This window comes from Python bivittatus, unplaced genomic scaffold (assembly GCF_059951505.1).
Source record: "Python bivittatus isolate LINGU-HERP-01145 unplaced genomic scaffold, Pbiv_v1 ctg000080_np1212, whole genome shotgun sequence".
NCBI lineage: Eukaryota > Metazoa > Chordata > Lepidosauria > Squamata > Pythonidae > Python > Python bivittatus.
In genome coordinates, this window is record NW_028277035.1 from 44,066,406 (window position 1) to 44,193,278 (window position 126,873).

The window sequence follows — 126,873 nt, forward strand, 5'->3', positions numbered from 1 at the left end:
AAAAGAAAAGCCTCTGGTTTCAATTGTATGTAGGCATTATAATTTTCTGAGGTGTTGAAAATTAATTAGAAAGCTTTGGGGTCCTTCCAGATTGAGAATTCCTGCTGCTAATAATAACTCTGAGGCAGTACTATGAAGCGATTTTGTCTTTCATAAGTTTTCTCTGGTAAGAAAAAGATGTGAAAGAAACTGTGAGAAGCTATGGATGGGTTGCAAAAATGATATTCCCACCCATCTCAGTAAAATTCTGTGCACAGGGTAATTAGCTAATAAGAAGCTCATTTGTTAATACCTGTAGTTTCTGCCCAGACGTTCCCTCCCTCAGAGCTACACAGACGTGAAACCCATTTGTCATGAACAGATGTGCGTCATGTTGTATAAACCTAGGACCAGCTTAAACATCGCCTACTTCATCTCCCTCAGGCAGAAGGAACACAATCTTGCTCTTGGGACAAAGCTGGATTCCTGTGCAAACTGGAAAAGTTCCTCAGAAGTTTTATCTCAAAAATGGTGATGTATCATTTCAGTTTTTGCTCGAGCAGGGAACTAGTCCAGTCTTGCTCACTTGTTCTCTTCATGGAAGTGTCCCTTAAATTGCACCACTCAAAGTAATTGCCTTACATGCTCTCAACCTGAGCTGGTTTTGTGTATGTACGATGTATGCAGAGCCATTGTACATACTTGTTCTGTACACAAAAGCCCCTACATTTAGGGATGAAAGCTCACTCCACCTAACGATGAACCTTTTTAACTTGACCAGGGGTCAATGGATAAAAACACTGTTTGGGTGTTTTAGCAGCCTGGTGCTTGGTAACAATCAGATCAAATCCATTTTTATGGTCTGGAACAATGTACATGTGGGCAACCAAGAGCATGCCCTAAGTAGGGAAAAAAGTTTCACCATATCCAGGAGGGGCTGAGAGCTGGCCTGATCTGAAATGGCAGACAATGGCTTTGCGGTATGCCGTCATTCTCGTTGCTGGGAGTCTCTTTGGAAAAGGAGTCTCCTTATGTGCCTGGTTTTGTGAGATCAAGTGCCCCGGCATCTACTCTTTGCTTCCTCTGGGGGAAGTACTGCGAACGCAAGGGTCACGCGAGCTATTGCCGATTACTTTATATGGCGTGCTTTCTGGTTTTGGAATGTTCTGCCAAAGCCTTAATTCTACGCAGACCACCTCCCGGGCTGCAGGGCAGCAGATTAAGCTACTCTACCGCGGGAGAGGATCAGATGGACTGCGGAAACAATCCCCGCAGAGTCCCAAATCCTTCTCCTTGAGTTCGCTTTTTTGCACTTAGGTACTGCAATTTCGCGTTTTTCGAACAGAAACCGCTTACAGACGGTTTAAGTTGGTCAATCCAGAGATCTTCATTCCTCAGCCGTGCGAGGCCACAAGTATCTCCTGAGCATACGCAATGTTTTTGTTTTCCTCCAGAAAGAGCAAGCACAGGCCGCCCCCACCTAACACTTCAGGCGTTCAGCAGCCGTCTGTCTGTCTGTGTTCAAATACGGCAGCCCTAAGCATCCCACTGACTTGGAAGGGGAGCAGCCACAATCTCCTGGGCTTTCTTCTCCACAGAACGGTTTCCAAGTCCCGGCTAGTGGACTGTCAACGCTGCGCGCGCGCCCCACCTCTCCACCAAACGGGATCTCCTTTCTTGCTTATCCAGTCCCGCCGTCGCCGGGCTCGGAGTCACCAGCGGCTTCCACGCCGCACCCTCGCCCAGCAACGCTCCCCCCCAGCGGCGACTCCAGGGGGAGCCTTTAGGCCGAGGGGGGCGCTCCCACCGCGGCGCATGCGCTCCTAGCAGACGGCGTTTGGCCGAACAGTTGAGCGGGCGGGGCTGCTCTATCTGGCCCGAGAGGAGCGCGAGATATATAAGGCTCGGTCCCGGCCGCGCGGCGGCGAGCGCGGAGGAGGATCGGCAGCCCCGCCGTGCGCTGAGGTGGAGGGACTGCCGTGCGCAGGTCCCGCAGGTACGTATCCCACTTTACGGGGGAGGCGGAGAGGAAGTGGATTTGGCCTTTCCTGGGAGAGCTCTGAGGCTGCTCTAGCAGAAGGGGGCGAGCGGCCGCTGAAGTAGTACTGGGACGTGACATGTGTCTCCGTTGTAGCCCGGACCGCGCCGTAGCAGCTCAAAGTGGCCCTCCCTGAGCAAAAGCCGGTGGGTCCCGCTTGCTTTCCTAGGCTTTCTCGCAGCTCTCTTCCTCCTCCCCACCCCTCATCTTCGGCGCGCGTCCCGGAGGTGGAAAGAGCCGGGGGACCGAGTAAGTCATCCGGACTATCCTTCCCCCGGCCCCCGTTTCTGCCTTGCCGCCGAGGGCCAGACCGGCGCAGGGCGGTTGGCCTCGGTGCCCAGGTCCCGTGTTTCTACGACACTGCCCGAGACGTCTGGCGAAACGGGCATGATCGTAGCCCCTGGATGTTACCGGCGTTCTCGGCTTCCTGTGCCGGATCGGAACGCCCCGTTTTCCGGGAGTCAGCGGGGCTGCAGGCAAGAGCGAGCTCTCCTCTCCGTCGGGGAAGGGACCGGGCTGTGGGTAGTGCTGCAGGGGAAGGAGGAAGTGGCTTCGGGGGCTTTTCGTGAAGGGAGGGAACCTGAACATTAGCCCTTCCCTGCCATTAGCTATTTCGGTGTGTTGGACTACATCCCTTGTCCCAGCCGACGATGCCATTGGTTACGGGTGATGGGAGTTTTGTTGCCCGATGCATCTGGACTGTCCCAGGGTGGGGAAGTCTGTTGTGTAGTATTCCGTCACACATGTGCCTCCTAGCAAATGGACCTTTCTGTGTTTCTAAAGTTGTCATTCGTATAAAGGATCTTTGAGCTCAAATCTAATATTATAACGTTTAGGAGATCCAAACTCCAGGTGAGCTATGAACAGTGTGGCTTTTGTAGTGGGTCTGAGCCGGGGTGCTCTTAAGATGGTAAAACGTGGCCCTTCTCTGGCATTTTAACTATAGGAATTTTTTAAAAATCTGATTGTGAATAGGTTTGGAAGGGATGTTGTGATAAATACTCCCTTCACACAAACAAGCAGTATATCTCTGAGTAAAAGATACTAGGAAGAATCCTCATTGTTCTTTAATGGAGTTTTAGAAATGTTTGTCTGCCCATGATCAGAAACAGGATTCTGAACAAGATGATCTTTTGATCTTGTCTAGTGGGGTTTTCATTTTGATTGCTTAAAGAAATAGAGCTTTCTATCAGAACAAATAAACCAAATGACATACATATCATACATGTGTGTTTCTTTCCTATTCTGTGACATCTACCTGTGAAGGGACACACTAAGCAAAGGAAAAGGGCAGTTTCTATGTGTCTAACCATTTATTAATTTCAAGGAGAGTGTGGTTGGCCATGGCTATTGTGTTATTAAGTCACTTATCTTTAAATAGCAAGATTAGTGAGGCAAAAAATTTCCAAAGGGGATTGGAGGTGGGTGGAGGGTGGCATTAATGCTCCCTGGCTATTGCTCATCTGGTTCTTTCCATTTGGGAGAACTGCCAGCTGAATCCACATAATGAATAAACTTCTTCTGGAGACATGGAGGGTTAAATAAGGAGAAAAGGAGCCTGGTCATTCTCCATGTCTTCCACTGCCCTCCAGTCCAAAGTGACTTTACTCTGAGAAGAAAAGATGAGAGTTCTGATGCTTGCCAATATTACAGATTTTAAATATGGGAGTCTCCTGGGACAGAACTTGCTTCCTTGAAGTTGAGGCATTTGTGAGCAAAATGAAAAAAATTCCATTGGGTCACTCTCAGCTATGTAATGAGATAAGGGATATGTTTTCCCTTTCCAAAGTGAAGGGGAAGGTGTGAAGGGGTATTTATTTTTCTTGTTTCTAAAAGTTGTTTCATTACAGAGGAGTATTTTTGTTGTGTTAAATTTTGCAAAGGAGTTGGAGGCTACTTATTAAAAACTAAAATTCAACAAACTTTTTCTTTTAGTGCTGGTAAATATATGGAAAAGTATCTGCATTTTTTACAGGCACAGTGGGCCCCAGCATTGCTGGGTGATTTTATTTTCAAGACAGTACAATAGTGCTTGAGAAATTTTATCATTCTCTTCTGCTTCAGGACAGACTTATGGCTCTCCATGTTCCCTACTTTTTAGTTAATGCATGCCAGTTATAGCTACGTTGATTAGCTTCCCAGTCTAGGTTGGTATTCTGCTACATGCCTAGGATCCTTAGGTCATCAGGGATCCTAATGGGGATCGAAAAAGGGAAGCAAGTGATGAAATGCGTGCCATGACCTCATGAAACAATCTCTGTGACTGATGTCTGATGGGACAGAGTTTGCCTCATGATGTACCTGTGCATGTGTTACCATTTTTTTTTCATCATGGTTACCTGCAGATGCCTGTGCTCTGGCCAACTTCCTTGGTGGAGTTCTTGGTACTCTTGGTTGTTTGCTTTCAGATGTTTCATTACCAACTAGGTAACATCATCAGTGCAAGTCCTAGCTGGGTAATGAAACATTTGCAAGCAAGTTTAGAGAGCACCAAGAATGCCACAGTCAACCCTGACCTACTGATATTCTCTTCTGTCAGAACTTTCTTGGGGCCTGCCAGCTGTCCTGCCCCACCTGACTTAAGTTTTTGAAAGATTCTCTAATTTTAAAGCACCAGGCTATAGCACAGGGATGGGCAACCTTTGGTGGCTCAGGACATTTGGGGGAGGTAGAAGGCCACAAGGTGGATCGAGCCACATTGCACTTGGGCTGGGAATTTTGGAAACATTTAGATGACAAGAAACTGCTGAAAAGTAACTGCAGAGTCATGATCAGAGGAGACTCTGAAGGGCGTGTAAAGAGCCCCGGGTTGCTTGTGACCCTAAGGCTGTAGGCCTAAGCATTTATTAAATTTATTATGGCCACCTACTCTGGGTGGCTTATAATGTCCAGATATACAATTAAAACAGTTACAAGGTATCATCTGTAGTAAGCCACAGTAACACCAAAGTGATGACCTGTGACATGATGTCATCACACAAATGACAAAATTCTGTGCTTGCATCATGATGTTTTGTGGAGGTATATCAGTCATATCATTTGCATGATGATGTCATGACACCTGTGTCATAATTTGTCCCCTCATACATTCCTGTGTCTGCAGAGTGCCCACAACTGCTCTAGCATTATCTTTATTTATAGAAATGCACATATAGGCCTTTTAGATATTCTTAGAAAATAAGTAGTGGATGGTTACAGCCCATCCTTCTTTGGAAGTATAATAACCAGCCCAGAAAAAAAAAAAGATAAAAATAAATTGGGTTGGTGGAAAGCATCCTTGCGTGGATAAAGAAGACACTGAAAGCAACTTTGTTAGTCAACTTTCTGGTAAATGAGTGTTTTTGACTGGATATGCCTATCGAGGCAGCCATTTTGTGAAAGTACCAATAATGTGTTCACAAAATTTCAAATGTGCCCATCAGCCCCCAAAAGATTGTTTAGCCTGCTTGAACATAATTGTCTTAATATATATTTCCTCATTTCAACCTTAATGCTAATCTCAGTGCTTCAAATCCTCCCCCCAGCCAGCATAGATATGTATGCCTGTCAGCTTAGAATAACACTGATGAAGTGATTTCTGATTCATGTAAACTAATACATTTGTTATTCTTAAAAATGCCAGAATGTTTTGAGGGCAGCAGAGTCTGTTTCTGGAATCTCTGTGGTTCCTGTCTTCCTTTCCACCAGGCGAATCCTAGTAGTGCCTGTTGGTGTATGTAGGTATGTTACCCCACCTAACTGACTCCTTACTTCAAAATTTGGTCCCTGCTGAGGAAAGCATAGAGATTAATAAGGCAGAAATCTGATTGTTTAAGAGCCTGTCTCTGCCGACTAGTATTTCCCTGAATTTAGACAGATCCTTTCTTTTTCTCAGTGCCTTTATTCACCTTTATTTCTCCCATACTCAGTATGTTTTTCACAAGGACAGCTGATTGTATAGCACTGTATAGCTCCTTTAGCTACAGAAATCCTACATCATGTAGCCTGAGACTGCCAGAGCTGTGTAACACAGGATGCTACTGCTTTTCTCCCGGGTACTGCTTGGCTGGGGATGCTCTGGCCTGGAGATGCTGTAGAAACCTCGCACCAGGCAGGCAAGTAACTCATGAGTGAGCTCTTGTTGTGAGCCATAAGGCATTTCTCCTGCCCGCCCAGGCATGTTTGGCCGACTCAGGTTTGGGAGGAGGTGGCAGAAATCAAGGCTCTCAGCTTCTTCCTAGCAGAGCATGTTCCTCTGCGATTCCCAAGGAGAAAAGATATTAAAGTCTTTGGAAATGCTCCAAGCTGAAACACCCTAACCTGCAAGAAAAAGATGGTTCAAGCTAGTGTGCTGCTGCAAGGGCTTTTTCCCAGGGAGCAGAAGGGGGTCATTATAATCCTCTGGCCAGTTTGTCTTCATGCTACACTTTCCCATCCAGCCTACATTAAAAGAAAATCATGTTTTGGGTGTGGGGGTCCATTTTTCCTTTTTCTTCCTAATTTGTCCTAATTTCTGTTAGATCAAATAAGAAAGAAATTGACGTTTGGGAGAGTTGCAAGTGAGGGCGGCAATCTTGATGAGCAACCCTTGGAACATGACAGCCGTGCATGCCTTATATAGACAATGCACAGCCTGAGGGAAATGAAGGAGGCAAAGGAAGGGCTTTGTGTTTAGAGGAAATCTTTCCTGCTTACTGTGTGTGTGTGTGGGGGGGGGGGAGTTAATCGGCTTATGTTGTAAAGAGATAGGTGATAGCCATGTCTAAGAGAAGGCATCTCTTCCTTGATATTTAGGATAGATTCTATGCTTTGCCATTTACTGTCTTTATTTGTCCCCCAGGAGCTTCCTAAGGTGAGGATTCTGGGGCTGTCCAATTGTTGCTGAACAAAAGCTCTCACCATTACCACACTAAACAAGGGCATTGGAAGTTGTAGTTCAGGAGTATCAGGAGTTCCCCAACTCTGGCCAGTTGTCTGAGCCATAGGAACAGAACACTTTTTCCTGTTTCTTGTCTCTCTAGGTTAGCATTCCTGTGAGATACTCCCCTGCCAGTTATAGGAGTGCAGAAGATGGATAAGGGCACTTCTCTGATCTTAGGACTAGTTGGTATATGCTGTTGGTTGTCGGTGAAGCCAGTGTGTGTCTTGTTTTGTCTGTCTCTCTAAAGCACTGTTTCTCAATCTTGACAACTTGAAGATGTGTGGACTTCATCTCCCAGAATTTTGCATGCTGGCTGGGGAATTCTGGGAGTTGGTCCACACATCTTCAAGCTGCCAGGGATGAGAGACACTCAGTAGAATTCAGTGCTGGAGGTGGGGTGGCAGTCTAGTTTGATAGGGGAGAGAGGAAGTTGGTTTAAACTGGATTGATTTGAGATGCGCAGGGAGAAATAGCCATACTGAGTTGAAATAGATTGAAACACTGGGTCTTTTCATAAGTCTGCCATTTTCAGCTTCAGAGACACCTAAATTATTAAAGGCAAAAAAATCCCCAAAGTAGTTTTTTATAAATATTTCTTGTTGATAAATTTGACGCACACGTTTTAAAGATTGAATGGAACAAGGAGTTACAAATCTCCATTTTGTCTAAACAATGAGAAACTGTCTTAACATCTTTATTGAAGGTTTCAGTAGATCTTAGATCTTTCATCTGATTGGACCCCATTACAAACGAATGGTGTTGTTGGAGATGCCATGAGAAGAATGCTTCAATAAAATACATTTTTGTGCTGTCCTAAAATTGCTATATGCTGAGAAAGAGTTATGCCACATATTCAGTTGACTTTGAGCGGGGTAGTTTGTCATCCATACTCTTTTGCACTATATACCTGTTACGTGGAATTGATGGCTGGGCAACAAAAATGGATTCTCTGTACCTTTCTGGTTGCTAAGAGACTTGTCCTTTAACATTGGAAACAATCATTTATTACCCCAATTACTTAATGGATTGAAGACATGATATTACTTGGAATTTATGAAGATGTTGCTTACAGATGTAGATTATATATGGATAGTTCTAATGAAATACAACAATCCTGTTACAATATTGTCTTAAACCATTGTATAAACTTTACATACATATATGCATGTATTAGAAGTGCTTGTATATGTAATGCCATTTTTGTTGTTTTGCTTTTTTATTGTTTTCCTTTTCTGTTCTGTTTAATTAAATAAATGGAGGCAAAATTTCTTTAAAAAAGAAAGAAAGAGAAGTCTAGTCTCCCATTTGTACCTGCCCAGGAGTAAATCTAGTGCCCAGGTATGTGGCAGCCTTACTTATGCAACTACTCTGGGTATTTAATAAAACTTGAGCAAAGCTGATGGGAGTATAAAACAAGCCCATCCAAATGCCATGTAAATTGACCCAGAATATCTGAAGCTCCTGCACGTCAAGGCTGTTGGAAGGACAACTTGGTAGAGAGGTACCTTGGCTTCTACCAACAGCCTTCAGGTATGTTTCTGGACAACGAGAGCTTGTGGGCATTTTCTGTAAAGAAGGGGGTGGGGACTGAAACTGTACAGTGGGGCAAAAAAGTATTTAGTCAGCCACCAATTGTGCAAGTTCTCCCACTTAAAAAGATGAGAGAGGCCTGTAATTTTCATCATAGGTATACCTCAACTATGAGAGACAAAATGAGAAAAAAAATCCAGAAAATCACATTGTCTGATTTTTAAAGAATTTATTTGCAAATCATGGTGGAAAATAAGTATTTGGTCACCTACAAACAAGCAAGATGTCTGGCTCTCACAGACCTGTAATTACTTCTTTAAGACGCTCCTCGGTCCTCCACCCGTTACCTGTAGTAATGGCACCTGTTTGACCTTGTTATCAGTATAAAAGACACCTGTCCACAACCTCAAACAGTCACACTCCAAGCTCCACTATGGCTAAGACCAAAGAGCTGTCGAAGGACACCAGAAACAAAACTGTAGACCTGCACCAGGCTGGGAAGACTGAATCTGCAATAGGCAAGCAGCTTGGTGTGAAGAAATCAACTGTGGGAGCAATAATTAGAAAATGGAAGACATATAAGACCACCGATAATCTCCCTTGATCTGGGGCTCCATGCAAGATCTCACCCTGTGGGGTCAAAATGATCACAAGGGTGAGCAAAAATCCCAGAACCACACGGGGGGACCTAGTGAATGACCTGCAGAGAGCTGGGACCAAAGTAACGAAGGCTACCATCAGTAACACACTACGCCGCCAGGGACTCAAATCCTGCAGTGCCAGACGTGTCCCCCTGCTTAAACCAATACATGTCTGGGCCCATCTGAAGTTTGCTAGAGAGCATTTGGATGATCCAGAAGAGGATTGGGAGAATGTCATATGGTCAGATGAAACCAAAGTAGACTGTTTTGGTCTAAACTCAACTCGTGTTTGGAGGAGAGAGAATGCTGAGTTGCATCCAAAGAACACCATACCTACTGTGAAGCATGGGGGTGGAAACATCATGCTTTGGGGCTGTTTTCCTGCAAAGGGACCAGGATGACTGATCCGTGTAAAGGAAAGAATGAATGGGGCCATGTATTGTGAGATTTTGAGTGAACACCTCCTTCCATCAGCAAGGGCATTGAAGATGAAACGTGGCTGGGTCTTTCAGCATGACAATGATCCCAAACACACCGCCCGGGCAACGAAGGAGTGGCTTCGTAAGAAGCATTTCAAGGTCCTGGAGTGGCCTAGCCAGTCTCCAGATCTGAACCCCATGGAAAAACTTTGGAGGGAGTTGAAAGTCCGTGTTGCCCAGCGACAGCCCCAAAACATCACTGCTCTAGAGGAGATCTGCATGGAGGAATGGGCCAAAATACCAGCAACAGTGTGTGAAAACCTTGTGAAGACTTACAGAAAACGTTTGACCTCTGTCATTGCCAACAAAGGATATATAACAAAGTATTGAGATGAACTTTTGATATTGACCAAATACTTATTTTCCACCATGATTTGCAAATAAATTCTTTAAAAATCAGACAATGTGATTTTCTGGATTTCCCCCCCCCCCCATTTTGTCTCTCATAGTTGAGGTATACCTATGATGAAAATTACAGGCCTCTCTCATCTTTTTAAGTGGGAGAACTTGCACAATTGGTGGCTGACTAAATACCTTTTTGCCCCACTGTAGCTCTGGAGCAAATGGAAGAAGTCTAATAATGTAGCAATTAGGCAGTGATGTTTGCATAAAATAGCAAAATTCTAAGATCTTGCTCTGCAGCATGCCATCATTTGCTCACTCTTTGGCACAACACCCATTCTGTGTAGTACGTGTTTCTTGTTCAGTTGTCCTGTTTGTATTTTTCTGTCTTGCATAACTATTAAGTTAATATTTTCTAATTCCTTAGAAATGAGTGACATGGACTCATACAAGGTTCTTCTGGATGGGCCAGCACCATGGGGGTTCAGACTGCAGGGTGGCAAGGACTTCAATATGCCACTCTCCATTTCCAGGGTAAGTAGTATCATCTAACGCCCTGTTAACAGAACTGTCCTACTCTTCATTTCTCCTTCTACTGTACACACTTTGGAGGATATTGGGTCATTGTGATTGCTCTGCTACTTCATCATTTTGATTGCAAACATTTGTGAGTTAAAATGACCGCTTATTCACAGCAAGTTGTGTGTTCATGTTTTGATCACCAAACCAAGCCAGGCCCTTCCCTCAGGAAACTGCCAGTCTGGATTGCTCTCATGATGTAATGAGAAGGTCCTCAGCGTTTGGGCTGTTACTTGATAGCAGACTAGCTGAGGCTCCCACACTCTATTTTTGAGTCTGTGGCAATAGCTCTTGCCATGTGGCTAGGTGGAGATAGCAGTACAGGAAGGGATTGTGGTAATATGAATACCTCTGCCTGCAGTTCCAAATGTGTTGGCAAGATGTGTAATTTAGTTGATCCAGAGGGTGGCAGTTTCTGTTTGTCACATTACTAGCAGCTGATATTTGTTGGTCCCTAATCAATCTTGTTTCTTTCCAGCTGATTTTTTTTAGGTTCCTTTTTGCAGATTCATGAGGTTTCCACTTAGGCAAAGTTGATTGAGTTCTGTAGGCTTGAAAATAAGATGCATGGCTTCTCTTCTCCAAGAGATCTTTCTGGAGATCACTCACTCTAAGCTCAGTTTCTGCACCTCCAAGATGGAATATTTAGGAGCTGCCCACACTTTCCAGGTTCATCTTTTTGACACATTCTACAAGAAGACCTAGAGATTATCTCTCCTGCTAGAGAACATGGGCAGAGAATCCACAAGACAGCACAAATAAGGTCTTACTAACTTGGCACTCTCAAGACATTAATTTTATTGATTATTAAATTTATACCAGTTCTTTCTGCTTATGTAAGCTCCCTAGCAGATATACTGGGACTCTAGCTCCCAGTATTCCCAGTCAGCATGGCAGACTTTTCTGAGCTGAAAACAAGGTTTGAGATCGTGGAGAACCATGTTCTGGGAATCTTCCATTCAAATACCAATACAGCTGTAATTCAGCAGGACAGCATTAGGGATGGGTACTTTTAAATGCCTCAGCTTCTCATTCTTATGCAGGAGTTGCAGCTGTCTCTTTTTAGGCCAGTAATTGATGCATGGAGGGTCAGTTTGGTGTAGTGGTTAAAAGCACCAGGAGACTATGAGTTCTAGTCCTGCCTTAGGTGCAAAGCCACTGGGTGACTTTCAGCCAGTCAGTCTCTCTGCACTAGGAAGAAGGCAAAAGCAAACCACTTCTGAAAAATGTTGCTAAGAAAAATAATGGACTTGCCTATGTAGTTGCTGGGAGTCAAAACTAACTTAAAGACATCCCCCCCCCCAAAAAAAAATGGTTGAGGAAATTTCAGCCAGAGCAAATGCTATGAAGTCTGCTTTGTTGTTAAGCTCAGGAACCTAATGCCTCTTAGGATCCACAGCAATTTTCTCAGTATTTCCTTTGTTCACTATTAGTGTATCTTGGGCTTGCTTTCTGGGCTTGGAGGGCCATCTTGCTGTCCCCCTGTGTGAATCATTCCTGACCTGAAAGTGCCTCTCGGGTTGATTTGGCTGCTCATGAAGCTGACACTGGATGGCTTGCAGACAATTCCCCCTCTCCTCGGAATTGCCTTATAAGCCTTGGAATGCCGAATGCAGCCGCTGCTGACGCTTGCAGCCCTTTGCCAAAGCAGGAGGTTTCTTTATAAGCTAGAAGCCCTCAGGGCTGGAGGAGGGCACCATGAAGTCTCCGTGCTCCAGAGCCAGACACCTCCTCCCCATGCAAACCTGCTGCTAAATTCTCTTTGTGCCACCCTCTCACCCTCAGGAGCACCACTTCATTTCCTATTTGGTTCGTTTGGGGCAGTTCTGTTTATATTCTCTGCTTGGCTATTCCTGCAAAAATGTTCTTCGAGCCCATCTCAGGGGAACGAGTTCTGCTTTCCTGCTAGGAGGATTTTGTGCTGAAATAGCTGAGCTGTTCCCGCCCCCTCTCTCTCCCCCTTTGAAAAAAGGTTTCTCTTGGCTCAAGGCCAGCTCTTAACAAAGCCCCAGCCTAGACAGGGTAGAGCCGTGCTGTGGCGAGACCCCAGCTAGTGCCTCGCACAAACATACCAGACTAGAATTGCAGCCCCTCTCCTTGGCCCTAGCATGCCACAGCAGCCCATCCCTTTTGCAAGCGAGGTGAGCCCTCCCTTAGTGGTCAGGCTTTGGGAAAGCTTTCCTTCCTGCGCTCTGGTGGCTTGCTGCATTTGCCAGTTGGCATCATGGCTAAGAATAGCCAGTATTTATCCTTCCTTCCTTCCTTCCTTCCTTCCTTCCTTCCTTCCTTCCTTCCTTCCTTCCTTCCTTCCGTGCATTACTGCTTGGGCAGAGGCAGATGGCTACACTGGCCTGTGGTCTGGCAGAGTGACACTGTCTGTCTTGGCAAGTCAACTGGCATCAGTAACAGCTTCAGGGGGAATGTGGTGCAAAGATTCCTTGCTGCTTCTGGGAGTATTAAGTCTTCCCACTAGAGTTGCCTCATTTTAGTTTTGTCCTTCCAAAAGTGTTATGCTTATTTTTCAGTATATGCTTTTCCTCTTCCTAGTTAACAAATGTTAGCTTTCTTTTCTGCTTAATAAATGCTGGGAAATTTGTGCAACATCCTGGAAGATGGTGGTCAGATATGAGGAAGTTGGTTATGGCGTATCAGGAATAATAAAGTCATGGTGTGTTTCTGTTAAAAATTAATAAGTCATTTGGGTGAAAAAATGTTAAAGATGCCTTCAAGTCAAGCTGGATTCTCCATGATTACATGGACCAGGCTGATGCCCATAATAAAGTGGAAATGGGTAATGGAGACGTTCAAAGTGCAGATTGGAGGTGGAACTTGTGGTCTTCCAGAGGAAACTGAATTGCAACTTTCAGCTAGTATAATCAGTGATGAGGACTTTGGGAGTTGTACAGTAGTTCAGTAACATCTAGTCTGTAGTTTGAGGTCTGTTTCACAGAACTCGGGGGGTTTGTGAGAACTTGATGGGGTTTTATGAGAGACTAAGGACAAAAAAACATGTTCCCTTGAATCTACCAGTGTTCTATCACTAGAGCTTTGCCTCTTGATCAGAGATGCCGGAATTTTTTTTGCAACTAACTGGCTTCATGGCCTAAAAAAGTTTGAAAACCTCTGATCTAGATGATTGTAGTACTCCAATTATGGTGTGAGTAAAACCATAGGCAGGACAGAGGGCAGTGTGAAACCTCTGGGCATAAAATGCAAAAGCTTCTGGTGTAGAAAATAAATAGGGAGTGGAATGCAAATAGGTATTGCACTTGGTGGGCACTACCTTCCTTCCCCATTCAAATATTAGTAAAAGATTTATCAGATGTTGAACATAACTTTAGTCATATGTGCAGGAATGCTATGTGGTGAAGGAGGGTGTGTGTGTTTTGCCTGTTGTGTCCTTTTCAGCCTTAAGAATGATCCTTGAAGATCAGAAAGTTGGTGCAAGTTTAATAGGAGAATAAATATATTTCAGTATATTCAGTTCTTAACACTTAGTCATAAATGACTAGGAGGGTAGCCAGTTACCAGTGGCTGAAAGTGAAGAAAGTTCCCAGAAGACTGCTTTCCCTTTTGGAGTTGTAATTCTTTCTTTTTAGATTTTTTAAAATCTTGCCTTTATTATTTTTATAAATAACTCAAGGCAGCAAACATACCTAATACTCCTTCTTCCTCCTATTTTTTCCACAACAACCCTGTTAAGTGAGTTGGGCTGAGAGAGAGAGTGACTGGCCCAAAGTCACCCAGCTGGCTTTCATGCCTAAGGTGGGACTAGAACTCGTGGTCTCCTGGCTTCTAGCCTGGTACCTTCACCACTAGACCAAACTGGCTCTCTTCTAATTCTAATGAATTCTAATTCTAATGAACTCTTGGCCCAGGATGACTGAAATGGTATTCTAGAGCCCATCTGTTCTGAGATGGCTTTGTTGAAGAGCAGAGTTTGACTACTGCATTCTGATTGGGGAGCTTTCTTCCCCCTAGTTCCCAGTTCCCCCTGTCCTTAGCCAGCATAGCCAGTGGCTAATGGCACGATGGTGAGAAAGAATAGATTAATAAGGCTGCTTTAGCAAAGGCAGTAGAGCTGATATCTTGAATGGGAATGCAGCCAACAGCAGCAGCCCCTTAGCATTTTAGTGAGTGATTCTGCAGAGATGAATGTGGGTCTTCCTTGGAAGAGACAGCTGGGTTCTTTAGCATCTCCACCCATCTCTGCTATGTGTGTGGGCTCCCTTCCCACAATTGTTGGCATAAGGATCTAGTAGAGAAAGAAGCGAGGGATGGAGGGAGATGCTATTGGATCAGGCATTCTGTTTCAAATATTAGGAGTGGATATGTATTAAGTTGGCCACTTTGGCTACCTTTTTGTACAGACTCCCAAGTATAGGCCAACTTGACTGAGATGTTTTAAAAGTATACTTTAGCTAAATCATCTTTTCTACATGGATTACCTGGTGTCTGATGGGAGCTAGAACTGGGTGGTCTGTTCTGCTTGCCTTTACCTCTAGCTCAGGCAAAGTCATGCAGCTTAATCAGCCCCAAGTCTGGCTTTAGACAGGAGTGAGGAGGAATATACAATGAGTTTTTTTAAAGTCTTTTGTGCTGTAATAATAACGTTTCTTCTGTGGTTCTGTGACTTTTAGACAACTGTAGCCTAATTAGATATTTGTAAACCCCTCAGTCCTGTCAGAAGTCTGCAAGAAGTTAGTTCTGTGTTTGTGTTCATTTAACTTTGACTACAAGCAAAGCCTGCAGTGCCCAGAGCATGGTATCTTGCCTGAAAACTGCAGATAAATACATTGCAATGCTGCCTCTGACCAGTTTCATACATTGGTGTGCAGCAACACCTTAGAATTACAGGCAGGTTTTATTTCTTGTTCTGTCTCAAGGTGCCTTTTGAGGCCTGTAATTATACAATGGTTTAAGTTTGTGCTTGCTCATTGCTCCCTTCTGCTTCTACTTGTTTAAAAACTGGGTTCCATGCCCTGACAACAAAATGGTTCCATCACCTATAGGTCATCTCAGGGCTTTTTAACAAGATCAGCTGATCTTGACTACTGGATCAGATCTGGTCCTATGAATGCTATCTTAACCTTTGCAGTTATGCAGGAAGAAGTAAAGAAACCCTACAGCAGTCATAGGACTTGCCTTAAAGACTGAAGCAGAACTCTTGTATACAAAGACAGAGCAGGTGCATTCCTTCAAGGCTAGGAGAACAACAGCAGAGCCCTGTATAAACACAGAGCAGGTGCATTCCTTCAAGGATGGGAGAAAAACAGCCAAAAGTCTGTTAACTCAAAAGGATTAAAAGTAAAAGGCTTAAGATTTAAACCCAGGACTAGAGCTTGATTTCTGTGTTTTGTATCAGGTAGATCTTCTCCATAGATATCACTTCTTTTAGTCTGCAGTAAACAACTAATCTAGCTGTATCAAGTTGAAGTGTCTGCTGTATCTAGTCCTGAGTGTGAGGCTGAGTTTCTTTTCTGAAAAAATAGAGATTTAGAGCCATGACTGTCCTGAAGTCTGATGATTGCCAATAAGCCATTTTAGGAACACCACATTGGAGTTGAGGCTTATTACTTTTTAAAAAAATATTTTTTGGGCAAATTTCTATCCTAAAAGATTTGGGTGGTGTGCTCTGCAGAACATTCAGAGATGCTGTTTTAATCTAGACAGTAGAACACCAAATAATCAGGATGTCTAGCTTATTTCATGTATGTGATCAGAGCATCCTGTTGGACTTGAGAGATGGAAGAAGCTATCTTTCAGGAATATGGAGTTTAATATCTCTCTGGTTTCTGCACTGTGGGTTAGATACTAAATAAACATTGACTAGTTGCAGTACAGCAGAAGCTGTTGGCTCATTAAATCATATGCCTTAGAATTGACAGTTTATGGAATGTATGACTGTTCTGTGCTGCCTGCTTCCTTTTGCTCACTGTGAAATTGTAACTTTTGCACAGCTCATGTGTGCAAGTAGAAAGATGTTGTATGAGTCACACACTGGCAAGCAGTTGAAATATCTTTGGTTTCCTTATTGCAGCAATGTGTCAGTGTTGTCTTGCAACTCATGTACATCTGGAGAAGCCCAAGCGTTTTGTGTTTATTCTGAAATACCTGGCTTGGGACAACTTGCCAAGGATGACGAAGCTGGATGAATTCCATTCCTCAGGTTCATCATACCAAGTGGCCTGCTTTTTCTTGTGCCTAGTGCCTCTCTCCTAACAGGGAGAATGTGCTATAGTAAGGTTATCTGAAGAGTCACCTAAAGCAACAGCCAGGATGGTGATATTGTATGGGGCATAGATGTCAGAGCCCTGCCCTTGCAGAGGAATGAGGGAATGATAGATGACAGAAAAAAGCAGATGGGTTGATTTATGCCTGACTTGTTCAGCTGTCCCAAAGCTGAGTTCTGAAAACCAGGGAGGACTGCTGAGGTCAAATGGAAAACAGGATAAAAATACACCCCTTGCTGTTAAATAAGGCCGAAGCAAGGTGGGTATTTTCCAAGGAAGCTCATTGGCCAGATGGAAGGGGTGCCTCCCCCAGGTGCTGCACATGGCCTTTTATGGGACATTTTCCCAATTTGCCTGGTGCAGAACTGTTAATTGAGGATGGGATTATTGATATGTTTCTGAAGACCCTGATTGGATTCCTAATGCACTTGAAGTTTGTTTCTAGCAGAAGTATAGAGTGGAAAAGGTTGCAAATACAGAATTCGGCTCTATAAAGCGGAAAACCCTTTATTCCAGGGTTGGAAATCTAGTTGGAAAACCATGCCAGATGCTTTCAGCCAAGTCATATAATGGTGTGATATTTTTTGATCAAGATGAGAGGCAGAGCACTGAACTCCTTCTGGAAGTGCTGGAGGCCAGCATAAGCACCCTCTGGCTTTTAGGTTTCTGCCAGATATTTTAGCTATTCTTTAAAACTTGTTTTCATGCTCTTGAGGGTTAGACTCTCCTCCCCCAAACTGCCCATCTATATGATTTCGATTACCACATATATAATTTTTAGCCAAATGTGATGTTGGCTGATCTTGATGGATGTTGTTCAGTTGAGGAAGACTGGCCTACTTGCCTGAATGGATGTAAACAAGCACACACACACACCCGTATGTTGAACTAGAAAAAGCCCTAGTACTGATATTCCTGGAATGCTTGTGGATATGTGTTCCTATGGCGTATCTGTAGAATGCAAATTCCAGTGCCCAAAAGCAGCACCAAATAAGAGCAGTAAAGATGAGTTTCAATACACACATGCAATTTTTAAGAAGCAACATATCACATTGGCCCTCCCTGCTTAAAAGTTAGTAGCAGTATGATAGCAGTTGGCTCCACAACATCTGTCCAGCAGGAGAGCTAGATACTTGTGTCAGGAGCCAATTTCAGTGTCTGACTCTTCTTTCAAGCTTAGCTGCAGCAAACAGGTATGGAACACCCAGTGTGAAGGTCATCAACAATTGGGCAGGGAATGAAGAAGCATGAAATGCAGAAAGTTGCAGAAAGAAAGGCCAGAGGGTGGAGAGTGAAGGAAGGAAGCTGAAAGCCAGGTGCTGTTTGATGCAGCTGGCTTTAGGATTGAAACCTCAACCCAGGCAGGAAATAGGGAAGTGCTGGCTTATAGAAGGAACAGTGACCTGCCTGCTTTCCCTGGAGTAGAGATAGTGGGGCCTCAGCAACCCTCTATGCCTGGGAATAGACTGCCTGTCCACCGGGCAGGCACTGGAGCCTTGAACTTCCTGCCCAGCCTGATTAAGTATACAGCCAAAGAGGAGGGCAGTTTGTACTGTAGACTTATTTGGTCTGTGAAGAAGGAAGGAAGTGGGGAGGAGGGGGGAATCCAACTGTGCCAGAAAATGGAAGGTTAGTGCATTCTTTGATAAGCGCTTGTTGCCCAGCTTCAAGTCTTGTGATCTTTCTGGTTGTTGCTTCTGGGGTTCCAGGCTCTTTCCTTGCCCTTCAACACCTGGGATGGTGGAACTGTATTTAAACTGTATTTAAAGGACTGCTTGTCCTTCAAAGGTTCTTTCTGTGTGTATTATATTGTACAGTACTATACAGGGTGTGTATGTGTGAATTACTGTTATTCAGGGTTAGTTTGTCTGTTCCTCTCTAGGAAGCCATTTGTATCATGGATCATCCTGAACAATGGATTGGTTGCTTTAATGTCTAAACTTTATCTTATGACTGTGAAGCACTTCCCTTGGAAGGCCCAGGAAAGGGATGTACTATGTTCATATTAGTCACATTATGCCAATGGATAGGTTCCTCAATGGTTACCCATGGTGTGGCTTGAGCACCTTGGTACTGTAGAGACTGTTACTGCTCTCATCCAATACTGTATGTCTAAAGGATTAAGAAAATCTGACTTGATTACTCCATTCCTCAAAATCCTGTATGTTTCACCTTTCTCCTGTCCTCCTTTCATCAGCCCCACTAGATAGACCAGACGAAGAAGTCCCCGCTCATCGCCCTACCAACAGATCTTGCATGCCTCCATCAAGGTCATCTTCCTTATTCTCTACATCTCCATGTTTTCTGAACATTAATATTCCTGAAGTTGTTTCTTCTAACTTCACTAATACATGGATTTATAGAGCATTCTTTCCTGGTGTGGCATCCTGTGGATTGTGTTGGCTTTCCAACTTCCAAATTTCTAGCATTTGACTCAAAACTCCTGGAGTTGTAGTTCAAAAATGTCTGGAGACTGCCATTTTGGGAAAGGCTGGTATGGAGTAACCGTTGGAGCATAAAAGTTTGGCTCAGCCACTTCTGTCATTGCCTCTTATATTGCTGGAGGCTATAGTAATGTGCATTTCTTACAGTAGTTTTAGTTGTGAAAATCTGTTTACCCTGGGGAAAAGGCTTAGCTCTGAAGAATGACCATGCTGGGAAATACCAGGGCATAACTCCTTTGTAGTTCTACCTCATTATCCATTCTCACTTTTCCAGCCTGGCTAGAGCATTCTGTCCTTGGTATTGCTTGCATGTCTCTTGCAATGTGTTGTCACAGTGTTAAGTGTGATATTTATAAGCTCGGGGGCACTCTGAATCTGTGTCAAGAAAGCAGGGCTTTACTGCTGGGCTTCCACAAAGATTTGCCAGCAGGCACTCGGTCCTTTTATGTTCATGTTGAACTGGACGTAGAGGAATACTTCATTCTTTCCCAAGTACTAGGAGACCTTCATTCCAAAATTGTATGGGTCAGTACCATTTTTAAAAGTACATATTTTGTCCTATTTTTATGCCTCTCCAAACTTTTAAGAGGACAGTTTTGCTGAGGTGGGGAAAAAGTCTGTGAGGGAGGTAGGAAACCCAATGATTGGAGATGCCTGATTCTTATGATATAGTGACACTTCCTAAACATATGACTCCTTATTTGTGTGTTCATATCAAGTAGTTACAGCAGTTATTGAGCCCTATCTAGGAGAGTTGCTGAGAAAAATGATTGCATGACTCTTTTGAGTAACTATCCATGGAAATACTAGTGATGTCATTGAGAACTTGGTGGGATGTTCAAGGCAAACCAAACTTTTTTTGGAAAGAGCCAGTACCAGCATTTGTGTGGAGGAGATTGGGTAATAACTTGTCAGGAAACTCATGGTAGACTCTATACATGTTGTCCCAATCAATCTTTTCCTAACCTTTGTTGCTGTAGCCTGAGCTGAATGCAGGAACGGTTACTGGCTTGAGGATGAAAGACTAATAGAGATGGTAGCAGGGAGGGAGAATTGAACCTTTGGACCTCAGGAGGGTGAACCTTTGCATTCTTTTCAACCCATCCAGCAGTGGACACTCTTAGTACTAGTGTTGATAGAGCCAAAAGAAGGTGCACATCACATATTCTGCTTCTTCTAGATGTTCCTCCCACTCCTGCTGAGCATTTAAAGGCTTCTGGAGCAACCTTCTTTCTAGTGGAAGGCTGTGGAGGAAGGAGGAGCATGAATATCTTTTGTGTGCCAGCTGATGTACTCCTTTCCATTTTTAATGGGAGCAGGGAGGTGGGGGTAAGTGCCAGTTTACAGGCCTCAGCACATACCAGGCCATGCTGATTCCAGGCCTATTTTGGGAAACCAAGTTGTTTCCAGGCAAAGTCTCCTTGCTATAGACTGGCACAAGGAGTTTCCAAATGAAACTTTTCCTACTATGTGTCTGTGCAGATGACTGTATCTAGCTTAGCTTCCTGTGATTGCTGTTATACATTGCATGGGTGACTGTCATGTCTCAGACCTGGTAAAATGGTACTTGCACAATAGCAGTCCTGCTTTCCTCTGTCTCAGCTGCTGCTTGGGGCCCGTGTAGCAGGAAGACTTTGAGTTAATGGTTCCCTGCCCCCAGGGTGGGTATTGCATTGCTGCTGATGAGCTAATGTCTCTGTTTGCTGACAGAGGGAGATAAATTAGATGCTGGGAGAGGTGAACCCTGTGGAGAGGTGGGCTGACTGCAGCCCCCTCCATTTCACAGAGCAGATGTAAAGGCTTTAGGAATTCTTGTGGCTTGGTAGCTCTGGGAAGCATGAGTGTGACTGCATGGATTGTGTTACAAGAAAGATGTTGATTCACTCCAGGTGCCCTGTTCTCTCCACAAGTCTGGTGATGCTCTGAAGGTACTGGAGTCCATCACCCCCTCCTTTCTGGGAAAGGCCTCGGAATGAATCAGGCAGGAAGAACGATTCAATGGGTTCCTCCAAATTGTCTCCTGTTCTTCTACAAAGATGGATACACACTGGCTGTGTATGTATAAGTGAGAATTTTCTTTGTAGGACATAGAATGGGATTGGAGTAGGAGAGAAGGACGCAAAGAAGTACTTATGCAGCTCATCAACTCATTGTACATCTGAATTGGCCTTTGAGGGAGAAAACAGAAGATAGACTACAAAATAGTTGCTTCTAACTGGAAGTCTGCTGGCCCCATGTCAATTTTATGGCACATAGTTTATGAAAAAGCATATGCTTTAGTGTGGGGTACATATAGACAATTCCTATTCTACAACTCAGAACAAAATTGTTAAAATGGTGGTTAGATTATCAGTATAAGTAGGATTAATGTTATGAAATCATTTTAATATTCAGTTCTGGAGACTGGAGGTAGAATGAGTAAAGAGGAATGAAGGCCCTTGATCCTTCTCTGGCTGAGCTATCTGAAATTTCTCCTTTAGGCTGTGCTAGGGTTAAGCAATGGGCAAGTGGCCCTGATAAATATAAGTTTTACTGCAGGTCATAGTCTCTCAGTTTGAAGAAGATAGGCAAGCTATGTGTAGTCACAGTCTCCAGGATATGTCCAGATGATCGATGAACGTCTGCACCAATCCAAAAATAACTCTTCAAAACTATACAGTTTTCCTCCATTTCAGTTCAGTTAACAAATGACGTGCCTTTCATACCTTTAAAATATGTGTATATATGTCTGTGTGAGGTGTTGGTGGGGAGACTGAGTTCCAGCACTGGAAAAAGTTAGCATGCACCAGTCTTATGCAACATTGTTCCCTCCACATATGTTAAACTTTATTTTCATAATTCCTAGCCAGTATGGTAGTTGGCCATGCTGCCTGGGAATTATTCGTGTCTGACAATCTGGAAGGCATTTGGAAGGAAAGCTGGTACAATAAAAGAGAAGCAGTCAGTTTTCATGGCTGAGAAGAGGGTCTGAAAGAATCAAGGGTTGGCTACAATCCAGATTAATAGCAATGTTCAGGAGTCCCTGCAATATATTCCACACAATATCCACAATAGTCTGGATGAGCTTCCTTGAGGGAGAAGTGAACATGATCCTTGGCATAAGAGTTGAGGACAATCTGATATCCCTGAACTACTGTAGAAAATACAAGCTTGAGAAAAATGCAGTTGTAAATGATGTACTCTGAGGAGATGGCTGTTACTGTCTAGAGGAACTGAAGCTATTTTAGAGATTTTTTTTTTTTTTAAGAGAATGTCAGCCAACTTAAGTAGGAGGCAGTTAGATCTACAACCCATTTGGGCTATCCAGTTTAACCTAAGTGTGAATTTCCTGTTGTAACCTGTTAAGTATCTTTGAAGTATGAATGAAGATGTTTGTTTTAAAACAATAGAAAACAAAACTCCTAGGAAGACCTATTAGTAACCTTTAGGCCAGAGTCAACCTCTAAAGAGCTTATAAACCAACCAAATACAAGGTTAATTACATGTAAGAAAATTAAAATACATTCGCAGCCCCTGTACTTTTGTCTGAAAAATAAAATGCTCTCTGAACATACAGAGAAATGTCATACAAACTGTAATTAAACGATAAAAAAGAAAGCTAGAAATTATAGTGTCTTCTTCAGATTTCTGAATATCCTGCCAGTAGATGCATCAGATTCTCCTCAGAAGATCTCCAGTTAAATAAAGTACAGTCTTTTACCTTCTTGGGTTGAAATTTTGGAAATATCAGGTTATGATTGTTTCTAAAGTGAAAAATTTCATTTCCCCACCAGTCTCTCTGCTCTGTGAAGTAAATTAAAATATTTTATCTGATGTGCAAGCTTTTGTGTTTTAAAGCTGTAAATATTTGACCCTCAGTTGATATTTTTCTGAAGGTTCTTGAACATATCAGTTCTCAAGTTTAGTATCCAATCCACATTTGCACTACTGTAAGGCAAGAATGGAGATTACTCAAATACAGGTTAGCTCTCATTCGTACCATCAGTCTTCATCATAAGTCATTAAATGCTGTTTGTCTTCCCCACCCCTCACCCCCTTTCTTTCTCAATAAGGCAGTGCATTTTTTCTTTTAAACTGTAGGTTATCCCATTAAGAAGACTGACTGCATGATGACATCTAAAATACTTACTGCAGCAAGAGCTTTGGTTAGCTAGAGCTAGCTTCCCTAGATTCATAGAGACCACAGTCTAGTACAGACTTGCAATCTGGGGTTAAATGATGGTCAGACTGCAGAATCAAATGCTTGCAAACCTACACATCATCTTTAGTCCTTCTCTGCAGACTATTGGTAGCCCTATTTTAAAACTATCTTGGGGATGCTGTTTCTGCAATTTTAATTGTGCCTGGTCCTTTTTGCAATTATTTAATTGAGATCTAGAACAAGTGCAGAAAAAGACCCAAACTTGTCATGAAACAGGGTCATTCTGGAGGTCTGTGGCTTATCTGGAATTTTAAGAAAGTCTTATGCTATCATAAAATGACAGTGATGGGAGTGTTTGGCCAGTCACAAAGATCCCATTACACCGAAGAAAAAAATGGATAAAATAAAAAGACAAGTGATTTGTCCAAACACCTGAGTTGAAGACGTAAGGAGAATGCTGAGCCCCATAGCACAAAAAAACACTCCTTTTGAATCCCCATTTTTTGTTTCAGCAGGCCAACCATTCCACAAACAAGCAACCCATTTCATTTCTCCCAATCCTCTTGAATTAATTTATTATTCCATTTTTTTTAACCCTGCTAACATGAACCACCCCCCAAAGCAAACTCACACATCCCATCCTGCCGTGCACGAGAACCATGTTGAAGATCAGATGCGTGCGCTTTCACCTTCTGGCAAACAGGCAGCCATGTTTATGCAGGCATGCTGTAGATACAGCGCTGGAGGGTGGAATTCATTTCCACAGGATGCAATATTTAGACTAAGTCATGTCAGATGTGACTATCAGACACTCACAGACTCTCAGCTACCCACAGGATCAGGAGAGGCCTGTCAAAATCAGTTGGAAGGGAGCATGCAGAGGAGAACGCTGTTGTGCTTTCTGGAATTGCCACATTTGCTGTGGTCAGGAGTGTGCCCTTTGCCTGATTCAGGAGGCTGTGCTTATGTTCCTATAATCAGAAGGCAGAGGGAAAGATATTCCATTTCCCTGCATGATCATTCAGCGCGGATGTAGCATACATTAGGGCAGAGTTTCTCAACCTTGGCCACTTGAAGATGTGTGGACTTCAACTCCCAGAATTCCCCAACCAGCATGGGGGAATGGCTAGGGAATTCTGGGAGTTGGCTGGCTGGGGAATTCTGGGAGTTCAAGTCCACACATCTTCAAGTGGCCAAGGTTGAGAAACGCTGCATTAGGGGCTCTCAACATGATCAAAACCTCTTGAAAACTGCAGCTGTTGGAACAGGGTTGCCATTTTTTCCTGCAGATTCCCAGTGTTTTTAAGCAACTTTTTAAACAGACATTCTGTAGTCACATGAATGTTCACTGATTACAATAGACAGGTATGCTTGCTTTATTTCTGCTTTTCAGGCAGGCATTTAAGAAGTTTTGTCAGGGAGGGGAAAATAACCAACCCACCCACCCACCCAACTCTAATTTTGAACATCTTTCCTTTTGGGCTTCCAGGTTTTCTCAGAGCCTTCCAAGCCTGCAGAGAGGGTGGAGGCTTCATTCTTCTCAGTTGGACAGCCAATCCGGCATGCAAAATTGCTCTTCAAAGCATTATGTGATAACCACATTTCCAAATTGTTTAGATGTGGTGTGGCTCAGGTGTACAGATGGTTGTTTTCTGAATATGATCGTTGTCTGCATTTCTGAGAAGATAATGCTAAATACATCTAGCTGGGTAGACAGAGGGCAAAGAGGAGTGGGCTGAGGGCAGTCTAGTCTAAAAATTGAAGAAATGTTTTTATTTCTTCCTCCTCCTGTTTTCAAATAGTATTTAATACACCAATAGTTTTTTTTTTAATTCAGTGCCCTTTGAGGAAATTAGGTTCCTGTACTCTAATGTTCAGAAGCTGAGGAGTTTTGTCAGCTTGTTCAGGTAGTGTTAATTGGGCTGTCCTCAAAGGACCATTCGTGTAGGTGAGCACACAGCTGCTACCTTTGGGAACGATGCAAACAGAAGCAAAGGGAACGTGAAGCCAAATACTTTATGGAGATGTGTGTTACCTCTCTTACCTGGCTTTAATAGCTGAATGTCACAAATAACAGCAGGTGCACCGTCTCTGCCACTTTGCTGACAGTTGATGTGCTTTAATTTAAAAGCCTGAGGAGTGCACTTTGGATCAGCAGCTGGCACCTGCACAGCTATGCTGAGGTTGTTCTGTCTGGTCTGCTGCGTTCATCAGCAAGTCTAAACTCTCCCACGGGCCTTGCGTTCTTCCAAAGAATGTGCCTTATTGCTCAACCAGTGTGCATTTGTTGCTCAACTTTTTTGCAGTGGCTCCAGATAAGCTGATTGGTGCAAAGGGTGATGGAGGATGTGCTTGGGTTGCCAGCTATAATTGAAGGCATTTCTGCAAGATGCAGCATATCATGCAGGGATTAAACATTCAGCACCTGACAAAATCCCCACTTCTGTATAGATGTTTTAGGGGTGGCAGCCGGGCTCACACTATTTATCTCCTTTAGTCCATATCTTGTATCTTAATCCATGGCTATGTTGCTTTTGTTGGTTATATTGATTGCAGTTTTATAAAGATCAGCCTGATTCGATGTTGTAAAGCTGCTTTGAAATATTCTACAAAAATTAATGTGGTGAAACCATGACTACAACTTCCTCTTAAGGTAGGCCAGTTGCGCACATTGATGTAATGCTGGAACCTCCCTTTCTCTCTTAATCCTGGCCTGAGGCCCAGAAATCTGAATCATTTTCTTCTTGGGATTGCTAGTACTGTAAGTACTGTAGCTAGAGCCCTCCCTTCATTGTGGACAAGGCCAGTTTGTTTTTCCACTGTTCCCATTAGGTGCGCAAGGGAAGCATATAGAGGCTTGCCACAGGCTCACTATTGTATGATTTAACTTAATATCTAGTTAAAAATAGTTTATTAAGTATCAAAGTAAGGGGCAAAGGGGGAAAAAGAAAGAAGAGAGGAAAATAAAGCAGTAAGATGTTTGTTATCCTTTGCTAAGACCCTTGGAAACAAATCTGCATATTTGCACATTTAGCCAACAGTTCAGCATGCAGCATGCTCGGATATCAAAGAATGCGGTGCCAAAAGAAAAAGGAAACTTATTCTATATTTATTATGAATTGGCAGGATAGACCAACATGTTCGGTTGAATAAGCTGTAGGCAGAAAGGCAATTTTAGCACCCTTTGCAAGTTAGGATATTGGGATAGGAAGGTGTTAATGAAAAAGAAGATTGCTCACTGAGCTGCCAGAAGACTCAAAGACATCAAAGGGTTTCTCACATTCTATATTTGAAAATGTCTTTATTTCAGTGCCCTGGGCAGAAGGAGACTAGCTATGAGGGCTGTATTTATTGTTTTTTGTTTTTTGTTTTTATTAGATTTTTTGTTTTTGAATGAAAGAAAAAATGCTAGGCAAGACAATTCCTCCGTAATAAAGGAAACATGAGAATGCATGCTTTCAGGCCACTTATGTTTATTTCTCCCTGGCTTATGCACATCATCTGTAATACACGGAGATGGAGGTGTTGCATAGCTGGGCCTGTCATTGGCAGTACTGTAAAATTTAAGTTCAGGAGACACAACTTGAGGATTAGCAAATCTTTGGACTATTAAGTTGTGTTTTTTTTTTTTGTACTGTTAGTGGTTTTTCTTCTTCTTGCTGAAAGACAGCATCAATCTAGTTTGCTTGTATACATTGATCTTGTAGCTCTAGAGTTTAATGAACAGGAGGACAGGGCCAATAGCAGAAGCGTCTTTGGATTAGCTTATTACAAAATTGTCTTCTGTTCATCAAAACTTAAAGGATGTGCCTGAAGGTAGAAAGCTGTCTTCTGATGGTAAAGAAAATATGTATTTGGGAGTGAACATAAACTCTTTTGTAAGTGCATATTTTGTTTGACTCCTTTTCTTCTGAGAGGATTCAAAGGACCAGTTTGAAATGTCCTCCTGAGATTGGGGAAGCTGAGCAAATGACTTAGCAAAGGCTACCCAACGTTGCCACCATTCAGGTCTGTCCCATAGCCGCTACATCACACTGCTTCCAAGCACTGTTATCTATTCAGAAACCTCTTTGCGAATGTGCAGTTTTACTACACATGTTATTTAGCAAAAAGTATAAGGACATAGAGAAAAACAACAGTTGTGTCTGATTCCATTTCTCCTGGACTCCCCTTCCACTGAGCAAGGGTTGGAAGGATTTTTGTGACATGTTCCATGAATGTCTTCATACTGGGAATAACTAATTCCTCTTTTTCTTTCTTTGCAGCTCACCCCTGGGGGCAAGGCAGCCCAGGCAGGGGTTGGAGTCGGGGACTGGGTGTTGAGCATTGATGGAGAGAACACCAGCACAATGACCCATATTGAAGCCCAGAACAAGATCCGTGCCTGTGGGGACAAACTCTCCCTCAGCCTAAGCAGGTAAGTGGCTCTCAGGCTGGTGCTGTGGATTCTCTTTTAGGAGCAAGAGGTACATATTGGAAGGATGACTTGCTTTGAACCAGATGTTTCTTTCACTCAGACTCAGTCCTTTTGGATGACATAATATTCTAGGATATCAGCTGGCTTGCCAGCTTTCATTTTGGAATTTAACAAAACAAACAGCCACCTGCTTGCACATTTACATCCTGGAGGTAAAAGCCTCTGAGGCAGACTGCTCTGATGGGGAGCGTAACCTTCATTTTCCGTTTTTCTTTCACAAGGCTTCCAACCACCATATTCCCTGTTTAGAAGCTTTTAAACCAAAGCAATAAGCAATGTAGAACGTTTTAGATCAGAGCATCTGGATTTTTAAACTAGGACTCAGTTGTTCCTGAAATAAAAGTTCATTAGGATTAACAGGAGAGAAATGGAGTAAGAGAGATTAATCGTGATTTTTATCTAACTGGCTGCTTGAATCAGTTCAGTATTGTATTTTACCTTGTAAGCCCCTGGGAGTCTGAATGATAAAGCAGCATATACATTTTATTTTAATAGCAGTAACAATAGTAGCCCAAACAAAGTGGCAGCTCAGAGTTCAAAACTGTTAAGCCCTAATTGTACAGCCCGCAGTACAGATTGGCTTTCCTGCATAACCAGGACGGCCCAGATTCCAGACGTGCATTTTCTCCTGCGGAAAAGGACTTGGGATCGACGGTTTTGCAGTAGCATGACTCCATGTGGATTCCAGCCAAAGCATTCAAGCTGATTTCAGACTACACAAAGGGGACTCCTAGGTGAAAACAGGTGTGGATTTGAAATAATAAACAGTTAACAAGCAAGATGGTGCTGGATGGTATTTCCTGAAAGTTAAGAGGTGGGGAAAATGCCTGCCAAAACAATCTTGCTTGTTAATTGTTTATTATTTCAGTTCCACACCTGTGAAGCAGATAGTGCGAAAATGTTACAGCCAAAATAAATGTAGGTCAGCCAAAATACTGCAAATAAAATTATTTTTGGATGAATGCAGTGCTCGTTGTTGGATTTCCTAAAAGGACATATCGAAAGCGGCAACTAGTACAGAATGTAGTTAGCAGGATGAGTATGTTATTTGTAATGAGTTGTAAAGCCCTTAACTGTCAAATATCAGCTTATCTTCATAACTGCAGTTATCTATATGAACTTGGCAGGTTTTATGATAGGCGCTGGGAGCTCTGTTCTCTGGCTTGTCACTGATGATCTTCTTAATGGTGACGCCAAAATTATGGAATACTGTCCCAAGAGGCCTTCTCATCTCAGAGAAGCAGTTAAGCCGTCTTTCACGGAGTGACTTTTAGAATTTAATTTTTCTGCTGTCTTAATTCTACAGCAGCTTCATTAATTTCCTTACCCGTTGGTGTGATGTTTGCTTGTTGCTGTGATTTTTCTGCATAAAAATCCTAGATAACAATACAGAATTAATAAAATATACACTATAGTATTGCATGCCAGAATACATATGTGTGCTTGATAAGAACCATTGTTTTTGTCATCTGGAAGAGGGGAAGAGTCACCTAATAGGTTTTTTTTTTTTAGAAAGATATGACATGAACTCAAAAAATCCATAATCGCAGTACAAAAATGGCAAGAGCTGTGGAAAAAAATCAATAAAATTTACTCCAAGTTATAATTTAAGGGAAAATTGGTATAAAATGTTGTACAGATGGTATATAACTCCATCAATAATTACCAAGATAGATAAATCATATAACAATCAATATTGGAAATACCATAATAAAGAAGGAACATTTTATCGTATGTGGTGGTCATGCCAAAAACTCAGAAATATTGGAAAGCAATACATCAAAATATTCAGAAAATCCTAAAAATAAAATTTGAACTGAAACCACAAATATTTTTATTGGGTACAATCCCAGAAAACATAAATGAAAAATATTACAGTTTACTAAGATATGTGCTGACAGCTGCAAGAACAAATGTGGCACAATGCTGGAAAAGAGGAGCTTTGCCGACAATATCAGATTGGGAGGCCATAACTGGAGAACGTGCAGCAATGGCAAAATTGACAGTATATATTCATAGTAGAAGTCTGGCCAAATGTAAGCAGTAATGGCTTCCATATATCCTACACATTACACAGCAGAGCAAATTTAGACATTTGGAATATGGTTTTTAGGAAGGTAGTTATGAGACTAATGAAAAATAATTGAATTGAATTTTGAATTCAAAAAGAATTGAAAGAGATACTAGTGATAACCTTAAATGTTTAAGGTAAAGCATGTATATGTAGGTTGTGGTCAGTAGTTGGGGAAAATACCTGGAAGGGAAGGGGAAAATTTATTATTCGAAAGTTCTCCTATAATGTTTTTATTTATGTTTTATTTAAGCTTAGTAGTTGTTTCTTTTTCAATTCAGTTGTTACTATCTAATGCAGACCTTTTTTTCTTTGCATTTCATTATTCTAATAATAAAATATCTTTTTAAAAAATCCCTGTTTGTCAGGGTTTTCTTGTCATATATCAAAAGTACAGGGAAGCACATATATCTGATCTATTTTAGTTTCATCTTATGTCCTTTGTTATTTTCAGCCTGCAAAAGCAGGTTAAACTATACAGATAGTCCTTGTTTAGTGACCACAATTGGGACCAGCAACTCAGTTGTTAGGTGAAGTGGTTGCTAAATGAAACTGACTCTGCTTACGATCTTACTTCAGCTTTCCTTTGCTTTACAGACCTGCAAAGGTCGTAAATGAGGATTGGTTGCAATGTTACTTTTTCATCACTGTCGTAACTGTGAACAGTCACTGTCTGAGGCAGTCGCTAAATGAGGACTACCTGTAAAGTCTTTGCTACTGTTTTGGCAGCATTGAAGTACATACAGTATGCAAACACCCAGAGTGATATTTACAAGAGAGTGATTTGAACTGACTGAATCTTTTTTTTTAAGAGAGTAAATTAGAATGCAAAGGAGAAATATTATTTCTTCACTGCAGAATTTCCAGACAATCTGGGAAAAAATGAATGGACTCATTAAACTGTCTAAATTCTCATGACTGTTCTCTCCCAAAGCATCCTCTGGCACTTTCCAGATGCCTCATGGTGTGAAAGGAGCTGGACTGATGATACTAATTTGCTTTAGCTTTCCATGGTTACAAACGGTTGCAGCAGTGTAAATCTCTTGCAGCAAAGGTGGTGACTTGCAGAAAACTTTGCCTGTAAATTGTATAGCTGAACTGAACTTGTTAGGCAGAGCCTCTATTAACAACAGTTTTTCTCTTGCAGAGTTCAGAACCTCCTAGGCAAACCTCAGAAGGTGCGTGCGCAGCTGTTTCTCTCTAGGTCTCTCACTTCTCTTTGGGAGACTGTGAAATAAGGTTGGGGGTGATATCCTAGCATCTCCTAGATGTTAAGAAGAAAACTGAAATACATGGATAATGTATTTCAAAACCCAGAATAATAAATGTCCCAACATAGTTTGGGTAGAGACGTGAAAAATATTCTACAATTGGAAAGTTCTGACCATGAAACATTTTGCCCCCAGAGCTAGACAATCTTTGTTCAGATAGTTATTTTAATATCCAAAAGAATGGTAGATATATGTGTCTTGAGCTTTGAAGGCTTACGGTGAGCCTTCTTAAGTCTAAGTGGACATTCATGCTGAGTTGCTGAATAATTCCAGTTGGTGCTTCTCAGCAATCAATAGAAATTCTTTTTTTTTTTTTTTCCTTTTTGCATCTGTTTCTGGTAAACCTTCTCTTCTTTGAACTAACCTGGTGTTTTAATCTGGGTCTAAGTGTGATGTTCTCCTGATACAGGATGGCAATTTAAGGAACTGTAGAATACAGTATTTTTTTTTCAGCCTTCCTGAATTTTTGGCTTATTGTTAGCTTCTTTTTAAATTATACTTCAGAACTTCCAGAAGTCAGGAATTGGAAATGGGTGTTACACTAGTGTAGCTGGGTACAATTTTCAAAGGCAAACTGGGATATAATCTTGAAGCTGCCTGGCTTAGGGGCTTGGAGCTGCAAGTAGGGTCATGTTGATCCCTGAATCGAGTCTTTGCTTCACACCGGAGTGAGGCAAATGGGCAGACCATGGAGAGGGATAGTCTTTCCAAGATCTTGGTAGGGCTGCCTTGGGAGATGCCCATTCATGTTTTCAGGTCCGTTGGTGGAAGAGGGAAATGAGCTGAGGGTAGAGAAAGAGATATGCATGGTCTGGTTTTGCTCCTTAAAGCCACAGCATGTGCCCGTGTAAATGCCTGTTTCCGCTGTCTGGATGGAAGGCAAGGCAGGAGCGTCTTTTGCATTGACTGCCTCCCTGTGCACCCTCTAGGCAGCTGTTGAGGGGTCCTTTCTGCCCTTGAAGGGGTTTGCTGAACCAGGCAATGCCAGTTTGGGAGTAGGCAGATAGAGATAAGACAGGGTGGACCAGTGGCTACGTTGTGGCTGCTCCGTGCCAGGGTGTGTGAGCTTGGGTTCATGGCCTTGGTGCTCCAAGAGAACTCGTGAGTTGCCTGGCTTCCATCTGGGACACTGTGGCCTCTGGCTCTGCCTGATAATTGGGTGCTCTTGCATGTTGCCTGCTAGGCCAGCTTGGGCATTGTCGTTTTGTCTTCTGTTTAGGATGCACTCCCTTCTTCTCAGCCCCCCAAATACAACTTCACTCCCAGTTCTGCCCTCAACAAGACAGCCCGGCCCTTTGGAGTTAACCCTGCTCCAAGCACTCAACCTGGGCTGGTGACGAAACCTGTGCGGTATGTTCCCCCTGCATCCGTCTGCACCACACAGCACAATGGGTATGTTGCTGTGCTTCTGGCCATCCAGGATGGGGTGGGGGTGGAGTAGTAATGTGATTGGGAAGCTCTGCACACTGGCCCTCCTCTGCCTATTCCCTGCATGTAAACTTCTGCATGTGTGGCTTTCCACCGAGGGGCACTGGGTGGGTAAGAATGTCCCTCCTCCCCCTTAGAAAAATGTAAACCTCTGATGTTGCAGTGACCTCTTGTGGCTGGAAATGATATTGCAATGCCTAAATAAAACCGTTCCCCAATTTAATGATGTTCAATCCAGGATGTCAGATTGACAACCCAGTAAGTTGTGATTTTAATGATAACGTCTCACTTTTTAAAGACTCCTCTTCCATGTTCTGGACAACCCAATAGATGCAGCTGAAATATAATGCTATGCCCCATGGAAAATGCCTACCTATAATTCTTTTTACCATTCAACTCAAAATAATTCTTATGTTAGACAGTTTAATTGTAATGGTAGCATATTATGGCAAGTTAGCTTCATCTGTATGTTCAGAATTATCAGATTATGGGTTATATATTTTTATTTAAATAGACTGAATGTGATTTCTGGATGTCTTTGAAATTTTGCACCCTCATACACTCCCTGATTGCAGCGTAAATAGCTCTCGATCTGAAAGACAGAAGTTTTGATAAATACAGGTCTGAAGTATAGTTCTATTCAGCCTAAAGCTGTACATTTCCAACAAGTTACTGAGAAACAGACTTGAGATGCCAAGATGTTTTCTGTTGAATGAAGAACAAAAATACCATTCTAAGAGCAGCAATCTTAACTTGTAAACTCAAATTTCCAGTTTATTAAGACAAATGTTAAAATGAAAAGTATACAATACAAAGAAAATGCACATAAAACACAATTAACATGCTGTGGTATCTTGTTGTCCCAACCTTAAACTGGTACCTCTGTCTCGACTCCACGTGAGAGAGGTGGGGATTTTTTAAAACATCTTTTAGGCTGTTGCCATTTGACTTTCTGCCTTCTCTTCTATGGAATATTTAGGTTCTTTTCCTTGTTAGCTTTGCAAATTTTGACCAGAATAGGATCACAAGACTGGAGAAACAAGATGATCAGTTAATGCAGAGATAAGAAGTCAGGGTGGTACAATGGGTGGAAGGGATGCTGGATGGTTGGGGATTAATTTAGGAATATTATTAAGCTTCAGATAAGGAGCGGGGAAAAGAATACGCTTGAAATCAGCAACATTGGCTGCTTTTTCTGCCAGGATGAGCTGCTGATGTGTGGAAGTCAACCCTAAGTGTTTAACTGCATGCAGTCTGTGTTCAGATGTTGCTGAAAATAATTATGCTTTAGGTGGGCTCCTCTAATTTGGTGCATTCAACTGGTTCTTGCCTTATTTATTTATTTATATTAGCTAATCAGTGGTACTGGTGGAATAGTGAGAATACTTAGTTGCTTCAGTATAACTTCATTTCCCTAGCAAGGAATAGCTTCTGTGCAACAGTGTCTAGTGTAGAAGGAGTTGTGAAAACTCACTGTGAACTGACCAGATCTTTCTTTCTAGTTTTCAGCAAAAGGCTTCTATAAACTTTCTGTCACCTGCATGTAGGTATAACTGTTGAGGCCTGTTCTTAACTTGTTTGGAAATGAGAACTTTTAGGAAGTAAAGGTTTTTCTTTGGATGGGACATTCTTGTCCCAGATTTTACATGGACTCATTGAACCTTTATTGTACATGCTTGGAAGCTTTTGATGCTGGAATTATGTGCATTAAAAAAAAAAACATTCTCATGTGATCTCATGCTAATGATAGGCAGCTTTCTCCAGCTTGATGTCTTCCAGATGTGTTGGACTGCACCACACAACATCAACATCCTTAGCCAGCACTGTCATAGCCTATGATGTCTGGTGATTACACCTGTCATGATTTAATGTACTCTTTCTCAAATTGATGCCCTCCAAATAAGCTGAGGCTTCAGTTCCTGGTATTCCTGGTTAACACGGGTGTCATGCTAGGTATAATAGAAGCGGGGGGGGCATGGATAGAGGAGTGTCATTGGCATCAAAATGGTGGGCATGACTGGGTGATCAAAGCCTTGCTCCTTTTTACCTGCCTGCAGCGCATGTTAAAAAGGGATGGGGCTTCAGTCATCTGGTTGCGCCTGCCGTTCTGGTGCTGTTGACTCCCCTGTGGATGCTCTGATTGAAGGCCACCTGTTGCCTTCACAGAGAGGGTAGGGGAGCATTGTTTTCTCTGCCTTTGACTCTAATCTGTCTGCCTTTCCTGTCTTTTTTCTCTTTCCCTTTTTCTCTCCTGCAGGCACTGAATCCTGACAAGTTAGTAAGCTTTTGGTCTTCTCTGTAACTTATATATAAGCCTTTTTGCTCATTTGCATGATATTTTCCATGTCAGGTTCCTCATTTCCTGTCTTACCCCCCTTCAGGGGAAGCATGGTTGTGACGGGAGTGGGAAATTCTCCCCTCCTAAAGAAATCCCAAGTTTGTTTGGATGGACGGGGGCAGAGAGCTTCAAAGGCCACAACAGGCTTAGATGGGAAGACCTGTTTTCACCTAGCAAGAAAAGCAAAACTTATTTGTGCCCTCTTGACCAAATCCTCTTGGATCATGCTGGAGCCCCTCCGAAGGTCCCATTTCTGCCATTTTCCTGGGAACTAATTGGAGGTGAATAGGCCTCTTTATATGGCAATGCGGCAGTTAGAACATGGAAGCTGCCCTAAGGCCAAGGGGGCCGAAAGGTTTGACTTCCAAAAGAGGATTCTGGTGCTTCTGCTGGGGGCTGGGAGAGCGGTGGTGCTCTCAATAGTGTACATTCATCTATAGCTGTGCCTCCCTGACCTAGATAAGGGTGAGGAATTGGTGCTAAATTTGGCAGGGAGCTTGTGGCTTCTCTCCTCCCCAGTGAAGCTGCAGATATCTCCAGGGGCATTAGCTGCTCCCTCTGAGCAGCAGAGATGTGAATGTTCTTGCTATGTTGGGGGGGAATAATATTTCTTATCTGACCAGTACTTTGCTTTCTCTTATCCTTTGCTGTTCCTGGCCTCAGGGTGACTGTTCACCCACCTGAGGTGAAGGCTGTGCCCCCAAACAAACCCCCACCTGATTATGGAGATTACTACCTGGAGGACCAGTAAGACTTGGGAACAGGGTCAGGGGCTGGGATGACAATGTCAGTAAAGTTTTCATCGTGCATCTTGTATTGTGTGGGGGTGCTCTTGCCTCATTGTAGCTTGCAAATGTTCCTCTCCCAATAGTTATGGAGAACAATCCCTGAGATACCCATGGCTACAATTCAAGTCTTTAGGTGTGTTTTTAAAAAACTCAGGTTGAGGGGGTATATTAGAGCATCACCTGACAAACTGTCAGGTTCAGCCCAAGAATCACAATGAGACAGTCCAGAAATCAACTCAGCTTCTTTATTAGCTTGCAGCTAATAGACAGAATCTCGCCAGACTGACTCTAATCCCCCCAACAACAGCAACTATAACCACCATGCCCTTAGGGAGGGGCCAGTCTCCTCCTCTTGACTTTCACACAGTCCGTCTGGGGGCTGAGGAACCTCTCCTCCCCCTCCCAGCAACCTTGAAGCTCCATTCCAGAACCCTCCCCGCTCATGCCTTCCATCACACAAACTAGGCTACTGTATGACATGGGAGCCTAAGATTTAACACCTGTCTCTCACAAAGTCAAACATTGGTCTGGCTAGCTCTGGGACTTCCTAATCCAGCAGCACTGGAGTAGTTTGTTAACAGACTCAGTACTTTGTTAGCTCAGAATCAACATGCCATCCCCATGAAGCAGTTCCCAGTTCATGTTCAACTCCTGATTACAGTTTACATACCTGTTGCATTGTTCCAGTCCTTGGAAAAAAAATCCAGTTTTTCCCCAATAAAGTGATTCCCTTGTGGAATCCAGACATTTCCAGATACTTCTCTCTTTGGCCATTCTTTAGGTGAGGATTAATGAGTTCATGCTTTCTTTGACCATTCGATTTTCTCTACTGCTTTGCCTGTCCTTGGGTTTGTAGTCCCCCTCTATGAATCAGGGAGTCAAGTCCCATCTCTTCCCTTTTCAGAGATCCAGTTGGAACCCTCAGCCAGGTCCTAAAGGCTATGAACCATCCTTTCTCCTCCTACCCAGCCATATTGGTTGAATTACAAATGGCTTCTGTTGTGTTTATAGCTGACAATCAGAGGTTTCTGGTGCTGTTTGGGGTGGGAACCACTAACTTTTGTTTTCTGTCTGTAGAGAGGGGTTGCCAGGACAGACACACACAAACAGATCATCTTTCCTTGCTTCTCAGGACTTTTGAAGGAATTTCTTACAATCTGCTGGCTGTGCTGGCACAGATTCTCCCTTTGCCCTGTCCTGCAGAAGAACTTCCATGCATTGGTGGGCTTGGGAAAAAACAATTCTGGGAGTTGAAGTCCACCTGTCTTAAAGTTGCCAAGGTTGAAAAACACTGCACCAAACAGATCCTTCGTATTCAGACGCAGTGTATCCTGGAGTATCAGATGTGAGACAGCGGCTGCTGCTTTACATCAGGGATGGTCAGCCCACAGGCTTCCTGGTCATACAGTGTGCAGCTCCTCAGATCCCATCCACTTTTACTGCTGACCAGCTATTAGAAAACCAGTTGCCACTGATGCTAACAATGACAAACTAGGTCTGTAGCCCTCACCAGTCAGATGATTAGTCCCTGATGGAAAATGTGCCCTTCTGCTTGAAGGATGTGCAAATTCAATGGCTTCCCATTTCCTCCCAGAATATGGTTACCAGAATTCCTTCCCAGCAAATGGAATCACAAAGGGAAGGGTATTAAGCAGCCCTTCAGAGCCTTCACCCTCCAGATTTGTTAAGATTGCAGCTCCCAGGATTCTCAGCCACATGCAGGTCTAGCTGATATATTTCTTTAGCCACAAAAAATTAACCAGTGTAGGCAGGGAGCGATGGGGATGAGCTTCAGGATCTCATATTACTCTATCCTGTTCTTTAGAGTGGCCAAGTCTTGATTCATGGCTGGCTCTTGGCCTCATTGCTCTGTGTGTTTGTGTGTGTGTGTGTACACATGTTTGTGTGCAATGCATGCCTGGCAACTGCTCCTTTTAGTGCAGCTCTGGCTGAGCGCCCTTGTCTGTTTATAGGCACTCTCTGCGGCTGGTGAGCCTGCCAGCTTTCCTCCCCAGCGACTCCAGTAAAAAGAGACTTATTGAGGACACCGAGGACTGGCGACCACGGACTGGGACTACTCAGTCCCCTTCTTTCCGTATTCTGGCCCATATCACAGGCACAGAATTCAGTAAGTGCCCCCTTGGTGGGGACTGTTTAGGGGGCACAACAAGCTTTATTTTTCCATCTCTGTCAGTGGCCAGTTCCAGCTAGAGACTTAGTGGAAATTGCAATCTTTTGATACCTGCAGCTTCAGGAAAAAGGTGCAGTGATGCCTGAGATTTGGTGGCAGCTCTGGCCCTTCTCCCACTTGGTCTCTATGGTCAGAGTCAGGTGTTTGCATTCTCTCCCCTCCTCCTCTCTCCCATCCCTGTGGATGCTCCCTTGGCCTATGCAGTCTGTCTGGGGGTGCAGCTGAATGCTCTGCAGGTACCTCCTCCTGCTTCCCTCTCCCCAACTGCTAAGCCCAGGCCCCATCTCTCTTGGGGATAGCCTTAATTAAGTTTCAGATTTTCTTTCCATCTACCAACCTGGTTGGCTCAAACTCTGATCCTCTCTCTTTCTCCTTTCCTTCTGCTGCTGCCAGTGCGAGATCCAGATGATGATCATCTTAAGGCGGCCAGGTAAGAAGGGCCAGATCTTTGGGGCTTGGTTTTCTTAGATTTGGGAGAGAGGATTTTTGCCTGATTTCCTCAAGTGCTAGAGATGCCAGATGACATGATTTTAGGGTTACAGACCTGCTTTTAGAGATGCTTTTCTCCCTTTTTAAAGATAGTTCATACAATATATCCATAGTTAACTTAACCATGGTTTATCAAGCCAGTTTTCTGGGTTCACATGAAGCACTGGATCCTAAACTAACATCCTAAATTGTGGTTGGCTGATTTGAGGTGTTGTATGAACACACTTCATAGCATTACTGTCTGCTGAGGCAGACAGAGAGAAATCCTTTTTCTCCTTGGGGATGGGCTGCTATTGAAAAGCTTGGGCAGTACATGAAATGTCTTCTGCTTCTCTCTCTCTCTCTGTCTCTGTCTCTGTCTCTCTCTCTCTCTCTCTCAACCAAGCATTACTTTTTCCTCTCCACCGTCTGCCTTCCCTTTCATTTTCTTTTTCTAGAGAAAAGTTTGTCTTGGACCTTCGGAGCCCCCGTTACACTCACCTGCGTGACTGGCACCACCACCGATCAGCTACCTCTCTGAATGTGCTCTCCTAGGAAGTGTAGAATGATCCTGTCTTGCTCTTCTGACTCGACCCTTCTGTTAATTGTATGCAATGCAGATGTTGTAGGGAGGATGCATTTCTGTCTGTTTCCTTCTGACTGTTGAGTGTAAATTGAAAATAGGAAGTCCCCACAACTCCTAGAATGTAATGATTGATCTGTGTTGGAGAATTACTTAGTTAGGAACTAGAAATAAGCAAGAGGCCCCTGTTTCATGGACTTGCACTTTGAATTCCATGCCTTACTTCCTGTCCTCTATGGAAAGAGACTTTATGATCCAGCTTTACTGTTGAAGAGGAGGACTGGTTCTCCAACCTTAAAAATGTTCTGATAGAAGGAAGCTATTTCCACTGAAGTGGGAATTATTTCCTGAATTAAGAAACTGCATTTACTCATATATAGCTGGTATATTCTACCAATGCAAGATCTTCTGGATTTCTCAGACTGGCCTTGTTATAGGAGCTGTCAAAGTTTTCCCTCCTGGATAAGCATTACAGAAAAAGTGGTTCTCTTTAGCCATTTATTTGTTTGGGTTTTTATTTATTTATGACATTTATAAGCTTTCTTCCATTTATAGCCTTCTTCCAAGGAATGTAAGGTCACATACATAGCTCTCTGCCCTTTCCTCACAATGTAGTCAGATGGGCTAGGTAGAGGGAGAATGACTGGCCCAAGGAAATATAGTGTAATTCATGGCAAAATCGAGATTTAAATCTCCTTCGGCAGCATACTATTCCATATTCTTGGAATAGTAAGGGTTGCACAGTCTAACTTTACCATTTTCTTATATAGTTTCTCAGCACTGGACTGGAAATGAATAAAAACTCCTCTCCAGATAATCCCTTTCTGCCTCTCCACAACTGTAAGAGCAAATGGTCTTCCCTCTGGTCTTCTACCCTGCCATGGTTATCCTTTTCCTCTCTTTGGTCCCTTGGCTGTGAGTGTTGGCTTGTGTCTTCTACCTTCAGGAAAGGGCAGACATTCCTTTGTGGAGTCCTTGGTGCTCTCTGAGCTTGATTGATTGCAGACTTCTCATTACCCAACTAGGTAACATCATCAGTGCTAGTGAGAGTGGGGTTTGCTCCCTGTTTATACAGGTAGTCCTCGCTTAATGACTGTTCATTTAGTGACCATTCAAAGTTACAATGGCACTAAAAAAGTGATGACCAGTGCCCGAAATTGCGGCTGTCACAGCAACCCCACGGTCACATGATCGCGATCCAGGTGCTTGGCAACTAGCTCACATTTACAACAGTTACAGTGTCCCGGGGTTACATGGTTGCCATTTGCAACCTTCCCAGCCAGCTTCCAGCAAGCAAAATCAATGGGAAACCGTGTGATTCGCTTAATGACCACATGATTCACTTAACGACTGCAGCGATTCACTTAACAACCACTGCAAAAAGGTCGTAAATTGGGTCCGATCACATGATTTACTTAACAACCACATCGCTTAGTGACCTAAATTCTGGTCCTAATTGTGGTTGTTAAGCGAGGACTATCTGTATACAGTAGCTTGCCCTACCAGTTTTGGTGGGGGTGTGGTTTTCTCCTTGGTTGTTCCTTGATTAGAGTATTGTTTTTTGCTTGTTTGTCTGGTGTTAATCCCTAATTATCTGCTGGAGAGGATGTGTTCTGGTCTTTTTGCTTCCTTCTTAGATCTCTTATTATCTCCTTTGAATGGTCTGTAAATGTGGTTTGTCTCTATGTGTCTATTAATGGCTGATGTGTCTGAGTACCAAGCTTCCAGGAATTCTCTAGCGTTTTTGGATTTAGCTTGGTCTAGGATACTCACAGTTTCCCAGTTGAAACTATGGTTGAGTCTGTCCAAGTGTTGTCAAATTAAGGAGTTTTCATTGTGACTTCTGACTGCTAGTTGGTGTTCATGGATGTGCTCTGCTTGTCTTCTCCCTGTCTGTCCTACATTCAATACACCAAGACATTCCTCTCTTGGTAGGCCGTTGAGATCTTGAGAGATTGCAAAGTATTTTGCTGCCCATAATTTGATTAGAGATGTCTGTTTTACACTTGAACTATTACTAGGATGCCTTAATTTGCAAAAACCAACCATGTTTGTGAAGTGCAATACTCTTCAAGATGCTCTTGCTGGGATCAGAGCAGACCCTAGGAAAAGGGGTGAATTGCTCTGTAAGTATCTCTTTCTGCATCTAGAATGTCCTTTTCCCTAGTGCAGGGCACGTCACATGCTCCTTTCTGTTGTAAGAGAATTGTAATTGTATCAATGTTTTGTCTACATGCATGATACAGAATTCAGCTACTATCTATACAGTGCTATAACCTCCCACTCCCTGAGTGCCTGAAACCTACTTAAGATTTTGCAGTCTAGGTGGAGGCTCACTTACTACTTTCCATTTTGTAGTAAAAATAAATGCTTCTATTCTCATAACTGGCTCCTGCCTATTTATTACTGTATCTGCTACTGAAACTGGGGGTGCTGAGTCATTTCTGAACTAAGCCAAGGCGTGGGTGAAGAATTGTTCTTCAGTGGAGTGTCAGCCTATGTGTCATCTGAAAGGTCACTTAGGATGCAGTTGGGAAAGCAGTCTCTGTCCACTTACAAGCTTGGAGTTTCCTCACTTCCTCAACAGTCACTGCTGGTTGACTTCAGTCTCCATGCCCTGGGGGTTAGGTTCGGAAGGATAAGAGGATTCATGGCCTCTGTGACAACTGGCAACCATAGGCTTGCCCCAAACAGTCTCTGCCCCTACACATGCAGGCGGGCATACACTGAACATGAATGTTCCTCAGAACAGTGGTGCTGTGATCTGAATGTGGAGAGCATATCTATCTATCTGTTGTGATCAGCCCATTTCCTGGTCCATTTGAGATGTATTGCCACTGAGGAATTCTGCAGGCCATGGCAACCTATTAGAATGGTCTGTCCAAGGCATCTGATGGATCCAGCAGGTTTCTGGAAGGCACTTGAGAAATTTCTCTGCGCCTGGTAGACACTTTCATTTATTGCCTGGTTGACTTCTGGCTTCGGGAAGTGACTCGGGCTCTTGACAAGATTGCACTCACTGCTCCTAAAGTGCCTTTTAGTTTTTTGCGGTGCTCTGAGAGAGACGAAGCAGCAAATGTGACACTTGGAGTGTTGGTGGAAAAAAACGGACTCAACCTGAGTATGGGTGGGAGCTCAAACTCAAGCCTACACCATGGCAATAAAAAAGTGCAGTTCTCTATTGGTGCATTGGTGGGCTGTTGACTAGCAGCTTTATTTAGGATGTCTAGTTCTCTCTTGGGGAGCAGGAATAGGAATACTTCCCTCCTGGCCACTGTGGCTGTTTCACCAAAAAGAGAGTCACTTGCAGGCCTCTACACTGAACAGGCAGGAGAAAGAGATGCAAGAATTTGAACATTGATTGGACTATATGTAGAATTTGCATTTAATTCTCAGCAATTGCTGGAATTCTTTTGTAATGGCTTCTTAGCTTTTCCACAGTAAGTCAGAGGTTCTCGTATCTTTGTGTGCTTATCTGTTCTAGTCCAGCTCACTGGGAAGAAGTCTGACAAGGATTCATTAGAGAGTGCTCTAGAAGAAGCAGATTATTTGAATGTATTTCAGTTAAAGTACAGTTTTCAGCATGGGACAGAGATGAAATTGGCCACTCCCGCTGATGATTTTGTTGAGATTTGGACAGAAGTAGTACATCCTTCCTGATATTTTAGACCTTTCTGTGGCCTTCAAGGCCATTGATTATGGGGATTGTAAGTATTGTTTTATAGTGGTACTGTTTCTTCCTTAGATCCAGTTGATTGTCATTGGGAGAACAGTTTGGCTCAGTGACCAGGATTTGGTCTTCTCCAGCCTGCTTTTTAGCATCTACATAAAGCTGCTGGGAAAGGTAATCCACTGGTCATGAGTGAGATATTAATATGCAGATGATACTCAATTGTATAGTATCACCCGGGGCCTGCCAGAGATGCCATTAATGTCTTGACCTGGTGTCTGGAGGTTTTGGGGACCTGCATAGAATAAAACAGGAGGTTAAAATTGAATCCAATAAGTTGCTGTTTGTTCATTGAGGTTCTCTGTCGGTTCCAGTGTTTTCTCGGGGTGGGGGGACACTATGCTTGAAGGAGGTGGTCTGTAACATCGGGTCCTCCCGGGCTCATGGCTGCTACTGGATGAGATGGCAGATAGGAGCTATGGTTAGGGCCTCTGTCTAGTTTCAGCTGGTGTGCCAGTTGCAGCCCTATCTAGAGTGGGACTATAATGGAGACTCATGCCCTCATTAGTACTTGTTTGGAATATTGCAGTGTGGTCTACATGGATTGCTTTTGATGACCACTCAGTAACTGCAGTTGGTTCAGAACACAGTGGTCCGTTTGCTATCTGGCATTTTTTACCATCAGCATATTATACCTGTACTGTGAAACCTCCAGCAGAGCAAACTGCTGTTTTTAACCATAACACACTTAATAGTTTGCCACCTTGCAAAACCATCTTCTCCAATGAGAATTGACCCATCCAGTACATCTATCCTGGGGAAATATGCTGATGGCATCCCATATTTGTGAGGTGAAGTAGTTGAATCCAGGAGACGTTTCTTAGTAATGGTGCAAGTATTCTGGAATAGCTTCCCATTGGAAGCTAGATTAGCTTGGTCTGCAATAGCTTTCCGTAAGTTAATGAAGATGGAGTTCTTCTACATCAGTGTTTCTCAACCGTGGCAACTTGAAGATGTGTGGACTTCAACTCCCAGAATTCCCTAGCCAGCAAACTGACTGGGGAGTTCTGGGAGTTGAAGTCCACACATCTTCAAGTTGCCAAGGTTGAGAAACAGTGTTCTAGACTGTTGTTTATGAATTGATTATTGTTGCTTTCCCCATTTTCTTTATATTTTGTGTTTTACTATGGATATTTTAATTATTATTGTATTGTCTGATTTTTATTGCACTATTAACAGCTGTGAGTCCTTGGAAGTTATGGCTGTATATACATTTAAGAAATAAACAAGTATTTTCAGGTGCTGTTTTATCTTGGCTCCCTTGGGATACAGGAGCCTATCAGCAATCAGGAGCTTCCTTTTCTTCATTATTTTCTAGGATTACATTATTAGGTAGTGAGCAAGAAACTTGGTTGAGCCTTCTATTCTTGTCATGGAGCACAAATGCCCTTTAGGCAAATCATTGTAGGATTGGACTAGAGGTAAAAGTGCACGGGGGTTTTTAAAAAAGGACAAAATCCCTTGAACTACAGCAGAATAACCACTGCATGGTCTCTGCAATGTGCCAGCATTCCTTTGTTCTTTTCAGCTTGGAAGAAGGATGTGGTGCTGATGTTGCTGAGGGGGATCTTAAGTGTGAGGAACAATCTGTGTTAAAAAGAGAGAGGGAGAGAGAAACCTCTGTTTCCTGCCTGGTGATAGAAATATAAGTGAAATTCCCCAAACATGACAGTCTCTGATGTGAAGAAATTTTGCAGTGTTTTAAAGAGGGAGGGGTGATCACTTTCAGATCTACAGTCCATCACTTGCAGTCAGAATGGCAGAGTTTAGATAAAATTACATACCACAGTTGTTCTTGCATGGGGTGGAGGTTGTGCTTACACCCTGAGGTGCTTTGTTTCAGCCCATCCCAGTTGGCTACCTAAGAAAGGGAAAGGGAAAGAATTGATGAACATCCTGGAGTGTGTGTGTTTTATTCTCCCTTTCTTGGAGCCGCTTAAGAGAATTCCCTGCCTCTTACAGTTTGTTTGACAGACTCCATACATTTGTTCTTCAATTCCTTATTTTTGGGTGAGCTTCTGCTCCAGAGCAGGCCTGCTGCTTCTTGCTGGCAGCATTTTCTGCTGAAGTGCAGGTAGCATCTTGCTTTCTTCTTCCTGGATCATCTGCTGGAAAAGGCTGGCTCCAGGGCTGAGGTGGTTTCCTCTGTGATTCATCACACAAACTAGACTGCTTCTTAATTTCACCTCTTTCCCTGCCATAGAGCTCCCTGCAGTAGTGCTTGGCCTTGAAATGTTCCTCCAAGCTCTGCACTGATGATTTCTTTCTACTCAATGATCTCTGGACAAACCGGATGTCCTTTTTCAGGCAGAAGGCCTGAATATCTGGGGAAACCTAGCATGGCCCTGTTGCACTGTTGGTCTGGGGTGGACACATGGTCCATTGAAGCACCACTGACGAGAGCTGCATGTGGAAATAGCATGAACCTATTTAGTGTTGGTACCAAAGTATTCACCATATCCTTACCCCGCTTCCAACATACTTTATCAGATATCACAAAAAAGCAATATTTCACGTAATCATTAAAGAGGAGTGAGAGTAGGAAGAGTGGGTTGGCTAATTTTCTTAAAATGTTAAGAAAATACTTCAGCATCACTCCAGTGTGATTCAGAAAAGATGGAGCCTGTTCTGTGGATGCTTTCAAGCAAAGTTTGGTTTTTTACAAAGCTGCCTCCTAACAGCTACACCAGACACACAGCTTAAGTTGCCAACTACCATTGTGCCTGACTCCACGACAGATGGATGGTCCACCACTGCAACAACTTTGTCTCAAATGCCTTCAGTCAGAGGTATCGGATAACATTCTGTGCCTTGTTTTGAACGGGGCCCTGAGTTCTGCTCACCGTCTTGTGCAGGACAGTCCTACTACCTTCTGAAGGGAGCCTTAGTAGAGTTTGCTGCTGTTCGACAACATTAGCACCAGGCGTTGTTTCTATACCATTGTTTAATGACTCAGGAACTGCCCCAACAGAACAACTACTTAAGAAATGTTTCCCTTTTAAGCATGCGCACACATACCTTCCCCCACAGCCTCTGACTCAATCTTGGCTGCACTGGAGGAATGTGGTGGGCTTGGAGAGGAGTTGGTTGTTATTTCCTGTCTCTTTGTAGGAAGGGAAACTGGGCAGAGGAATCTTTGTTCTTTCTTCTAAGTGTGTGGGGAGTTGACAGTCCCTGTCCTCAGTGCTCTGTAGTTCCATAAACGTCCCCTCTTTTGAGGCTAATTAAATTGGACTTTTCCTTGGTCCTGTGGGGGGCAGAAGAGGGATGCTCCCTTTGCACGTAGGTGGGAGGAATACCTTTCCTCTCAGCCAGCTTTGGTCTTTCTGGGCTCAGAATAGATGCTTATTGCTTAGTTTCATAAACTCCCCTTCCTTTAACTCTAGGTTGGAGAACCAAACCAGCCAATAGGGGTCACTGCTACACAGAGATCTGGCCTCGCTCCTTGCCCTGGTTTTAATTCCTGCCATGGGCCCCCTGAAGCCTAGGAGTTTAGGTTGGGTTCCCCCCTTTGTTAAGCATATGTGAAGGACCAGCCTCTGCTTGGGTATAGGTAAAAGGCCAGGTTATTTGGAACTAACTGGTTATTTTGTAGCCAGGTCTCCATACCGGATCTGCCTTCTGCACCACCCTTGAAAGTGGAGCCTGGATATGGTAAGCTGGAGCCCTGCATGCTCGGGAGGAAGGCAGCTCGAGAGGTGGCCCCTGAGCCCGGCACCCGCTTGAGAAAGTTGGTGGGGGGAGGCTCAAAGGAATGTCTCTTTCCTGATTGTGGAAGCCGATACAGCTTTCAACTTTCCTTCTCTGTAAAACAGTGAGCTAACTCTAAATTGTCCTTTGTGCATGCATAGATAAGGAGCAGGCATATTCTTTCCCTTAAGAAAAACTGAGGGGTAAGTTATTCCCAGTGACCAGCACAGAATCAGAGCATTAGCCTTGCACATTTTGGATCACACAAGGACCCTGTAAGCGCGAAGTGCCAGATGCCTTGTGTAATTCCTCCAGGCTCTGCTGCTCCAAAGCCTGCACCTCTCACGAGCCCTTCCAGTCGTCCACCCTGGGCTGTGGATCCTTCCTTCGCTGAACGATATGCACCAGACAAAACGAGCACTGTGCTGAGCACGCACAGTCAGCCGGCTACCCCAACGCCTGTGCAGAACCGCAACTCTATTGTCCAGGCTGCACAGCAAGCCCCAGAGAGTGCCAACAAAACACCCATCTGCTATCAGTGCAGCAAGATCATCAGGTAAGCTATGGGATGTTTTGTCTAGGGTGGGGAACCCATGGCCTCCCTCTGCTGCTGAATGACATCTCCAGCAACCCAGCTAACATGGCCAGTGGTTAGAAATGCTAGGGGCTGCACTTTAGCAGCATCTAGGGGGACCTGCTATTCCTTTTTTTTCTCCCCCGTCACTTGATTGAGTAGGAGCTAGATGTATGAATTGCCGTTGCTGATGAGGATTGGATATGCGTGAAGTGAACGTGAGTCTCAGAAGTGTGCCTTTTTGCTTCCTGTGCGTGTATGCAGGCTGGTGGGGAGAGTCTTTTCAACTCAAGAGAGTTGTTGCCAATCCACAGCTAACCTTTTCTCTTTGCTTTCCAATAGGGGGCGCTACCTGATGGCTCTGGGACGCTACTACCACCCAGAAGAGTTCACCTGCTCGCAGTGCAGGAAGGTGCTTGATGAGGGTGGCTTTTTTGAGGAAAAGGGCTCCATCTTTTGCCCCAAGTGTTATGACATGCGCTATGCCCCCAATTGTGCCAAGTGCAAGAAGAAGATTACAGGGGTGAGTTCAGGTGAAACATGATCTTCAGGGTAGCATGTTACATACTCAGGTATGCTGCAAGTTAGGTACTTGGGACACCCAGGAACATCTGGCTGACCCCTAACCCTTTAGCTCTTCCTGACTTACAGTTCCAATCAGTCCAGTTCTTTGGTTGATCTAGCTGAGCTAATGAGAGTTGAAGTCCAGAAACAGCTGGATGGCCAGACTTAAGCTTATATTTTATTAATTCAAGGGCTCGTGCCTGATGAGACAGTAATATGCTTGCCTTGTTAAGGACCTCATTCTGGTCAGGAACAGCAGTGGATGCTGATCTGATGAAGACTAAGAGCCATGAGCTAGAACTTTCTGGTCCCAGTCTCTCTCCAGGCACGAGCTCTCTGGGATGTTTACCACTCCCCTGCCTACTCCAGCCTCTTCCCTCTCTCCTGATTTCTAATGTGAGCACATCCTGGCCTAGGATTATCAAGAGGATGGCTGTACAGCATGTTCAATGCTAAGTGCTTCATAAAGCTCTTTTTTCCCCTAATTATCTCATCTTACTGGCCAAGGAAGTGCTTCCATTCTCTGGAGTGACTCACATTCTTGTATTGCTCTAGGAGATTATGCATGCTCTGAAGATGACCTGGCACGTTCAGTGCTTTGTCTGTGCTGCCTGCAGAACACCCATCCGCAATCGTGCCTTCTACATAGAAGAGGGGCAGCCCTACTGTGAGAGAGGTACTGCATATGGAACAAGTGAGGGATGGCTCCACGTTCCAGGCTTTCTAGCTGCCACTCCAGCCTGATGTGACTGAATGTGTACTGACTCCTTGTAGCATCAGCGTCGCTTACACCAAGAAGGAAAGCCTAGAGTGAAAAATACATCAAGCAGTGTGTTTCTAGCCCTGACTTTTCTATCCCGGGCAGCAGGAAGAGCTTGCAAAATAAAATACTTGCCATGCCATTCTCCTCTGACCCTGGTCTGATCACCCCTTGGTGATGGTTGCTGGGCAGTGCCAGTTCTGCTAGGTTACTATGGAGATGATAGATTACTACCTGCATCACATAGAATGCCCAAAAGCATGCTGGGAATTGTTGTTTTTTTTCCTCCTTTCATTCTAGTTCTGAACAATACTGCTCTTTTCTGGAATATTCCATTAGGAGATGGGGGGGAGATGTGATTTCACTTACAAAATAGTCACTCCTTCCATCTCCATTCTCCGTTATTTGATGCTGTGAACAAATCTGGTATTCTCCCAGATGAACAAGCAGCTGCCTTTCATCAGAAATCGGGTGGGGACGGTGCAGAGGATTCTTAACAGCATGTGTAGCCTTGCTTGACACGAGTGTGAGAATTGTCGGCCATCTCTGGCCCAACAGGCACTACAGTGGTATTAGACTATATGGAGCTTAGCTTACGAAGAGCCTTCCTTACAACAGCAGAGAGATGGGGCTGCGGGAGGGAGGCCAGTTAATAGAACAGAAGCAGAAGGAAACCTAGAACGGAAATAAATAGCAGAGCTGTAGATTGGACTGAAAGATATTAAGTGGAACTGGTGGTATGCTTAAGGAGCTCAGGCACTGGAAAATTAACTCTGAACAAAACCAGATGAACCTTGAATTGATTTTTAAGAGTTGCCCATGTTTATAACAACTTGGAAAGGCAGTGGCTTGCTTTATATGCATTAGATCCCATGCTGAATTCTCAGAACCTCCCTGTGGGCTGAGAGGGACTCCAGCATGGACTGTCGAGAATTTTGACACCCAGCACTCCTCAAGCAGCATAAAGCTAGATGAATCAGTGCTCTGACATGGTGCAAGGCAGCTTCCTAGATGCTTTGGGGGCCTGGGACCAAGCCAACCCATCTTCTGCACCATAGGAAATGCATGTTAGGGTGGCCAGTGCGAGCAGAGCCCCTTCTCCTAGCTTAGATACAGTACAGTATTACATTTTGAAAATGCTGGCCCAGGAATAATGCCATTTTCTTGTCCTCCTGTTTCTCCCTTTTGTGCAAGATTATGACAAGATGTTTGGAACCAAGTGTCGTGGCTGTGATTTCAAAATAGATGCTGGTGATCGGTTCCTAGAGGCCCTGGGCTTCAGCTGGCACGACACTTGCTTCGTTTGTGCGGTAAGACAGTTTCTTCCATCTCTCCCTCTCTCAAGTTTTAACTAATCTAATTCTACTAGAGCTATCTTTTGCTGCACTTCAGGGAAATGCATTATAAAATAACTGCAGGCTATTATTCCCAGCCAGGGGCAGGATTTGCTGGCATAAAACTTGTTTTCAGATGTGCTTCCTTCTTCCTGTGGCACTGAGATTGGAGCTGCTTGATGATGGCTGTGCAGGCCCTTTTTTCACTGCCTTGTAGCTAGCAATATTAAGGTCTCTGGCTGACATAAATACAATGGAAAGCCAGCGTAGCACAGTGGTTAAGGTGTCGGACCAGGAGCAGGGAGACCCTTTCAAGTCTTTCTGTAGCCATGGAAAGTCACTGAGTGACTTAGAGCCAGCCTTTTTCTCAGCCCAACCTACCTCACAGGGCTGCTGTTGTAGAGCTCCTGGAGGAAATGGGGACATAACAATTATAAATAATGTTGAGGGGCAACCGTGATGCGTGATGTTTATGGCAGCGGTATGCGGTTTTTTCAGGCTGATTTTTTCCCCTTCTATCCTCTACCCAGGCCTCTATGACTAAGCTGAAGTGGGGGGAGGGTGAGCGGGGAACTGATGTTCGTCTCATTGAGAACTTCCTTTTTCCACAGATCTGCCAGATCAATTTGGAAGGAAAGACATTCTATTCCAAAAAGGACAAGCCGCTGTGCAAGAGCCATGCTTTCTCCCATGTGTGAGGCGGAGGAGGAGACGTTAACTGCCAAGCTGCTGCCTGCCCAAACTCTGCCTCCATCTTTCCTGTCCTGAGAGAGCCCTCAGACCAGATGCCTCACTTGACCATTATTCCCCATAGAGGGAGGGGTAAAACACTCAGGGTCCTTTTAGTACTTTGGGAGGTTTACGCCATTGTATTTTTACCTAAACTGGTGTTCTTCAGATGCGTTAGACTTTATCTCTTGCAGACTCCAGCCAACTCATGGTGAAAACTGCTGGACATTTGGGGAGCTGAAGTCCAGAACTTCCAGGGGACACCAGCCTAGGGAAGGATACTGTAGAGTTTTGTGCCCATTTCAGCCAAAGAAAGAAAGCCTCAAGAATGTTTCTCCCTAGCAAAGGATCCCAAATGATAGCGCACTTGAAAGGAAGCATCAGCTGGCCTTCCCTAGAAGTCATTAACTCAGATGTATGTGAAAACTTGCTATTAATGCCCCAGGGAAAGTGGCGGCGGGGGGAACAGCTTTCCCCAGATTTCACTATCGTTATTTTCTATCCCCTTTGCAGTGTAATTACCAACAATCCTCTGTCCTCCCTTCTCTGAGAAAGCATTTGCAGAGGATTCCTATAATCAGGCTGGCTCTGCCTTTGGTCCATTAGCACACATTTCCACTTCCAGGTAGAAACCCATTCCCAGCTATGTTGCTCAGTGAAATTGCTTTTTTCAAAAAAAACAAAAACAGAAAACACCCAAACCCTAAACCTCTTTTCCTCCAAGCCACCTTGCTAGTAACAAAAATATTAGACCCCTACCACAGGAAGTGAGTGGCTTATCTAAAGGAATGAGCTGTAAGTTACCACAGACCAAGAAAAAGCTTACTTTTAAGTGCCATGGAGGAGAGAAGAGTTTCAAGATCCAGCTTCTTCACACTAGCAAAAACTGCTTTTCCATCATGAGATGAACATGAGACTCACTACCTAGGGACACAACTTTATATATGCTTGTAGCACACAGCTTCTGAGGTCAGTGGTGGCCCCAAAGCACCCCTACCAAAGACCTGGTATTTGTGTTTTGCTCTAAATGTATTTCTCAGAACCATGCTGTTCAGCTGGGAGTCTGTGATTCTTTGCCACCTTCGATGCTAATAAAATATGTCTTAATTCTTCTTCATCCTTGTGGGCTCTGATTGTTTAGGAGCCTGGAATATTGGAAGTGGAGAAATCAGGTGCAAATAATGGACAAACTTCAAAATGCAACGCTGTTGCTTTCTTTCTAATCTGAGTCCTCTAACTGTACTTAGAGGGAATTTCAAAAGAGAGTTAACTGCTACAGCTGTAATTCAGAACCACGGATTTTATTTTGGAAAGGAACAGCTAGAAAGCATCTTTTCATGCAGCGATGGTATTTCAGGTCATAAAATGCTGGGGGTAATTATACAAGGAAATGGCTTAATCTGGAAGAAGGTAGACAGGATATCTTCACGATCCTAAGTAGACAGGATTTCAACTTTATTCTATCTCTACTGCTGATGGAATTGTTCAGTGAAAAATAAGCAGTCTTGGAGAGTAAAGAAAAGAAACTCTGGGTCAAGTCTGTTCAGTGCAAAGGCTGTTCATGAAAATAATGGAAGAGCCACAATGGGATTAAAAGAAGGAAGATACTGGAGTCAGCAAGACCGTATGTGCCAACGTTGCTTGGCCATGACAGGTTCCTAGAAACATGGCACCTGCTGAGGTAGCATATACTTCAAATTTTGTTTGGAGATGAGGAAAGCTTCCTTTCTTGCCTCACTCCCCCATCTTAAATCTTTATATTTACAAATTATTTCTCCTTTTTAATGTATCATTGTATAATTCTTTATAACCTGGGGAAGCCTTTCTGCACTTCCTTTTTTTGAGACCTAGAGGTAGTCTATGTCCATTGCGGTTGTTTCAGTTTTGGTGTCTACTTGGTGGTTCTTTTTTGTGCTTGATGTTACCTTTGTGCCTTTGATGATTACTGATCTTAATTTTTATGAGAGATTATTTCCCAGCTGCTTGCTAGTTTTTACTGTAATGAGCTAACTTTTTAATAGAACAGATTTTTCCAGGGAAGCAAAGCATCGTCAAAAGCATACACTAAATCAGTACTTCGAGGTAATTGTTTCAAGGAAAGTTAATAATCTATAAGCAGACTGTAAGATAGTTGATGATAACAGGAGCGTAGGACACATGGAAACCTCTGTTAAACTCCATTCGCAATTGTTGCTAAGAACTAAAGGCCACCTCAAATTATGTCCATGTCATCCCCAGGAGTCAAATTCAATCTTCCATTTTTTGGGCAGCAATACAGTTGTTTGCCATTATCATCTTCTAGGATGTTTTTCAACTTCCCTGATATTCCATGCAGGTCCCCCTGTCCAAATACTAACTAGGCCAACCCTTCTTAGGTAGCATACCTTTACTGCTAGGACTTCTGGTTTATAAATACTTCTGAATAGTTTGGCAGAAGCTGGTTCTGGCAGTTTTTTACTTGTTTTTGTTGAGGGGGGAGGAGATTTGCCTGTTGGGTTTTGGAAACCATGTATAGAACAAATGGGTAATGTCAAGCAGGGACAATTAGTTTCCCCCTACTCCTCACCTTGTCCAGGTCACCTTTACAGCTGCTCACTCTGATTGCATTGCTACTAGAAACCACATGGGCTTTAGCTGGAAAAACCAGGTGACTGAGAAAAGAAATGCAGTGCTAAGGGGGAGAAAACCTCTCACTTGATGGATTTTGCAAGGTGCCATGACAGCCCAGCTGCCACCCACTCAGTCTGTATGGGAGCGAGCCTGTGTCTAACTTCACAGTCCCTGAAAATGACCTGGAGAAGGAAAACAGGAGGCAGAAAGCTTTCAAAATCCCTTCTAATGCCTATAAGAAGTGCTGAGGGGTGATAGGAAGGAAGATCTGGTTCGGGGTAAGCATCCTGTACTTTTCCAAATGCAGCAAGTGGGGCTTAATTTAAAAAAAAAAAAAAAAGGGAGCTGCGTCATTTGGAAAAAAAAAAAGCAGCTGCTCTTGTCTGTATTGATGCAATTGTTGTTCTGGTGTAAATCATCAGGGCTGATTCCCTGCTCTAATCTTTTTCTGGCCTGATGGTATCCAGATGTGCTGGATGTGGTTACTATCACCCACACAGCCATCATGCCCAATGGGCTTTGCAATGGGAAACACCCAGGAGGTGCAAGATTGGAGAAGACTCCATTTTCCTTAAGAGTTTATAGCCGCCTGTTGTCTGGATCAAAAATTGAGGTTTGGAATAAATTAGCTGGTCGGTTCTTTTCTGGCTGGTAATTATATAACTTCAGGACAGATCACAGCCATAAAGTTGTTTTTATACAAGACAGTCTGTTAGAGCCTTTGCAGAGTGCTGCTCCTGGCTGAAGTTCACCCTGAGGCTCTATATACAGGTAGTCCCCAGTTTAAGAACGAGTTCCGTTCCCAAGGTCTGTCCTTAAGTCGAATTTGTATGTAAGCCGGCAGAGTATTATTGTATAATACTGTATAAGTAGTATTTTGAATTTAACTAGAACCATTGTGTATTTAACTCGAATGTTGCTACAACAGCCTCCGTTCTTAACTATGGGTCGTCTATAACCCGGGCATCCTTAACTCAGGGACTGTCTTGCTGCTCTGAGCGGGTCCACGTGAAGAACAGAAGGTCTGTTGGGAGCGCCCATCTCCCACGCCGAAAACGTACACCTGAAGGCCCGCCGGGTGGGCAGGGCAGGTTGGTTCTCTTTCGGCCCTTCGGACTCTCTCGCCAAGCGCTATAAAGGAAGCAAGATGGCTGATCCCATGCACCCACGTGTGGAGAAACCGGGAGGCGGCGGTTTCTGGTGCTGAAAAGACGGGGCAGGGGTGGGAGGGGGAGCTCGCGTCGTCACGGCGCTAGGACCCGGCGCGCGCACAGGCGGAGCCTCTGCTCCTCGCCCGCCCGGCTCCCTCACCGCTGCTGCAGTGTCTCCGAGGCAAGCAGGCAGGCGGCCTGTCTCCATCCGAGCGCGGCTCCGGCACTGCTCCCTGCCCCCAAGCCCCCGAAGCAGCATCCCTCCGTCGCCGCCGGCATGGCTGGCGTGAGCTTCAGCGTGAACCGCCTGGAGCTGCTGGCCTCGTATCAGGAGGTGATCGGGGAAGACAGTCCCACCGACTGGTAAGCGCCCCGGGGAGCGGGCGATCCAGCTCTTTGTCCCCTCGGTGGGGAGGGGGGCGGTGGCTACAGCCGCTTTGTGCAGGGGGGCGTGGGCGGTGTCTGCCTGCGTGCTTTCTCTGGGAACTCGTTCTCCCGCTCCTTCCCTGCACGCTCCTGGTTTAGACCCGGAGGACGATCAAGGGAATTCCGCGCCTCCCACCAGCAAGATGCTCCTGAACGTGGGACGGGCGGGCGCAGCCGGAGGAGAAGCCATTAGCAACCCCAAGTGGTGCATTGGCAACGCCACTTGCCGGGAGAGGTGGGGCGACGGCTCTTTTTGTGGGATACAAGGAGGGCACTGGCTGAAGATGCTCCAACGGTCTTTTGTAGTCGGAGCGGAGCTGAAAAAGACGCCCCTAACGGCGGCGCCCCCTGCTTGGGCGAGGGGACCAGCTCAGGAAGCCCCCGCCTGCGATTCGAGGCTCGAAGGCTCGTCCTAGCAGTTGTACCCGTGCCCGGACGCCCCCTCCCCAGGCACTTTGTCTCGGACTCGGCGGGGGCGGATCCCCTTCGCTCCTTCCACCTGCTCTGCTCCGCTGCCTGTGCGGGGCTGTCCTAAGCCCCGCGGCCGTAGTCCTGCACAAGGCAGCCCTAGGCAGTCGACTTGGAAGGCTGCCCCCGGCTGCGGTCATCCCAGGGCCCTTCGTGGCCCTGTCTTCCAGCCCTTTCTCCCCCCTCTTTTTGGGGTGAAAGTTCTCTGATAGGGACCCGCTACACAAAGGAAGGTGGGGCTGGGCAAGGAGGGAGGGAGGCGGGGGTCTGAAGGCTTGAGGGGAGGGACTGGTGGACTGGGAGGGGGAGGAGGAGGGTCTGTGAGAGGAGTAAAGGAGGCATCCAGAACTAGGCATCTCAATCCAAGAACTGCTGGGCCCCAAACTGTGGCAGCCTTTCACCAGAGCTGCTGAGGCCTGGGTCTGCAGAAGAGCGGATTGTGTTTTAGGCAGACGGCCTCTTTCTTCTCTGTGGAAGAGGACCGCCAGCGTCAGTCTCCCTTAGCCCTGGCGTATCATCTAACGCCTTCAAAGGCGTTGGTCAACCGCTTGCTATCTCTGAGGCTACTCCTGTACAGAGCAACCTTGATTTGAAGGCTGCCTGAAGAAGCCATCTCCTTACAAAGCCACAAAACAATTGACATCTGCTCCATTTTTGCAATCCCCTAACCTGATGGAGTAGGGCAAGTTTTAATAATGAGACTTGCTTATTCATATTTCTAGCTAATAGGTATTCACAGCTCTGAAGCAGAAGGAATCTTCCTTTATATCTCATTCCTTAATAATTTCCAGAGACTTGCCTTTCTGAGGTGCAGAATTGACTGGAGAAGTTCAGATAGTCCCCTAAATCAAGTTAGCAGTACTGCATTTAGCCTGAAATTATAGAACAGTTAATCAGGTGCCTATTATGCAGTACAAAAAGGGAAAACTATTTTTTACTCTTTACATAGGTTTTAAAGCAATGGTGGCCTATAGCCTCTGTGGGTGGCTTGAATAAGTCTTTTTTCAGCAACAGTTCTCTACTTGTGAAATCCAGAGTTTACTCTTACTCTTTTATTTAGATGAGCAAATTAAGGAACAGCAGAAAGCATTTTATACTATACATGTGTAACATAAGTGACTGCTGATGGTTGGATTCCACCCACTGTAGACTTCATGGTATCTTCTAAGGCACCTTTGTGGACTTGGTTTTGCCTTTTAATAATTTACACAATCCTGCTTTTGTTTTCATAGCAGCTTTCCCCAATGGATGCTCTCCAGATATATTGATATTACCTTGGTATTCCTATACAGCTGGAGGACGGTTGGGAAAGGTTATAGAGAAGTGCTGATTTAGAATTTAAAATGTAGTGATTAAAGGTCCAACATTCATGTGCAGCTTTATTTACCTTGCATATTGATCCCCATATTTTCAGTGTTTGTTTTGTTTTAATGCATGGCTTTCCCTCTCTGAAAACAATTTTTTGAATCTCCTGAGCCCACTACATCTCTCCCTATCTGCCAGGAACACTGCTCCCTCTGTCCCTGTTGGGGTTCTCTTTTCAGGTTGCCTTAAAGTCCTTCTGCATCCATAAGGTATAATTTCAGCAAGAGTGCCATGCATATTGTGATACAAAGTAAAGTCTCCAAGTCAAGCTTGACCCCTAGTGATTTTAGAGACACCTCCACACAGTTTTTATGGCAGTGGTACTAACGTAGTTTGCCACTGCTTTCTTCCCAGATGTTTTCTGGCCTCCCAGTTTAGCCTATCGTCCTCATATTCCCAGGTAGTCTTCCATCCAAGTACTAATGTGTCCTAACTCTGCTTGGCTTCCAAGCCCAGAGAAAGCCAGAGAGGTGCCACTGACATTTTTAATTTCCTCCTTCCAAAGACATGTGCCATTGTGCAAGGCGGTGTCTTTCATTTCCTTCAGTCTTCTTGGCAGGATATGACTTCCAGTTCAGAAGCTGAAGCCAACCCTGTTCTTTGCTTTGAACCTGATGGGCCCCTATTTCTCATTTACCAGTGTTTTTGAAGCTGCCCATATCACCAGCACATTGATTGCAGATCAGCTAGTTCTTGTCAGCTCCTGCTGGGCCACGAGTTCCATACTAATTTCTGGAAAGGAAGATGGTGGTCACAGCTTTCTGAGGATATTAAAAGGCTTCATCTGTGCTTTACTCTATTCCAACCTGGCAATATTAGTTTTCTTCCCCTCTTAGTACTCCTATTTTCCTCCCTAACACATGCATACACACCATGTGCTTCATAGGGGGAGGTCTTCTTTCTTTGAAGCTCACTCTTCTTCTCTTTCCTCCACAGCAGAAGGTCTCCAGCTGTTCTTTTTGCCTACTTCCTTCCCTTTTCAAGGCTCAAGCACTTTAAGGCCCTCCTCCCCGTCTCCAACTTGGAAGCTAGGGCCTCACGGACTGTTTAGCTTGAGACGCTTCCTATAAATCATTGTACATACACTTGCTAACAATAAAGAGGCAGCTGGAAGAACATATATAGTATGAGCAGGGTTTGTGATAGGAAGTGGAGGAACAACAATGGGAAATGATCACAGCATTGTGTGTAAGAAATTCTATGCTCAGAAAAGCATGAATCTGCAACAGGAGGAAAAGTCTCCTGCAAAAATGAGTTAAAAGCAAGCTAAGGCTGTGTAACCTATCAAATATAATCATTCTTTTGTTCTCTCCTCAATGTCAGAAATTAGGCTGTCAGCTTTTTGGGATAGTGGCCTGTCATTTCCTCTTCCCACATACTATAAAACTGTGAACATTAATAACACTGCCTAAGTGGCAATACTAATTGGGAGAGTTGGAGAGAGAACAAATTACATTCATGGGATCTACCATGAAAAAGCTGTATCTCTGGGAGAGCAGGTTATTTTTTGCGGGGCCAAGGTATTCGTGGTGATCAGCATGGAACTGCTCTCAAGAGCTTAGGGAGCAGGTGAGGGGTCAATATGGAAGACAATCCCCTGAACCAAAAATGGGATCATATCTCAAGCCAGCAGTTGCTATAAAATTGGGCAGAGTGTTCTGGGAGTATTAATGGATTTGCTTCCAAGGAAAAAAATCCTCTAAAGAAGAGAGCACAAAAGACATTCACCTAGAACAGAAGTAGTGCTGCTCTTAACTGTTTTTAAAGGCAAGATTCATGTGATTTTGATCTCTCCAGAAATGTGCTGGACTTTGTAGGGAGAAGTCCATCTTGAAGCCAGTCAGATTTCCAGAAATAAATATCCTTGGTGGTTTGGCAGTTGGTTTACTGGTTTTTAAGTCATGACATATTTAGGCTCTTTCTCAAGCTTCTTGGAATTAGAGATATTCCTAGATCTTTCAAATAAGCAGGCAGGCTAATAGCGCATGTTAAATCAGAATTTAAAATCCTGTCATGACATTAATTCTGTCCTGTAAATCAGTTTTGAAGATGGCATTAGCCATCAGTAACCCCCTCCCTGAGCTTTCAGAGATGCAGGCTTTCAATTATTATACCACTGCCCTGTGAGTTGGTCAGAATCTAATTAAAGATACTTGCTCCTAACCAGCCTTTCTTCTTGAGTCTCACTGATCCGTCTGCCACCCTCCTTTTTGAGGCTCTAGTAAGAATATTAAAGTCTCTGTCAATATACTGTTGGATCCTGGAACTATATCCTTGCAATTTTTCCAGTTTTTATTACCATTTTTGTTTGCACTGTTGTACTAGCCATCTTTTTTCCCCAGCCTTAGGCCATTTAATCTCCTTCTTACGGTGGCATTTTATACTCACAATAACCATGTGAGTTAACAAAACTGAGAACATATATTGGTGGTCCTATAAGGATCTTAATTGTGCAGGGATCTGAACCTGGGTATCCCCTGCTCTAGCATGATCTTAATACTGGACCCCCATTTTTGGCTCTCCTCTCTTTCTCCATTTGGGTCACTTTACTTTTTTGTAATTTAGCCACTCGTGCCTGCTGTCCTGGCACTGAGATCTTTCCTCTGTTGGCTGGCCTTCCTTTGTCCTCTTGCAGCATTTTCACCCGGCTTGTACTCCAGGGATGCTGAGTGGGAACAGCCCCTTCTAGCCAATGCTGCAACAGAAAGTGTTTTTCCTCCTGCAACATGCTGTTGCTTCCTCTAGCATTTTAAAGCCTTTCCCATTTGGAACCCAACATTGGACTCTGCCCACATTTTCTGTGCTGAATCTCACCCTGCTCACTCTAGCAGTAAAACAGAGGGATGGTATCAGTGAAGCTGAGAACATGTAGCCAAAGAACCCTAAGGTGACAGCTGCAGAGATTTGGGGGTAGACAATGGGATTGAAATATGATGGAATTATGAAGGCTGGGTTGGCTTTGATGAGTTTGGTAGGTGGGAACTGGGAAGCCACGCAGCTCAAAAAAAATGGGTGTGTCTATAGGGCTTTAAATGGGAAGAGTGAGTTTCAGAGGAAAGGAAGACCAGGCTTCATTTGGATTTGCCCAAGTGCCACCTTCTGCTGCCCTTTGAAGAGGGAGGAAGTTTATCTGAGCCTAAAGCTGGTTTCCAGGTGGAGGCTCTCCCCTTCCCCCCTCCTTTTTTAAAGAGCCCACTATTTCCCCTAGCTTCTGTGTGGTTTGAACCTATCAGGACATTGTTGCTCCAGGGCTCAATAAAGTGGCACAATGCTTTTCCAAAGGGCCAAGAAAGCTTGCAAACATCAAATGCTTAGCATGTATGATCCAAAGGCTGCAGCACCCTCTAGAATTCAGCCCCTAAATGTTCACTAAAAGCAACATCTGGAGGTGGGACAAAGGAAACCCTGCCCAAGTTTCTAAGAAAGGGGGCCAAGAAAAGTCTCCTCCTCTGGAACTTATTCCCAAAAGATGCTGTAGAAGCCAGCTGGGGATGGTTGGGGTGGGGCTGAACAATAACTTCTTTATGTGAGCCTTATCCTGGCTGGTGGGCAGCTGTCCACGCAGCAGGCCCCATCCTGGAGCAATTCAACCCCAGAGTGTGGTCGAAGGACTACTGGAGGGCAGTGGGTGGAAGCCACCTGGCGTTCTCCTGTGGCTCAAGGTCATTTGGGTGACCGGCTCCCATCTTGGGAGAAGGGTAGCTACTCCTGCCGTGCTTGGTTAGTGGGCTGTGGGGCATCATTTCAATTACCGAGAGGAACGGCTCCTGACTGGGAAACAGAAAAGTGCTGAACGTGGCAGAAACTGCCTGCGGGTTGAGAGCGAGGACGGACAAAGACTCTGCCTCTGTGCTGCTCGGGGCGGGGGAGGCTGAGGCTGAGGCTGAGGCTGGGGCTGGGGCTGGGGCTGGGGCTGGGGCGGGCTCCCTCCCACCTACCTGACTGTGATCTTCGGTAAAATTAGCCCCCCTGAGGATAGGATATCGGGGCGCGGGAGTTCGCGGGCGGGGAGCACCTACGGGCTTGGCTCGGAATGTGTGCTCTCTGGATGTCCAGCCGTGGGAATCGCACGTGGCTGCTTTGTACGTCAGAACCGAGAGGGCGCGATGCGGGGCGGTGGGGAGGAGTTGCTTGGTCCCGATGTTCCGCTGCCTTGGGATTGACTCAGGCGTCCCTGGAGTGGAGGGGGAGAGCGCGGGCTAAAGCGGGCGTGCTCAGGACCGAAGTGCTGCTCCGCTAGGCTGCTGGGAAGGCCGAAAGCAGCCACGACCTGTTGGCCTTGCTTTCTCCGAGCATCCGCCCAGATAAAATCACGCCCTCTTAAGGCTCTCCTTTCCCCAGGCCAAGCAGCTGTGCCCCTTCCCCCAAAAGGGAGCCTGAGGGCGGCGTGGTGCTTCCCCTCCTCCACGCCTGGGGTCTCGCCAACTGCCCTTCCCCCTTGCGGAGACTGCTGGGGCTCATTACTTGAGCAGAAAGGAATTCGGTGCCGTTTTCCGCACGCCGGCGCCCTGGGGCTCGTGGTGCATTAGAAACACATGTGCGTGAACCCCCGGCTCCACAAGGCGGGGGGGGGGGAGCGGCTCTTCCTCGCCTTCCAAGCATGAGTTAGCGCGCGGGTGGGAGGGGAGGTTGTGCCTCTTCTGCCTCTGCCTGCAACGAGAAACTGGACCTTCTCCCGGGGCTGGGCCGAGGAAGGGCCAGATTTAAGAGAACCCTCTCTCTTGAGCCTAGCAACCAGCTACTGGGATATGCCGGGTCTGTGTCCCGAGCTTTCGTTTTCAAAGAGGAGGGGGGCATGGTGGGAAAACATGTAGGGTTAAACGTTTTCTTTAATTACTCGGTTTAAATCCCATTTTTCAACACTAGCAGTACTCTGGTGGCTGACATTTTAAAAACAAAAGAAAAAGCAGAATTAAAGTTTAAAACATAAATTAAGCGTAATACTACAATAAATTAATAATAGGCTGGAGAAAGAGGTGCACATTTACAGACTTTCCATGTGGGAAGAGAGATTTTGCCAAAGCAATTCCCAAGGAAGTGCATTCCATAGCCTGGGAGTAATGCAGGAGAAGGCTCTATCCTGTGTTGGAGAAAGACTGGCCTCTGACAAGGGGTATCTTTATATTTTAAGGGCTGGACAGGTTCATAAGTTCATAAAGGGAGAAGCAGTAATTTAGATAATAAGATCCTAAGCCACTTGCAGGGTACTAAATCTGGGCTGCAAAAATTTGGATGACTGCTAGATGATAATAAAGAGATGCAGAAAACTCTCTTTGCTGCTAGCTTCTGGTTTTCCTGCTCTTTTTGAAAGCAAATCTGATAGCTTTACTTTAAAAGTTAATAGCAACCCTTTAGTCTCCGCCCTAGAAACAGTTGATACAGATCTCTCAGTGCAATCCCTTGTTGCTGCCTTTTTCACCAGTTGCAACTTCTAGTCGGTTAAGAGTTGCTCCATATAGAGTGATCAGATGTGATGGTGGACAATCACTACCAAATTCAGCTGCACCTTTCACCGTGCAAAGACACTGCCTGCAATTCCAGTGAGACCTGAGAATCAAAGTGCTCTGCTGATGGCTGTTTCAGGTGTAGTACAACCATTTCTAAAACCTCAGTAACTGAGTCTGGTTTCCTAAAATAGGCATAAGCAGATAGGTAGGTGTGAATGAGCTTGTACAAGATAATGTACTATAAATCAGTCATCTGTACCTTAGTCTGCATGGTCAGATTATGATTCAGTGTGTCATGCAAAGCCAGAAAACTCAGACTTGAGTAAACCATGGTTAATTTAGCTGTTTAAGTATGTCCTGCAAGCAAGGTCTATGTGTAGTTACTTTTATATACACAGGTTATATATGGGTATAGTTGGCCTTTATAATATTGTTATTGTGCACTGTGGTTCAAGTCGTAGAGGCCAGTCAAACTTTACTCCCATCTGGAAGGTGTATCTCATATTAGAAGAATTTCATTTTTAACAAAGGCGTTAAAAATCAAAACCACAGAAGGTCTTGAGTGAGGTCAAGGCTGAAACGTTTTCCTCTTCTCGAAGGCCTGGTTAGGACTATCCCTCCCTCCCTTTTGGATAGTCCCCTGATGCAAGATGCAGAGTGTATGTTTAGGTCCTTGTAATGGTTCTCAGACTAGAAAGTGTGACCCATTCCTACCTTTGGAGACAGAGCGAGGGGAAGGCAGATGTCTTAGTATACAAAATGACAGTCTAACAGCAACTGGCTAAAATACAAAGAGCAGAGCAGCTGGCAACGCAAAGTTGTGCATGAGGTCTCCACCCAAAGCACTGTCTGCTGTTGAAGCTGGGAAGTGTTATACAGCAGGGAGGATCAGGGTGAGACTCTACTTAGCAGAGAGTAGCAGCAGCTGCTGCATTTCCATTCCCACCCGTGGGGAACAATTATATTCCAGGGTTAAGTTGCATACAGCCCTTGCCAGCAGCTTAATGTGAATTCAGGAGCATTGGGAGGGCATTGCTCCTTATGACAGGCTATGCCCCTTTCTGTCCAGATACCCATGGAAATTTTGCATCCAGCCCTTCTCTGCTAGCTGAGTGCCAAATTAGTAGTGGATGAAAGTTACTGTAATTAGTGACGCATTGCTTGAACTAAAGGCAGTGTGGGTGCCTCAGTTGATGCCAAGCTGGGCTGCTCTGCACAGTGACCTGGAAAAAGGACAAGGAGCAACTCTGGACTTAGAAATAACAAAGCCCCTGTACTAGTAGTCCCCCATTCAATCCTGACTACAGTAAGGTAGTAATAAAGTACTTCTGATGAGATGCTTGCATTCTTTCTTAAAACTAGGGTTCAGTATTTCCAAATCCAGCACAATATCAGCACTATACTTTGTAATGTGGCATAGTGATTAGAAAGTGTTGTACCAGGTTCAGAGAGAGACAGGCTTAAATCTTTGCTTGGCTCTGATGTACCAGGTGACCTTGAGATGATCTCTAGTTTTCTAAGCAATCTATCTGATAGCATTGTTGTGAGGATGAAAACAGGAGTATAAATCTCTCTTCTCTGCTCTTAATATTTCTATTAACTGAGCCTAACTATTAACTGATTTTGGATGCAGCGATGATGAAACACCTCTCGCTCTCTGTCCCTAGCCTCCATTTTTCATAGACAGGGTATTATTCCACCCATTTTAAAAATGATTTTTCTTCTTGGTGGAAACACTCAGGTCACCTATGGTTGAACAACCCCCCCCCCCAGACCATAGTAGGCATTGACTTGTTGGAAATGGTGTGGCACTGATCTTTCTTGGTCTACAATAGGAGTCATGAATTCTTAAGACAAACCTTAACCTGGAAATAGAGTAGGAAGAAGAAAGCAGATTTCCCCTTTGAGTGACTTTAAAACAAAAGCAGGCATTTCTGCTATAGTGACAATTAAGGACACTGCTAGTGAAGAAAAGTGAAGCAATTGTATGTAACAATAAATAACCTTAAAATAAGCAAAACTGCTTATATGGAATGAGGGAATCCTATGATGTTCTGGTAGACTGTCAAGGTGAATTCTTCTAGTCCCCAAACAGCTGTATGCTAACTGCTTTGGGGGCTGGATCCTGCTACTGCTGCTTAGAGGTGTGCAATCAAACTCTTATTGAGTCTTTGCCACAGTTACACTTTATAGCTATTGTACCAAAACCTGTCCCAGATCCAGTAGATCTGTATATATGTGTGTATGTATGAAAGAGAGAGAGAGAGAAAAATAGAGAAGGGGATACCAATTCTAAATAGTGACACCTTCTGAAATTAATAATTCTACTTCAATTCTTCAGGCCCAGTGGAAATCAAATAATATTTTCCAAAGTATTAACACAGAAAAGGAGATAAAGCAAGTTGCAGCTAAAACTAGCAGAAGCTGTTTTAAGATAGACTGCAGTAGGCTACAGTAGTTGGCCTTTATAATATTGTTATTGCACACTGTGGTACAAGTCATAGGGGCCAGTCAAACTTCACTCCCATCTGGAAGGTGTATCTCATATTAGAAGAATTTCATTTTTAACAAAGGTATTAAAAATCAAACCACAGAAGGTTTTGAGCGAGGTCAAGGCTGAAACTTTTTCCTCTTCACGAAGGCCTGGTTAGGACTATCCCTCCCTTTCTACCTCCCTTTTGGGTCTTCTGACAAAATCTGGTGCTAGAAAGGGTAGGGTCATCCTTTTGTCCTCTTCCCTCCACATGTTGAATGAAGATGAAAATTGCTGGGCATGGGTTTGCTGAGGAATTGTATTATTAATCCTTCTAGGAAATGTAGGTGACTACATTTTTTTATGGCTTATACTGTACTCCAATCTATTTGTACTTTTCAGCCCATAGTAAGACTAAACCAGAGGAGGAGTTAGCTTCATCTTCGGATATGTATTTCTTTACTAGCACGGAGGGATCCTAGACAAATTAACCCAGCCCTTGGACCCATGGATTTTGGCCTTGGTAAGAGGTTGTTTGAGGATGAGAAGTACACTGTGGGGGGCCAGATGTATCTTGAGCATGATAGAGTATGCCACAGGAGCACCATGGGTAATAAATGCTGCCTTTGATATTATTGTGGCCACCTTTACATAGGAAACTCAGCACAGTATGCTTCCTGGCAGGGAAAAAACCCTCAGTTCCTAGCAATGGATAAGTGGTTTGGGGTCTAGGAAACTATGATTTTCTTTTTCCCTCAGCAAGAGATGCATTTACCAGCAGGGCTTCATTTTGGTGTTCACTACCTGTATGAATCCCACATTGGCTGGGAAGCCCCAAGTCCCCTTGCTATCTGATGTGGCTATATTCCCAGCTGCGTTGTCCTGCTAGTCTACAGATGGCTGTTTCTTCATTTCAAGCAATGCCATGTAATTTGATGTATTTGAGGGAGATGTCAGTGACATATATTAGTTCTGCCTCATTGGTACATCGCAACTAACTCCCAAATATGAAGGCATTCCAATGTCATAGGTTTGGCTTTTGGCATATTGGCTAGATGCCTGTAAGAAATAAAACAGGCAGACTGAGGTTAGGATTAGCAGAGAGGACATTAGAATGGAGGGAAGGCACCCAAGCATTGAGCTGGACATTACTGAGCTTGTGTGGAACCTTTGGGGAGTCTGTGTATTTCTGAACCAGGACTGTGTACCTAAAGATCCACTTGTGCAGTTAAGGCATGGTACCTTTCCTTAGCTCAGTCACTTGGCCTCAGAACCCAAGCATCTGTTCGATCTTTCCAGCCTCCGGGGCTGACCATTGTGTTGACCCATTAAGGTTTTCCTTTCTCTTGCTCTCAGAATCCAGAGTTTTCTTCTCCAACAGTAGCTGCAGCCATATTTCAGGAGCCTTGTCATGAACTTGGATTTGGATTTCCTGATCAGAGTCTCTCTCATGTATGCTGTCCTCTGTGTCTCGCTGTCTAGAGTGTGGTAGTAACCTCACCTAGCACACTTTGGGGAAGGCTTTGCATGACTTTCCTACGTCTTGGATCTGGGTGGCCCAGCAGAAGCAAACTGGGTGCCAGATGATTGGAATGTGAATCTGGTGAGTTCAGCCCCCTACCCTAGCGCTGCCAGGCTAACATTTCTCTTTCACTTCTTTGCTATTTCTGCTTACACAATTTTGTTGATACTTTATAATGCCTGTCTTTGCCCCTGTAATACCAGCTTTAGCTCTGTTCAGGAGGACTTGAATTTTCAGAGGTGGTTGGATTGTCACCATGTTAATTCAGACCCCAACGTGAAGGGAAAGGATTGCTCTATTTTTGTGTTCCAGGGCCATGCCCACCTGTTCAGAAATGCTTAGCCAACACATTTGTTATGAGCGAGGGAACGGGTGCTGCAGCCTTTCTAGTGCATTTACCAGGGATAGGAAGCAAAACTGAAGAGAATCCCTTGTTCAGTTTCCAATAGTGATAATGGGGAACTTCTGCCAGGGAAATGCTTCTTTTTGTATGGAGAAAAAGGAAACTAACAACACTTTATGCTGCACCATGTGAATCTGCATTTTTTCCCTCACTTTATTCATTACAATATTTATTAACCATTGTTGTCCCACACAGAGTTCCCCAAGCAGTGTGCCAGAATAGTCCTTTGCATAGGATAATGCCAATCTGAAAAGGGCAAAGCTGTGAAATAACAAGGCAGCTTCCCCGTTGTGGTGCTGCCACAGAAAAGGCTCTGACTCGCTTTGTCTCTTCTGCTGGTGACCCTTAAAAGAAGATGGCCTCTACGAGCAGCTTCCTGTGGCAGAGAACTGTCAGATAACCTGATATCAAACATTTTGAGCTTTATAAATAAGAACAAGCTCTTTAACAGAAGTTGGAAACCAACCAGAAGCCATTCCTCAGTTGGTATAAGGGTAGTATAATATGGTTTGCAAACTGCAAACCAGGAAGCAATCTAACTGCGGCATCTTCTTCCAATTGCAGTCTCCTAATATTCTTTCCAAGGGGAGCCATGCAGAGAGTTGCTGTAATGGAAATGTGAAGAGCCTCTTCAGCCCTTTACTGTAGCATTGGCAAGCCTCATTCACACAAACGTTAAAGGGTGCCCTTATGGTGTGTATAGCATGAGGCTTCATGGGTTTCCCTGCCACAGAAAACCTGGCTGATCAGAGGAAGCTTGCCACGTTACAGCTATGTTCCCAAGGCACAGAATTTATGCAAATACCGTGAAGGCAGTCTTCCAATGATGTTTGTGTGGGTATGTTTTCTCACCATGCTCCCATGCACATACGTTCATAATTCCGTTTCCCTCAGGTGCAGTGTGCAGCTGCCTTTATATTGCAATAGCAGATGCAACCAGCCTGGTGTGAAATATCTGCACAGGCTAAGGGGGTTCCTGGAAGCATCAGGAACCTTAAATATATACTCAAAATCCATGGCTTTCTATAGCTTTCAGGTGCTTTTCCTGCCTTGTCTGTGCTGGTGAGTCTTGAGCGTGCTTTCCTTTACTGCTCATCCCTTTGTGCCTGGGCTCATTTTGATTGGTGTGTTTCAGAACGCAAGGGCTGCTTACAGACAGGATCTGGATAATGGTTTTCTTTGGGGAAAACCCAATTTTCTACAACCACTCTGAGTGTAAGTGAATAAAATGGTCACACCTGTTTTGGAAAAGGGCTCCCCACTACAGAACCTTAAAAACTTCATTTCAGAAGGGTAGAAATTCCTCCACACATGTTCAGATGCAGTGGGCAAAAGGCTTGTGGAAGAAGGACAAGGTTTGAAGGAAAGACAGAGACGGCAGAGGATGGGCCACACCTCAGAATTGCTGCTTTCTCTAAACTGAGTACTGATTTGCTTGCCTCTGTCCCATCCATTTCTGCAACAATGTACATCCTCGTTGACATTAAATGATTAAATGAAAAAGAGGTAAACTTGGTTATCATTATCACAGCAATGAGACTCAGTCTCCAAACTGTGGAAGACCTACCCTGAAGATATCCCCCAAGACTTTCATGTAAAGGTTAACAAAGCATAAAATGGATAACATGTAAATGGACTCCTGATGGAAGGTCAGTGGCTCACTGCAACATGCACTTCCCGTATCCACTTCTGGGGGCTGTTAGCCAAATAAGTCTAGGAAGCTGTCAATCCAAGCGTCCCAGAAAGATACTCTGGTCAATAGTATCAAATGCAGAAGCAATATGGATACACTCTCCCTGTCTAATTCCTGATGTAGCTCATTCACCAATGAGCCCACTGCTGTTACAGCCCCCAAACTGAAAAACAAACTGGAAAGGATGCATGAGGAGTGAACCTCTGTTAAACTTCAAGAAGTGAGCCTAACAGGAGGACTCTAATTATCCCAACATCTGCGGAAATCAAATTCTGCCAAGCATGGTTTTCTAGGAAATTCTTGATTTGACTTGCTGATACTGTTTTCTTCAGAGAGCAAAGGAAGGCTCAGTAAGACTTGATGCTAATCAGTAGTAAGCTCAGTCAAACAAGTGGAAGTAGCAAGAAGACTGAGAGAACTGTTGTATCTGATTTGAAGGGAAACTGAAACTGAGTGCAGCTGAATGCAAACTTTAGACTTCAAGAAGGTGGATTGCAATAAAGTCAGAGCAATATAAGTAGGATTCCACAGCAAGAGAAGTTAATGGGATAAGGAGTTCAAAATGGGTGGGAGTTCTTATAAGAAAAAAGAAGCAGGCTTGTTTGAGAAGAGGACATGTGTTCCACAAGGCAGCTGGAAAGAACAAGATGAATGGATAGCATTGCAGTTTGAGTCTAATAGAAAAACGGTCAGAGAATGTCTGCTTATACTGCATGTTTAAATCTCTTAGACCAGATGAATTGCATCTTAGGATATTGGAGAAAATTCCTGGTTTTATGTATTGAGAAATCCTGAAGTATCAGGCAACTACAGGAAGGCCAATGTCCCTATCTATAGAAAGAGGAAAAGTTATAGAGAGATCATAAGGTGATTTATTATTATCAATATCCTGCCAGACTAATCTTATTTCACCTTGGTGACAATGCAGTTATTACCAGGAAACATGGATTTGTCAAGAAACCATTGTCAGACTAACCTAATTTCATTTTTGGGTCAGGTAATTTCTTTAGCTCATGTACAAATTCTACAACATACCTTGCAAGCATTTGACAAAGTATCCTGTGATACTCTCATTAGCATGCTGTAGACAGGATGACATGACAATTCAGTGGATATATAGGTAGCTCAAACATTAAAACAGATTTAGAAGAAGACAACAAGGATGATCCAGGAACAAGAAAGGTCCTATGAAGAGAGACCGAAGGAACAGGGGATATTTAACTGTGACAGGAAAAGACTGCAGGAGGGGATATGCAGCACTCTTCTAATACCTAAAAGGATGCCACACAGAAGAAAGTTTAAAATCTGTCTCTGTTACCAAAGATGCAGCAGACAGAATAAAATAATAATTAAATAATGCAGAAGTTAAAGGGAAGCAAATTCTGACTGGATGTTAGGAAAAGCTGACAATAAAAGTAGTTTGACAATGAATCAAATTACACAGATGTGGCACATTTCCCTTTGCTGGGTACTTTCAATCTGGATTCCTGCATGAAGCAAAGGGCTGGACTGAGTGGCTTAAATGGCCCATTCCAACTCTCTGATTCTCTGATAGTAAGTGCTAGTTACCAAGCCCATGTTTGTCAAACTATCGCTGGGTGGAGTGGGGAAATGTAATGCTTTCTGTACATGCCAGTTCTTCCTTACAGATACTTTGGGAATGCAGTAGTAATTGTTTTTCTTCTAGCTGGCTTTTCTTTTCTCTCTCCAGCCATTGACTTGCAAGGAAAATTGGCTGAGTAGAATTGGCTTATATCATACCTCCACTCATCAAGAGGAATTTATTATAAATCGTATTCTAGAAATGTCCCTACTTCCCCTTGGATGTAAGGCAAAGATGGGGCCAAGAGCCTTGTTTTTGGTTTAAAATGTTTATGTTGCTGCTTCTTAGAGGTGCTGAAGCTTCCATTCACTATATTGTCATAGGCTATGCTGTTGCTTTCATAACAAGGAAGTATTTGGAATAAAGTGTGCACATTACACAATTTACATACCTTTATTTGGCATAGTTTTGTTCCCGTAATTAGCAGTTAACAAAAATGAAAAGCAAAATTATAGGTTTACAAAAGAATTATATGTTAACAAAAAGAGGTAAGAGGCTGGTAGGAGGAGGAGGAGGAGGAGGACTGAGAGAAAGAGAAGCCAGGCTTTCAGCAGGTGAAGAGGGAATCACAGCTAAAAGGCAGGTAGTGATGGTAGTTTGGGATACTAAAATTCCATCAGTCAGCAAAAGTTCTACATTGTTCCAAGAGCCAGAATCTTGATTGAAAAACAAAAAGCATTGACCTTTAAGAGACCAATTCCATTCCAGTTGGCTAATTTTTTACCTTCATAGAATTCATGTGTGCTCATGTCCACCGTTCACCCACCTCAGTATGCAATACTGTCAAGTCATTGAAGGCTTGAAGCAGCGCCTAGATGCCCCACTACTATAAAGGTGCAGAGGATCAACATTTGGGGGAGGGGGAGAGAACCATTCAGAAACCCAAGTCCTGCTGTCATTAACTCTAACTCCATGCTGAGAGCAGAAAAAGGTTGCTTCACCTTGCTCATAGCAGAGCTATGAATGAACATACAGATATATGAAGAGCAAACTTGAGTAGTGTAACTCCTAGTTGAGTTTCAGTAGGAGTCAGTAAACCATGAGCTGTGTGTGACTCCTCAGGATTCCAAGATTGCAATGCTGAAATTTAGCAGTCCATATTTTTGTAATGTTAAAGATGGGAATAGGAGCAACAGGAGCAGGAAGCCCCTGTGAGGCTTCCCTTATCCCCACCCCCAACCACTGAAAACCTAAAATTAGCCTGATGAATGGCAATTTTATGCTGTTTCAGAGGGACTTGAGATTTAAGAGTAGGGATAAGAGTAGTTTGGCTCCAAAAGGCCTTCTGCTCCTATTCCCATCCTTTAAAAAAGAAAGATCAAAAGATTTCAACCCCACCCACATCCCTGGATAGCCTTCTGCAGCCCTTCAGAAGAGAGGGAAACTCAGCTGCCCTCTATGGCCCTTTACAATTCACCCATGTTACGTTCTTTCTTATAGGCCTGAACATTTAAAATAGTGCCTGGAGCAGAAAAAGCAGGGTGGATGTTGTCCTTCTTACTCCCATTACAGAAATTAAGACATCTGCTGGTGGAAGAGAAAATTTTATAATATAACATGTCCTGTGCCAAGAAAAGAATACTAAGATGCCTATCTCAAGAAATGAACAGGAGGGGGATTTGGCTGAGAGCAGGCCAGTTAACTAATGTTTTTGCCCTCCCTTAATTCTAAGGATTTCTGTGGTAAGGGTTCTTTTATCTTACCCAACAGGTAAGTTGGGATCTAATAGAACATAGTATCATCTTAGCCAGGTCATTTGAAGCTCTAAAGTGAGTGCTGAAGTATTTGTTGGACTTTGACTAAGCAGACCTAGGTCCAGATTGCTGGCCAGCTGTGATTCTCAGGTGGCTTTTGACCAATCCTATCTCAGCATAATGCAGTTTTGACTGGTGGTTATGATGGTAATACGAAAGAACTCCAGGTGGACAATCTAAGATATTCACCCAAAGATCAGGAATGGCACTTTACATTATAGACAAAAGAATTCCCAGTATCCAAGGGCAGACTATTTGTCCCTCTGTCCATTTACTAATTCTGTTTGGTAAGGATTCTCCAAACTCTGTGCTAGAGGCTTTATCCGTCATTGGATTGTTTAAGTTAGTCCTACAGTGCAGATTCTCTATTATTAAGCTAATAATTCCCTTGCCCCACTGAAAATGAGATAAAAATATTCAGTGTTTGTCCCAGGAGGTTTCATATTAGTATAAAGCATTCACCCCCCAGCTTGGTACTTTCCAGATGTAAGCCACTGCAACCCTTTTCCTTTCCAGCTTTTTCTCTTTGAGCATTGGCTATAAGGGGCTAATATGGAATCTGAAGCCTTCCATGAACACAAGGCACCCATTTCATCTCTTAAAACCACCTGAAATCTCCCCACTCCTTCCCCGCAAAACAGGTGTTTGAATCACCCATTTGTGGAGTGCAACCCTCAACATAGTGCAGTGCTCAGGCTGATGAAAGTTGTGTGCTCCTATTGTAGTGCAACACCTGAAGAGTATCAGATGGGGAAGGCTAGTGATAATCTATAGTTGTAAGCCTTTATATCAGGACATTATAACCCTACTGAATACCAGTTAACTGACACCTTGTCTTTCTTGCTTTTCTTCTTCCCCCTGCTTAAAAAAATCCTCCGATAAACTGAATGCAATACTCTGTTTAACATCACACCCAGACATTTTGAGTGTCGCTCTAGGATGTTTGGATAAAAATATGCTATTCTATGAACCAACAGGCTGTCAGCTTTCAGCTGATGGAGGTGCTTTCAGCACAGAGATGACCTGTCAAACTATTTGCTGTATGGAAGGCAGAGATAGCAATAAAATAACGTAAATAATTCCAGGAACCATTGATGGCTTTGCATGATTAAAACTGCTGCAGTCATATATAGTTTCTCAATACAGATGCTTTTAGCACTTGTAAAATTCCATAAACAGCCATCACTGACAGAGGCAGGTGGCTTTTAAACAAAGTTAACTACCTTTTAAATACACATTTGGACTCTTAAAAGAACAGGTTTCTTGGTCAATGTCAGTGAAGAAACAGCCAATCAATTCAGGTTGCTCAAATTTAGGTCATAGCAAATCTTCCTGAATGTAACTTGGGAAATAAATTGCTAATCCCACTGTTACTGTGGCAAAAGAGAGAGAAGTCAGCAGGCACCCTCAGAGCCTGCATAGAGAAAGCAATAGGAAAATAGGGGTCCAAAACCAGAGTTTCAGGTAGGTACTATGTCCCTCTTATAACAAGTAGGAAACTGCCATCAACCACATTTTGCCAAAGGTGCCATATGCAATCTGACACCTTTAACAAAGTGATTGATAAATTGGAGGCAGTCAAGCTGCTGGCAAATGTTAGTGGGGTCTCAGGGCAGAGTTTCACCAAGAAATCTCAGCATAAGTGGTGGTGGGTAAATGACAGCAAACAGCTACTTTTCTATATCTCTCTGCTGCTGTCTAGTGGTCAAGCAGATTTTTCCTGACCAAACATGGCAGCCCTTTTTGATTGATTATGTGCCATCAAGTTGGTGTCAACTCTTAATGACCACTTAGATACTGTATTTATTGGCGTATAACATGCACTTTCCCCCCTAAAATTTGGGGCTGAAATCCTAGCTGAGTGTTATGCGCCGATACTCAAGCGGCAGGGCTGGGAGAGTGGAGCCTTCCTTTGAGCCAGGGCTGTAACTGGGGCAGCTCCGCAGAGCAGGAGGTGAGCGGCGGGCGAGCGAGCTCAGGCACTCGTGTGAGCGATGAGGAGCGCTGATTTTCACTCACTCGCCCGCCCTCCGCTCACCTCCTGCTCTGCGGAGCTCAGGCACTGGCGATGAGGAGCGCCGGTTTCCTTCGTTCAGAGGGGTGCTTTTCCTTTCGTATGACGTATTTACCTTATAAGTGGCATAAATATTAATAAACAAAAAGTTCAGAGCTCCCTTTATTTTGCTTCCAAGTCATTTATTTTAAATTTAAGGTTTTTTTACTCAAACTTCCTTCTTAAAATTAAGGTGCGTGTTATACGCCTGTGCGTGTTATAGGCTGATAAATACGTTATATTTCCTCCATGATGATCTGTCCCTAACCTGGTCCTTCAGGTCTTCCAATGGTGCACCCATTGCCACTGTAACTGAGTCCATCCACCTTGCTGCTGGTCGTCCTCCTCCTCTTCTCTCTCCTTCCACCTTTTCCAGCATTAGAGCCTTCTCCAGAGAGCTAGGTCTTTGCATAATGTGTCCAAAACAGGAGCCTTGTGAAGTTCCCTGTTCTGATATCAAAGAAATAGACACATTACCAAAAAGCTGATTGTCTAAACTGAACGTTTTTATGAGGGATGAAGCCCATATTGAGATCTTTAAACTCTAGCAGGACTCTGGAGCAAGAAATTGAGGGCATATGGAGCCTGGTCTGCACTGGAAGGCGTGCTGTTGAAAAAAATAGCTGTTCAGCAAATGGAGCACATGATATCCAGAAAGAGACCTAACTCAGTAAACTCCCACTTTAGCCATAGAAATACACAGAAGTGAAAGTGCATCTCAATTTCTAATGCCATGGTGGTTCTGCTCATGGTAGGAACTGTACACAACCGTCTTTCATCCCCCACTCCCCTCTAAATCACCTTGTTCTCATCATATGAACTGTCTCCCGCTGGATGGCAGTGTAGTTGCCATGGTGATAGAGAGATGCTGGTTGCCTTGATAAGCTGAGATTTAAGTCTCTCCACCCACACAGCCTAAACCAATTCTCTATGCTCCTTCCTCCCCCTTCACATGAGGCCTTTAGATGAGGTGGTAAAGAGAACAGAACCCTCTGCGCTTGGGAGGGTGTGCAAAAGCATTTGGATTGGATTCCTGCTGGAAGATTGGCAATGGTGGATAGAGTAGGCTTCCCTGAGTAGATATGGAAGAGAGGGTGGTATCTTAGAGACTGTCTCCATGGAGGCCCCTTCACACAAACCATGATAGCTCATTAATATGCAGCCGCTGTTTTAATTTCACCATGCTCTCTCTCCTCCCTCTCCCCCCCCCTACATTTAACGGGTCTGCCCTTCACTGTCGGAATTGTGTGGGTCTTTCACCCCAGGTAGGTGAGCATTATGCCATCCTGTTTCTAGTTCTTAATATGCTGCTTCAGTAGAAATCCGCTCCTCCAATTCACCATCTTGCAAATTACTTATGCTGCCAATTTATGAGTAGAAGAAAGAGGATCGGGTTACCTTGCAGTAGGTGTCTTGGTTTAGGTGCCCTAATTGAATCCCATGCCTTTTAACTATATTGCACTCCAATCTTGCTCAGCATTCCAGTGGCTTTGCTGTCCCAGGGTAATAGGAGCTATAGTCTTGCATATATGGAAGGTGCTATATTTTTGTATCTTTGCCTTGCTATATTGCAGTTGGAGTTGGACATGGACAAACAGATCACCTGATTGATTGATTGATTGATTTAGAGAATTTATATAGCTGCCCATCTCACAGCAGTGGCTCTGAATCTTCACTCTGTCAGGCCAACTTCCCCAAAGTAAAGAATATGCCCTGGAAAATTCAGAGATGAGCTGTGTTCTAAAATAAGAAATGATCATTACTCTCTTCTAACACAATTTTGTGATAATCATTATATTACAGGAACTGTTAGGAAGGTAACTCTCTGTAGAGGCCGAGCAGAGTCCTGTAACTGCCAAGTCAGCACCTTGCTTTCTAGCCAATTATTTATCTGTCATTCTATCCAGGATCTTGAAATATTTTGACTGTATAAAATTAAAGACACAAATAATAAGAGACTGGCTCATTAGGCCCAGGCCCGCCTAGCCAGTACTGTCCCCACAGTGGCCAACCAGGTGCTTTGGGGAATTTACTGACATACTTAGTTGATGGTATCTTGCTTTTCTATGCCAGACAAAACTCAAAGCAACTTTAGTGTGAGAGGTCTGTAAGACAGGCATGAGCACAATAAAAATCTCCCATAATTTCTCCTGTAACTGGTAGGTGCTTCTAGTAATAGAGTTGTTACCTCTATTACCAGAGTTGTCATGACTAGAAGCTGTTGATAGCTTTATTCTCAAGAAATGTGACTAGTTTTGTTTTAAAACCTTCCAAGTGGATAACCATCATTACATTTTTGCAGAAACCATTTTGTTTCTTCTTTAGCAAGACCTATTTTTCCAAGTGTCTTAGAAAATTATCATTAATAATACTTTCCATCAATTTATTTGGAGTATACCTTAAGCTAACTGATCATTATTTTTATTGTTGCCTCCCCAGATCCTATTTTTTAAAATTAGTGTTATCTTAACCACTTTCATGATCTCTGGTACTGAGGGTGATATTAGGGATGATATAGGGGTGCTAAATCTTTTTGGGCAAAGGACCACACTTCATTTTTGAGTGGCATGCCAGGAGCTATACTCAAAAAAACAGGCATGAACAGGACAAAACCCAATTTTGATTTAATTTTAATCAACATTTTATCAAATCAACATATTTGGATAGAATTAATATTATTTTCCATTTATTTTCTGTTGTATTCAGTGGGGTCTGCAGGGGGCAAGGGAGTCAGAGTGACAGAAGTAGCGTTATGATGTAAAACTACCCTCTTTTTTATAGGCATCATAATGTCACATGCACTTCTAAAAAGGGCAGAATTTGTGACACAATGCTGCAATGCTGCTTTTATCATCTGGCTAAGGCAGTGAGAGCCTGTGAATGCTGCTGGTTGTATTAATTTTTTAAAATTGGCAGCGACTTTCAAGTAAGTGTGGGAGGTGCTTGCAACCCTCTTGTTAGAAGACAAGTGATTTCACATCTGAGTTCTTTTAAGACCTCCTGCGGAATTACATTCTGGACCCAATGGTGTTTGGTATCCAGTTTGTCAGGAACGCCTAGAACTTAATCTCTTGTTACCACTCTTTGCCTCAGTACCTTTGACACATCATACTTCTAGTTTCTTACTGAGGAGAGATCAAATTCAATATACAAATCTGAGATTTGAAGTGACAATATTAAAAAAGACACTGTTAAAAAAACATGGAAACACTTCAACCTCCCAAAATAATTCTGTTATTAAACTTAAGGTAGTATCCCGGAACAAAAATACTTCAGGTAGGTTTTCAAACAATCCAGAGTTGAGTAACAATTCACCCAGAAGTTCAGTTCTGTCTTCTGCAGATGAAATGTTTTCTCCTTATTTGTTTATTTTATTTCTATACCATTGCAATTTGCATGGGTTCCTGGTAGTTGACATCAATAAAAAAATATTGTATAAAACCAACAACATCTGAGCAATATAATATAGTACCAAGCCATCATCCCCTGAATGTTCTTGGAAAATGCTGAGTCTTCACTAACTTCCAGGTAGTCATGACTGTAAGTGCTAATCTGACCTTAAAGAGAAAAGTTCCAAAATAGGGGTTGCAATAAAAATGGACAGATTTGGCCAGGGAGAATGCATCAGATGGGTGGAAGTGGTCCTGAGGTACTCTGGAACCAAGCAATATAAGGCTTTATAGACTAAAACCATTTGCAGTTAGAAACAAATTGATAGCCAATTCAGACCCTGTGTTACAGGTGTCACGTGGCCATGGTGATGCTCATTCGCCAGCAAGTGGGCCACTGCATTTTGCAACAAGTGCAGTTTTTGAGTGGTCTTCAAAAGTGGCCCCATGCAGAACTTTTTGCAGTAGTCCAATTGTGGTGAAAAGGGCCTAAATCACTGTTGCTAAGGCTTCACACTTCAGGTAGGGTGCAACTAGCACACCAGCCAAAACTGGAGAAAGTCCCTCCTGATTATGGCTTCCACCTATCCCTCTAGCAGGCTGTCAATTTAGAACAACCCCTTAAGTTATAGACCACTTCCAGGGGATTGCCATCTAGAGTTACACCTGAAGCTGTCAGAGAGCCCTTCTGAATAAACAGTAACTCAGTCTTGCTGGGGTTTAACTTCAGGCTGTTTGGCCCCTGAACCTCCAAACATGAAGTTAAAATACCCACAGAGGTGGAGGTATATAGGCTGAAAGGTGGAGATGTAGACTGAAAGGAGTTTGAATAATCTGCTTCTTCTAGGACATTTGTTAACTGATACCTCACTGCCTTCTCAACAACTTTCCTCAAAAAGGGAGGGTTGCAGACCAGACAATAGTTGTCCAAAACAGCTGGATTGAGGGAAGCCTCTTGAAAAGGCAGTACACCACTGCTTCTTTCAAGATGGCTGGCATCACCCCATCCCTTAGAGACATTGATTATCTCCTGGTCCCAGTTAGTTACATGCACACACAACTAAGTATACTGAAGGAGCCAAGAGAAGCATGAAACCGATCCACAGGTAGCATGGGTCCTGTTGGAGAGCACCCTGTCCACTTCACTGGTCCATAGGCTGAAAGAAGTCCCGGATAATACTACAAGACATTATCCCAGACACTACTTCTGACTCTGTCCATGGAAAGTCCAGACTGCAGTGAATATGAGTGACTTTTATTAGCAAAATGTTGTGCTAAGAAGTCACAGGAGCAAGGTGGCAGCTCTTCCTGCCCATCCTTCCCCTGGCTAGAATTGGACAATCTAAAGCAAGAAGAACAGCAAAGAGCTTTCTTGCTCTTACTGCTGCTGGGTAGGCTTCAACATAGGCTCGTGCCACTACACAGTCAGATTCACATTTCATTTTCCTTCACCAGCATTCCAGGCATAGTTACTGCTGCTTCATCTCCCAGAGTTTCCAAAGAGCTCCCCAGAATTGGCCCACAGGAAGGGGCCACTTGGGAGCAATCATATTAAGAGCCAAAGTTGCCTCCTGATCACAAAACTCTATTGAGTGCTCTAAGATCCCTAGAAAGATTCCCAAGTGCTCTCTGGAATTCATCTGGATCCATTAGGCTCCTGGGACAGACCTGCATCTCAGAGGTCCTGGGCAACCATGAAACTTATCAGAACTAGAAAGTGATTTGACCACGACAAGGGACTTTAGCCAAATGCCCTCTATATCCATATAATTAACTGCTCTGAGAAAAACAGCAATCCAAGTATATCCCCCTGTATGTGTACGGCCAGATTTATGTGGGACATGCCCATGGTTGTCATGGAAGTCCTGAGCCTTCCCTGAAACTGATCCCAAGATATGGTGATTAAAGTTGCCCAGCAGCACTAAAAGCCAGGGAAATTTCCAAACTAGTCTTAATAACTAGGTCTAAGAAGGCATCCTATTCAGCAGCAGGGCAGCCAGTACGTGAATAGGATCCCCAACCTATCCCTGTTGCCCAACCATACACATAGGCATTCATGCCCTGTTACCCCCAGAACTGAAACCTTGGCCACAGACAGCATGTCTCTCATAATCTTCACTACCCTGCCCCCATTCCTGGAGTTGGTTGCTGAAAGACTGAAAATTAGAGGGGAGGGGGAAAATTTCAGTATGATATCAGTGCCCTTCTCCCACAAGGTTTTGATAATGCATGCCAGATCTACTTGGGTATCCATTACCAAAGTGTGGATGAACATGATTAAATTACAAGTGGACCTGGCATCTACCATCAGTAACTCAAGGCCAAGATCACCAGCAGTTTTGCTTCCTAGATTCAGGATTGAGGTGTTTGGGCTAGAAGTGGGGACTAGCACCAAATCTTTGGCCCCCTTCTCCTACAGTGGCTTGTCTAGTTCTTCACGCCATGTCTCCCTCAACCCATTTCTTACTATTATTATACATATGTTAGGATATATATGTTACCAACAAGTATTGTTTCGTGCACGAGTCCTCTTAATAATATGATTACATGAATACTTGTACTTCCCTATTTCATTTTCCTCTGACTTCACTATTTACAATCTCTTCTCCATAAATCTAAAACTCAGACTATTATTTCATGCCTTGATGAAACAGACAATAATTCATGAAAACATATGTCACAATAATTTTAATAATTTTATTGTAAAAATCTTCAGTCGTTTGGGAAATGATATAGAAAGTGAAATTCAACTGTATGGAAAGCAATATATATTTGAGTCTTTTTTCAAGGCTCTGCATGGCATGCATTCTGTGCAGATAGCATGCAAATTAATTCAGTCTCAGACAACAATTCAACATTATGAGCCACAGCTTTCATTTAAAAAAAGAGAAAGAATCCCAAGTGTGCTTAGCCCTTGTGAAGAGTGAGGTTCACTCCTGTCTACCAAAGTCTCTGCTTCAACTAAGATCAAGTGCTTTAGTGCTGTGCATAATTCTTGGGACTGTAACAGCAGTACAAATAATCAGCATATGCAAAACTACTTCAGTGTAAGCCATCACATTATCTTTTTCTTAGTACTGAATGTAGATTTCCTTTATGCAAAATTGGGAGAGCAGAGAATCAGTCAGCCTTCTACACTGTGCTTTCTTGTTCCAATGTGTTTGCATTTTTTTTTTTTTATTCCAGGGCTTTGTATACCTATGAAGAAGATTCTGATAATTTGAAGCTGGCGGCCTCAGGAAGTGAGTATTTCTTGCCCTGCAATCAAATGCTACTTTGTCTTTAGTCCTAGCAGCTTCTGTCTCTGGGAAGGGTTTGCTCTTTCCTTCAACAGAGCATAGTTGCACTAGTCATGGGGCTTAATTGGGGAGCTAGTTGCTCATGACTTGGGACAGGGGCATACCCAGATGGCCGAGGAAACAGATTCCATTTTATAAAGTGTACCATCAGCTAAAAGTCATAAGGGTTTGGTTGTTGTCTACGTCCCATGAATGTGTTGCTTTCTTTCCCCAGCTGGTGGCCTACAAGAGCTGTCTAGCCATTTTGAGAATCAGAAGGTGATGTACGGATTCTGCAGTGTCAAAGATCCTCAGGCCACCCTACCTAAATATGTCCTCGTTAACTGGGTAAGGCTTAAAAAAAAAAAAACAACCCTGGGGCTCATTCTTGCTTCCTGAAGGAGAACATTTCATCTTTATGCATGATGTAAAGGTGACTGGCCTAGATACCGAAGGACAAATTTTGCTGTATTTAAAACACATACCCACCAGATACTTTCCTCCTCCTCTTCTCCCCACCCCACATTTGAGAGTTAGCATGCGAGTAGTTGTACCTGGATTGGTACTCCATAGTAAGGCTGAGGGGCCTAATCCTTGCTCTCACTATCTTTGTTTAAAATAATTTGTAAACACATTCACATATCTGGTTTGGGTAGAATTGTGTGTGTGTGCGTGAATTCTTCTGAAGGGCTGGGAGGAAGGGACCCCTTCCTACCTCTGCTCAAACATGAACTTGATCTGGATCAAACAATCATGTGTTTTCTTCATGTTAAAAAAAAAATTGGACAAGGGCACAACAAGCATTTTAAGCTACACATATTGTGTGGTTTGGTCCTGAGTATCTTTCAAGAACTGGACAGGAGAAGAAATTCCAAGTGATGATTTCCTAGTCACAAAGTGACATTCTCCTTTTGTATGCAGTTCTTACAGCAGAGGAGTCCTCTTGGGATCTGGTCATGACAGCCCTAAGATTCAGCTAGAAAGTGGTCCTCTACTGAATAGATTGAAACTGATCATAATGGTGAAGGTTGATGTCTCTCCCAACTTTTGGACCAGTCATACATGACCTTTTTTCAACACAAGATAACTTCTTTGTAAGAACATCTGTGGCTTTCTCCAATTCAAGAATACATCAAGATGGCTGTGAGGAATCAGTAGAAGCTGATCTTTCTAGCAGAATGATTGCTGACTTCCATTGACTAGATGGTATTGCCCTCTAGTGGAATTACTGTAGTTATAAACATTGTAGTCCTTGCATCACCATCCAGAAAACTGACCATTCTCTCACACTGTATTTCCTCCCTTCATCACTCCCTACTTGTTACCTATACTTTCAGCACTTAACTCATAGTTAAGGCTAATGGAAATGTTTAAATACAGTATTTTTTTTAGGGAAAAAACTGTTTCCAGACCTTTTTTAAAAAGTAAATTCCCAGTAGGAATGTACTTTGCAATTAAAAAGAAGGTAGTGCTATTTTCCAGTTATTCAGGAGAGGTCTAGGAATCCTGAACAGCAGTTTCCTGCTGCTGTGTCCACGCTCTCAAGAATTATCTTCCCCAATTTAGTACTCTCCAGATTTGTTGGATTATAACTATAATGACCACCAGTCAAAATAGCTATAGCTGTGCTGGTTGGAAATAATGGGAGTCATATTGAACACATTTGAGGAGACCAGGCTAGAGAAAACGACTTGAAGAATATACTTAAAAGGTATTCCTTTGTGTTTCTGCAGTAACTGAGATGGCAAAGAAACAGCTGAGTGTGTTTATGTAGTGCGACCATGCCTGTTGGGCTGCCCGGGGGTGATGGGAGCAGCAGATCTTCATGTAAATGCAGCCGCCTTGCTTTGAGATTAAGAGCAGCTACTGAGCTACAGATCGTTATTTTAATTTAGGAAGTGAAAAGGGGAGGAACAACGTGCTTGTTCACTTCTCTACTATGGGAGGACTCAATGTAAAGAAATAGAAACCATGTTGTCTGTGTCAGTTCCAGGAGCTTCCTTTTTCCAGATATTGTTGCAACAAGAGTCCCCCTGGAGACCCCACCCCTATTTGTGCTGGTCGGCACATTTGGAATTTCAAAAGTGAGAGACTGACCCCAAATGGCTCTCATAATAGGCATGAGAGGGGTGTTACAGAACTGATGAGATTGCTCTTCCCCATTCCTCTAACTTCCCAGAATGCTTTCTACCATCTCTGCTTATCCTTATTACCGTTTTTCTCTGGGTGGGCAAACATCCATACAAAGCTCTAGATTGTAGCCATCCATCTTTTTATTTTCTAAGAATGTCTCTAGGGTTTATGTGTGGCCTAGAGATATCCTTGGAAATTAATGTGCGATGCTTTGCTTTGCGGTATGGTAGCTTCCTGTTTATGTTTAATTAAAATTATATTTACAAAAGATCAGAGGGCAGGGCAATTGGAAGGCATCAAGTGAGGGGACACGTTGGCATCCATAGAACGTAAGAGAAGCCACAGGGAGAGGGGTACTGCTTTTCTACATTGCTAGCAGAATGATATGGGTTTTGTCTCACTGAGTATCACAGCTCTTGCTGCTGGCCCAAATGGATTTCTGGAATACCGTTCATTTCTGAAACCTAGGAAACTCTACTAGTTTTCTTCTGGGCTGGTGCCATCTTTGTCTCTGCTGATTCTTCTGTGCTGTCCAGATGCTCTTCCAGGAGCGACCCTATATGTGCATGAGGAACATGCCTGTTACTTTCAGTGCACTGAATGGCATTTCTCAGCGATGATATTTCCTATCATTCTACATCCTTATTCTTGGCAGGTGGGAGAGGATGTAGCTGATGCCCGCAAGTGTGCCTGTGCTAGCCACGTGGCCAAGATTGCAGAGTTCTTCCAGGTAAGTGATAAGTTATATGAGTGAAACATGCAGGTGGAAATGAGGGGCAGAATAGCCTGGTGGTCAAGAGTTGGACCCAGACTGGGGAGATCCAGGTTCAAGTCCCTACTTGATTGTGAACTTCACTGGGTGAGATTGGTCTGCTCATTCTCCCTCAGCTCAGTCTATCTCACCGCATTGTTATTGTGAGAATAGAATTAGGAGATAATCTCCTGTAAGCTGCTCTGAGCTCTTAGAGAAAAGATGGGATGTAAGTAGAATAAATCAATAAATAAACTTCTGTTGTATCCAAAATATTGAGATAACAGCCCTTTTATATATAGTTTAATGATATTTGGGCTTCATGAAAGCATGATATTACTTTACATAGGATAGAGCAGGACAACCTATGGCCCTAGAAATATATGTAGCTCGTATCTTAATTTCAGCCTTTAAAATACTTTTTTCTCCACTATTAAGAGGCAGATTGCTGGTTGGAGAAAAAAGAAGGTGTCACAAAGAGAGTGCAAGAAAAAGAAGAATGTCAGGAAGGAATAAAGAGGGATATTACAGAATGAATGATTTGGGTATGGTCCCAATCACTGCTTGCTTCAGTCCTACCTATCATGCAGTCTCCACCAGATTACCCCTAAGTAATACATAAATAATAAGAAGGATAATGATAAGTAATAAATAATAAGAATATAATTCTAAATAGGAGAAGGTATTTTCCTGAAATGGGTTGATAATGAACTATTGGAAAGTGGGCCCAGTTCCAGGTGGTGAGCATGGGATGGCCGTGTCTTGTCTCAGAAAAGCTGATCCTGAATACTTCTGTATGATTTTAATGCCTCCTCTGGTAGGGCGTGGATGTAATTGTCAATGCTAGCAGTGTGGAAGACATAGACCCAGGAGCCATTGGCCAGCGACTCTCCAATGGCTTGGCACGCATTGCCAGTCCAGTGCTGCACCGTCTTCGCCTGCGTGAGGATGAAAACGCCCAGCCTGTGGTAATGCTTCTTGTACACTCTTCACTGAGCCAACCTCATGTTGGGTTTGTTTTGTTTTGTTTTTTTGCTGGTAGGACAGGAACAAAAGCAACAGGACCTCAGCTTATTTCTGGGTCTCAAAGTGAAAACACTTCATTTTTAAGGGTGACAATAGGCATACAGAGGAATAACAGTTCTTGGGTTTATCTGTTGTTGAGTGTCGACTACAGTTCCTTCAGAGGAAGTTATAATTTGGGGGAAATTTCTAGGCAGTTATTCCCATGAAATTATTATGATGTCTAATGGAAGAAATCATTCTGTTAAAGTGAAGTACACTCTAGTAAGAACAGATGGTTGTCTTTCTGAGTGGGATAGCAAACTTCTAGTGCAAACACTCATGTCCCAGTGCTCCTTATCTGATTGATTTCTGAATTATAGGGCACGGCCTATCAGAAAACAGATGCAGCTGTGGAGATGAAACGCCTCAACCGGGAACAGTTCTGGGAGCAGGCTAAGGTTGGTCATCCTTCTTCAAAGAAGCTCTGCCTGAGACTCAGACCCACATATGTGTGGGTGCCAGTATGCGTATCTGCCAAAACATGCAATCCTGGCTTCCTTTGATCACTCCTACAGTATAATGAATGGCATGCTATGAATGGAGTTGGCATTGACTGCCCCTGTTTTATTCTTTATAGAAAGAGGAAGAACTACGCAAAGAAGAAGAGCGGAAGAAAGCCCTGGATGAGCGACTGCGTTTTGAGCAAGAGCGCATGGAGCAGGAGAGGCAGGAGCAAGAGGAGCGTGAGAAGCGCTACCGGGAGCGTGAAGAGCAGATCGAGGAGCATAGGCAAGGGAGGGCCTAGGTGTATGGTGGTGGTGGTAATAGTGAGAGGGAGAGGCAATAGCCAGATCTATTGGCAATCCAGCTGAGACAAAAGCTGCTTCATCCTACAGACAGTGGCATTTATGAGCAACTACAGTTTTGTCCATTACTCTTTGACATGCTAGGTTTAGAATATTATATACTTCTGTGATTTTTTGCCAATCATGATTATGCTGCACAATGTTTTTGTTGGTTTGATTGATTTGCTTTGATAAGAGATTGCTGGTCTCCTAGGGTGAAGTTATAGTTCTATCTCTCTTTGTGTCATGATGTTATGTAGAAATATAAGGATGTTTCTTTGACACATTTTCATATTAGAAGTAAAAATTGTCTTGTCTCATTGCCTGCCCAGTTGCTTTTCCTTCTCTTTGGCTTGTCCTCAGTGTGTCCAAATTGTGTCTCAATATTCTACCTACGTCACCCTAATTTTAATGAACCTGCTGCAGCTGGCTACTTACATGATTCTTCAGTGCTGGAAAAGGCCATAATTCAAGGGTACAGGCTATGTTTTGACAGTAGAAAGCACCAGGTTCAAGTACTGCTACCCATCAAAAAGGGGTTTGATTAGCTTAAAAAAACTTCTTACATTCTCAGTGTCACGTTACATTTATCCAATTATCCTTTTGCTGTTTGTGTATTTAACTGCTTAGTAAGCTATAGCCTGTTTTATTAATTTATTACAATAAAAAAATCTTCCAAGGAATTTATTCTCCTGGCATGCCTGTGGGTTGATTAGACTGAGATACAGTGACTGCCTATAGGCCTCCCAAAGGGTTTTACAAAGTGGGTATTTGAGCCTCCCCAATCCATGCATGATTTTTCAGACGGTGTTTTATAGCACTCTTGGGTTCCTTGGAAACTTATGATGACTAGTAACAGCAGCTCCTTTTTCCTGAATGTTCCCTACAGTGAGCACCAACAGAGATCTGTGGGATGTGCAATAGAGCATAATCTCTCTCTCTCTCTCTCTCTTTTTTAATGGAGTAAATGGGGAAGGTCAAAAGACCTAACTGGTAACTTGAGTGGATAAGCAGCTCTGAGATGCATCAGGTAACATCCCTGCTAGAATTGAAATTGCCCATGCAGTCCCGTCATCCCGAGAGGGCTAGTTGAGGGCCCCCCTCCTTGCATGATACATGGGGCATGGCCTCAATGACAGACATCCTCTGTAGAGGCCAACATGCTATGGAATGCTCTCCCTCTGAAATCACAGGTGGCCCCAAATCATCTTATAGCTCATAAACAAGTTAAAGTAATATTCAAACAGATTTTGGACCTTAGTTGATTTGGGTGCTTGTGACTGTATGGTTTTTAATTGCCTTGTGTGTGTATATATTATTGTTTTTGCCTTGCCATTCCCTGCCCAAGATCCATTAGGATTGGGGCAGACTAAAAATATTGTCAGATATAGATAGATAGATAGATAGATAGATAGATAGATAGATAGATAGATAGATAGATAGATAGATAGAAGAGAGAGAGAGAGAGAGATAAAATACTACTATATAGGAGTTTGTGGTAGCTCTGTAGGGGTACCCCAGCAATCAGATTGATTTGGAAAAGCCACCTTTTCATTTGTTACAAGCTATCAGTGAGCCTGTTCCTTTCATACGCTTAAATGGGTCAGTTGGGAGAATATGGTTTGTTGCAGGAACAATCTGGGGTTAATTGACCCCAGTCAGCAAAACCCCAAGGGGTTCCATTTAGCTCAAAACTCACCCTCTTATGCCCAGGTTAAGCTAACTCCGCCAGTCACCGTGTTGTAAGATTACCAAAACCCTGTCAATTGTCTTCTGGAAAAAAAAAAGAGCTAAAGAGAAAGAATGGCTACAGAAACATTACAGGTAGTCTTCATTTAGTGATTGCCTTGGACAGCGACTGTTGCAGTTACGATGGTGATAAAAAAATAACTTTGAAACCAATCCTCACATTTAAAGCAAAGGAAAGCTGAAGTAAGATCATAAGCACTGTCACAGTTTACTTAACAACTGCTTCACTTAACGACCGAGTTGCTGATCCCAATTGTAGTCGCTAAACAAGGACTACCTGTACAGAACTCACTGCTAAGGCCTATCAGCAGAAAACATACCTTCCAAACAGTGATTGGCTATTGGACTCAAACCATACCTATTGCTAGATAACTGGCCAATAGGGAAGAGGCTAGTGATCTCATGAAGTCTTGCCAGTATTCTTCTAGAGCAGTGTTTCTCAACCTTGGCAACTTTAAGATGTGTGGACTTCAACTCCCAGAATTCTGACTGGGGAATTCTGGGAGTTGAAGTCCACACATCTTAAAATTGCCAAGGTTGAGAAACACTGTTCTAGAGCAAGAGTTCATAGGATACTAGCAAGTGTTGGCCTCGATATTCTCCAAACGGTGATGTTTTGACCCAGTTAGTGTGATATCGCTTAAAATCAGATTTGAATGGTTTTAAAGCTGGCTGAGCTAATTGTGTTGTGGGGAGAGGGCCTATCATTTGGCTTATTCTTCGTATTAGAAGTTTTGGTTTGTTTGTTTTTTACTACAGCAGCCATTATTTACAAAGATGATTCATGCTGTGCTTCTGTTTGCCTTTGGTTTCTATGTTCAAGATAGCCCCAGTGTTAACAGATGAGGCGGAAGGGATGTTAAAAAGAAACAACTTTGCACTCTCTGCTTAATTTTGCAGCAGGAGGCAGACAACAGGAACCATCTACCAACAGCCCTGGAAGGGTTTGTGGTTTTGAATTTAGTTGTGTAATAAACTGTACATGTTCCATGACTTCCCAGTATTAAACGCATTTTTGCCACTCTTTAGAGGCTCTGTGTCTGTGTGCAAAAATGGCATTGCTAATGACTCAATACCAGGAAGCTGCAAACCTCAGCTGTGTAGGTCTTACTCCAAAGTAGCCATGCTTATGGTTGCTCTGCATATCACTTAAAACTTAAAAGCATCAGCAGCAAGTTAAGTTTATGTTCATATGTGTGAAAGTGAAGGAATTTTCATGGAGATAGCTTGCCCACAGTCCAGATCTGTGTTCCAGAGGATGTGTCTTCATAGTTTTATATAGTTTTATATACCTGAAGGCCTAGGGAGAATTAAAAGAATAATATTTCATAATTGGTATGAAATAATAAACATTGGCTAACTTTCCAGCCAATCCAGGCATTTTGTATCCAGGCATTAGGATACAAAATCAAATTATAAAACTGGAATATAGTTGGTTTTCAAGGAACAAGGTAATAGCCTGAGTTATAAAATGTAATAGTGTACACAGAAAGAAAGGTCAGATAAACGTGCTAAAAGAAGGTATTGAAGTAAGTTGAGAATTGAAATATGGTGTTCTTGCAAGACCGTTTTTTCAGAATTAAACATAGAGTGTAATGTGGCAGGAGTGTTTTTCACTTTGGATCCTTCAGTGTAAAACAGATGTGAGCAACCCACAGGTTAAAGGGAGTTTATGACTTGTAAGCTCTGAATAAAGTCTGTATAATTTTCTACTGAATTTTGGCAGGAAATTAAATCAAACAGGTGCATTTTTACAAACCAACAATCCTCCAAGTTTCCACAAATTTGGAAAATTTGGAAAAAAATGGGCTGGAAATTCCTCCTCCATCCACTGTGATGATATCATCATATGATTGCCATCATGTCCCCTGTGATACTTGCTGCCAAATAAATAATTACATTTGTGCCTCCTCCCTCAGCTGCAAAATGTTATTCATGTTGCCAGAAAACACAGATGCAGAGCCAGTTTTAAAATGGACTTTTACTTTCAGGAATGAAGGATATAAGAAAAATGAAATATCATCCATTTAGATCTGTTAACGAACAATGAAAGAAGATGCAATAAACAAGTTTGGTATAAAGACTGAATTCCTCTCTGTGATCCCTGAATGGATGAGAATATTGAATTAAAGAGTGGACATTAAATTTAATGTTAGGAACTCAGGTAGCCTACAGCCCTGCCTAGGAGTCTTGGGTCAGTGTTGCAAATGTCCTTCTTTCCTTTTCCACTAGGCGAAAGCAGCAGAGCCTGGAAGCAGAAGAAGCCAAGCAACGATTGAAGGAGCAATCCATCTTTGTAAGTGAAGCTTCAGGAGCTGGGGGAGGGTTGCCCAGTTGTGCAGCTGGCTCCCCCAGGATCTTGGCAGGAGGAAGAATGGAGCACCAAGTCTGGCTGGTGACTTTGGGGACTGATTCTGCGGCCAGGAGAGGGCAGTACTTCCCAAGGGCTCTCCCTTGCTCCAGCTTTATGCTAGGTCAGGGCATAACTAGGGCCTTTTGGTGTGGTTGAGGTGCCCTGGGGCTGACGCTGACCTCTCTCCCTAGGGGGAGCAGGAGGACGATGAAGACAGGCAGCAGCCCAAAAAGTCTGAGTCGGAGGTGGAGGTGAGTGCGGCCCCGGGGCACAGCATGCATTGTCTAGGCAAAAGACTCCCATTGCACCCTACTAGGCTATTGCTGCATGAGGTTGTGGCATTGTGTGAAAAGATTCAGCAAGGAAGGGCAGGCTTCAGTTTGATGGCTGTGATCACGGGGACTAGCTGGAGTTGTATGTTGATGGATGGTGTCTGTGCTTAAGCAGCAGGTTCGGCCTCAGTTTTATCTTGGGGGAAGCAACGTGTGTTTGTCTCTTCTCCTTTGCTACATATTCATTTCGCTGGAAGCCAGTTTGTCGTGCTGTTGCTCTTTTGTGTTGCTGTGTGCCATTGTTGCTGCGGGGGGGGGGCATGGGGGCACATTGTATATGCGTGGCACGTGTCTACTTTGTCACTCTTGACCTGGCAGCTGCATGGAAAGGATGGGGCAGAGAGTTCAGTCTGTATTTACGGCAGCGGGTATATGAAGGCCTGGGCTGCACTTGACCCTTGTCTCTCCCCCCTTCCCCTCGCTTCCTGGTAGGAGGCAGCTGCCATTATTGCTCAGCGGCCTGAGAACCCTCGTGAGTTCTTCCGGCAGCAAGAACGAGTGGCTTCAGCCAGCTCTGAGACGCCCCCACCCTTCAACAGAACAGGTAGGGAGCTCTCATTGTCTCCTGGTGTGGAAAGAGAAAGCAAAAATGCAACGGTGGCTTTCAAGGGACATACTGTAGAAAGTTGGCGGTGAGGGGTTGGAAGCTTATTGTCAACACTGAAGTGGTCTTTGTGTTGAAAGGTGAGAAAATGCACTTTGATGTTCAAAGCACATGGGATATCCAGAGACCCTTGGCAACTTCTGCTATGGTGAGAGTATAGGCAGAGAATGATTGGGGCAGAGAAGACAGGCCTGGGGGTTGCTGTTTTTCAATATAAAGCAAGCAACCAGCACCTTAACAAATAGCAAATTTACCTTTAAAAAAGGGATACCGTATCACACAAGTAAAAGGATATCATTCCATTTAACATACAAACAAGTTTTGAAGCTCACAGTTACAGGATATGGCTGAATCCAGTTATTCCAAAGGATTTGTGGTATGTATGTATGTATGTTGATTTTGAAAGTTAGTATATGTATATACAAAATGTGTGTTTGACATCATAATACATCATCATATTGCACCAAGTGTATGAAGGGAGGAGTTTATGTCATGATGTCACAACATACTTTTTTCCACTTGCTCAGTTTCTTCCCCTTATAGGCACTATATGTGAATGTTACAAAGCATTTGTACCTTGGGTCATGGATGGTATGGGGAATGAAAAGGGTTGCTTTATTTATTTACTCTAATATTTAAATGCTGCCCCTGTCACCAGACTCCAGATGGTTTACTATCCCAAAACAATGAAACATAAGATCACATAAAATCCAAACTCATATATCACAAACCTTGTAAAACGAAAATCAAAGCATTTAAAATTAACTATAAAAAAGGCCCTTAAGTTCTGAATGACCAAATAAAATTGTCTTTGTTGCTTCCTGTAGACAGTGGTGGGGCCATCTTGGCTTCTGGGAGAAAGGAGTTCCCTAATGCGATGGGCTGGGGGTGGTGTGGTACGGCAACTGAGAAGGCTGTAATTGAACACGAAGTGCAGGGCCAGCAGAGAACATCCTTTCCCTCAAGCAAGCTATGTCACTGCAATGTCTGAGAGGAGGAGCTAAAGTGCAGGTTTTTGATGACATCAGAATGATGGTCTGGGATGGCCAATAGCATTAATGCATGTCACAAGCCCTTGAACTGCTTCCGCAAGAACTGGGAAGTAGGCAGCTCATGGCAGCCATTGTTACTCTACTGTTTCTTTGCACCTCTACTGTGACTTATTCTGGCTCCTTTTGAGTTGACCCCAAAGAATTGAGCAACCACTTCTGTCCCTACTTGCAATATGTCAAGTACTCTCTGAAGTCTTCTGCATTATGCCTTAGGGTTTGGACCTCCATATTGTCTATTAGGTTGGCTCTCTGGGGACTCAGATGTTAGCTACTTAGGTACAAATTCATTTCCCATCACTGCTTACATCTCCCGCCTCTCGGCTGTCTCTTTTCTTCCCTCAACCTTCCTGCATAGCCGCTCGAGCCCTTCACACTGATCCGTCTTGGCCTTCTCGTCCCATAGCCCCCACCTTTGCCTCCCATTTCCTCCTGCACTGCCACCGGTGGTGTCCTCTCGTTCTCTTTGGCTTCTCAGGGACCTCCCTTCTTTCCCTGCTAACTGGCCCTGACTTGGGTATGGATCGCCCAGTGGCATGAGAGGGGGGTGGGTAATGGAGTGGGCTGCTGGAAGGAAGACTGATTGTTCTCTTCTGCTTTCTCTGTCTTCGTCCGTCTGTCTGTCTTTCTCTCAGCAGGTCGTCTGCACTGTCCTTTCATAAAGACACCTGACAGTGGGCCGCCTTCTTCCTCCTCTTCCTCTTCCTCCCCTCCACGGACTCCCTTCCCCTATATCACTTGCCACCGCACACCAAACCTCTCTTCCTTCTTCCCATGTAGGTAGCCAGGTCCTGGCTGGGCTTTGGGAAGTTGGTTTGCAGAGGTGGCTCCTTAAGGGGCTTTGATCTAGCCCCACAGGCTTTTTTTTTTTTTTTGCCATGTCCCATCTCATCTCACCCTTCAGGCACCTCTGAAAGCAGGAACAGGAGCCAGTCACTGTCCAGGAAGCTGGCATCAGAGACTGGCTCAGGAAAGCCTCAGGGATTGGCTGTTCTTTTGGTATCCTGCTTGTGGCCTGGCTACATGCATCATCATAAAATATAGCCTCCAATTTATTGATATATTTATTGACACCATTTCTGTCCTGCCACAATCTAGAGACTCTCAGCAGCTAACATAAAGTATAAAACCAAATAAAAAACAATACAATTAAAAACAATAAGATAACCCCACCCAAACCAAAACTACAAACATTAAAAAATGAGAACACAGATGTCTTGACAAAATCAGGAGAAGGCTCTCCAGAACAACTTGGTATTTAAAAGCTTCCAAAAAATTAGCAAGGAGGGGCCTAGCCTGATCAAAACCAGCAGGTTGTTCCGCAGCATCAGCACTGCCACAGAAAAGCAGCACCTTCTTGCTTCAGATGAGAGCAGTGGTGCTGGGAAGAGTGGGGTCTTGAATGAGGCTTCCACAGCAGCAGTCCTCAGGGAGTTTCTCCATTCATTCACCTCCCTCCCCATTAGTGCAATCTTGGCACATGGGTTGCTCCAGAAACTCTTCTGCATCAGCAGCGGTACCCTCCATCCAAGCATTGGTTCCCAGGCCAAAGTATTAACACCACCTGGGGCAGCCACAGTTAGGCTTTTGATGTGAATTTCATTTGCTGGAAGCCTAAGCACATGCATGCAAAGACCAACGGCATTTATGTACAGCGTGTCTGTTTGGGCATGGGGTGGGGGGAAAGATCCCTGCGTAGATTGTGTTGGTGGGGGAAAGCCAAGGGTGGAACTCTTGGGTAATCTGCTGCCCATGTATGGTCCGGGGACCCTGAGAATCTGGCAAAATTGCCTCTCATCCTGCAGCTTGCTATGGGCTGTGCTTCCAAAGGCAGCTGCAAGAGGGGTGTATGGTATGGATGCAGCCTGTCATTTGGCACTGGAGAAAACTGCAGCCCCAGCCTTGCATTTTCTCGAGTCGGGGCCTTCTGTATTGTTCTGTGATTCCTCAGGGCTAGAACTGCTTTTTGTCCTCTGTCCCCATTGAAAGCAGGGGCTTCACTGCTCCAGTTTCCAGCATGTTTGTCAGTGAAAAGAAAGGGAAGACGGCCCTTGGGCTGCAACTCTTCTTGGAGGAAGAGAGATAGTGGGAGGACTGTGGGTTTCTATTCTCAGCTATGAAATAATATGTTTGGGAGATGCTGTTAGATATTATTCTTTTGGTTTCAAGTGAAGGTGCCACATCTTTTGTAGGCACTTGGGGGGCCCTGTGCCTCAGGGACTTGCGGCTCTTGCCTTGTCCGTTCCCTCTTGAGTGCCTATGTGGCTCGTTCACAGGCAGCCAGACGGAAACACACAGAAAGGCCTCTGCCTCTGCTAGTAGCCCCTGTGACTCCAGTACGGCCTCCACGCCAGTGGGCGAGCAGATTGAGCGTGCCTTGGATGAGGTGACGCAACAGGATGCTTTAAAAGGTAGGTGTTGCTCCTGTCTCCACACTCATTCCCAGTGCTGTCCCTGTTCCCAGATGAATTGGCAGGATATTGGTTTCTTTGCATTCTCTCAGTTCACAGAGGCCCAGCCCTGTGCCACCCACCAAACACCCCCTGTTGCTTCCTCCCTCTTGCAGACTCCTCCAGCCCAAGCAGTGAGGAGGCAGGTGTGGCATCTGCTATGAACTGGGCTCCCCCCAGTGAGGAACAACCAGTGGAGAAAGCAGAAGAGCCTCCTGGGGCTGCAACCTGGCAAGGTCCTGACTGGACAGAACCACAGCAAAGTGGGACTGACCCTGTTGAAGATGTGGTGCTCCCAGAGTCCAAAGAAGAGCCTCTATTCCCAGCAGCCCCGCCTCCCAAAGAAGAGCCTCAGTTCCCAGCAGCCCCACTCCCTATGCAGAGTGAGGATGCATTAGATCTGGGGGAGGCCTTTGGTTTTTCACAACCACCAGTACCCCCCTCTGAGAACATTCTTGACCTGTGGCAGAATGACAGCACTGTTGTGGAGCCCAATCCTCCTGATAGCTGGGAGCTCCAGCAGGGTGGACCTCCCACTCCAGCCCCGTGGGACCTTCGTGATGGGCCTCCCAGGCCTGCCCCCATGCTGGTTGAGGTGGATGTCCCTCCAGGGGCACCAGAGCCCCCATCTTCTACAGGCCTTCCTGAAGATAACCTCTTGAACTTCAATGACCTGCCTGAGCCCCCAGCAACTTTCTGTGATGCAGAGCAGGATGAAGAGCCAGCAAGCATTATTGCTGTTGAAGGGCTGCATCAGATGACGCTCAGCTACCAACATGCCCTGCAGGAAGCCTCTGGGGTACACCAGGAGCCCCAACTGCTCACCAATGGGGAGACTGCCCAAAAGGAAAGCACGCAGGTAAGGCTGACAGGGCTTCAGAACAATTTTGCAAGCGTTCCCATGCCTGCCTTCAGAAGCAGAACAAAGCTCACATGTTGTGCTGCTATAGCATGGCTTCCCAAGGCACACTTGCACAGGCAGGATTCACACCAGACTCAGCTGAAAAGAGCTTGAGTGGTTCGTGGCTGCGAGTGCTGTGACAACCCAATCATTGTCTTAGGATATTGTGTAAACCAGGCCATCACATTATGCCATGGCATGATTGAAGCACAGAATGTTATACAAATAAAACTAGTGGGTTTCATTAGCCTGGATTTAAATTTAACTTTTTCTGCAAACCTAACCTTAAAGTATTCGTTAACCCTGCTACTGCAGAAGTGATATCTACAGTTTCCTTTTCTGTAAATGAATGAATAGATGGATGAACTCCTATGCAGTCTTAAATGGTGTTTGTTCTGCTCATGTGGGTTAGTTAATCTTTGGTACTTTTTTACAACCCTTTTGTACAATGAAGGTTATGAAAGGATGGGCTTCCCCTATTTTCAAATGCATGTTAGTGACTAACAATCTTTTGTGCAAATAGTAATGATGTGGAGTAGACAAACAGAGATGAAGGTTATTCTATATTCAAAAATTGGAAAGAGACACTGTGAACATCTTCCAAAGGATAGTACATGGAACAATTTGATTTTCTCTTCCAGACCAGTGAGGGCTATTTTAGCCAATCACAAGATGAAGACTTTAACCAATCAGAAGAACCATCTGCTAAAGCTCCTCCTCCAGTGTTCTACAATAAGCCCCCAGGTAGGCTCTGAGATTTATAGGTGGCATTACAGAAACCCATTCTTTAACCAAAGAACAAGGACTTAATTTAACTGGGAGAAATATAAAATTCTGCACTTGATAGGAAAAGTTTAAGGCACAAATATAGGATCTGGGAAGCCTGGCTTGGCCATGGTACCTGTGAAAGGAGTCTGGGTATCCTTGTCAACCACAAGTTAAGCATGAGCCACCAGGGTGAAACAGCTATCCTGAGGTGAATTGACAGGCTAAGTGTGAGGGCAATATGAACAGATGCACATAGGCCTTGCATGGTCAAATTGTCCGAATTGACAGGGAAAGTCGGAACAGCTAGGCCAGACATGGAAACAGGTTTCAACTCCATCCGATCATGTGGACCACTGTCATTTCATTCAAGCATGACCACAGCTGTTCTTCAGGTTTCCCCAACAACAGAGGGAACTAAGAGGTAGATCTGGTGGATGCATCTCCATTGTAGTCTGCTCAGTCAGAAATTCTTAATGCCTGACCACGCTTTAACCTTCCATCAAGGCATAAAATGGGCTGTCTTGGGGATTCCTGAAATAGAAGCAGTAATGATTTCCTTTGAGAGGGCAAACAACCAGCCCTGCTTGCAGCTAATCCTTTTTTTTTTTTTCCCCTTCTCCTTCTTCCCTCAGAGATTGACATCACCTGTTGGGATGCTGACCCAGTGCCAGAAGAGGAGGAGAGCTTTGGGGGCAGCGTTTAAGGCTGGCTCTCAAGCCAAACTCCTAAACCCTGCACCTAGCAAGTCCAGCGTCTGCGAGCCTGGAGCAACCGCAGTGAGGGCCTGGTGCCTCCTTGCTCCATATTGTAGCCCTGCGGTCCATGGCCTCAGATTGTGCCCTGGCCAGATAGGAAAATCTGGGGGGGTAACTTTTTCCAGTGCGCACTCTTTCTCTCTCTCTCTCTCTCTCTCTCTCTCTCTTTTTCTAATGGTGTCAAATAGGAAACGTGTAAATCTGCCTGGTCCCCTCTTTGTTGGTAGCTTCCCTGCAGACCCCTTCCCTGTTGCCTTTGCCCATGGGGTTTTTTCGGATCCCTCCTATCCCAATGCCATTTATGCCATTTGGGTTGATCGCCTGTGGGTGTGTGCTGCTCTTGGGGGAGGATGGGAGGGCCTTTCCTCCTCTCAGACTCTGCCAGAGTTTTGAGTATTTTGCACGAATTTAAAATAAAATATGGCAATAAAATGGCCCTGTGTGGACAAGGCACTGGCTTCCATCTCCTCCCTTCTCCGCTTGGTCCCTGAAGGCCTTGATCCCAGGGAAGCAGAAGCCCTGTCCATTCTGGGTTCCAGCAAATGTTAGCAGCAAGGGAAGTTCTTCCCCCACAGCTCAGCTCAGCTCCGTGGCCCTCTGTCTGAGAGCAAGCCTGTTCCAGACCCTTCTCCTCAGGTCTTTGTTTGCCCTGGGAGCCTGGGGCAAGGGAAAACTCTGGATGGGAACCTTCCCTTTTCTCTTTCCTCTTTCCCACTCTTTCCTCGTCCATTCCATGCTTGGTTTTCTTTCCCCCCCGTACAGTAATTGTTTTTTTGAAAGCACAAATTCTGTAACAGCAATGTGCTTATGTATGTTAATAAATAAATTGATTCCAAGCAGGGCAGCTGGCTTTGAAATTCAGGGTGACTTATTGAAAAGGGGGGAAAGCGGGGGCAATTGCTGAAGGAACACCAGGGGACCAGGAGTCTGCCCGAGTTCTACAGAAAACCATTGAGAACAAGTCTTTCTCTGTTTTTATTTCCAGTAGCTGCTTTTTCACTGCTACCATAAATGGTTAGAAATGTATTTTGTAGGGGGGTTGGGAGGAGAGGCTTGTGCAATTTTTAAATTCATGTGGCAAGCAAGCATTCATGTGGTAAGGGAGCACAGAGGAATGGTGGTAAACATCAGTAGTCAGGGACTGACCTTGGGCGAAGGTAAAGAACACACCATTAGGTGGCGCTGGTAATAAAGGAATGCTCTTCTGGAACAGGCTGTACCACTGAACAGAGAGAAGGAAGTGGAGCTACTGTGTTTCGGGGATGGGAGGTGTGGGCATGCTTCACTTTCTGCCACAGTACACGTGGCTTGCTTTAAAAGGAAACTACATCCGCCTTTCTTGTGCACAGACTCAAGCAGTCAGTACCAGGTTTGTAATAAATCAGGTTCCACAAACTTTATTGTTGTCAAAATGTAACAAACAAAAGATAGGAAACAAAGTTTAGGCCAAGCCAGAGGCCCCCCTTACAGTCAGCACCAACAGAGCCAGTAAGGGCCCAGAAAAAGGGAAGTGGATGAGATGGGGAGACCAGCCCCAATCTCGCCCTGGCCAAGAGGTCAGTTGCAATGGGGATCTTTGCGCTGTGAAGACTGTGGCCCAGACGTGTCTGGAAGGCTTGGACTAAGGGACCTGGTGGCTCCCACGGGCCGAGGGAGTAGGCTGCTCAGATCCATGCAGCAACCAGAGTCCCACATAGGTCGCAGTATGGCATGCTACACTGCCGTAGTCCTGCCAAATAAAGGCATTGAGGCAGGCAGGTGCCAGGGCCCAGGCTCATAGCTGTCTCTGGTGCTGAGCTCGGAGTCTGTCCAGCTTGGGAAGATCCGTTGGGAGTGCTCTGACTCCAAGTAGAGGTTGGCGCAGGTGGGGCCCTGGCCCGCCGAACTTGGCAGGTGGAGGGCTGAGCCATAGCTCCGATCCAGGAACAGGGGCTTATAGCTGGGTGGCTGCTCCTGCTTCTCTGGCTGCTCGTGGCTCAGGAAGGGGGCATTGATCTTGCGATATAAGCCACGTGTGTCTGTCAGTACTTCACTGTACGGTGGTGGCGGTTCAGCCATCAGCACTGCTTCCTCGTAGCACGGAGGCTTAGATGGATCTGGCTCTGCAAGCAAAGTGATCACAGCTATTGAGTGCAAGCAACAGTTACACAGGTAATGATATTCCCACCACACCCACTCACTGCACTCCAGTAATATAGTCAGCTTCTCTCTATAGCAATATGAAGCAGGAACAATGGCTGGAGGAAGATCCCCCTCCTTTCTTTCAGCTTTCTTATAGCAAGATCCCCTTATGTCTGCAGGCGCTGGTGGGATTAGGAATTTACTATCCATCTTTCCTCTTCAAGAAGCATCCTCACACATGAGCACTGATTTAACTCTTTGAACTATCCAAGAGTCCCTCCCATTTCCACAAGAAAGAAACTTAAATTAGGTGAAATATGGAAGGCTAACACTTTGAAGACTTAAATCTCTCAACTACAAAAGACAAGTACAGCTATCTTAAAATTTCAAGCCAGCAGCACAAAAACCATATTGGATTGACTGATGGATTACATGCCATCAAGTCAGTGTTGACACTTCTAGGCCTCCCTCCAAATCTGGCACGGCACCCTCTTTTCAACCCCTTAAGCAGCAGCCGCAGGTCATCCCGAGGGCATCTTCTGGCTCTTACCATGCCTACAGCTCCAAGGCCTTGGGGGTGGGAGGTGAGGGTGGTGGGGCTCAATGTGGAGTCGGTGGGGCACAGGAATGCCTGGTGGGCTTCTGATGTAACCTCCTCCATAGGCAGGGCCCCCATAGGCAGGCCCCCCATAACCCTCATAGTGCAAGGGCTCCATTTCCAACGTGCGGAGGTGCTGCTCCCGCAGCCGCTCTTCTTGTCGCCGTTTCATGCGTCGTCGCAGGTAGCTGCAGAAGCAACACAGCAACACAATGAGCCCCCAGATCAGCCAGAAGCCAGCAAAGCAGGTGAGGAAGGTGTAGGTGCCGTGGGACATCACCATCTTTACTCCGAGAACTGGGGTACGGCCTCAGAGATTTCTCTTGACAGGCTCTGAATTAAAAGTCCTTCTTAGGTCCAGCTTGGAAGGGAGGCCGAGAAGGGAAAGAAAGATCCCACTTTCTCAGGTCTCTTCTGCAAAGAGGCAAGGAAAGGCTTACTTCTGCAGATGAAATTGTCTCTGCCTTCCTTGCAACCCACTCATGCTGATGGGGCCATAACTGTCCCTCTGCCTTCCTGGTCTGCACTGTGTCACCCTTTGCAAATATGGCACAGACCGGAGATCCAGTTGCCCCTGTTGGTGCTACTTCAGTCTAGGGCAGAGCCACTGGGAGCCAAGGTCTGAGAGCTGCAGCCCTTTCAGTCACACAGTCTCCTGTAAGCCCTCCGCAGCTGTTGCCATGGAAATGGTTCACCAGAGGCGATGACCAACTTGGGCCTTTCACGAAGAAGGAGGAGTTCTTGCCCCTAAAGGAGCCCGATGGAGGAAAGGAGAACGCTGGGAAAGTTCGTGGGCGCGACCTTTGCTCTTTTCCTCAACTGCCCAAGTTCTTGGATACTTGGGGTGACACGACCAGTAACACCAGCACCCAGCCCAACTTCTTCCCATTGCTAGGTTAGGGCTTTGGGGAACCAATGGCAGTGCTGACGGGAACACTTTCTCTGCAAACAGACAGACAATGCCAGTCAGTGTAAGAGAGATGTACAAATTTTACATCACAGAGCCTGTCTTAGATTCACTACCCCCTTTCCTAGTTCACATGAACAATTCAGTGTAAGTTCACAGAAGGAAGCACAACCATAGCCAGAGCGCAAGCACCACCCAAAAACAAGCATGTATTATGGCAGGGTTCACATTATGCAGTTACTGTATGTGGTTGGTTTGGTTCTGGATTAATGTGGTATGTGAAATTATTTGTTGCATATTACAACATACAGTAGATGTTGTGTGAACCAACCACTGCAGCTTATTCAACCAATCGGTTCAAACCATGTCTTAGCATGTTGTCTGTATTTTCAAGCAGATACAGAGAGGAAAGGGAAGCCTCTTGCTGAATTGGATATAGGCACTTTGTTCAGTCACTGTCTTCCTCGCTTAGGAAGCTAAATCAGCCTTGCTTAAGTCAGTGATCCAATCCTATCTGGTGTGGTGCCAGTACACACCCATTGTCACCTGTGCTCACATAAGCATCTTGGCCAGCTTATGGTCTTCAAGGAAGTTCACAGGTCCCACTGCTATAACTAATTCCGCCAAGGCGATGAGCGTCAAGGAAAATATGAGCTAAAACCTCTGGCATGCAAGAGCCCAGGCCGAGAAAAAGGGCTTCAGAAAATTATCAAACATAGATCTACAGTTCTACAGGCAAAGAGGTGAACAGAACAGCAAAGCCTGAGCACCAAAATACTACCTCACCTCTCCTCCTGATGGCATTGGCAGCCAGCTCCTCTGCTCACCAACAACCTCCTACCCACACACTTCACAGCTTCACCCTCAAAGCCTGCCTGCCACATGGTATGTAAGTCAAAATTGCCAAGATTTATTCAATGTACTAGTCCTATACTGAAGTGGGAATATTAGTTCCGATGTAACACAGCTTGGTAACAGAGGTATTAAAGATGAATTGGACACTTCCATTAGGAAGAACCCCCACTATTGGTGGCCTTGCCATGAAGCTCATATCCCCTTCCTTGTTATCCTGAGTTGCTTAGAGCTAAACTGCTATGCTTCCAGCCAAATACACATATTACTTTTAAGAATATTTTGGAGAAAGGCATTCTCAGCCTATATTGTCAGGAGCACGTGTAGTACAAATAGAGGATTTCTCTAGCACTTGTACTACAGACAACTACCGTCTTTCCATGGCTTCAGACACTGAGGAAGTGCTATCCCAGGGCTTCCTCTTAGTGCAGGATGAATGGCACGACAATGGGTGTGGATGCATAGGGTCCTGAAAAATCATACGCAAAGGATGCTCATCAACAGTTCTTCGTCAACTGGAGGGATATATCAAGTGGAGTGCCACAAGGGTTAATCTGTTCAACATTTTTATTCATTACTTGGATGAGGAGTGAGAGGAAATGCTTATTAAATTTGCAGAGATCATTAAATTAGATGGGAAAACAAAAAGTTTAGAATCTTTATAGAGAAATGGGCTGAAAAAATCACAGAATGAAATTTAATGAAGGCAAATGAAAATTCCCCACTTGGGAAATAGGAATCAAACACACAGGTATAGAATGGGCAATTCCTAACAGGGCAATAGTGCTTGTGAAAAATACCTTAGAGTAAAAATTGACTGAGTAAGAGTCAGCAGTGTTATGGAGCAGCAACACAAGGCAAATGCAGTCTTAGGCTGCAAAAACAGATGTATAGTTTCCACATTTTAAGAAGTAATAATTACACTTTATTCTGCATTCATCAAATCCTATCTCAAGTAATATGTCAAGTTCTGGGCACCACATTTTAAGGATTCAGGCAAAGTGGAACAGGTTCAAAAAAGGGCAATAAATATGAAAAGGGGAGCAGAAATGATGGCCTATGATGAGATTGAAGGAACTGAGTCTTGAGAGAAGGCAGGAGGTAGGTTATGGTAGCATTCTTCAAATATCTGAAAGGATATCACACAGAAGTCCAGAACCTATTCTTTATTGCTCCAGAGTGCAGAACGTGGAATAAAGAATTAAGATACAAGAAGATAAATTCCAGTTGAATATTAGGAAAAGCTTCCAAGTAGTAAGAACAGTTCGATAGTGAAACCAGTTACCAAGAGACGTAATTCACTGGACTGGTTCAAAAAGAGGTTAAGCAGTAATGTGTGGGAATGTTTTAATTTGGACTCTTGCACTGAGCAGAGGGTTGGACTTGATTGCCTAGATGGACCCTTTCAGCTTGATGATTCTAGTTTTACAATCCTTAGGGCACAGACTTTTTCACTGTTTCCCCAACTAGCACCCTCTAGAGCAGCGTTTCTCAACCTTGGAAACTTTAAGATAAGTGGACTTCAACATCCAGAATTCCCCAACCAGCATGCTGGCTGGGGAATTCTGGGCACTGAAGTCCACATATTTTAAAGTTGCCAAGGTTGAGAAACATTGCTCTAGATGTATTGATGTAACAACTAGCAGAATTCCTTTCAATATCTTGTACAGGCACTACACCTGCTACAAAATTGGGTCATTATTTCACCCTAACATCATATTACATGGCTTAATAGTACCACCTAATAGCACAACTAAATACAAATTTTGAAAATACCATTATGTGAGATCTGTTCATATAACAGCTTCTGAGAGCTTAATAAAACCTATGCCAATCAAAAATTAATAATACCAGTTAAGGTTAAAGCCTTCTGAGGAATTCTACCTGTGTGGAAACCTCTTTCTTGTTAAAGTTAGCTCTACCTCTGTTGAAACCTACTGAAGTCCATAGTCCAACTGTGGGTGGGGTTAGAGACAAATGCAGGTGAAGTTCTGACTACAAGGCCTTGGAACTAGACAGAAAGACAAAATTTGGAAAGTGCCCAAAGATCCACACTAGGCAAGTCAGTCCAAGACCTCAGGTAGCCTTTAGGCTATAGCTTTCCTACTTGAGACAATCCAACAAATTCCAGAAAACAGACCCAAGTAGGTTTCTACTTGTTGACAAGTTTCCATAAAAACCCAGAAAGAGTCTGAATGCCGATCTAACCCACATTTTTGCACTTACAAAAGCCAAATGGATATCTGTAGAAAGCCCACAAGCAAAACTGAATGCAGGGTTGCTGGGAGGCATACTGCAAAAATATCCAGCTTCTTCTGTCTCTTTAAACAGAGCCACTTATATTCCCCACTTGAAGCATTAAGATATCAATCATATCAAGAGAACTATTCCCTTACCCCAAATTCTACTACCACTGAGGTTACACTATCCCCAAATCATCAGAATCCAAACCAATCCATAAAACTGAAAACGTGAACTAGCTGCAGTCTTGTATATGTCTATAGTATTTCATATCTGCTAGCATCCTCATGGCTCACAAACACAATTTTAAATTGACAAACCAAGTTTATGTAATATGTTGTCTTAAAAATTAAGGTATACACAGTTTGTGATGAGCAATATTATCTAAGAACAGCTTCACTAATTTGGACCTCTCCAAATGTGTTGGGATGGTATCTTCCAGAATTCCCTGCCAACACACTTATGTTTTTACATTTTAAGGTGAGGCAAATCAACCTTAGAGCCAGGCTGCATGTAGTTAGAAAGCAGACCACAGAACAGCTTCTGTCCCAGCAAATTCTTAAATGTCAACATTTCCTGGACTTAAACAGTTTCCTATATAGTTTGTTATTCTACATTTTGCTAACTTTGTGATTCTCCTGTGACTCCATTCTACACATTATTCTCATTCTTCCAATACAGTGGAGCAAAGTATTAAACCTCCATCCGGACTAGAGTGAATTATGATTTTACTTGCCTTCAGCAGATGCTACCAACCAATAATATTTATTTTGTCAGACTGCAAGTAAATTGGATAGACAGACAGAGAACAGATGGACAGACATTACTGTTTTGTATAGTAGATATGCAGCAAACTGCAAAATTTGGTTTTCTTCGTCAAAGAATATGAGCTGTCCATGTTAAAACAAGCCTCTTTGCTTTTATTTTATTTTAATACTGGTTTGGCATATTGCTCTGGTCACCACGCTTTTTGGGAAAAGTATAGAGTTGCAGTCACATTCTAAGTGCAGAATGTTGAGAACTGAGACAAAGACAAGATCTTAATATCAGAAAAAACTTGTTTCTGTGAGAATATTTGATGCTAATAAAAAACAAAGAGCTTTTAAGATTGTCCTGAATATTCTGCTCTAGAACATAGGGACAGGACAGTCCCTATTAATATAGATTAGAACAAGATAAAATATACAGACACAGACACACACACAGGGGAGAAAATACTGTGTGACCAGTTCCAGGCATCATGGTTGAAAAAGTACAGTGACAAATTGGAGCAAGTCCAGAGGAGGTCAGAGGTCTGAAAACCAAGCTCTAGGAGGAACAGTTAAAGGACTGGCATATGTTAAGCCTACAGAAGAAGAGACAGGTGAGGGGAGCTTTGACAGCAATAAAAAAACCACCTGAAGGATGTCACACAGGTGAAAGACTGTACTAATTGTCTAATGCCCCAGAGGGCAGAACCAGCAGGAGCCATTTCAGGCTAGACGTCAGGAGCTGTCAGCCAGTGGAACAGGCTGCGACAGGAACTGTTGAGTTCTCCTTCATGGGAGAACCTCAAATACAGGCTGGATGGTCATGCGATAGATGCTCTAGTGGGTCCTGCACTCAGGAAGCGATTGGTCTAGATGACCTCTGTGTAACTTCCATGAAAAAATTCCAACTACAGATGCCATAAAACATTGGTCATTGCAGGATGCAAGGCTTGGTGAATTTTTAGTTGACCCAGGATTATGTTCTTAATAAGGCATTTGCGTGTAGTGTCATGAGTGTGAAAGCTTTTCCAAAACAATGTCAGCAGTTGCTTTTACATTCTACTGAATTTGGGAGTTCAGGAAAGTAGCAGAAATACTGTTGCCAACAGAGAAGGCTAGGATAGCTAAATTTAACTCATCTTTAGATAATACATATTCCAGTGTGCTTTAATTCTCCATAAATATGGATTTTTAAAACCAGTTTGTTATGAATGTTCTATGTTGTGTGAGAAAAAGAGACTGTTTCAACAGGAATTGTGCAAAATTAGGAATCCAGTACCTCTTCTTGTACTCCACCCCCAATTCAAGGGGACGCCTGTACTGGGCGCTGCAGATTCCAGCACTAAATCATGACCATAAATGTCAAAGCTCTAGCACACTCTGGCACAGATCCTTCCTCAGCACGCATCTGGCCTAATGCAAGGCTGATATCAATGGGAAGCAGAGAAAATGGCTGTGGCTGGTGGGGGAGTTAAAAGCAATGCATCAAAAGACGAGCCCACCTGAACAGTTTTGCCTCAAAACACAGATGACCAGTGAGAGATTAACCCCCCATCAATCCATCTAGAACAGAGGCCTCTGAACTTCTGGTGGCTCTTGATAAGGGAACTTCCTTTCTTTCTTCTCTTTTGTAAGACTCAAACTGTGCGTCTCCTTGGCACGTTGGCCCAGCTTAGCTTCTGACACAAGGTCAGGATGAACACTGGTTTTAGAGATAAGGTGACTTTACAGCTTAGACAATTCTGGGCTGCCTTGATGCAGTTATCTTGAATCCTCAATCCCTGCTCCAGATTCTTCCTGTGGTTTGTCCTCACATATTAGCTTTGTTCATCCATGCCTGTCATTCTAACCATGCACAGGCAAGGAAATGAGACGCTTTCCCGGATTTGAAGGGTGGGAGGTGAGGGATAGGTATGTGGACCTCGAGACTGAATGGGAACTCTAACAACCCCTCACTCTTATTTCAGAGACTGCAGAGAATAATTTAAGTAATGCTTTATATACCTGCAGTGGTGGTAAAATCCTTGCCTTGAATTTGAGATGTGCGGCATATAAATTTACATTAAAGTCTCTTTAATACATATACATTACATTAAAGTCTCTTTCTAGTCAGGCTCAATTTGTGGTGACTTCATGGAGACAACCATGTATGCAAGTACAGGATTAATTTAAGAACTGCTGCATGGGAAATTAGGGAAGCTCTTGGAAAAGCTCATATCCAGTCTCTTAAAAGGATTCTTTCAGAGCACTTGCGGTCTCAAAGTAAAGAAGCTGGATTTCCCCCCATTATGTAGTAGTGCAGCCTTGGAGGTTAAAGATGTTTGCACACAGAGGCATTTTTCTCTTTCACTGCTTTCCATATTCCTGAAGCGAGCTGAGAACAAATGTCTTGTAGCAGAAACTAAACTTGGAACAGCAGGTTTAACTGGCAGGTTTAACCGTAAAGACTACATGCTACAAAGAGGAATTAAAAATCCTTAGCTTAGTAGGGGTACAGTATACAGAGATGTGTCTTGGAGAAAGAAGCATGAGGGTTGAGAATGGGCCAGGCCCCTCACTGGGGTTCAATCTTTCTGTTCCTGGAATTTAAAAATGGAATACAGTGGGAATCCCCCCGCCCCCCCCCAAAGCATCTTTTCTACTAACTTAGAGCTCTCCCAAACACAGCAAGGCTGGAGAAGGCACAGCTAGGAAAACCTCCTGGCCTCTACTCAGAGAAGGCAACTGGACCTAAATAGGGACCCTCCTCCTCCCCGCCTGCATTTCCACACAACCGCTCATGATCCGTGATGCAGAGATCAGCTCTTCGAATAGTGGTTCAGTCTACCGTTGTACCGTGTCACCCACGCTTAGAGCCCCCTCCTCTTAGCTGCCCGAGACACACACGAAGCACCTATCCTGCATTTCTTGCTCCGCGAAGAAGCGGCGTTTGCACACGCCCGCCCGCACGCACACACACACAACGCAGAGCTGAACGCGCGCTCCCACAAGCAAACGAGAACGCGCTAGGTTTTTCGCTGCTGCCTCCCATCCCCCGTTGAGTTCCTCCCCCATATACTGCCAATCGCCACCTGGCAAGTCCATTGCCAGCCACGGGAAATGCTGCCACGTTCCCCGACTGTGCCAAGTTCCCAGGTGCCCAAGCAGCAGGAGGCAATGAAGCTGCATCCCAGATGGTGTTCCGAGTCGCCTCACTCGGGGGCGCGGGGGCCAGGAAACCGTTCCTACGGCTGACACGCTAAGGGGCACCGGCACGTGGAGCGTCGAGGACAGCCTCGGGGAAGGGTGGGGGCGAGACGAGAGCAGCAGCGCAGAGCCCTAGGAAGACGCTGGCCGCGCTTCCGCCACCTTTCTCGCCTTGGAACAAGGTCGTTCTCCTCCTCACCGTTTCTTCCAGCGCCGAAATCAGGGACTGCTCGTAGGAGCCCCATATCTGGATGGCGGCAGAGCCATCCCCAGCCTTCAGTCCAGCGCGGCGGGCACGCGACCGAGCAGAGATCAGGGAGCGCGGGGGCCGGTGCGCTGGCTCGCTCTCGCCTTGCCCATGGCCCGCCGCCGCAGCCTCCACGCGGGCGGTGCCGGGCTCTCTCTTTGTCCTCTGCGCCGCAAGCGCTCACGCGTCTCTTTCTTTCTCTGGCTCCTGCCTAGTTCGCTCTCCGCCAGCCCCGCCCACTGGCTCCTCCCTCGGCCGCCGCCGGCAGTTTCCAGTCTCTGCCTGCCCAGTTTGGGGGCTCAGCGCCTCGCGGGGCTTCCCTCGGAGAGATCCCGCGGCCCCACGACCTTTGGTGGGGAGCAGCAGGAGCGGCATCGAACCGAACGGTGCACCTGGCTGCCACCCCACGAGCCCCGCCGCCGCAGCGCGAGCCTGGGCGATGAGCCCGTGGGCTCCTAATTGGAGTTTCCTGCCGAAATGTGCTTGGTTCCCGTAGGATCTTTTTTCCCGATCCGGGCGGGCCTCTCGTTTAGTCAACGTCACGTATGCGGCCTCCCTGGACACCGGATAGCACGCCAGGGCAGCGGGGGAAGGGGGGCGCCACAGCGGAAAAGGCTTCCGACGATGATCCACGAGGCTTGATTTCAGCCCCCACAGAGAAATCCGTGCTCGCTCTCCCTCCCCGCTTTCCGAGCCAAGAATAGTCGCTGGAATGGAGGTCTTGATTCATAGCCGCCTTCTCCTACCCGCCCCTCCCCAGCTCCGCCGCCCTACACACAGACGCAGAATGAGATCTATTCCTAGAGCCTGCGCCGCTAAATAGATGAAAGCTTCGGGGGAGGGGGAGCCTGGAGCTAGGGGAAGCCCTATCACCTGAACGGGCATGGGCCTCCGGAGGAGCATGCCACGCACAGGCTGCTGATCATTGGCTAATCTCCGTCTGAACTCTGAAAGCCTCCGATTGAAGAAAATGTTTGTACAGAAGTTGTACCGTTTCCGATTGTGATCCTTAGGAAGCCAAGACAGCACCATCCATGCACAAGCAGGACATCAGCAAGCTTGGGAGAATCCCTACCTGTGCTAAAACACAGCTGGAAAAAAGCCACCTACCCCAGCAATTGCCCAAACCATCCCGTGAAGTCCAAGCATGCTTAGCAGCCACATAACGCTGACTAGGAGAGAGTGTTTTCTATCAGAAAAGGAGGATACAGTGAAGTTGGTTGAAATTCTCCATGGGCACATGGCACCCAGCATACTTCCTTACTGATCCCACTTGCAATTTTTTAATTTGAAAAGGTTTCAGCAACCACCTTTGCACTATCTAAAGCAGGTATTTCCAAAAGAACTGTGTGAAAGATGTGCTGGTCTTTCTCTCCTTAAAATAGTCTAAGAACAGCCTTGGCCACTAAAATTAGTACAGCCAAATGCATTCCCCCATTACCAGTTTTCCTTTCAATCAGTGGATCCCACTGCAAAAGGTGCATGTGAGAGAAGGGCTGGCTATAGCAACAGAGTCTCTCTGAAAATGGAAGGACAGTCCTTAGTGTAGCTTTTCCATCCTTCCATCGGAGTAGAACAAATAAGGTGTCTTTTAACCCTGCTTCCGCCCCCTGATGGTGCACAACAGAGTTTGGCCTTTACCCAAGGGTACATCACCAAGAAATATGGAAGCAGACAGATTGTAGAGTAAGTACAGGTAGTCCTCGTTGAGCAACTGCCTTGTTTAGCAACCGTTTGCAGTTACAATGGTGATGAAAAAGTAACTATGGCCAGTCCTCTCATTTACAACTTTCACAGGTCTGTAAAGCAAAGGAAGGCTGAAGTAAGAGCATAAGCACAATTGTGGTTTCGCTTAGTGACTGCTTCATTTAACAACTGAGTTGCTGGTCCCAATTGTGGTTGTTAAACAAGGACTACCTGTAAATGCTTTGAGTGGCTTGGGAGCTGTTGGCTGCAGCTCATGGGAGTTGTAGTCCAACATACTTAGAAGACCCCAATTTAGGGGAAGATGTGTTAGCTCCTAACAAGCTCCCCCCCCTTGGGTGAGCCCATCATGATCCCCTGAGGAATTGCCCTCCCTATGGCTTTGCAGAAGGGCAGAGCCAGCGGCCTGTTGCCTCCCCTCATCCGTGTGCTCTTGGCAGAGCTGACAGCTGCCATTCCTGACTGCTGAGAAGGAAGCCCCCTTCTCTGGAACGACAATACGGCCTACAAGCCTCACTGTGCTGCTGCCATGGCGACGGAGCCCAGAGAAACATACAAAACCACCCCTCAGTAGTTGCTATTGAAAAGTGTCGTGCTTGCTTGGCAAAGCCTTGGAAAGTGAAGCTGTCATGGGCCCGTCAAGGATATTTAAGGGGGCAGATTATTTTGCATGTCACTACAGGGCAGATACAAAGCAAAGCCATCGGGACCTGATTTAGCATCCTCAAAAGGAACAGTCAGCGAAGGCCGATGACCAGTTTGAAGGAGTAACAACCACCTGAAGACCGGCTGCCTGTAACGTTTGGCGGCTTTCCAGCTTCCCTGACACAATAAATATTCTTGTGAGAGCTGACAAATATCTTCATGGGTGTGGATGACGCACATTGCGCTAAGCTACCATGCTTCTAGAGGGGAGCCATATCAGTTTGTTAGTCTGAAGGTCTGAGATCCCAAAAAAGAAATGGAGACGAGGCCCAAGCCACTGGAGATCTGTGACTGTGCTGGCCTTCCTGGGCAGTGGGACCTCCCCATATTGATACAGCAACCAAAGTACCCAGTTGCATCTCTGCCTGATGGTTTTTCCTGCCCTCCGGCCTTCCTCTTTGTGCTTGCTGCATCCTCTTTCTGTTGACACTGGCCCAGCTGCTGCCCTGTGCAATATCCCTCTCATTTCTCATGTGCTAGTTACATGGCTGTTTCCTGACTTGCATCAAAAATATTATTATTAAAAGTTTCCATCCTCTGTGGTGGACAGGTGGAGGTCAGCCAGCCAGCGCTGCCAATGCAGGTTTTGCAAAACACAGATCAGACTGATTCTTTATGATTCCTTGGAACTGGCCAGTTCTGGGGATGTCTTTCACTGCCAACTTGGGGCTCCTCAGCAGTGTGGACAAGAATGGTGCATCATGTGCTTCCGTGTGCAAGTAGGGAGTTGTATGAAGGAAGGTGGCACGCACTCTCAGTCTGTGTCTTCCAATTTATTGGATAGAAGTGCTGACCTTTGTCACAGGCTCCTTTCACGAATGAGCTGCCTAGGAATCTCAGAAGGCCTATGCCGCCTGGGACAGAGTCAATGGCTCCCTGTCTTGAGTCAGCTCTTTTGTGTTGTGGGCATTGCCCCCTGTGGAATGTGACCCAGAGTAGCACTTCCTCTGTGTGGGTAGGAACTGAGACTTACTCAGCATCATCCACAAAGCATTATTTTCCTGCTGGAACAGCCACTTGTGGATGCCCGTTTTTCAGCAAAAGTGGCTTAGTCCTAGATGTCTTTAGCCTATTTTTCTGTTTTTACTCAAATAATTTAGGTACACTGAGAAATGTTTACACCATCTGGTAACACATAACAGCCCAGGGTAGAGTAAATATTATATGATAAGCTCTCTGCAATGCCAGCTATTGAAAAAAGCAACGCGTCACCCTTTGAGAGATCATCTTTGTGCCCAGTTTACTGCCATATTCTCTCCTACAAATTCATGCTGCCCTTCAGACGAAGTGGGACAGAAGTCTCCTATGACACTTGAAGCTTTTGTATCTTTGTATACCATTGGTTGCTCAGCATGGGCAGCACAGATGATGGTCCTCTGAATGGGAGGCCACCTGGACCTGATTACAATATAACTAGGCCTGCACTTCTACTGGCCTTGCTTCTGCTAAATGGATCGGGGAGAGGAAAATCGGACTAAGGCAGAGGGAGACAGTGGGTTGGATCTAGATTTCCTCATGTGGACCACAGAACCAATGAAATGAATGGGACAAGACTAATTTAAGTTCTGTTGATTCAATTGGTCTGCCCTAAGCATGATTAAGTCTGGACCCACCCAGTATATATAGAGTGCTGCACCATCTCATATTTTGGATTTGACTTGTGGAACTCTGCTGGGCACCACAGTGCTTCTAACTGCAACTTTCTCTGGCTTAAAAATCAGGGTTGCTGCTGGAGAAGCTTAACGGCATAAACCAAGGCTAGAGAAGGAGAAAGGAGAGGGAGCATCCAAGAAAAAGTGCTGCTATCAGCCATGTGTGCTATGCAGGATGAAAAGTGTTTCCTAGCAACAGCTGAGAGCATCACTTACCCGGCAAAGGGACCTCCTACTGCTCATCCCAGGAAAGCAACACATCAGGTTGCTGCAGGGACACAAGGGCAGCACAGCCAAAGTCCAAATGGAAGTCAGAGGAAAGAGAACAGCATTTGAGATACCACTGAATGAGGATTATTCCCAATACTTCTGCATAGTTGACAATAACACCATTTGTTCAGCCTTAGAATCTGCACATCTTCCTTTTAATCATCAGAATTGTGACTTCAGTACTTGACCTCATTCCAAACGTGACAATAGAGAAAGCTGGGTAAGACTTGTTCGGCAGTCTCCTGCAAAATGGCTGTGGTTGAACCTGTCATAGAAAACCTAACCAAGCACCCACAGGTAACCTTCCTCAATTGGGTGCTCCCCACAGGCACCCTTTGAATTTATGGGAGTGGCTTATACTTGTAACATATCCTGAGGCAGGACGTCATTTTTCCCCATCATGTTTATGAAAAATCACAATGGCTCTAAAAATATACCAAAACACATTTGACACATTTGGCACATTCATTCTGGAAGCAGCTTGTGCAATCTCAATTGTCCAGTATCCTGTTCACTGCATCTTTGTACCTCCCCAAGGACAGGAATCATTTTGGAGGGTGCAACAACATTGTTTCTGTGATGAGCAACACTATAAACCAAAATGTGTGGACCTACAGGCTTCCCCCCATCTTTAAGCCCACAGTATGCACATAACATATTACATTCATACCTACAGATGCACACTTCTTTCTCTCTTCCCATTTCCTTTTGCTTAAGTCTCTTCTACTCTGTGGGTGTAGAGATCTGTTCCCAGAGCTCCCATTGTTACTGTTGCACAGTGTACAGAGGTGAGCATTTGTCTTACTTTCACATAATGACCATTGCTCAGGGGCGGCCTATCCATATAGGTAAACTAGGTGGTGCCTACAGTGACAGGTTAAGGGGCCTCCCACATTTGGAGAAGAAAAATCAAAAAGAAAATGGGGGTGGGGTAGGATCATTGATTGCATGGTTCACCCATGGCAGCAAATTAAGGAGGGCACCAAATTTCAAGAAAATTCTGAACTTAGAAGTTCAGAACTGAAGATCAGTAACAAATACAATCATATATTGATATCATATATATTCAACAGATATATGACAATAAAGCCTAGGGAGAATGATTTCTTGGGACAAAATTATTTTAATCCTAGTCCTTTGTTTTCTTCAGTTGGCATTAGACAGATGAGAGCAGATTTCCTTTAGAATTATAAGTGCATTGCTAATAGAGAGTCATGTTGAGTTGTTTGCAGATTCCCTGCTGGATACTGTACCTTTGCACTTTCTTATGAGTACACTGGATAACTATCTTCTCCACTGTTTCCCAAATCCTTTGAGATCTTCTGAGCAGGTATTGCTCTGAGTGTCACTGTGCTTTTCAAGGTGAGAAAGAAGATATGGAAAAGTGGAGACTTTTCCATGGTGATGACCTCTGCCTACAGAAACTCACTTGGCCAGTTCACTAAGCTAACGTAAAACGTTTACCAGGAAGGCATTTAGATGAGTGGCCCTCTGCGGCGCTTGCAGTCTTTTACCACAGATAGGCTTTCTGATCATAGCACTCTTTCACTGAAAATTATTTGTGTTCTAACTTGGCATTTATTAGTTGCCACAACAGCCCTTTGACTGAGAGATGAGATTATATTTGGCTGAGAGATATGCCAAATGATACCATACTATTTTTGAAGGTACAAGTTCCTAGGTTAAGTTCTTAACATACTCCCGTGCAAAAAGAAAGTGCAGGAAGGGTAGACTTAATTTTTGGAGAACTATTGCCAGTCACGTCAGACAATACTGATCTGTAATATGAAGTAGATTGATTTCTGACACAGTGTGTAGAATCAGGATAAAGCAGCTTCCTGCGTTGAATCTCATCACACATCATGGCCACTGCAAGTACAGTACTGTGGTATTCTGAGAAAGGTTTGGTAAAGAGTAATGAGTGATGAAATACCACAATGCAATATTGTCTTGATTACTAGCTGCAGACAGATGGCTTCTCCTCTCCCTCCCAAACTGGCAGGGCAGGGCTCCAAAGTTGGACTCTGCAGTCAGATCTCCACTCTGTTGCTGGTTATGCCAAAGCTCCAGAGTTGAGATTATCCAAAGGATTTTTGCCTAAAATGCCCCCTTTTCCTGCTACTGAAAAAAAAATCCTCCCACCTCTGCCTGTTTCTATAGCAACAGTTCCCAAGATAACAAACTGCACTTACCAGTCTCCTGCAAAGAAGTGCAAAAAATGTGGCTGGGAGGATGCAGCCCACAAGCTCCAGATCATCCCCTGGAAAGCAAAAGGCCAGAGAAGCGCAGTGAATTGTTATCTCAGCTAACTGTTTGCACCAAACCTTTGAGTGCCCAAGCCACACAATCTTGGATTATGGCAATAATTAACAACCTTTTTATGGTCAGGGGCCAATTGTTTTCTTAAAAAATATCAGCTACAGAAAACCACAAATGGATACAATCTGCTACTGATGAGGTTTACCAAACAGGCAGAGCTGTAATATTTGGTCCCCCTTTCCTTTTTGTGGTTTTTTGGGGGGGGAGGTGGGGGGGGAAGGTTTCCTATTTTTTTTCACCAAATGGTAGAAACAGTCGGGCAGTTGTATACATCAAGTAAATAGTTATTCTGCAATAGACCTTGAAGGCCTCTAGGGATGCTGAAAAGGAGGGTGGGGATTTCACATGCTGGGCTTAATGGGTCCATTCCCAAAAAACCTTAAGCCAGGCTCTGTCAGAAAGGGAAACAGCAGGAGGTAAGCAGGTGCAATCCAAAGAAAGTTCAGCAGCATTTCCAAGGCCAGTTGGGTTCAGTGGGATCAGAGTTTTAGCTCCCAGGGATCACAAGAGTCTCTTGAGTGAACCCCATTTTTGGGCCACCTAGTCTGTCTTTTGAGCAACTGTCAATGGAGAAGCTCAAGCTTTCTTATGTATGGCTAAAGCTTGCCCTAAAACTCACCCCGTACATAATTATGGTGAAAGAAGCAACCTTTTGAAGCTCCTGACTTGTCCTTTTGTAGCTCCTCAAATTCTTGCACTCTGAACCCAGGGTTTGGCCTGGACAGAGCTCAGTCAAAGGGAATGTAGCTAGGTCTGTTTTTGATGAGGAGCTTTTTGAGTGAAAACACTAAACTCTTGATGTCTTCCCTTGGAAGGTAAAGCACCCATAGAAAGAAAGGAAAGACCTTGCTTGCTACTGCTCAGTTACCAAGCAAGGAGGCCAATGTGGTCCTCGTTTTGTCCGTCACCACTTTTTTTTTTCAACCGCAGGTGGCAGATTTGAAGTCAGTATAAATGATTCCAGAATCCAGCAGACAGCTTTCCACCCCACGTAACTGTTCCCGGTCGGAGAGGCGGAGCTGTGACTGGGAAAAAAGCTGAGTTGCTAAGCGCTGAGTTGGAGATGTGTTGGAACGACCCACCCAGATTGTCGCTCTGTAGCCTCAATTCACCTCGCCTTTCCCGGGGGGGGGGGCTCCCGGCGATCCCCGCCTCGAGGCCCAGTTATCGGGGTGTGCGTGCGCCCTTGCGCGCGTGCCATTATCAAAAGCAGAGGCCAAGCCATCCAAATAGGAACCCCCCTCCAACAAGAAACAATGGCTTTAAAGGACAGGAAGCTAGACAGAGCCAAGGTTATGAAATACGTCGTTAGGACAAGGACGTTTCAACAATGGAACAAATGGCCTTTGCGAGATTGGGAAATTCTCTCCTGGGGTATTTCCATGCAGGCCAAGGTGGGGCGGGCTTCTGCGGAGGCACGTCCGTCGGAAGCCGCAGGCCTTGCAGCCTCAAGTCGGGGGTGGGGCCAGGCGAGGAAGGAAGGGTCTGGTGTAGCCCTGCGGACGAAATTCCTGAACTAAGAGCGAGGAAAGGATTATTCGGTGATCCAAGACCGTTTCTTTCCAACTTGTTTCGATCTTGCGTACGTTTCTATTTTTCCACCCTTGCCTTTCCTTTGTGTAAGAAAACTCTTTCAAAGGAAAGAGGAGTGCGAGTTAGTGGAAGAGGAGGCGGCTCATCTTAAGGTTGAGGTTCCTCGCAAGTACGCCGAGCGAAGCGAGCTGTCAGGAGACGAGCCGCTTCGGTTTTATTTTACCCCAGCACCGCCTGGTGGAAATCTGACGTGATCCCACCAGAGCCGCATAAAAGCACGGGATGAGCGGAACCCCCCGCATCCTGGGCAAGCCCTCGTGCCGCGCCAGTCCCGCTCTCCCTGCTTCCTTCCATGCGAGACACCAACTCCCCCACCGACAAAGCCAGCCCTTGGCCAGAACAGTTCCTGTCCCGGCCGCAACAGCCAGCACCTTGGCGTTGCAAATCAGTGCCGGCGAGTGACAAGAAATGCGGCTGGGCAGATCGGAGTCCCGCGCCCCGGGCCAGGAGCGCCGCCTGCTACCTTTGCAAACTCAACTCACCTTGGCGCCTACATTCTCGTCCTCTTGGAAACGTGGTTGGGAGAAAAAGCATCGAGAAAGGTTCGGGGTTTGCAGTTCCTTCCTGGTGTGGGGAAACCACAAAAAATGAGTTCTATAACGACTCTATATTTTTTAAAAATAAAAGGAAAACAGACACAATCACCTCTTCAGCATGAGATGGGGCAACTGGCATAGACAATGTCAACTTCCCAAGGCCTTTTGCACTGTCACCATCTTGGCTGCCTTCCAGAAGGAAGCTGTGGTTGCTGTGGATCTGACCTGACTGTTTGGGAGTTGTGGGGAGGATGTCAATCCTTAGGCAGAGACACCACTGAAAAACACCTTCCCCAGTCCTCATGGCCTGACCTCATGTGGAGCGGGAACCGGTAACATTTCACTTGAGATGAACATACATGTTGGCTCTGCCTGGGTTGGCATTTTTGAGCACCCCCTCCCCCCTAGCACTTGCTACTTTGATCACTTGGCAAGACTTGGTCCTGGAAGAGGCAAAGAATTTGGGTTTGTTTTTTTCTGCTCCTTGACCCCACCCTGCCAACTCCAGCTTTGCTAAAGTAATTTGAATTGTTCTACATATCCCCACATAGTAGAATAATAGCAATAGGTAAATTAATTTGAGGATACACTTACAAATGCAGGATGCAAGTGCAAAATGAACTTCAAGACACAAGATGCTGATTTCTCTCTCTTTATGGCTGTGGCAAACCCAGTAAACAATATCTTTGTACAGTATCTGCTATCACATGAATTTGTTTTGCATTAAAAATGTGGTCTCATTAGTAAAACAAGTAGAGATTTTAAAAATTGTCAAACAACATTTCAGATAAGTTTGATCTGGATCCCAGAAGAACGTGAATGATAATTTAAGCGATATATATTTAATAACATAATTTAGAAATATTAAAGTTTTAAAGGAGAACATTTCAGCCTCTACCTTCTTCAGCTTCTTTGAAACTGGATACAGAGGTTAATGTGGTATACATATATCCATATTCATCACATTACTCCCTTTTGGGATAAGCACTTTCTGTGGAGTTCAGAAAAAAAGTAAAAAATTGTAACCCAAAGAAATTAAAGCCTGAGATAAGGAATAAAAGGGAAATACAGATAAATCAAGTTTATACCAACACCACTATATCTCTCCATACCTTTCTATTCTTGCAAATCTTCCTTGCTTTCACCCTGTCAATTACACTGCTTCATATGTTGGGTTTTGTTCTTTAAACTCTCTCTGTTGGAGTCATCAACTCCAGCAAACCATAGATTTCTCCATCTTCCCTTTCCTCTTAACATATGTTCAGTCTTCTTTTATATATTTGCTCTGAAATACAGTTCTTATTTATTTTCTCTATATAGCCAGACCATCTCAACTTACTTCTTTCCTACTGGTCTCTCACTTTTGTATTCATCACCTCTTCCTTCTTCATCCTATCTCTTCTCATTTTATCAGACACACTTCTTAAATACCCCATTTCTATTGCATTGAACTTTTATGTTTCTCCTGACTTAGCCAACTCTCACTTCTATATAATAAAGTAGGCGGAACCAGACTCTTACACACAGCCATCTTGACTTCTTTCAACAAACATTTATTCCTCACCACAGACCATACACTACCCACTACTTCTCTGCCACCATTTTTGCAAATCTTGAAGATTGCCATTTGTATGCAATTTGAAATAATTTATTCCTTATTTATTTATTTATTTACAAAGATTTTGACCTTGCTTCGATCTGACTGACTCTAAGTGACATACATTCAATACTATACACAAGAACAGTAAAATAATATAATCAGAGCAAGTATGAGAGATAAAAGTGTACCATACTTACAATATTTCATTCATGGTACAGTATCTCATTTGGGCAGCAAAGTGACTCCATTTAGTTTCTGCAAGTCTTCTGGAATAGCCAGAAAAGGGGCTGCCCTTGTCTCAGGGGGCAAGCTGTTCCATCAGAGCAGAGCCTTCCCCCATCCCAAAATGGCTGCTTCTGGCCACCCATCTGTAGGTGGGAACACTCAGCAGGCAGCCTCTGGACATATTGGATGGCAAATTCTACCCTGAATAGGCAATCTTGAAGATACCCTGGTCCCAAGCCACGTAGGACTTTATTGGTAAAAACCAACCCCTTGAATTGCACTTGGGTACCTACTGGTAGCCAACACAATTCCAGTAATGAAGATGCAACATGAGAATACAGGTCCACCCATCACTAGATGGACACTTGCATTTTGGAGCAGCTGAAGTTTCCAGTTCATCTTAAAGGACAAGCCAGGGTAAGCCACTTACCTTATCAAACACAACTACCATGATCTTTGATACATTAATGTTGAGATCTGTACTGCTTATTGCATCATACAGTTTGTCCAACATTTGCTGTAAATCATTTGGGTTCTCAGCTAACAACACAGCATTATCTGCATACAAATGTACATGCGTGTTAATGCCACCAATATACCTCTAAGTGACAGCAAGCACTCCTTATACAATTATCTATAAATACATTAAACAACCAAGGGAATGTCACACATCCTTGTCTTACTCCCTGCTCAGTGGTGAACCAATTGCTAAGCATTAAATTTATTCTCATATATGGTGTACTTCCATCATATACTGTTCTTATCATATTCAGCAACCCATCTTCAGCTTCATATTCACATAAAACATTTCATAATTCAAACCTGTTTACTTTATCATATTTTTCTGTAAACAACAAGCATATAATTAACTTTCTTTCTCACAATTATGCACTTTGCAATGATTGGCTGAAGAGCAAATATCTGGTTGGTACGTTCTTTGCACTTCTGAAATTTTGTTCTTTGATGCTTCCTATATACCTTCAATCAAAATTTTGTCTAACACTTTGGCCAGGCGCTTAATTTACTAGCTCCCTTTAGTTTTTGCATTCACTCCTGCTCCCACTCCTGTCCACCAAATTGTTTCCTTCAGTTTGATGTAGAATAATCTCTTAGAGTCCTACTTTCCATCTCTGTTCTGCTACTGCTATGCATGTAAAAGGGTTAATGCTGGAATAACCAAAGGCCACCTTCTTTGGGATGTCCAAGCTAATTACCCACAGTATTATTTCCAGTGGCTCTTGAATGTTCTGTGCCTTTGGATGTAGATACAGTAGATGTATAGATAATATAAATTCTTGCCTGTTGGTCCTATCACGCTTTCCTGCTTTTGCTTGCCTTTTGTCCCATATTGTCAGTTAACTTTTTAATGCTTGCTGATGTTTAATAAATAAACATCAAGCTATATTTTTGCTAGCTGAAGCGAGTAGTGTTTCTGCTTGCTCTAATATGGATATAGGGACTGACTGGCAGTGTGTTGGGTGCAAACTAAACTGGAAATTTCCCTCAGTAATTTTGCAGCGTATATAAGGGAACGGTGACAGCATTCTTCCAGTTGTCAGGCACTGATGCAGCCTTCACAGATATATGAAACGAGTTGCACAGCCGTTCCCTAAGCAAGCCGCATCCATTTTGTAACATTTCTCTAGTTACACCATCAGCACCTGGGGCTTTATCAATTTCAACATTCTCACGACATTTTGGACTTCCTGTTCTCATTTTTTCCTTAGACACTAATTCTTATAGCATTTATTTCTATTCCACTCTTTGCTATCATGCCCATACAAAATCTCTAAAATAGTCCTTCCAGTATTTCCTTGCTTCACTTTCATCATAAATCATTTCATTACCTTTGTTTTTAATTCTGTTTGCTTTGTTGGAAGTGAAGTTTGTAAGCTGTAAAAGTGAGTAAAGAGGGTTGAATGATATTTCCTTTCCATCAAAATAATTTGGCATTGTCCCTGCCTCCATTCCTTGCTCTTTTTGTTAAACTACATTCTACGCAGCTATCTTTTTCTGCCTAAACACATTATACCATATTGTTCTATCATTCTCCTTTTTTTCAGCAATCTTTTTCTCATATGCATTTTTTCTCATCCACAGCCTATTTTACTTCATAATTCCATCAAGCATCATTTTTCATATATCAATGATAAATTGACATGCTTCTGTTGCAGTCCACAGCATAATTTTTTAACTCTGTTCCAAGCAGCTTCCACATCCTGTTTCTTTATGTTCACTTTCCAATGATTATGTTGGGAGATCAAATTACCATCTAATACTTTTTTTTATACAGGAGTTGTATTTCCTCTTCCTACAGTCATTCTACTTTCTCTAGTTTCTTTCACGTCATCCCTTTCTTCCATTCTTATTTTTTCCCAAGATCTACTCTTGATGTAATGAAAAAAAAACGGCCTGTCCCATATTTAGAAGCTCTCATTACCCTTCACTAATTTTCTTAGTCTTTCACCAGGAACAAAATACCATGTTTTATTCTTTCATTTGCAAAATGTACATAAGAACAGAAATATTTAAACCATATTTTTGAAACAGACCTTTTTCTAAGCAGCTATTAACTAACAGTCACCATTCTCATTCATTCTTGGACCTCCAGTTGGCCTAATAATTTTTTTCAACTATTTTTCTAAAGTTGCAATGTGAAGGGTTTGTTAGGGAAAGGTGATTTAAGGAGCAAGGGTGCTCTTGTGGCCAAAACCTGGCTCATCTAAAGCAACCAAATCACTTTGAAGATACAACATAATTTTATTAAGCATGCAAACAATACGGTGTACACTGAGCTCCCAGCAAAGCATTGGAAGCTTGATAAGCAACCCTGAGCAAAGGCAGAACCAGAACTTATGTACCCTTGGCTTACTACATTGCAAAGGCAAGACAAAGAAAATGGCAGACACAGTGGAAATTGCAGCATGCCATTGGAATGTTTCTGATAAACCCACCTGGGTGACATTATTATTTATCCCTTCCTGTTAGGTTGGCATGCCAGCCATACTACCTCTGAGATATGGTCAGTGAATATAAACAATTGGTTTACTGGGCCACAGGATCCTGACTGAGTCTTTCCCCTGGTGCTACTCAGGGTCAATTCAGCTAACAAAGGCACTTCAAGCAGTTCACATGAAGAGGAGGGGGGGACATCTCATAGGTTTGGTAGTGAGTGCAGCTCACATGTGTATGGGGGGCTAACTTTTATCACCACAGTGTATTATCTAGCAATTGGGAGAAGAGAGAGAGAAAGAGAAAGAGAACAAGCATCTCTTGTAACACAGCCAAACTCTGAATACAACGAACAGCCGGTTCTAAAATCTTGCCCTAAGTCTGGTTGTAAAATATTCTGCAAACCTAGCCTTTAACCACAAAAAAACCTAGATAACTTAAGCAGCACTGCAAAAGGGTGTAAGTTATGTTCATTAAGAGAACAGACTCATTAAGCATCATTTGAGAACACCATGAGGGGTATCACCAAGTAAAGGAATCTCATTCAGTTCAGTTAGATACTGTTAGGCTAGTGTTTCACATGACACATTTGTCTCAGCCAGCTTCATTTTAGAAGAAGCGCATTCCCTTATCTCACACTGTCTTTTCTAAAACAGTCGTGCCATCTGCAATTTTTATAGATACTTCTAGTAGAAATAATAATTAGAAAATTAAGCTCTGCTAATTAAACAGGTGGAGGGCGATTTTAATCCATCAAAATGGTTTTTGTGTTATCAGTCAAATGAACATCATTGTTCCAATTAGAAGTTATATTCTGGAGGCTATAAAATCCTGGCTTTTCCAGAAGCCCTTCAGGGACTGACTATGGAGCCAGAGGCATCTAGGTATTTGTTGCTATAGTTTTAATGATTCAGTATAATGTATTATTTATTATTGTTATTTTGATATCTCTAAACTGTCCAGAGTCCACTAGGATTGAGGCAATGGATAAATTAATAAATAAATAATGTTTAAATAAGACCCAGCCAGTATCTAGCTATAATGGATTCTTTCAACTCCAAAGTCTACAGATACTTATTATATTTGCTCATTGAAAAAAATGTTCCAGAGAATGAATCACCCAATACAATTGTGCAATTCACTCTTACAAATAATAGTGATAAAGTGCAATACTGACAAAACATAATAGGCCCTGAGTGTGCATTTCTTAGCCTATCAGCAGTTCTTACATTAAACCAAGTCAATTTTAAACAGATTTAACTCTTAGCAAATCCTTTGTTTTTTAAGATGGCACAGGAGGAAGGTAAAGTATTTTGGTCAAGTAGTAAGTGAGTTGGTTTAGAGATCTTTTTTAAGGCATGTAGTATGCACAATTTTCTACCTGATTATAGACTTGGTTGATAAAAGCCATATATGGCTACAACATAGAACATACTTTAGTCTGTTTTAAGTTAAATATAACTGGAAGAATTGTGTTGGATATAGGAGCTGAGCCAATACATTATGGAAGGTAATGGATTGGACAAGGACTGGCAAACCCAGTTCAAGTCCAACCTCAACCACAGTGACTCACTGGTAACATTGGGCCAATCAGTCTCTGCCAGCCCAATCTACCCAAGGAGTTTCTTGTTGTGTGGATAAAATAAATGGAGATATTATAAGCTGCCTCAAGCCCTTCAAGGAAAAATAAAATATAAATCTAACAAATAATAAAAATAAGTTGGGTTTTGAATGGAGATGGCATGGTCACATACAGTATTAGAAAAGGTGTAGAAATGGTTTCTCTTTGACAGCAGGGGGTAATTATATTTCTTTGAAGTCACTTTCATCTCAAAACATTTTATGAAGCTACTGAGCAAATTCTTGGGAAGTGCTGAGCCCAAGGTTTTTCTAATCTGGTAACTCCTAATTATCTTTCCACTTTTGTTCTAAATGAGGGCATCAGAGTAAAAAATGGCTGGTTGAGGGCTAAGAAACAAATGCTCAATTAAGATAAAAATAAGAGATCATATTAGGATGCTACATGAACCTGGTATTGTTTTAGATTGGATCATAATCCAAAAGAGCAAATTTGCAGGCTATATAGCAATACAGTCATGAAACCAGGAGAAATGCTTTTTCCCATCTCTGATGCATCAGCTGTAACAACCTGTGTAACCTCTGGACATATGATATGTTCCAAAGGGGGCTGCCTTTCATTGGTGCAAGATATGGCAGTAAAGTTCACAGGAAACATGAGAAGAGCCTGCTGGATCAGGCTAAAGACATCTTCAGGTCAGCATTCTGGGTCACACAGTGGTCTACCAAATGCTTTCTGGAAGCTCATAGATAGGAACAAAGAGATAGCCCACCCAATTGTTACTTCATAATAATTGGTATTTAAATAATGCTACTTTAGATTTTGGAACTGAATACCACTACCAGGATTAACCATAGCTGGCCCATATGTGTCTGAAAAACCTTTGCCTTAATTACCACTGTCTCCAGGTTAAGTGTCTCTTAGGTATGTATTGCACCTAGGCATGTACTTAATTACAGGTGCTTACCAAAGCCACACCTGATGGGGCTGAGGACTCTTGTATGTTCTCTCTGCTGGCGAGCCTCAGGCAGGCAGGCTCTGTTTGGAGCAGGTGGTCTCAGTGATACAGGCTCCCAAGCCAGGTAGACTTGGCTGGCTACAGAGGACTCGTGCAGCAGGGTTATCTAAAAGAGTGCCTGTTTCCCACACACGTACTGGAGAACAAATCTTCCCTATGCTTCTCAGTTCTTTGAGAAACAAATAAATAGATGTGTCAACTCCAAGGCTTTTTTTATAGCTGTCCCTTCCTTTTCAGACTCTCTTTTCTTATCAACTTCCATTCAAACTTAGCCAATCCTTGGAGGCATAAAGCAATTAACCTGCTTGATTTTAAAAGTTTGTTGATAGTTTCAGTATGTGCTTTCCAGTATTTACCATTTAACCTTGGTATGCTGATCCTGTCTCCAGCTTCAGGAGCCTTTGTGCTAAATGCAACATGCTGTTTCATTTATAAATGCTTATTATTTTGCAATTCAGAAAATATAGAGGGGTTAAGAACTCACTTCTCTTTGCACTCAGTAAGTGTGTGCTGTGCAGCTCTTCAGATTCAAAGGGGAAAAAGGTGTTTTGGAGCATGTATGGGGCTGCATGCAGCACCTATTGACAATTTTTTAAATCAAATATCTGACATTGCAGCTCATCCTAAGAAAAGATGCAATTGCATTCAAAAGTTGCAGTCAGGAGCCCCATGAGTTCACGAGCAGAACACAGGTTATTGATGTATTTCCTTCCAATTTTAAAACTCTGCTCATCATATTTCAGTTCACCCTCCCTTGATATACATTCAGCATATAGGGTGAATAAATAAAGAGGGACTATATATAGTCATATAGCTTTATCTCACTCCTTTGCTGACTTGGAGCCAGCCTGCCTCATTGTGTTCCATCTAGACCAGTGTTTTTCAACCTTAGCAGCATTGAGATGAGTGAACTTCAACTCCCAGAATTCCCCAGCCTGCCATGCTCATTCTCTTAAGTCTCCTTTCTTTGGTATTTGTATCTAAACAGATTTATCTATCCATTTACTGTATTTATTCAAATTATATGGCCACCCATGTCAAATACATGACTTTGGGTGGCTGACAATTATGAAAACAAGATAAAAACAATTATAACAAGTAATACATAACATATACAACAGCCAAGTTAAAAAAAAAACAAGCAACAAGAATTAACACAAGTATACACCCAGGACCCCAGGCTCATTAACAATATAGGTTTTCAGGGCCTTATGAAAGGTCAGCAGAGTCTATTGGCCACTCTGTTCTCCAAATGTGCTGGCGTAGTTTGGTTAGGATCTTTACTGATTCTTCTGTTGCTTGCCATATTTCTGAAGGTATTCCATCAATTCCTGTAATCATCCAACTTGGTAATGTCTTTCTTGGCTTTGGCTTTGGCTTTGGCTTTGGCTTTGGCTTTGGCTTTGGCTTTGGCTTTGGCTTTGGCTTTGGCTTTGGCTCCTCTCCTCTCCTCTCCTCTCCTCTCCTCTCCTCTCCTCTCCTCTCCTCTCCTCTCCTCTCCTCTCCTCTCCTCTCCTCTCCTCTCCTCTCCTCTCAGCAATTTCCACCATCTGCTCTGACATACAGTTTGCTTTCTTCTGTTTCTTTGGCAGTCTCTTTTGACATTCATCTTTAACAACTTTGATTTCATTCCACAGTTCTTCTGCTTCTCTGCAAATGAGGTTCAGAACTTCTAAGTAATTCCTGATGTTCTTCTTGAAAATGGTGGGTATATGCTAAGTATCATATCTTGGAAACCGGTTGGCTTTGTTCTTTTGTTTTTGCTTGACTTGGAAATTGCACATGAGCAGGTCATGATCTGTTCCCTGGCCATGTCTTTGCTGTTATAACTGAGCTTTCCTACCTTTTATATCAATAATTTAATCAATATGATTTCCGTTTGCTCCGTCTGGTGAAGCTATATATATAGTTGTCATTTTGGTTGTGGAAGACAGTATTAGCAATGATAAAATCATTGGATTGGCAGGAAGTAATAAGTCATTCTCCCGTCTCATTTCTCTTTCTTGGGCCATACAATCCAACCATGTTTTCCTCACTATTTCTAGTTGCCATTCCAGTCTCCAACCACAAGCAGCACATCTTGCTGGCACATTCTGTCAGTTTCAAATTGAACTTGACTATATAACTTGCAGTCTCCTTTTCTTCTGCATCAGTGGTTGGGGCATAAACTTGGATAACTGCCATATTAAAGGGTTGTACATGAAGTCTAATTGATATTATTAGGTCATTGTAGCCAAGGAGTGTCTTTGCTATATTCTTCCTGGTTATAAAAACAATGTCATTCCTTCTTTGTTTTTTATGTTCTGAGTAGCAAACAGATGATGTTCTGACTGAAAATGTCCAATCCCAGTCCATCTCAATTTGCTGGTTCCTAACATGTCAATCTGTAGTCGTTTCATATCATCTTTCACTGTATTGAGCTTTTCCTTGTTCATGCATCTTACATTCCATGTTCCCACTGAAATTGCAGCTTTGGATTTTCTTTTCCTGCGTGACAACATCAGCAACTAGATATCCAGAAGGCTTTAACCTAGGCATGTCATAAACATACCATTAGTACTACAAAAGATCCTCAACTCTTCTTCAATAGTATATTGAATACCATCTGACCTGAGGGGCCCATCATCCAGCACTATATCATTAATCATTTTATATTTTCTATCCATGTGGTTTTCTTGGTAAAATACAAGAGTGGTTTACCATTATCTTCTCTCATGCAATATGAAATTATGCCTTTGTTGTTGTCACTAAAGTGATCATCCACCTCCAGGATTTTCCTATATTGCTGCTGCCCAATTTAGGTGCCTGTTTGCTGTAGCTGGGCAGCCAAGATGACCTTCATGCCTTGGGTGACCTGCTGAGAGTACATGATTTTGACATACACTCCTGCTGTTCTTTGTTCATCCCTCCCAGGAATGCACCCTGCCACAATGAGACAGCAGCATAGCAGGACTTTTTATTCCCCATACTACATGCACTTGTATAAAGACATTATCAGATGCCTCAACCTTCTGTGTCCCTCTCTGAGTCCTATTCTCAGCACTTGGCCTGACACTATTTTCTGGCTTTCTTCTCCCCCCCAGGATTCAATTTAAAGCTCTCCAGGCAAGGTTTGCAAGGTGATTTCCAAACATATTCTTCCTAGTTCTCTTGCAGTACAGGTTATCCTGTTTCTTGTCAGGAGTCCCTCATCTTGGAAATACGTCCCATCACCTATTCTCATTGGCATCATCTGCTTGGCCAGTTATTCACTTTCAGTATCCTCTGTATTTCTGGACCATGTTCTTTGATAAGAAAAAAGAGTGAAGAAAACATCACCTGTGCCTGCAAGGCCTCCATCCTCTTTCCCACTGCTTCATAGTCCCTTGCAGTGTCTTCAAGGCTATGTCATTTGTTCCCATGTGGATCTGTTGAAAGGGATATTTATCAATGGGCTTGAATTGTCTTGGAGACTTTCTCTCAGATCCAAAATGTGTGACCTAGGAAGGCAGCACACTTCTCTTGAAGAGCTCTCCAGCCAACAGATTGCTCCTTCAGTACCTCTAAAGGTTCCTCCAAATGTGCTTGCCTCTGTGTGAAAATGCCCCATTAACTGTTTCTTGAGGATGTAATTGTCCAATGTCATCTTCAGCCCACCCTAGCCCACCACAAGGTAGCCTGCCCTCATCTTCCCTTGCCCTGCTTCAGGTAACGTCCTTCAGCCCCTTCCAGCACAGCCATGTCATGCCAGGCAGTCAGTCTGGGATGAACTGTTCCAAGGCAAGCTTATGGGCAGGCCCTGCCCTGCTGCTATAGGACATCTCACGTTATTGGGAGTGGATTTCCAGTCTAGTTTCTGGCCACTGGTTTTCAGGACCATTTATCTTTTGGCAGCAAGAGAATCAGGACTACCCCTACCCTGAAAAGCCATCGCTTCCGCTTCTCTTGACAACCCTTGGGTGGCAGGAGAAGCACGGGGAGATGGAAAGAGATGGGTCCGTTGGGTGCCAGTTCTCCCAAACACTGAAGCCACAGCAGCATCCTGTATAAATGTACAGAATGTCCCCCTGCAGCTTAGGCACTGCAGCATCTAAGTCCCAAGGAAGGGACGGCTTCACTGTAGCTCTGCCAACTAGACAGTTGCCATGGGCATCCTTGCAATGAAGCCATGAGCACTTCAACGCTGCAGGGTGCCAGCAGAAATTGCA

General features: G+C 44.0%; 3 protein-coding genes across 13 annotated transcripts; 2 read left to right on the forward strand and 1 right to left on the reverse strand.

Annotated features, from left to right (window-relative positions):
• The first annotated feature begins 1,395 nt into the window (after nt 1-1,395).
• Nucleotides 1,396-51,414, forward strand: PDLIM7 (PDZ and LIM domain 7). 5 transcript variants are annotated; one of them, XM_088133942.1, is made up of 14 exons: nt 1,424-1,975; nt 10,337-10,443; nt 27,572-27,723; nt 31,002-31,032; nt 34,811-34,827; nt 35,555-35,638; nt 37,653-37,807; nt 38,264-38,300; nt 46,247-46,305; nt 46,657-46,897; nt 47,258-47,438; nt 48,035-48,155; nt 49,434-49,549; nt 50,185-51,414. In XM_088133942.1, the coding sequence occupies exons 2-14, from the start codon at nt 10,339-10,341 to the stop codon at nt 50,269-50,271; spliced, it is 1,386 nt and encodes a 461-aa protein (XP_087990068.1). In that variant the 5' UTR covers nt 1,424-1,975; nt 10,337-10,338; the 3' UTR covers nt 50,272-51,414. The 5 variants fall into 5 exon arrangements, with proteins under 5 accessions (XP_007420370.2, XP_025020307.2, XP_087990068.1 ...); XM_007420308.3 differs by lacking the exons at nt 34,811-34,827; nt 35,555-35,638; nt 37,653-37,807; nt 38,264-38,300 and adding an exon at nt 32,345-32,517 and having other exon boundaries at nt 1,396-1,975; XM_025164539.2 differs by lacking the exons at nt 34,811-34,827; nt 35,555-35,638; nt 37,653-37,807; nt 38,264-38,300 and adding an exon at nt 32,345-32,475 and having other exon boundaries at nt 1,397-1,975.
• A 2,799-nt stretch (nt 51,415-54,213) lies between these two features.
• DBN1 (drebrin 1) lies at nt 54,214-96,468 on the forward strand. Of its 6 annotated transcripts, XM_088133943.1 has the most exons (15): nt 54,214-54,426; nt 79,846-79,901; nt 80,173-80,285; nt 82,726-82,800; nt 83,643-83,789; nt 84,207-84,284; nt 84,464-84,615; nt 88,653-88,716; nt 88,965-89,024; nt 89,538-89,649; nt 91,394-91,534; nt 93,035-93,169; nt 93,325-94,067; nt 94,751-94,853; nt 95,510-96,468. In XM_088133943.1, exons 1-15 carry the CDS (start codon nt 54,341-54,343, stop codon nt 95,578-95,580), a joined length of 2,136 nt encoding a protein of 711 aa, XP_087990069.1. In that variant the 5' UTR covers nt 54,214-54,340; the 3' UTR covers nt 95,581-96,468. The 6 variants fall into 6 exon arrangements, with proteins under 6 accessions (XP_087990069.1, XP_087990070.1, XP_007420376.1 ...); XM_088133944.1 differs by lacking the exon at nt 88,965-89,024; XM_007420313.3 differs by lacking the exon at nt 91,394-91,534 and having other exon boundaries at nt 54,216-54,426.
• Nucleotides 96,469-97,002: 534 nt separating this feature from the next.
• PRR7 (proline rich 7, synaptic) lies at nt 97,003-107,262 on the reverse strand. Of its 2 annotated transcripts, none has more exons than XM_007420315.3 (3): nt 106,486-107,262; nt 98,304-99,293; nt 97,003-97,734 (listed from the first exon to the last, which is right to left on the reverse strand). In XM_007420315.3, the coding sequence occupies exons 2-3, from the start codon at nt 98,632-98,634 to the stop codon at nt 97,346-97,348; spliced, it is 720 nt and encodes a 239-aa protein (XP_007420377.1). In that variant the 5' UTR covers nt 98,635-99,293; nt 106,486-107,262; the 3' UTR covers nt 97,003-97,345. The 2 variants fall into 2 exon arrangements, with proteins under 2 accessions (XP_007420377.1, XP_007420378.1); XM_007420316.3 differs by having other exon boundaries at nt 98,304-98,539; nt 106,486-107,259.
• Between the last annotated feature and the right edge of the window lie 19,611 nt (nt 107,263-126,873).

Coding starts and splice junctions, on each gene's coding strand:
- PDLIM7 (XM_088133942.1), top strand. CDS start 10,339: ATGAGTGACATGGACTCATACAAGGTTCTTCTGGATGGGCCAGCACCA. Junction 10,444..27,571: donor TGCCACTCTCCATTTCCAGG/GTAAGTAGTATC, acceptor CTTTCTTTGCAG/CTCACCCCTGGGGGCAAGGC. Junction 46,306..46,656: donor GAAAGTGGAGCCTGGATATG/GTAAGCTGGAGC, acceptor TAATTCCTCCAG/GCTCTGCTGCTCCAAAGCCT.
- PRR7 (XM_007420315.3), bottom strand. CDS start 98,634: ATGGTGATGTCCCACGGCACCTACACCTTCCTCACCTGCTTTGCTGGC. Junction 97,735..98,303: donor GCCTTGGAGCTGTAGGCATG/GTAAGAGCCAGA, acceptor CTTTGCTTGCAG/AGCCAGATCCATCTAAGCCT.
- DBN1 (XM_088133943.1), top strand. CDS start 54,341: ATGGCTGGCGTGAGCTTCAGCGTGAACCGCCTGGAGCTGCTGGCCTCG. Junction 54,427..79,845: donor GAAGACAGTCCCACCGACTG/GTAAGCGCCCCG, acceptor TTTTTATTCCAG/GGCTTTGTATACCTATGAAG. Junction 94,854..95,509: donor GTTCTACAATAAGCCCCCAG/GTAGGCTCTGAG, acceptor TTCTTCCCTCAG/AGATTGACATCACCTGTTGG.